The sequence below is a fragment of the Xiphias gladius genome, chromosome 14 (assembly GCF_016859285.1).
Source record: "Xiphias gladius isolate SHS-SW01 ecotype Sanya breed wild chromosome 14, ASM1685928v1, whole genome shotgun sequence".
Classification (NCBI taxonomy): domain Eukaryota; kingdom Metazoa; phylum Chordata; class Actinopteri; order Istiophoriformes; family Xiphiidae; genus Xiphias; species Xiphias gladius.
In genome coordinates this window covers 18,976,898-19,104,183 of record NC_053413.1, presented here as the reverse complement: position 1 = coordinate 19,104,183, position 127,286 = coordinate 18,976,898, and the positions used below count along the sequence as shown (strand labels likewise).

At 39.2% G+C, this 127,286-nt stretch overlaps 3 protein-coding genes across 3 annotated transcripts; all 3 read left to right on the top strand.

The window, feature by feature from the left end:
* The first annotated feature begins 4,205 nt into the window (after positions 1-4,205).
* Positions 4,206-14,248, top strand: LOC120799210 (oxygen-regulated protein 1). The gene is made up of 4 exons (XM_040144177.1): positions 4,206-4,877; positions 7,166-7,325; positions 8,499-11,545; positions 11,720-14,248. The coding sequence occupies exons 1-4, from the start codon at positions 4,209-4,211 to the stop codon at positions 14,219-14,221; spliced, it is 6,378 nt and encodes a 2,125-aa protein (XP_040000111.1). The 5' UTR covers positions 4,206-4,208; the 3' UTR covers positions 14,222-14,248.
* An 8,865-nt stretch (positions 14,249-23,113) lies between these two features.
* LOC120799273 (vimentin A2-like) lies at positions 23,114-29,862 on the top strand. Its single transcript, XM_040144306.1, has 9 exons — positions 23,114-23,720; positions 24,153-24,213; positions 26,469-26,564; positions 26,824-26,988; positions 28,011-28,136; positions 28,398-28,618; positions 28,757-28,800; positions 28,892-28,977; positions 29,088-29,862. The coding sequence occupies exons 1-9, from the start codon at positions 23,194-23,196 to the stop codon at positions 29,127-29,129; spliced, it is 1,368 nt and encodes a 455-aa protein (XP_040000240.1). The 5' UTR covers positions 23,114-23,193; the 3' UTR covers positions 29,130-29,862.
* Positions 29,863-32,721: 2,859 nt separating this feature from the next.
* Positions 32,722-122,742, top strand: pde1cb (phosphodiesterase 1C, calmodulin-dependent b). Its single transcript, XM_040143871.1, has 18 exons — positions 32,722-32,983; positions 52,763-52,813; positions 53,501-53,666; positions 102,492-102,605; positions 104,259-104,441; positions 106,110-106,176; positions 106,690-106,806; positions 107,281-107,421; positions 110,114-110,214; positions 111,318-111,446; positions 111,975-112,076; positions 114,518-114,638; positions 116,020-116,101; positions 116,976-117,096; positions 119,442-119,617; positions 120,934-121,167; positions 121,724-121,786; positions 122,192-122,742. The coding sequence occupies exons 1-18, from the start codon at positions 32,722-32,724 to the stop codon at positions 122,206-122,208; spliced, it is 2,247 nt and encodes a 748-aa protein (XP_039999805.1). The 3' UTR covers positions 122,209-122,742.
* The last annotated feature ends 4,544 nt before the right edge of the window (positions 122,743-127,286 follow it).

Below are 127,286 nucleotides of genomic sequence, written 5' to 3'. Positions count from 1 at the left end.
CAGTTCTCAGATGGGTTTATTTGGTTTTATGGTATGGCAATTCTTTCCCACGCACTCTCAGCTGTAGAGCTGAAATGATTGGTCGATTTCAATGATTAGTTGATTGACAGAAAATTAATCGGCAACTGTTTTGATAAATGATTTATGGTTTCAGTAATTTTTAAGCACAAATACAAAAAATTTCACTGATCTCAGCCTCTCAAATTCTTTGGACTGTTGTTCAGACAAAACAAGCAATCTGAAGACTTAACTTATGAAATTGTGATGGAACTATTAAAAAAACAAATTAATTTTCTGATTATAGACCCACAAATTAATCGAGAAAATAATAATGAAAAATAATGAAACCAAAATAACGATTTTATTGTCACAGCCACAACTATTCTATCAAGGCCACTTAGGTCCATGATTCCCAACATGGGGGTTTGGATCTCCCAAAGGGTCACAAGATACATCTGACGGATCGCAATTAGCATTCAGCAACGATTAACAGGTTAGGGAAACCTAAAAAGCATTGATGTCATAAAAAATTCATATTTTTTTCAGACATTCCTCTGATCTTTGTTTTTTTGTTGCTGATTTTTCCAGATGAATTATCCTCCTCAAAACTCTAAAAGTTAGGCAAATAAAACAGGAGGGAAAGAAATAATATTTTGGCGGGCCAGGTCATAACCAAAATGGTGACAATAAGTCACAAGCACATATTTTTTCATTGTAAAGGGGTCTCAAGCCAAAAGGAGTGAAAAACACTGATTTAGGTTTCTGCCGGAGGAGCAATGATAGTGTCAGTACTTGTTTGGGACTGTTGACATTTTTATCCCTAAAGTAAGTCATTTGCAAGTATAATGTGTAAAAATATTAGTTTATGTATATTGTAACATCATTGAATTATTTATTGTAATTATCAGTCAGTGAAAGAGCTTCTGTCTTGTTCAGGGAGCCTTTGGTTGGACTGGCTTTGGCACAGATCAAACCTGTGACCTTTGAGCAACAGTATCTAGGCCATGATGATGGCACACTGTTGATCTTATACTGCATTTATGTTGCGCTGACTGACTCGCTAATTTGGATCTTGCTAATCCAAACAGATCAGCGTGTGACATTACCGCCTAGTGATTGAAGGTTATCACTGTAAATGGTTTGAATTATTTAACGGAGCAAAAAATGTACTATGCTCTTAATTACACTACATAAATATATATACAGGTAATAATAGAGGTCAAATACTGTGCCAAATTCATGTTATTTTTCACCAGTTTACCAAAACTAGTAGCAAAAGTATTAACAAAGCTTTTATTTTATGCCAACTCACACTTTGAATAAATAATGCAATGGAACATTTCCTCACTAGGACCCTGTATGACCCACACAGGCCCTTCCTTCAATCCCCCCATCGGCCAGCATCCATCTTCCAGGATACTGTGCGTGCTAGTGGGAGGTATTAGAGGCGTTTACTCAGTCAGGGGCAGTTGGGAACTGGAACATTGTCTGGTAACAGCTGTACAGTGACCCCGCTCTCAGCCCCTGGTGCAATTAGATCATTAGTCACTGCTAGAAGACCAAAATTCTAATCTTAGTCTATTGCACTGTACAAACGTTTTGGATGTTCTGTGTTAGCCATCCAAGTTTGGATACAGCACTGCAGAGAATCGAACATTATGATTATATTTCTCGCTAATTACATGCAGCAATAAACTCAACAAACACACATATTGACACATTGTTTGTCCTGAAATCTGACAGTGGATTTGAAATACCTACTGTGAGGTAAAAGTGCTCTCTTAAAGACCTTATTCTGCCTCATGCTGTCAGCAAGTACACAAAATCTTTAACCTAATCCCTATTAGGCCAAGACTTCTCAAATCTGATTATGCAGGCTGCTTGCAAATTAGAAACAGTCCGAGCCACCTGTGGTATGTTTGGAGCGTTAAAGATTTACTGATATCATTGGACCTGCAGATTTCATATACCTTAATGAAGTCTCATCAACCCCCTTCTTCATTTACTTACTCATTCTGGTGCTCACTAAGCCTTCGCTGTACTTATTCAACCCTTCAATCATTCATTCATTTACTTTCTCACTATGTCTTTTAGTGCAAATGACACTAGAGAAACATTCGGCCGAGAAGGCACAGAGGACTTTTGGAAAATTTGTTTTCCTAATTTTTAGTGAGATTTCCTACCAGACGCATAAGCGATGATGCAAATACATCAGTTGAACAAATAAAATAGTCCCACTCCTCCAGGAAAACATCATGCCAACAATTTTTTTAATCTCATATTGATAAAACTACAGATTTGCAGACAGCTCTGGTGCAGTTTCTCTGTTTCCTTTGTTTGTTACCTTATGTTGATATGCTGATTATGTGTGAGCAAAGATTAAGCAAATTGGCCATGATGCTGCATGTCCCAAAATAGCCCTTGACCGCTGCTGAGAGGCTTTGACCAGTGCACGGGGGAATAACGGATGCACACTTTCTGTTGTTTTAGCCCTTATAATTAAGTTGAAATGTGAGAAATACGGTAGGCCGTTTTCATTATATCTTGGTTGACATGTTTGTTTGCTAGTCAGTAACTGTCTTCATTACCTACAAGTGTAATTTGTCTAGTTAGTTAATATGTTTCAGGTGTGGATGGTCTTTGTCTAAAACTGTGTCTACAGCTACACAGACTTTTTAGTTCACAGTAACGTAACTACGTAGCTATTTATAATGTAATGAAGAAGAATCTTTCATGGGATTGACCATTTTCTGGCTCTGGTCTCTTTGCTGTAGACTAATATAAAACTTCTGAAACCTCTTTAACAGGCTAAACAACAGAAGGTCTATGCTCCAACACAAGGTGTTATCTCTTAATGTACAAATTATACTGTTTTCTACCATGCTGTATTTAGGCCTATTATGCATCTATTATGTCAACTACAAACATATTGTTTATTATAACATTAATATAAATCTACAAAAGACATTAATATATATATAGAAAATGTTACATGGAAAACTCAATGTATGCTTAAGAATATTACTGTACATTTAATCGTTTAATTTGCAATATACTGACCAATTTATACGTGTAATTTCCACTGACCATGACAGTGTTTCTTTAGTAAAAATTTGATGTTTGTGTGTTCATGTTGGTTCTGCATTTTGAGATGATGATGGAAAAATCATGCAAAACACAAATAATCTCTCATCAAAAACTTGACACATGAGTCAACATGGTTTTCAAAACAAAATCACCACAAGACAAATAGGAGACACAGCTCCCACTAAAATGATAGTTTGGGGCCATTTCATTTGATTCAGTGCAACATCCCGTTTTTTTTCAGTACCGATATGTCAGTTTAATTGTGTCTTTTGTATAGGATTGCTTTTCATGCAGGGTTATAGTATGACTATCATTTTTTACAAAAACGTATACAAGAATGTGTGGTTAATTATTTTTTAATTATTTTTTTTTAGAAAAAAATGGGTAAATTCTTAAAGATCAAAAATCACATGTGTGTGCACAGTCTTTACAATGGGATATCTTGTCACTAAATGTTAAGAGTTGTTTTAAATAGAGGCTGTTCAAGAGTCTATGGAAACCTGATGTGATGGGGGATTTCATATGTTCCACTGTTTATAAGTAAAGTTAAAATTTTAAAATACTGTACTAAGCAACAGCTGGAAACACACCCTTTTATATATGTTGGACTCATCAAAACAGAGAGAAAATAGTCAGGGTAACAAACAATCTGGTCAAGCTAGGAGTCAAATGTGGTTCTTTTCAGAGAGAAAAGCAATCTCATTTTCGAGGTAAAAACCATGAGATAATGTGCAAATCCTAAATAAAAACTTAGACTCAACCCAAAATCTGTCTTTTGAGTAACAAATATTCACTACCTGCTGGCTTGAAGGGTGGCAGTTGGTAGGTTCCTCAGTGTTGGAGGACAGGGGCTGTGGTCACCTTGAAATCAGTAATTTACAGTGGTTTTAATGATGAAGTTTTCATAACAGACTACTTCCAGCAGAGCCTCAGTGTTTCAGTGAGGAAAATACATGGAAGCAGTGTAGCCACATTTTAGTGAAACTAGTTTTCAAACACTCAAAATATATATGGAGGAACAGGGGAGGTGTATCCCTTTGGAAGCTCACCTTGTGCTAATCTGAACTCCAGTAACAAGTCTCTCCCCCTCTGTACTTTCTTTCTAGCTACCTCCACACAAAATGAGCAACACACCCATCCAGGACCCAGTTGCCCAGGGACTGTCCTCTGGCAGTGGGCAGACATTACCTTCCCAACCCTTACAGCCCATCTCTGATCCCTCAGCTTCTAAACGAGTATGTTTCTACAAAAGCGGTGACTATAAATTCAGTGGGCACCGCATGGTCATCAATGCCCGCACCTTCAAGACATTTGATGCTCTACTGGACGCTTTGTCCAAGAAAGTGCCTCTACCCTTTGGAGTGAGGACCATCACCACTCCTCGCGGGACCCACCTTGTTAAGGGTCTCGATGACTTAAACGACGGGGGATCTTATGTGTGTTCTGATCAGAAACGGGTGAAGCCGTTAAACTTAGATGAAGTGAACCGGCGGCAGGTACCGTGGAATACCACCAGACCCCTCAGCGCAGGGCGACGAAGGCGTCAAGGACTCCAGTTTGGTCAGTTTAGCAGAAGGACTGAAGTCACCAACAGGCCAGCAAAGGTCACCACGAGGGTGGCAGTACGGACACCAAAGAGACTTGTGGTCATCAAGAATAGGGATCCCACTGTTAAACGCACAATTGTGTTGCAGAGAAGAACTGCACCAACATTTGACGCTTTGCTGGATTACCTTTCTCAGATCCTGCAGTTCCCAGTGCTGAAACTCTACTCTACAGATGGCAGAAGAGTAAGTGTTTGGTAATCTGAAAATGTGAATGATGGTGGATCAGTGTTAGTTTAAAGTCACTCCTGAAAATTTTATAAGCAGAAGCTGCCTTTTTTGGAATGGGTGAAACGTTAGCTTTATCTGGTCTAAATAAAGTGGTCTAAATATCTGCAAATATGTCATGACAGGAGTAGCTTGACATTTTGGGAAATATGCTTATTGTGCTTTCTTGTAGAGAGTTAGATGAAAAGATCAATATCTTATCAAGACAGAAGCCAGCTCGCTCAGCTTAGCATAAAGCTGGTAAAAGGGCAACCAGGGGATACTCCAGAAAGTCACTGCACCTGGCCAAGAAATACTCCCACACACCACATGCCACAAAACCACAATTTGTTGTTTTTACATTTCAGTTTGTGGATTAAACCGACAAGATACAACGTGTTAATTAGTGAGCTTTACCAGGAATGGTAGGATGACTATGTTACCGTCAGACATAGCCGGGTTAGCTTTTCTCCCTGTTTCCAGTCTTTATGCTAAATTAAGCTAATCGGCTGCTGGCTCCAGCTTCATGTTTAATGGACAGAGACGAGAGTGGTATCAAACTGAATAAGCATTTCACTTTGGTTTTAAAGCGAATAAATGTATTCCTTTATAGTCACAGTGAAATGGAAGCTAGAACATTTATAGCTTCAGTAGTGTAACGAGTGAAACTGAATATGTGGGTGGGGTATTAGTTATTATTATTAAATCAGATCCTTCAGATTTGATTGCATTGTTGAAAGTTTCTGTGTCTTAGTGAATACAGCTCGATCGGGGGCTGAAGAGGACTGTTCACCTCCACCCACACCTCATCTGCACTGTTGGATCAGGGGTAGGTCGAGGGAGGAATAAATAATTGGACCTCAGCCACATTCTTTTGAAATGTAAACAAAGTTTTTGCTCACCGAATCAAAACACACCTTCTAGTTCTTTGCTCTGCTAGCTACCGACTAGCTAAGGGTCAAGTGCTGGTTTGAATGATGGGTTAGTCACCCCAAATCAAATTTGATTGGATAAATTTATATAACCACCTCAGAGTTCCCTGTAAGTCAGCGGAAATAATTCTATGTTTTACAGGAAGAGAAATGAGAGGGATTTTGATATAAGAATACTCAAAAATGATTTTTTGACACAGGATTAGAATTTGTCTTTTTCATTTCATTGTATTTTTCACCTCTTTTCAAACTAGGAAAGGTTTTTGTGACTTTTCAGTTAGCACCATGGCGTGTGAATCCACGGCTCCACAGTAGTTGTCCTTGAATTTAGTTTGTATCTAAGGATACCTAAGGCTATTTTAATCAAAGGTATGTCAGGGTCACACAAATAGGATCATCTCTTTAGCTATTAGGCTGAAAAAAAGCTGTAGGCAGACAGACATGAACACACATCAGTGTAGCATGTAGCATGTACATCATCCCTTAAATCAGTTTTTTGAGTTTAAAAGTTCATCGTTGATCTTGAGAAAAAAAAAATTGTCAAAACAATTTCAAGTCAAGGTCTTCTAACTTGCTTGTTCCAGAGCTTTCGACTGTATCACATGGTCCTAGTCAGCAGATGGATTTTGCCTTGATTTCACACAATTGTAGATGCTCTAACTTTCCTTTACTCTGTGGACTTTTTAGGAATTTCATCCATGTTGGCTCAGCAGACAAAATTTTTTGAACTCAAGGTCTACTTAAATGTTTGTTTTTGAAGTTCTGACCATATCACACCAAAACAGTTATGTTTTCAAAGACTATAAAAGCAATGTATTTTAAATGGCATCAAAAAGTACTTTATTTTCACTGTAACTCATAAATATCTCAGGGATTTAGAATCAGGACTTTCACCCTGTTACGCTACTCTTAATAAGTATTCGAAGAAGTGCTAAGCAGTGCATCAAAAGCTCTACCCCCCAGTGAGTTATCACTCTGTAATCCCATAGGTTCAATGAAAAGCTCCCCGTTAAAGGTCATGAGTACAGAGAACCTTTGAATACATCATACACTTTTAGAACTGCCTGTGATCAGTGATGTCTGAACTGTATTATGATAACATATGGGATAAAAAAATAGCATCAACATGCAAGTGAAAGTCCAAACTGAATGTTAAACTCAGTTTTAAAGGAAGAGCACAGGGGTGCAATACTTACATTGCATGTCTTACAGTGGTTGCTTATAAAGTATGTAGGTGGCCAATTCAAAGTAACTACTGTAATGTTTCATTTAATTAGACAATTGTTTCCTTAGACTTTGACTGACATGTTAAACTAATTTCTCCTCTTCTTTCAGGTTGATGGTCTTGCTACACTTATCTTGTGCTCTGGAGTTGTTGTGGCAGCTGGGACCGAACCATTCAGATTAGCGAACTACAGTTCTCACAGAACGAGCCAGATGTCACAGGCGATGTACATGGAAACTGTGGAGCCATCTATGCTGCAGCCCAGAGATCGTAAGTTTTAATAAGTTCTGTGGGTAAACTCTAAAGTATGTCACATGCCGATATTCATGAAAAGGTCCATTTGGTATTCTTAGGACAGCATAGTGAGTGATGGTAAGAGCTAGGAACTGTCAAAACAATGAAAACTTGACAGACAGATGGAAGATTGTACTGTTTGGACACATGCAGTTTGTCTTCAGACGTATGCATTAAAACATGTAGTGCCACGTGGAGTTATGCAGAAACTTTTATACTATTTAGTTTATTTTTTAAGGAGCTAGTGATCTTTGTGACATAACAGATAAAAGAAAGTATAAGCCCATCCACTTCTGTGTATCTAAAATGGTCTGAAAGTGTACTACTTATGTGAAATTCAGTAATGTTTTGCTGTTGGATTTACTCAGGTATTTCTAGTGGTAGCTAGCCACTGCAAATAGGTTTGGTTTTATCTGCCCTGGTTTTGAGATGTGTATCACTGAGTTTACTGCTTTGACTCCAATTAAATGTAACAGACCCTGTGAAGGCATTGTACCACATTTTGCTGTCTTGCCAAGAGTCAGACGAGAAGATTGATACCACTTTGATGTCTATACACTAAGTCATGAAATTATTAGCATAGTTTAGCATTAAAACTGGAAATGGGGGGAAACTACTCTGGCTCTGTCCAGAGGCAACAAAATACACTTTCTAGCACATGTAAATATCAATTAACACCGTATATCTTGTAAAATTGAACAGTAGCAATGACAAGTTGTGTTGGCGTAATGGTTATGTGCTGGTCTTTTTTATTGGCCCCGGAGCGCTGATTTCCCAAAGTCTCAGCTGGTTGCCAGACCAGTTGGGTGCTGGTAGGCAGATTTTTTTTTTTTTAGAATTTGGATAGAACCAGGTTAGCTGTTTCCCTCTGTTTTCAGTCTTTACGCTAAGCTAACTGAATTGGCTGCTGACTGTAGCTTCATCTTTAACAGACAGATCTGAGAGTGGTATCGCTGTCCTCATCTAACTATCAGCTTGAGAGCGAATAAGGGTATTTCCTAAAATGTCAAACTATTCTTTTAAATATTCCTACCAAACTTATATGAATACTACATGATGTTTTTTAATTACCTAAAATATTTTTTTCTCTCTCTGTCTCCACCTTCTTTCTCAAACACCTTTATTTTCATCAAACACCTCCAACCAAAGAGAACAACAAATCTTTCTCAAGTGGAAGAGGCTCAAGAAACTTCTCCTTATCATCTGAGCGATATATTGTAAACCAGATAAACTCATCTCGAAATGGAAGCATGAACAGCCAACTGCAGAGCCATAATGGATCATATGAAGCAGAAGTCATCCAGCATCACACATCCACGGACAAACGTGGAACTGGGAGGGTAGATAATGAAGATCATACTTGCATATTACCTCAGGACGATGACATTGAAAAGTCTTTCCGTGTGAATCAAGATGGCAGCATGACTGTAGAAATGAAAGTGCGTCTGACCCTTAAAGAGGAGGAGATGCTCCACTGGACTACCACACTGAGCCGCTCCAGCCTTAGCAAGAGGACAGTTTGTGCCTCGATTTCTGAGTCGGGCAACAGCTCACCTGACTCAAACAATGCCGTTGCCAAAGACTCCTCTAGCATCAGTGTGGATGAAACTAAAGAGGAAAACCATCCCACTGGAACTGGAAAGGGCATCGGCTTTAATGACGAGCAAGTATACAAGGGCTACACTTCAACAGCTTTGGGAAAAGCAAAAACAAGTTTCAAACGCACTTCTACGCCAGGCCCTCGACATGTTAAGAAGAAGTCGTCTGTTGAGAGTGTTAAGATGGTGACAGAGTCAGGGGTGCAAGAGAGCACCCTGGGACATTATTCCTACATGGAGAGGATGGCCGATGGTGAGACAACTGAGGGGTACTGTGTTGTCAGACACAGCAGCAGCAGCAACCGGCCAATCCCAAAGCCTCGGAAAACGGCATCTGCAGGAGCAAGCAACAAAGGCTCCCACTCCTCCCTCAAGTCGTCAGGAGTAGCTGAGGTCCTTCAGATACAGAATAATGGGATGGAAGTTACAGAAACTGTGATGCATATCTATGAGAGTGAAGGCTGCTACGACAACTATTTTGCAAACGAGGAATATAGCGCAGATGGCGTACCTTTGCATGGTTCCGCTCTGGCACCAGATAGCAAACCTTCCACTGAATCAGGGCCTCGTTCATCCAGCAATGACAGTGATTTTAGCTGGCAGCCACCCACTGCTGACTCACTACAAAGACAGAAAGAGGAGATGTTATCATTGTCATCGGAGCCGATATCTCCAACACATATGATTACAAACAGTCTGTCTTCAGTGACTAAGATTGACGCCCACACAGCAACAAACTCCCAAACTGAGGAGACTGTAAAAAATGACAAAAGTGTGAAGAATAAAAAGATGATAAAACCTGCTAGTAATCACAAGGGTTCGATTTCAACAAGCAGCTCAGATAAAAAGCTAAAGGAGAGCATAATAAGCCCCCCCAAAAATAGCAAATATTCATCTACTGACAAGCTCAGCAGCAATACCAGTGTGGGAAAAAAACAGAGTTTGAGCTCATCAGAAAGTGTTAAAAGTGCTCAAAAAAGTAAAGGAGCGGAAACGAAAGCAGAAAAGCCCCAATCTAAGAAATCAATTAAAGATGAGAAGACACCCAGGGAGGACTCAGCCTTATTACTTAGCACTGAAAACACGAAAAGGACCCCACCTAAGAGACAAACAATGAAGCATGGAGTGGCTGCTAAAGACATTGGCCCTAATGTAAATAGTCCAACTGGAAGGCCTCAAATGAAAAAGAACATGCCAGTCATTTTACAACCTAAAAAATCCCTTCTGCCAGGCAAAAAGACAGTAAGCAAACCTAAATCCATGACTGAAAACAGAATATCATCATCTAAAAAATCTTTACAGTTAAGTGAGAGTGTTTCAATGCCTTCCCTGAATCCTACTCCCTCTGAAATCCACCAATACGTTGAGAACTGGTTGGAGACAGTCAGCCAAGACCAGGTGCCATACACTGAGGACAACCCAGACAAATCAGAACTTCCATCACAGGTTGTTTTTCAGATAGGTGGTGGGTCTGAATCAGATGAAAAGAGCGAATGTCAGACTAATTCAGATGAAAATGTCCCATTGTCTGGTGATGCTGTCAAGAAATCTGCTTCTTGTTTATCAGTTCCTCATTACCATGAACGGCCAGAAACATCTTTGCTGTACAATGAACAGAAAACAAGAGGTTTATGTGTTTCAATGCCAAGTGTCAGGGTTGATCCTGTACAACAGGAAAACAAACTGAGGGCACATAAGTCTGCAGAGGTCATCGGTCCAACTGCCAGTGAATCAACTTCATCTACGTCCAACATTTTAAGTCCCAAAGCACAGATAAAACCTGTCCTGCAGAAACTTTGTTCATCGATCCAGTGCATCAGAAGGGCGTCCGACACCAACACAACATCCAATCTCGAGAAGTCCAACAGCCTTCCTGATTTCTCAACACAAGTAGCTTCAGTGTTCGGATCGTCATGCAAAGCATTTCTGTCATTCTTGTCAGTGATGACTCTGAGAGATAGCCTAACAGACTCTGCGCCAGGAGACGATAACCAATCAAGAAGCGACTCCGAGGCCATGCTAATAATGGAATCCCTGCAGAAGATTTCTGCCATGGAGAACGAGGAAGAGCAGAGGGCAAGTCTGACAGATCTGCGAAGCAGCGCATCTTCTAACTTTAGGGAACGTTGGAAGGATTTCCAGATTTTGAGGGAAAGGCTTGAAAGTGAACCACTTTCTCCTAAAGTTTCAGAAACTGAGTTTGCCCTGGATGTTGTATCCGAAGGAGGTGATGTATTTGAGGATCAGCATCTGGGTATTGATGAGCTGATGGAGGAGCTGAACATGCCGCCGGACCTCAGAGCTGAAATTTCTTCAACAATCCAACAAGCTAGAGGTTTTTACCCTGTGGATGAGAGCACTTTCATAGAAACTGAAAAAAACCAGTCCGATACAGAGGAAGATGTGGAAAAATTTATCGATGAATGCAATGATGAAATAAAAAAGTCAACAGATCATGAAACTTCCTACATAGTTGAGGACATTACTGAAAAATACCAGGATAATGATGATGGAGATATAGATGACTTAAATAAAATGAAACCGGTATATCCTGAACATGCAAAGATGATGAGAGAGTCAGAGCAAGAACCTGATGAAGTTCAGGAAACAGGCCTTGACGTGAAAGATTCAGAAGTATCGCAGACAGAAAGAGATGAGGCCCTAAAAGTTGAAGAAAATGAGACGGAAGAAAGGGAAGACATAGACCAGGTAGATGAGGTTGTGGAGGATAGGGAAGGGGGGAAAGACAGAGATGATGGGGAAAGAAAAGAGATAAATGATGATGGTAATGACCTTGAAAACACAGGAGAAGAAAGGGAGGCAGAAACAAAAGAGGAGGCAGCGAAGGAAGATGATGAAGGGCAGGATGAATGGGAAGCAGAGAAAGGAAGTGACAAGGAATCTGTTGAGAAAGTAGAGGAAGGGACAGGGGAGGAGATGACAGCAGATGAGGAGGAGGAATGGGAGAAATTGGAGGAAAGAGAGAAAGAAGTGGTTGAGGAGACAGAGAAGGGAATAATGGATGAAGAAACAAGAGAAGATGACAATGTTGAAGAGATGGATGAGATAGAGGGTGTTGAGGAGACAGAGGAGGAAGAGAAGGGGAAGGATGAGTTTGAAGAAGAAGCAGATGAGGAAGGTGGCGATGAGCAAAAAGAAGCGGAGGAGACTGAGGAAGAAGCAGATAAGGTTGTTGAGGAGACAGATGAAAATACTGACGAGCAGGAGAAAGAAGAGAGGGAGGAGACGGCAGAAGAAGTGGTTACTGAGAATGATGTAGATGAAGAAGTGGAGGAGGAGGAAGAGGAGTTAGAAAACATCACTGATGAGTTGGAGGAGAAAGAAGTGGACGTGGTTACTGACAAGGATGTAGAAGAAGAAGCAGAGGAAATTATTGAGGAGACAGATGAGGAAGACGAGGCAGAAAATATAAATGAAGAGGTAGACGAGGAGGAGCAGGAGGAAGAAGAAGAAATGGATGTGGTTATTGAAGAAAGTAATGAGGAAGAGGACAGAATGGAGGTAATTAGTGAGGAAAACGATGATGAGGAAGAGGAGGATGGTGATGCTGAAGTCAAAAATACGGAAAAAAGCTTAGCTAGGGTGATCACAGATGAGGAGGAGGAAGAAGACGAAGAAGAAGAAACTGATAAGGATACAGAAGAGGAAGAAAAGTACGATGAAAGGAGTAGAAAAGAGCTTGAGAAAATTCAAAATAGTATGGAGGAAGAATCAGTTGAAGCTAAAGAGGTAGAGGAGTTGGAGATTGAAGAAAATATGGAAGCAGGGCAGACATTAGCTGAAGAGGAGAGGGAAGATGATGAAGAAAATGAGCTGAACGAGGGCTTAGACCAGGTGGAAAAACAAGAATCAAAAGACGAGGTAGAAGAAGGAAATATTACTGAAGATGTAGACAGTTTTGATGATGACAAGGATTTTCGAAAACTCCCAGAAGAGGCCTCCTATTTGAAGCAGCACAGTGGCAGTCGTGAAGAAACAAATTCAGAACATAACACTGAATCACCAACAAAATATTCCCCTGAGGGGCAGTGTGAGAATGATAAATGTGATGGAACAGACACTGTTCATGAACTTGAAACGGACGAGGGAGGGGAGCTTCATGAGGAAAGAAGAATCAGCCTACAACATCCAGTGGAAATATCACAGGAGTTACTTGACTTTGTTAACTTTGCCCTACAGTCCTCTTCACTTATATTCACATATGACGACCTGGGAAACATTAGGATAGAGCCGGACAGTGCTCGAGTTGTACAAACTAAGCAAACCGTTATTCCAAGAAGTAGAAAGGATAGTTCCTATGGTTTAAAATGTCTCCCGAGCCCGAGCACCTCCGATTTATCTGATTACAGGCCGGAAACTTCAGAGAGTGGTGGATATAAAACTCAGGAGTCTTTAGATATTGTCACAGAGAGCGGAGAGGAGGCCTCAGAGAGACCTTTCCCAGTCTACAGACATAAGACTGATATCCCTAAACCCAAACTGTCTCTTGCAAGTGATTCAGAAGTCTTGCAAAGTCCCGGATTAAAAAGTGCAGAGAGTTTCTCTTCCTATGATTCGGGCACTAAAGTCTCAAGGGAGGATCTGTCTTATTACAGTGCTGCAAGCTCATTAAAGGCAGACGCTGACGCTGCACCAGAGGCCGCGCAATGCATTTCTTTCACCTCAGAAAAGGACAAAACGGATGGGGTTTTGATTGATCAAGGAAGGTGGCTGCTCAAGGAGAACCACCTTATAAGAAAATCTCCTCCAATCTCCCTGGGAATGTACAGTAATGTGGAAAGCACCTCCATTGATACAGGTCAGGAGAACAATAGCGAGGATTCACCGCTTCATTATAAAACCCAGCCCAACCCCCTTGTAGCCCTATCCTCATCAGAACTTGAGGAGATGGCGAAGCCTCAAACTCCAAAGTGCATCTACTACAACATGCCACATGGAAGTGACTCTGACCCCTTTTTGGACAATTCCAGTATCCAAAGTGGGAAAAAGGATACAAGCAGTGTCAAGGGGAGAGGTTTCAGGGTCTCACCTACTATTGATACTTCCAAAACTTGGTCAAAGAAAAATGGTAGTCTGTCTTCATTTGCATCGGTTGAGTTTAAAATGCCAGATGGGAAAGTGCATCCTGAGGGGGAGTCCACAGCTGTGACACAGGCAAGAAGGACATCTAGTGGAGGAGGGAGTGTACTGCAATCACAAGACTCCCTGGACACACTGCACGTGAGATGTGGAAAATACTGTCCCATACTATGAACGCAGGACATTGTATGCCATAGAAATATTCACACGTGCAGGTCCAAGGGGTGCTGTTATTCTTGGCTACAATTATTTTTTTGTAATGAAGTTAGAAATGTCTCTAAAGCCATCGAATAATCTTAAACACAGACTGTTTTTGCAGGCCCACCAGACTTGACCTGACTGAAGAGAGTTGTGCCTCTAACTTAAGTTTCAGTATAGTCAAACATTCACCTTTACAGACTTTGATTTCGTCTTTATTGTGGTGAATGATGAAATTCTTAATGGAAAATGTAATGTAACAATATCAGCAAGTAAGAACAACATATTTTTGTACTGATTCAGAGCTCACTGTACATAACTATATTATCTATTATTACAAGTACTACAAGTCATCAATTTTTTAATTGAATATAATGCAATACATAAAAGAAATGACTGTATCTGCCAAAGAAAGCAGATTTGTATTTATTGTTTGGGTTCTTCCTGAATGTGCAATGCACATTCAGTAATTATCATTTTCTAAGACACCCGTGGATATTATAATAGTCACGTTGTTGCTCTGCAGGACTATGTCACTTGACAACTTAAAAAGAATTGAGAACAGATTAATTTATGAAAACAAAATCCATATATTAATTAAAAGGCAGCTCCCGGTAAAATATTGTTTTCTGGCTGTAAGAAAATGTTCAATATTCAATAAACCCTGTTTTGTTTTTTTAACATCACATCTATTGTAAATAGTTTGGAGACTTGCATGAGACAGGTGGAAAAAAAAACAAACCAAATCAGTGCAGCAGAGGGCAAGATGTCGTGAGTTTTAATCCCTAAAATTTTAATCCCTAGAACTCCCCAAAAACACTTGATTTCATTTGGCTCTCCCTGCTTGGTAAATGTCTTCCGTAATTATACTCCATGCTCATGGTTTGCAATGATTTCTGTTATAAATTTGAAGTCTCCAAGCCCAAATTGAGATAACCCTTCAGTTATGTTTTCAGATCTCCCTTCAGAGCCACAGAGGAAAACATTATTCAACAGTTTTCACAGGCTGAGTAGTCCAAAACATGATTAGTAACTGTTTCACTTTAAGTGTAAAATGAAGTGCCTGTTTAAGTACTACATTGTTCGCTGAAACAGGAAGATCAAATGTGTTTAATTACAATGTTTTTATACTTTCCAGCAGTTCTTCTGAGTTAACTTTTTTACGATATCAAAATAAAATAGTTAAAGCAGCTATAATCAATGTTTTTACAAATATAAAGTTTCATGACAATGTTAGGACATTGGGACCACGTGAAAGAAGAAGAGTCTTACGGGAGTGTGAAAATACTGTCAAAACAGCGATACAACCTCCTGTTTTTTTTGCACATTGCCAGTTCATTACCTTTCAGAGATACTGATGGTTAACGTGACCTCCGCGACCTGAAATTAACCTGATACATGAGAGGCACAAACTGGGGCCAGATATTTTCCTCAGGAGCTGGTTCAGACCAAACATAGAGCTAAAAGAGGGTAATTGTTGGACTTGCAATTCATCAGGTGGCCAAAACATGGCTCCAAATGAATTTTACTCTGTTGCTCTGTATCTGTGGGACGTGTAATAATCAGCTGTTTGCCGTATCAACTTAAAAGGTGACGATACTGTATGTCAGTGTTGTATCCTCAACTCGTTTCTACTGCCAAAAAAAAACCATACAAGAAAAAACAGTTATTGCAGGTTTAATCTAGGACAACTTGATTCAAACTTGGCAGACATTTAACAGATCTCAGGTTAGACTTTCTTCAGATATGCAGTAAGTTTCTTGGAGACATTTATCGAATGATCTTGAAAAAACAGTGGGAGAAAATTCTATCAAAAAATTAAGACAATTACTACAATTATTACTAACTTGTTTCTGAGTGTTATTGTGAGTAAACAAAAGTCTAATTTTAAGAGCCTGAATTTTAACCTTCTTTACGTGCCTATAATTAATACCCATGCTGGGTGTGTAGCTTAGGGTGCACTGCTGTATACGCAGTCAATAATCAACTTGTGTTTTTAAGTCTATAAAAAGTGCTGTATATCTGTGCTTAAAGTCTATAAATGTTTGTAGATGCACCGCTGAAGAAGCATTGTATGTGGTTTTAAAATCATTTCATGATCAGAAACAAAACAGCAACTATGAACAGCTGCGGATTTATTTTACAGGATTAATTTTGACGGCACAGTTTTGCAAAAGAAGAGCTGATTCAATGGTGTGATTCACTGTTCCAGTCAACCAGTCAATCCATCGATCAGTAGAATAATCATTACATCAGTGAGTCAGTGTGTGCATCATAAACATGCGTGTGGGACTACATCATTTACTAGAATGCTAAATTCACTATTGAAGCCCAGCTGCTGAACATGGTTGCGGTAACATACAATTTTGTAAGCATAATACATGTTTATATTTCTGTTTTTCATTTCACACACACAAACACACACACAATGAATAAATAGATAAATAAATACTGCAGAGCACATTTACGCTTACACTTACATTTAGGGTTGAGATATAAACTGGTGAAAATAATCCCATTTATAATGATTGCCTTAAAGCATTTGACTTTCATAAGGTTATTAACTAAGGGAGGCATTTGAATTCTGGATGAGCCTTGGGCTTATAATGTCCTGCTTATTCTCGGAGCTAATGTACAACAGAGAGCCAAAATCCTGACTCATAGGGGATTTCTTCAAAATCTCTTCAAATAACTCGGTGAATTAATAAAAAAAAAAAAAGATTATTTATTTTTTTTATTATTCTGATTTGTGAAAAGCCTTAAGATAAGGTATGAATAGGTAATGTAGGTGTAGATATGAACACTATTTTTTTTAATTCTTCACACTTCAAGACCTGAGAGTGAGTGTCATCCGCGGCTGTCAGTCGGTCCCGGGTGACGCTCACTGATGCAGTCAGGCATATGCAAGTGACACGTGTGATGTGATGGTCACTCACAGACTGGCTTGAAATATGTGTCAGCAGGCGATATTATCCTTAAAACAAGTATGACCAAATGACAGCTGGTCTTAATTTGGATAGGGATCTTTCATCTGGACAATTTTTATGCAAGTTATACGTGATGATTTTATGCTAATGCAAGAGGGAAAACGCAGGGAAGTTGTTCTCTCAAGTGGAAGTTCAAACTAGAATGTGGGGGTTTTTCCCGTCCCGGTCCCTGACCCAATGACTCCCTGCAGACACGCACACATGCACAGAGAGGGCCAGAGAAAGGAGTGAGACAAAGAGAGCGAGAGTGTGTGTGTGAGAGAGGGAGAGAGGTCTTTATAAAGTGACCAGTCTGGATACTTTCCAAGGGTTTTGTCAGTCTCTATGGAGATTTGGAAAATAGCCCCTGCAGTTTAATTCCTCTGTTGTTACTATGGTTGAAAGGTATCCAGTGCAAGCTCCATTCCCCGAAATGAGCACCCGTCCTTACTCTGCTCATTTTGCTGACCACTGACGGAAAAGGTGCTTAAGTTCCTGTATGCATAAGAAAAACTCCCTATTTCAGTTGGAGGAGAGAAAATTCCCAATGGTGACCAGTGGGCAGGAGAAGTATCAAGATCATTTTCTTAAATAAAAGTACTCAAGTTAAAGTCCTGCATTTAAAATCCCACTCTAGTAAAAATGTAGAAGTATTATCAGCAAAATGTACTCAAAGTATCAAGAGTAAAACTACTCTTACTCTCTGAAATACTCTCTGAAAAGTATTTCAGATTTTTACTTCTTTGGGCTTTGAAAAATTGTTTAAATGAAGCCATCAGAGAAGATAAGAGGGCAGATGCCTCTTAGGTGAAACGGCTAACAACTCACAGACATCTGAAACCCGACAGGAGGCCCCAGTTAGACACAAGCCAAACCGGTTGGGAGCCACAGGTTTAATGGTTAACAATCCAATGTATTTTATGAGCTCATCATATGTTTATTAATGTAAAATCTAAATCAGAAGAAAGTACAGTAAGTAATTCAAGCTGTCAGATAAATGTAGAGGAGTAAAAAGTACAATATTTCCTTCTGAAATATAGTGGAGGCCAAGTGTAAAGGAGCAGAAAAATGGAAATACTGATGAAAAGTACCACAAAACTGTACAAGTACAGTACTTGATTGTACTGATAATAACCTGACTATCACATGCAGACTTGACAAAAGCTCTCTGGCTCCCCAGCCTTTCTTTTTCCTGTTTAGATTTACTGATCTCCGTGTACTCAGTGGGATTCAACAAACTCATTGTGCCGCAGCAAACCCTTCACTAAACCTGTCGTGTCATGGCCCACAAAGAAGTCCATCACTTTATCAGACCAGAAACATGAAAGAGCAAATCAAAAAGCCTAAATTGCTGTAAGATAGAGAGACGTTGTTACCAACTTAACACTACAAAAACACATATTTCTGCAACTGAATCAATAAAATGTATCACTAATTTCCCGTAAGAGTTCATCTCTGTGAACAGGGTTAGACCCTGAGTCCCTCTGGGTTTCAGGTCTGGCAAATAATGTTGGGGAACGATTGCTATGGCTACTGGGCGCGCGGGTCGGTGATTCACCATCATGGGAGATGTAACAAAGGATGCCTTTTAGCTGCCCAGCGCCTGTGGTCTAGACACCCAGAAAAGAGGATTGAACTTATCTGTTCCTGCCCCATTGCAGGCTGACTGACTCTGACTAATGTGGAATCTTATTTGATTCTTGTTGTACAGTCTTTTTAATCACTTCCCCCCTACGGTGTTGTTGCTTCGGAGAAAATAGGAACCTCAGCAACAAAAATAAAAAGACTAAACGATAAATTCCAAACATTGCCAAGAATGGGAGCTATTTGGCCCAAACTGTGGCACTGGCAAACACCGGGCTACAAACAATAATTACGGCCTACTGTCGGCATTCTGTTGCTGCAGTTAGGTGACAGATCAGCAATACACAATCCCTGCTCTGTCTGTGACAATCCCGGCCTCCTCTGTCTGTCTCTGTGGCCAACCCTGGCAGAGTGGGGTCATTATGGGCCTGGGAGCAGGAATTTTTATGGCCCCCACCCCTGCCAGTAAGTGAGTGTTGATCATGTGAATCTCCATTGCCGGTTTAGTAATGGGGTCCCTCTGTTTGCTCATACTGTGGCCCCTGTGTGGGCCCTGGAGCACCATAAGCCTTAGTGCATTTGTACAATCATTTGTTTATTTATTTTTTTTTAGCTATTGTTCTTGTGTTTATCTGGCTATTTTATTTCTTTTTTGTTTAGTTTATTTAAGACCCATATGAATAAAGAGATACAAACTCTAATCAAGTACTGTACTTAAATACAGATTTGAGGCACGTGTACTTTATTTTTTACGTTTTTGCATTTTATGCTACTTTATACTCCACAACAAACTTTTTTACTCCACTGCATTTATTTAAAAGCTTTAATTATTAGTTACTTAACTTTAAAATTTTATATACGAAACATATGAGCTTATAAAATACACGCAAAGGTAAAATTAGCTCCATCTCGACCAACTGCAGCAGTAAAACGCTACATACACATGAATACATCAGTATTAATAATCCAGTAACATAATACATAATACTAAACCACTCACAGAGGTCATTTTCTGAATTATGAGTACTTTTACAATTTGATACTTTACATATGAGTACCATTTATTCCTTATTCTTGTGAACTTAACATTTTCAATGCAAGACTTTTATTTGTAATGGACTATTTTCACTGTGGTGTTGCCACATTAATAGACCTGAATACTTCATCCTCCACTGGTTTTCCATCCACTTTGCCAGTTTTGGAGCGTAACCAAGTACATTTACTCAAGTACTTTACTTAAGAACAATTTCGAGGATCTTGTACTTTACATGGGTATTTCCATTTTATGCTCCTTTATACATTGACTTCATTTTACATGCAAAGCACATGATCAGTTCATAAAATATGATGCTTTTTTTTATAGATTTATCAACAGCATAAAGTTGTTAAAACTAAATTACACATTGACTATATTAAAAAGCTGCTTACAGTTAATATAGCAGTCAGAATGGTTACTTTTGATACTTTTGTAATGTTTTACTGCAAATATTTTGAATACAGGACATTTATCTGTAATGCAGTATTTTTTATAATACATTACAAGTGCAGTTTAAAAATATACAGTACCATAGTATTGCTACGTTCACTGAAGTAGAAGATTACAATACTTTTTCCACTACTGCACTTAGCCAACATTTGAGTAACGTGCTACGATGTAACTTGCAGTCCCACACCGAGAAAGAAATGTAAAAGCTTACAGTTGGCACAGAGCCATGCGAAAAAAATCAAAGAAAATCGAAAGAAAAAAGAAAAAACATTTTAAATGTACACACAATCTTACTTTTCACTTAACCTATCCAGTGGCAACTCTCGTCTGACCTTAGACGTTACTAGATTATTGTTGTACTGATCCAAAGTGGGCTGTCTCACAGGAGATTTGTATCCAAAATAACTTCAGAGCTGAGACTAAGCGGCTGGGCCTTTTACACACTCCTGACACGTCATTGGATTCCTTAATGTGATTGAGTAAGAGAAAAGAAAGTTACGGTGCTCCACTTAAGTGCTAGTACATTTCAAAGTAACGTCACTCGAGAACAAGTTTGAGGTATTTGTCCTTTCGTTGACTATTTCCATTTTATTCTACTTTATATGCAAACGTGTATTTTAGAGGGGAATATCGTACTTTTTGATCCACTATACATTTATTTCACAACTATAGTTACTTTTCAAATCAAGACTAAACGTAGCGTAAAAAACATATGATCAGGTTATAAAATATGATGCATCATATCAGTGCATTTTGTTGCCAGTGCTTCTGATGTTACTAATTACAGAAGTTAATTACACGTAACCTTTTAGTATTAGTGTTGTTTCACAGAAGTACAGAATTCGGGACTTTTGCCTGTAATGCATTATTTTTATAGTGTGGTGTTACTACTTTTATTGAACAGTGACCTGGATACTTGTTCACCACTGTGTACAGGAAGAAAAAACAAACTCACCACCTCATCACAAACTCAGTTGCTCAGTACGTACTAAGTATGAGGACAATAACCAAAACCCTTAACTTGTCCTTGTGTTTGTTTCAGACAAAGCCAGGCAGTAGTCTGAGGTTTAAAACTGCACTAATTTCTCCATCTTAATGCTTCTGAAAGGTCAGCCCAGCTCACTGGGTAGCTGGGTTCGTCCCTGCGCAGTCATAACTCAACCTCAAATCCCTGCAGCCGCCCTCACCCCCGGGGTAAAAACTGTGAAAATCTCTGTGAAAGAAAGATTTGTGCATTCAGACGATCATCTAGTCGACAAACACCGCTAAACCAAATCAGATCTCCCTTAGTGGCTGCTTCGTTCGTGTTTTCTAAAGAGCACAGAACACCCAGCAGCACCGGTGCAGTGTGTTTGAGAGGTGTAGAGTGTCACCGGCTCACCTCGGCTGCCCCGCGTCTCCCCCTCAGAATCCCTGAATCACTGCAGCACCCGCAGATCTGCATGCAGTGAAGAAAAAAGGGACAGAAAAAGACAGAGAGATGTTTCGGACATGAAGATTAGTCTCTGCTGATACATTTGATATAGGTTCATTATATGTTGCGGGTCAATTTAAGAAAAGGTTGACTCATAATAAACTGCACACACATGCTCCAAGCCTGCGGCAATCCTGCCGGTATCGAATACATTTTATTTGTGCCCCAGCCCAACCTCTCCGTATTCCTCTCTTTTCTCTCTCTGAGTGTCAGTGTGTGTGTGTGTGTGTGTGATCATCATAGATCTATGTGTGTGACGGCTTAGTGGGCAGCCTGGATGTGCTTGCGTGTCCTGCCCCTTGCATGATGTTCTCTAAACCTGATTAACAATTGTGGAGCTGCTGACTTGCACATGCTGTACTTTACATTGCACTGTACATGTCAATTTCTCATGCATTTCATACACACTGTAATAAACAGTAAAAAGCATACACAGTACACTCCACACACACGTCCCCACACTCCAGCTGATATTAATATATAAGCATGGACGAGGGACAACAAAGGAGAGTTATGATACAATGCTTCATAAAATAGATTGAAAACTTGGAAAAAGGGACAAAACCATGCTTTGTAAAAATATATTGCCGTGTGTGTGTGTGTGTGTGTGTGTGTGTGTGTGTGTGTGTGTGTGTGTGTATCTACATAGGAGAGAAGAAACTAATTAAATGAAGTAGCTGAATACTAATTCTCACCACTGCATTGTGTCAAATCTTTAACGTGAGGATGACATTTCCGTGTCAAGCCACGGGAAAAGCTTTTCCTCTCTCGGAACACGTTTAAATGCCACTGTTGCATCTGCATCTAATGTGCCCCCCCCCCCACCACCACCAAAATCTTCTGGTCCTCTGTGTCCCAATGAATGTTGAACTTAAATAGTTCTTCGAGATTCAGATCCAGATCCTACTCGTTCAGGGTTCTCTATTGTTTGCGGACAGATTTCGAAAAACATCAATAGAAATCCTCAAAAAGCACTACCAACAGCCCGGTCTGCGTCTCCTGACACTCACGTGCTGCTGTACTTTGTAATAACCCAAACGTGATTTCGGCTCGTGCACAGTTATAGGATGAAACTCGGGGTCGTCGGTGGGGACAGAGGAGGCCGGGCCTGGCGTATCCTTACTTTACTGTGCGCAGTGAGAGTTCGGCCCAAGTGTTAATCCAGGATCTGTTTCTCGGGGGCCTGAAAGAAAAAAAGAAAAAAAAAAGAAAAAAAAAAAAAAAAAAAAAAATATGTGTGTGTTCCCATTTGTGATTGGATTCTCAAGGTGTCACTCAAGTCACCCCGGAGTCATTTGCATAAGGAGGAGACTATAAATGAGTAAGGGTTTAGGAAACGCCTTCCCAGGCGCACTCCGCTGATGCAGTCGGGATAAGAGGGAGACTGAATCGGCGACATTGCTTTTGGCAAACGCTTGTCGGAAAAGATACGAGCAGGATGTCTTATAGATCAGCTCCACATTCTTCCTATAAGAAGATGTTTGGCGGGGAAAGAGCCGCGGTCAGGACCAGCTACTCCAGCCGCCAGTTCTCCAGCCCGGTGCGCTCCTCCCGGGTATCCTTCGGTCTTTCCTCAGCCCCGACCATCTACGCGGCCAAGACCCAGAGGCTCCGGAGCAGCGCAGCCATGCCCCGGCTGGCCTCCGAGAACTTGGACTTCTCCCTGTCCGACGCCATAAACAGCGAGTTCATCACGAACCGCACCAGCGAGAAAGTGCAGATGCAGTCGCTCAACGACCGTTTCGCCAGCTACATCGAGAAGGTCCGCTTCTTGGAGCAGCAGAACAAGATCCTGCTGGCGGAGCTGGAGCAGCTGCGGGGCAAAGGCACGTCCCGCGTTGGGGATCTGTACGAGGACGAAATGCGCGAGCTGAGGCGCCAGGTGGACCAGCTCACCAACGAGAGGGCCCGCGTGGAAGTCCACCGGGATAACCTGGCAGACGACATCGACAGGCTGAGAGAGAAGTAGGAGGCGTGGCACCACTCTATTCTCTAACAAGAAACTCAATGTAGAGGCTTTGTTTTGTTGTGTAGGCATATAATTCAGGAGTCATTGTCAATATGTGCATGTCCCATCATTATCTATAAACCTCACATAATAGACGCATATGTAGACAAGTTTCTAGCCTAAAATGTTCGTCTGGCACTGCGCAAAATCTGAAACTGAAGTGCTGCTGCTGCTGCTGCTGCCACCGCCGCCGCCGCTGCCGCTGCTGCAGCTTTGTGTCTGAGTGAAGCTTATTTTTTCACTGACATGTTTTCATGCGTGAACAAGAAAGTGGAGGAAGGAAAGGCAGAGCAGAGCCGGGCATGAGACTAGTCATGACAGCGCATCAGGGTGGAGGGGCCCCAGTGGCAGCTGAAAATAAAATGCCCGCTTCTTCCCCGTCTCCGCAGGTTGCAGGATGAGATATCCCAACGGGAGGAGGCTGAGGCAAACATGCAGAGTTTCAGACAGGTACAGTATGATTCGCCTCAATAAACCATTTTCACATCAGGCATCAACTCTGCATCTGCTATGTTTTTGTATCAGATAGGAATTTTTTGAAGAGAGCGATGATAGGGAATGTGCTTTAGTTTGGAACAGCAGAGGATGTTGGTGGCGCCTGCGCTCTCCACTGCCCCCTCCTCAGCTATTCCTGGTAAAAGGAGGGTTTAAACCCCCAAATTGTTGAGAGGTGATGTCAAAGAGATTAGATAAGCCTTGATTATCACCATGAGCCTCATTTCCGGCAGTTATGTGGTATAACCGTCCCTTTTCTCTCCTAAGTAATCTCTATCTAATTATTGCTCATGAGCTGCAAAGACTGGAATGCAGTCTTCTGATGGCACAACAGCAGATTCTAGCCATGCTCCGAAATAGCTGTAGAGCAGAACTGACCCCGGGCCTGGTACAAAAGGCCAAGTTGTGGCTGATGAGTTAAATCAGGCCTGCACTGAGAGGAGATCTTTTTAAGTCTGACTGGTCACACTGAATGAGCTGGACACAAGCACAACGACAGTGTGGACCCAATGTGGTTATCAGAGCGAGAAGACAATCCACCATGTGATCCAGCTGTCTCGTTCTGGGAGAGCATCAGCACATAAGAATCTCACTTGTTATGGTCTTGTCAGAGATTGTTCCCTGCCACTGGGTTTCATGGTGGATAATGTAGTGATGATGAGTCTTACAAATTGTTTCACAGAGGAGTCATGGTTCAAAAAAAAGACAAAAAGAGATGAAAAAAACGAAAAACGTGCGACACGAAATGTGGTGCTTTATGTAGCTCTTAGGCTTATAGCTAAGAGTAAAATTACATTTTCCAGTGGATTATGTGCTTTTCAAAAGTGAGCATTAGTTATCAATACATTGAACGATCACGATCCTTGTCTTGTCTGTGAAAAGCAGGAAGGAAGTCCCTATGACCTACCACGGTGGCACACAGACAACAATGCCGGGCGAGCAGCCGGCTCGCGCTCAGGCAGACAGACAGTCACTCTTCCAGCCGCGGGCCTGTTTGGGAAACCCTGCTGAATAGCACACTTTGTTTGTGGCATTAGAGCAAGGGCAAAGCTGCTTCATTTGCTGATACCTCAATTACCGGCCTGCCAACGCCCTGACAAAGCACAGGGGTGTGGGTGTGTACGACAGTTGGTGTGTATGGATAAGACATCCAGGGGAATTAAATAGAATATAGTAGGATTTTTTTAGTGCAATAAAATACTTTTCATTATAGAGTGTCATGTTCAACTGTTTTTTTCCACAGCTGAACATTTGCCTCATGATAAATTCAGGAGAGTTATAACATGTTAACATACAAAATCAGAGCTTCTAGTAGAACAACTGAATATCTATCAGAACAACCGATAGAGATTTTCAGGTTAAGAATGCAGTTAGGTAATAATAAATGGGATTAAGGGCCTCTTGGATTTGGCTTTGTGGTTCTGGGTGTTCCACGGTGCCTCCTTTGTTAAATCAAACTCAGGACATGGAAGCAATCTCTCTCAATTTTGCACAACCTTTTTTTCCCCCCAGAGATAAGGACAGACAGGTTGGTAGTCATAAAATTTTTATGTCCTTTTTTTACTGGACAACAAATGGCATCTGACTCCATTTGACGAATCCCATCATGATGTTCTACAGTGTTGGAAAAAGTATTCAGGTCCTTTACTGAGGTAAAAGTAGGAATAGCTTAATCTAAAGATACTCCTCTACATGTTAAATTTCTCCATTCAAAATCTTAAAGTAGGTTAAAGTAAGTAAAAGAAATGTAATGGAGTAAAAAGTAAAAATATTTCCATCTGAAATATAGTGGAGTAGAAGTAGTATACAATTAAAATCCACAAGTAAATTTCAGTGCGGTACTTGAGTAAATGTACATAGTTAGTTTCCACCACTGCCGATCTGCCTGTGATGTAGTTGAATACAGTGCAGCAGTCAAGGCTTCTTCACTGTATTCAACAGACGGAAATCTTGAGAAAACACTTAATCAACTGTTACAAACATCTGCAATGGCACTTGCCATGCGCCCACAGGTGATTTTTACTGGATGCAATAGGTTTGTGACCTCGACACACCACACAATGGGTCATTATGTGTACATGGGCATTGTGTGAGTGCTCTTTATAGCATGTGAAAGAGCATTTTTTTTCTATGTGTCAGCAGACACATAATGCTTGCAATTCATGTCACCTTCACAAGTGACCTTATTAAGAGTCAGTGTCATGGCACAGGATGTGGACAACGCTGCCCTTGCCAGACTGGACCTGGAACGGAAGGTGGAGTCACTCCAGGAGGAAATCAACTTCCTCAAAAAGCTGCATGATGAGGTAAGCTTCCTTTTATTGTGGCTAGAGCTGGCTCAGTCTCAGGGGGAAACACTGCGCATGTACGGCCTGATTAGCTAACTTTAAACTCTTCTAAAAATATGTCAGAATAATGTGAAGTATTTGTTAATCTGCTCAAGTACCAAATTTGTAGGGTTCAGTGCACCAGAGGTTTTCCAATGCAGCCAGGAAAGTCATAGAAAAGTATACAGAAGGAAACTGTCTTATTTGTACATACTTTGCTCTATTAATTCTATTGCAGGAAATGCTGGAGATGCAGAACCAGATCCAGCAGCAGCAGCATGTGCAGGTGGACATGGACATAGCTAAGCCTGATCTGACAGCTGCTCTGAGGGACGTCCGTCTACAGTATGAGAACCTGGCCTCCAAAAACATCCAGGAGTCTGAGGAATGGTACAAATCCAAGGTTAGGATTTTCCACGATCGAGCATTTAACCCTTGCAATTTAAAAAATGTAAAAGAAACTTGAAAGAAACTTTCCAAAGGGGCTACAGCATGAATGTTCTGCAGATCAATACAATTTAAAGCAGCTATAATCAGTATTTTTAATTGAATCATGACCACCTCTATATGAAAGTCTTGTTGTGATGAACGTATAGAGAATTATCACCCGACCCTCCAGTTCTCCTAAGCTCTACGGTGCATTGTAGGGTCTTTCAGCTCATTGTTTTCGTTTCTGAACTTTAATGTTTTGGTTCAGTCTCACTACTCACATCAGTGTGGTTTTTGGGCTACAGAAGGCAGCTGTTTTCAGTCAAAAAAAAAAAGATCTATTACACCAAAGAGCAGACAGACAATGTCCGCAACAAGGTTGTGAACTTAGAGGAGTGTTTAGCAGCTAAAGAGCCAGATGTTTCCTTCAGGAGTTGGTGGAGACCAAAAAAAGCTAAGGAAGAGTGAATATTGGACTTACACGCATCTGGTGGCCAGAAAAATGGCTCCAAATGAATGATAATGTTGCTCTGTAAATAGGCAACTGTTTTCTAACAAGTTATTACATATTAACTAGTACATATTAACTTAAAAATTGATAATATGTCTGTTGTCTTTACAGCATGTTTCCATTTTCCCATGTGGCTAAAAAATCAGCTAGCACAAGTTTAAATTAAATGCAAGTACTGTTTCTTTTTGAAAAGGAATGAAATAATCCGCCAAAAATAATATAACGAAATGCGGCAAAGAAGAATCTTTCTTTTTGTATTACCTTTGAACATCGGCACAAAGGGCAGTAACAAGTATTTCAGTGAACACAGCAACGCCTTAAAACTGCTCAACCACCAAGCTGCAGTGTAATGCCTGCAAGTCTCCTTTGTGGCCACATCTTTCATAATTTGCATGCTTCACGCTCTCCCTCAGCCTGAAGTTGATTCCTCAGCTACCTTTCCTTCTCTCCATCTATCTCTGTCTTTCTGTTTGTCGCTCCGACAGTTTGTTGACCTCACCGAAGCTGCAGCCAGGCACACTGATGCTTTGAGAGTGGCCAAGCAGGAGGCCAATGACTATAGACGCCAAGTTCAGGCGCTTACCTGTGAGGTGGACGCCCTCAAAGGAACTGTGAGTATGCAACTTTAGGCTTACATTGTAGTATACATGATAACAGGGCAAAATCCATATATCCAAACAATCTGGCCACATAAAGTTCACAAAAATAGACTGCATGAGTTTGAGTTATCATACAGCAAGAGGAAAATGCCCAGGGAGTTTATTTTCACAGGTCACAGAGCAAAAAAATCATCCTTGCATTTTATTTTTATTTCAAACAAGTTATTTTCGCCGCCTGAGTGTCGTATTGTTCCCTCTTGGCTGCCGTCCCAGAATGAGTCCATGGAGCGCCAGATGAGAGAGATGGAGGAGAATTTCTCCCTGGACACGAACGGTTACCAGGACACCATCGGCCGTCTGGAGGAGGACATTCACAACATGAAGGACGAGATGGCCCGTCACCTGCGGGAGTACCAGGACCTCCTAAATGTCAAGATGGCCCTTGACATTGAGATCGCCACCTACAGGAAGCTGCTGGAAGGAGAGGAGAGCAGGTGGTGGATGAAGACCTTGTATCCTCAAAAAGCTAACAGTTCCAATGTCTGGCTGAAATCGGCTACGCATATGAACATTCATTACATGCAACAAATACACATATGCTGATTTGTGGACTGTACTTTCTCCATTTTCAGAATCTCCACTCCACTGCCAAACTTCTCATCTCTCAACCTGAGAGGTACGATCACTCTCTCCGTGCTGAATGTTACTATTGGTTATTACTGTTTATTGCCAGTTGATACTTTAACACATCGTTTTTCCCTCCTCAGAAACAATGATTGAATCGAAACCTCATGTTGAAACCACAACAACTAAGAAGGTTCTCATCAAGACCATTGAGACCAGGGATGGTCAGGTAGAATCCACTTGAAGTGATTTTCAATCATTGAGGCAATTTTCTTTCATCTGAGCTCAAACGCAACTCCTGCTTGTCCCCCTTTCTCTGCCCTCTACATCCTTTTCCAGGTGATCAACGAGTCAACCCAGAACCACGATGACATGGAGTGATAATGTTTTTGTCTTTGCCAAACAACCAACAAAAGCAATACGAAGCAACACGATTCACTGGGGCTACGAGCAAGCAAACAAGCCAACAACACACAAAAAACAAACAGCTTCGAAAAGTGCCTTTATATGTGATTATCCAGTAAGCCTGTTAGTTGACACAGACTGTATTTTGCTTCCTCCTCTGCTGAGAGTCTTATCCTCTGTCACATTTTGTTTAGACACAATAATGAAATCAGCACAACATAGAAATCCTCACTGAGGTTTACAAAAATATTTCTTTGTAACCAAAGTAGTATTTTTGATTGATATAGCATGCACACTCCAGGAAATCTGTATGCTAACGATGTCACAATTGCCTGTAAGAAGCAATAAACCATTAAAACTGAAACTCAATCCTGTGCACGAGGTGTAATGCTTTGCAACACATTAAGGTGATGAAGTAGCACTAGGTAAGATCATTCCTCGAATTTAAAAAAAGGGAAATAGTTGTAATTTTATGTATTGCCTGAAGTGTAAACGTGTCTTCACTTGCAAGTAATTAAACTGTGCAATTGGTCTTTAATCGCTCTCAATAAGGTAAAAGTCGTACGTAATATTATTGTAATGATTGTTTTGAAAACAGAAGCCAAACCCTGAATACCAGATTAAACATGCATTTCATTGGTGTAAAGGCTTGGATTCAGGCAAAAAGGTAAAACAATAAAACATTTTCCTCACTGACAGGAAGATAAGTTGACTTGTATTAAACTTTGACTGGCAAGTAATAATAACAAAAGTCATGTGTGTAAATTCTTTTTCTATCGCTGCTTTCCATAGGGAGGTTATCCTTGACTATCCCAAACTATTAGCAAGGAGGAGTAAGAGAACCAAGTTAAGTCAGTTATATCAGAATTACACATTTTATCAGGGAAAAGGGGGACAACGGCAACAGGGAAGGGATCCCTCCACCAGGATGGACCGACATGCGATAGGTGTCGTACATGTGGTATAGTCACATGTAACAGTTGCATGATTACAATATGGACAGATGACAACATTACGTAAAACACAAATACAAACTGTGTTAAGTTTTAATTACAGCCACTAAATGCACCTCGAGGTGAGATGGTTTTGTCACCTGTTGTTTCCAGTGTCGAGAATGCACTTTGAAGCTCAACTTTTAGGCCAGTACGGAAGAGGGGCCCTTAAAGTACTCTTGAAAATCCACAATCCTGTGACAACTGGGCGTACTCTGTCTGCTGATGAAGATCGTGTGACACGATTGAGAGCTCCAGAGCTGCTACTAAACTGACCTTGAGAACAGCCAACAATATGTTAGGTAAATACAGTCTCAACTGTAACAAGCGTAACAAAATGTTATTTCATCTTTACGAAATAATGATCTGCCACAGGCCATGTGTTCAAAATCCCAACGTTGTATGAACACTAACGTTGCGTAATGAGATCTGATGCGCAGTGGTGGAACGTAACTAAGCTTTTGAATCTTTTATACATTTACTGACGTACTGTACTTATGTGCAGTGTTTAGGGTACTTGTACTTTACTTGAGTATTCCCATTTTACGCTACTGTATACCTGAACTCCACTACTTTTTATAAGGAAATACCAGTTATAATCACTAGTTACTTTACTGACTTCACATGTAAAACATGATATGCTTTCAAATATAATAATAATGTTATGGATTAAAGTTATATAAAGTTGTTCAAATTAGCTTCATCTCAAAAAGCTACAACATGACAGTGCCTGTTAGATGTTTATACATTATAACAATCAAATCCTATAATACATAATAATATAATTTTGAAACGGGCCATTCTGCTGCCTATTGAGAGCTTTTTACTTCTGATGCTTTCAAATACATTTTACAGACACTACTTCTGCACTTTTATTTAAATAAGACGTTGAATGCAGTACTTTTAGTTGTAATTGAGTAGTTTTATTCAGTTATATCATTGTTCTACTATTGTTACTATTATATACCAGTATTATACTATTATTGTACCATTGTTGTATTGCAACTTTTGCTCAAGTAAAGGGTCTGAATTGTTTTTCTGAATTAAGGACAAAAATGAAATATTAGGTAGACATTGAGTGTAATAAGCTTAGTGATGCATGTAGCCTGCATGTACACCTATTAGGCAAATATTGCAGGTCTTATTTCACTACATTTATTTGACAGCTACAGTTGCTTTTCAGATTTGGATTTCACAGCCAAGTAAATGGTAGGAATACTTTCTTCTTCAGTGTAACAACCTTACCAAAGTTAAATTTTATCGTCACAAAAACAATTGATCTGTCACAGGTCAAAGGTCACTTTTTCAAGATGTGTAAACACTGAGGCTGCGGAATGAGATCTAATGCGGCAGTAAAGAAAATAAGAGAAGCAAATTTGATCAGAATCTATTTAAGGAGGAGGGATATCCCTGGGCTTTAGAGAAAATATGAAAGATATAATAGATCATTAGCTTAATAAAGCTGTATGCAAAAGTCTGGCCACCCTCTGGGATTTTCAAAGATGTTCAGGTCAGGAGACTGTGAGGGCCGTTCCAAAAGCCTCAGGTTGTGTTTCTCGACGCAGCCGATGGTGGATTTTGAGATCATTCCAGATCATCTGCTTTGGACCATTGTACTGCTGTAGAAGCCGGCCTCTGTTCAGCTTTAGTTTCTTGATTTGCCGATATTTCGGGGAATCCATTCCTCCCTCTATCTGTGCCACTGGCTGCCAGAGAATAACATTTAAACCCCCAGTGCTTAACACCTGGCAAACTGGCAAAACTCCCTATTAATTATCGACTTAATAGGGACTTTTACACATGCTCCAATCGCTGGGTTCCTTTTGTTCTGTTTTTGAGCTCATGAAATAAAAGGAAACACTCGTTTTCACTGCCCCACCTTTTGCAAACAGCTGCATGCAGTCCTGATAAAAAAAAAAAACACTCTCAAATCCAAGAAAACCTCCAGGCCTACAGTGCGCTTACTGCCGCACCTGCTGTGTTTGACTGCCATCTGTCGGTGATCGATACCAGCCGAGCTGTCCCCTCCTGGCAGGTCAGGCAAGGGGCAGGGAACGTTGATATCGGTCGGTGCTTTTTATCGCTTCTCGCGAACAACATTCAGGTGCGTTTAAATCGGCGCAGCGCAGTATAGGGTTTCTGCTCATTTGAATAACCCGGGACACCCGTCGGTGAGCCTAATTAATGCCGCTTGTTTTCGCTGGCTTTGCCCCCCCCAGAGATCGGCGTGTCTGTCGACAGAGCAACTTTCTCCATGTGACGTGTCCGTCGGTGGAAACACAAACGGAGGGAGACGAACCGGCGGGATCCCTCTCCGCTTCGTTTTTCCGGTTCTTCAGTCAATTTTCGCATCACGGTGTCGGTTGCCTTCGCCAAAAAACAAAAAAAACTAAGTTAAGCTAACTGTCGGTGAATGAAAGATGAGTTTCCAGAGCACCGTTTACCGAGGCGAGTAGAACAAAAATGGAGTCAAGTTTCAACCGGTTTTGAGTAAAACGAAATGTAAACTCAGAGAAACCGATTCCGACTGAGGTTTTCAACCGTTTTTTTGTTTTTTTTGTTTCAAACTTTTGGCAATGGGCTCGGTGACCTCTGCTTTGACAAGGACGAGAAACGCGTTGGTGAAAGTGGGTTCAGAGCCGGAGACCCATGACCCGGAGAGGAGCCAGTCCGCCCCGGAGTCGGACCGGGCCAGGAAGAGGAGCGCCCGGTTCAACGTTACCACCCAGGCCGGGCGGCAGAGTTCCCGCCAGTCGCTGTCCGAGGTCCTGAGCCGACAGGACTCCGACGGAGACAGACAAACTTCGAGGAAAAAGACGTGTGAAGGTCCGCAGAGCGGTGAGTTGGGGACTTACGGCATGTAGAGTAAGAAAAGGTCTCCCTACTATTTCGAGCTGTGTCACAGTTCAAGTTCAAGCTCTTTGCAACAGAAAAGCAATATATCCGCATAGTAACCAAGTAAAAAGTCAGGTAAAAGTTGCAATACCTGTTTAGAGACGCTCACAAGTAAAAGCCCAGCATTCAAAATTTACTTTGACAAAAGTATAACCCTCAAAATATACTTCAGAGTGCCCCAAAAGTAAAAATACACATTATAAAGTACGGCCCATTTCAGAGTAATAGGCTACAGACAGTATTATATTACTGGGCTGTAATGTGTGAGCATCGCTAATATTGCAGCTGGTGAAGGTGGGTCCGATTTCAACTACTCTATGTACTGTACTGGGAGGCCTTATCTATAACAATATCTAATCATGTATGAGTTGATTTTTTATTCTGTATGGATAATCTTAATCCGCAATGAAATTTATACTGTGACCCAAGATGTGAAATAGGTGTAGTGGGGTAAAAAGTATAATGTTTGCCTGTGAAAAGTACTGAAGTGGAGTATAAAGTAGCATAAAATGGAATATTTGAAAGCCCTGCACTGATAATCTTACATACCATAAGGCACCCTTTATAAAAGGGTTTATAAATTATAGTTAACAGTTCTGTTAATAATAGATCAGTTGTAAACCATTAAAATTATAACACCGAGAGGGGCCATTTTGTTGCTTGATGACTGGTTTTACTTTTGATACACTAAGTACATTTTGTTGTATACTAATACTTCTGTACTGCAAGTACACTTAAACTGTGGTATCTGAAATTGTACTTAAGTACAGTACCTGGGTACTTAGTTACTGTACAGCACCGACATGCAGTGTCTACTCATGTTTGCCTTTGTACTTGTTTGCATTGATCACTATCTGCAGTGTCATACAGTATATCGCACCCTTTTTGACTCAGAGTGGGAGTATAGGGGTTAGTGGATGGCAATCAAAGTTTACTTTCTTCTCTTATGAGACTGCCACTTCTCAGTGTTTGGGGAGCATCCTGGCCTCGAATACAGCTGTTGTGTTACTTCATACTGCACATCTCTCTGGTTCAGTCCATGGATTTATCTGGAGATGAGAGCAACTGGTCACTTCAGAGGATTACTGTGAATATGCTGCTGAAAAAAAAAGGTATTCACTGAATGAATTCTGAGCTCTTTCATGTAGCATATCTCCACTACCAGAGCATCTCTTTGATGTCTGAGGTGGTGCCACCACTGAAGCGATAAAAAATAACAGTCCTGTTCATTTATGGAGCATTTTGTTTTTTCTTCTTCTTCTTTTTTTTTTTTTTTTAATGGAAAATGAAAGCTAAGCACACTTAGCTTTAATGCTTTTATTGTATCACCACCGTTTCACCTACACTTGGTATTTTTCCAGGCAAGTCAACACAAGTTAACAAATGAAACTGCAATTTCGCACAGTCCTTTATGGGAGATAAAAAGTCTTTTTAGTAGTTTACAGTTCAGTGAATCTGAGTACAGTAAATGAGCGCGGTTCGGTTTAAAACTGTGATGCAGCTGGTGAAAATGACCTTATTGTAACTACTGTTAAACTTGTTTAATTTTTTCTTACAGTTTTGTCCTTTGTGTTACTCAGTACTTCCTCCAGTTCATCCTTATTATCTTCAAGTGTCTGCTGCTGCCACCTCTCGTTCCAACTCCCTTCATATCTGTCCCAGAGGAAAATACTTGTCCCTGGCTGACTCCTAAAATACCAACTGTACTGTGGTGTTTCCATGACCATACGACAGTGTAAACTCCCGTTGAGTTTCCTCCCTCATCCCGAGTGACGTTCATGTGTGTTGAGCAGTCTCCTCCCTGACTGTCAGCTGACTGTACACTCACCTGCTCCCTCCTGAGGAACGACACACAGACACCTACCTCCTGATCAGCTTATCTGGTTGGGACCCTTCAATGTCAAACAGTTCCAGTGGTGTTCAAGAAGCTGGAGTCTGTTGAAGCGTATATTAATCATACTGGATAATATTTTAATAGATAGCACATTTGGATGAGAAACAGTGGAGTAAGGTTGTGTTTGAGACTGAAGTGACACACATTTTTTAGGGGAATGATCATAAAATATATGTAGGCTTGTAGTTAAAAATCATCGGGAGTTATTTTAGTTTCCTTAAACATGCGTAATAGAGCTGCAACTAACACTTTCCAACCAGCAGTCCAAAAGGACCCCAAAGGCATTCACTTTACAATGGTATATGACAAAGAAAAGCATTAGATCCACACTTTTGAGAAGCTGGAAGCAGCAAATGTTATCCGAGGACATGCTAATTAAAAATTAATAAGTAAATGACGAGAGATCAGGCTTTTTTTTAGAAGTTTTTTTTAAGCCTGCTGAAAGGTAATTCATCTAATAAATGCTTTTAAGGTTTTAACACAATCTAATATAGTGTTGAGCAAACAGAAGGACATTTTATTTTATTACAGCTGTGTTTACTATATTGTCAATTATTATCTGTCCACTTACAGGTGCCGAAAGGAGGAGTTATAGCTGTTATTAAATATTTGTATGCTTATCAATACTATACTATTAAATCATCATGTATAAATTTGCATCAGGCGCTGAAAGAAACATTGTGTGAACAGCCCTCCACAAAAGTGTTCATATTGTTAGTAATGTAAGAGGTGTTTAATGTTTTTGGCAATGGCAGACTAATGTATGTACTGCTATATGATGATGCATGCTTCATTAATAAATTAAGAGGGATCAGCTGTCCTATAGGCTGGAAATCTAATATGTAATTGAATACTACGGTTGATTTGATGGGACTGGAAAAAGATAATACAGTACAGAGGATACAAAAATCAATGAAAGATTAATGCGTTTAAATTTTAATAGTATAACATGCCTTTTAGAAAATGTGTTGATCAGTGGCTATAATCTGATTTAAAACTGACTAAATTATTTGAGTGTGTAAAATGCAGCTACAAATTCAAAGTTTAAAGGATCCTTAATTGTAAACTCCTTGATAAATAGTGTTTGGTGTGTGTGTGTGTGTGTATGAATTGGTGGGGCATTGCACATCAAATTGTTAAACTTTAATGAACAAAATACTTTATTTTGCACAGTTTATTCTCACAAACCACTATCCGTCTGCAAGAAAATTAATGAAAACAATATCCTCTTTCAAGTTAATACAAAAGCACTTTACTTTATCAGAACCAAGAACCACAACCGAGCTGTGAGACAACAAAACAATACAGAATAACCCATTACACATCCAAAGCCATGCGATGGAGCTGTGACACATGTCATAAGTAATTGATGTCAATTTAAAGTGATACTGGATCCAACATGTGTGCCCCATATGTGTTCCATCTATTCCTTCATCTTCACATCTCATCCTTTCATCTCTGCCTCACAGCGGGAGGACGACCTACTGAGCGAGGAAAAGATGCAGGTGAAGGAAGAGTGGAGTCAAATCTTAACTGCACCTGGTAATATAGTTTCCACTAGCAGTTATTGTCTGCATAACCAGTGGAAAAACATTGGTACTGAAAAATTTACAGAAACAATAGGTATGCTATGAGCAAACTCCGTGTCCTGGGCAAATTCTCATATTGGAGAATCTGGAACTAGCATACGTTTGAGATTTTTGCTTGAAACTTGGCTAAAACAGTTAATCGATTATCCAAAAAATTGTTGATTCATTTTTCTGATTCATTTTTTTAGGTTGACTAATCAGTTAGTTGACCGATTGTTTTGGCTCTAGCTTGTATCTGCAACATGTTGCAAAGTTGTTTCATATGACTGTTATGGACATTGCTATTGCACGACAGTTGAATATGAGCGTAATTTGTCCCACTGGGGCTGTATATATTTGAGTCTTCCTGTGTTTTTACTCATATTTCAAGGGAAGGGGGAAAAAAAGAAATTCATATTTCAGCCCCGGATTTACTGAATTTGGTCTTGCTTTTTTAAATCAACACCCATTGCAAGTGTTTTGTTTCTGGCGTATACTGTAAGTTGTTCCACAGTCTGCAAAGTCTCAGATTGTTGCACAGTCTGTTGAGTCTCCAAAACAACATGTGTTACATTTTTCACGAAAATTGTAGTTTTCTGAATCTGCCTAAATAACACTAATTAGTTGCTTTGGTCTGCTGGGAAGTGGTTGTCTGTGGTGTGTAAGATGCCTGGTTCTAATCAAAAGATTTTCATTTGTTTGCCCTGCTGACCTAACACTCACCCAGCTTATTTAGCCTCTTTGATCTGGAACCATGCTGTTGCAAAAATCATTAGTTAAACTTGTGCATGATACAGCTTGATACTTTTTGCCCTGTCTTCTTCGGGGTCTTGGTGCAGCAGGATTCAGATGTCAGTTCATGTAGCTCTCTGTTTTGTCAGCTCATTTCCCTCAGGTTTGCAACACAGGGTGACATTACCCTTAAAGGTGCCTCTAATGAGTATTTAGCTGGGGAAAAGGCAAGCTCCCTGGTACCCTCTGTGTCTTAATTACATGGGTGTGTTACTGTGGTGACAATGGTGTGGGGACTGACGAAGTGTGTGTCGTTCCAAAGTCTAGGGGAGACCTCTAATGAGCTTGTTTTTCTGTCTGATTGCGTAGTTGTTGTCTTGAATCGTGGCGTGCTACTGGGACATATTAGACAATCAAAAAGCCCCAAAACTGACACCATGTTAGGATGAACTACTCAATAAAATGAGAGTGAAATGTCAGATTATCAACATCCAGAAAATGAAGAGAGTTTAGAAATATGATGATGTTTGATATTACAGTGATTTTTATTCATAATATATTTAGTAGAGAGCCAACATATGATTTAAATATGCAGATTTACTGGATGGGATCTGAACTCACCACGAGTAAAAATGGGATTGTTTAAGCATTGTGATTAATTTAGTGCAAGAGGCTATTTTCTAATCCCCCCAAGTTAGTCCTCACCTCTCCTTTATCTTCACGAGTAATTAATGTCTATTGGTGATGGCCTGTCCCTGCGTTTGATGGCCAGATCAAAGGTTGAACGATCATTCACCCTCAATGGACACACAGCTGGAACAATCAGGTGTGTTTTTGTGTCAACAATCCACTGTTGCATTGCATCTGTTAAAAAAAACAAACAGCTAAAGTTTAAAGTGAAAAAAAATTGCTATGTGAAATTCACATACAAGTTTTAACTTTTGCAAACATCCTGTCAAAACTGAATGAGTTCTGTCTCTGTTGCATTATTCCAACAACCACTGTCTTCACAGATGCAGGTGAGGGGAACAATGAAAATAAGTACAGTATACATACTATAAAACCCAGACCAACCTAATGAGTGTTATTGCCACATTAACCCCTTGTCATCCTCAGTGTAATGTATGCAATATATGTCCGAAAAGGTCTCCCTGTTGCCTAGTGACTGTGACGGAGCCCTAGTAATGACCCTTGAAGAAAATGGATCTTGACAAGGATTCAACAGCTGTATGGTCATTGGATACACCTCTCAGAGCAGCTCATGTACTACTTGCTCCTTTTGAAATGTGCTCTGGCATTAAAACCAACATACACTGGGTTATATATTATGTATTTTGCCCGACAGGTGGGAAATTTGGCACACACTGAGTCAGATCTTATTGAATTGGCTAAATACAGTTAAGAGGGGTGGTGGTATAAAGGTTTATTGAAAACTATAAGATATCAATAAACAACACATTGAAAATGAATAACCATAATTAAAATGATAAAATTAACTATATTTAATTTCAAAAAGGTTGTAACTGCATGAAAATGAAATACATTTAACTTGAATTAAATGGCACACCAAATGTAAAAGTAATCTTGTTTGAAACAACCAGGGTCCTTGTATGAAATAAAACAAAATTTTTTGTTGAACAGAATTGAATTTAGAAGAAAGCGGGTTTCACTTGAACATTTTGTTACTATAGCATCCACTACTGGTACAGTTCCTTAGCAGTTATATATAAGCAGCCGTTCTCAATCTGTGTTCTTATCTGTACTTGTTTTATTGTGAAAGGTTATCAGTCGCAGCCCAATTCAACGTCCGCATCTAGCCAAGTAGAGTTCGAGAGACTGGAAGTGTCTTTGCTCCGTATCCGTTTTATTGGGGAGTCTTTGGGAGCTGATTTGTGTGGACTTAGGGTAGCCAAGTATCCCAGAGTGCATTTCTCGCCAACCAGCGGCGATGGCAGAGATTTTTTGCCAGACCCAAAGCTGTTATAATTTTAATTATAGGATTGCTATGCTGTGTCTTTATCAAGTTTTGATATGTTGTATAATCTCGCTCATTCTGTGGTTTTCAAGTTGACCAAAGTATTTAACAGGCCAACAAACTTACAACCTACTGAACGCCTCCACCACCCTTACATTAGCGCCTGTTCGTGCTTTTAGCAGAACATCCTGTGATAAGCCTGCATTGCCACGGTTTATAGGGTTATACATAAATTGGTACAACACCATGTAGCCTTCTGAAGCATCATAAAAATAAAAGCAGAAGCATACTCCTTCAGTTAAGTGTATTATGTAATCTACTTTCCAACTTCATAACCTCAAATGCATTAAACAGGAAGTGTTGCAGCAAACTTTGACCATGAAACAGACACATACACAGTCACCTTTTCTAATAGAATAGACTCTCAAAGAAAATCTTGCCCTCTGGCCCCTTTCTACCTCTTTAATTAGTGTTGCGGGTAATTACACACATTCTTTTAGACTTACTTTTGAAGGATGAATTTAATATTGGTGATGGTGACAGTAATATGATAATATCATTAATCATACTGACACAGCTGTGGCCCCAACAGGGTATTCATATTTAAATGTCGCAAACAATGGCTTAAAAAGCGCATTGTAACCATTTTGATCCTTTTGAAACAAATGGGTACCTGAGAGTCTGCTGACAAAGGGAAAGAATAACAAAGTTGAAATATTCCCAAACATGAACTCATTAGCATAAAAGCTACCCCTGAACAGGCAGGCACTTGATGTGGCACAGTGAGAGTGTTCCAAAATTAGGATCCTCACAAATTGCTACATACAGTATGAATTGGAGGATAGGGAGAGCGGGGTGACAGGAGAAGGAGAGCGTAGAGAGCTCTTACTGTAGCTCGCAAACAAAATGAGATGGAGTGTTATCATCTCGCAAGTGTATAAAGTGTCCACTGGAACTGCACTGATTGACTGAAACTGGCTCTGCCCCAACTGGATAGATCTCTTGGTTGTGATTGATTTCCTTTTCCCCAGACACCTTAACAGCTACATCACTCAGAAATCATACATTAATACTTTATGTTCGTATTTGATTATGTCCTTTTATGACAGATCTGGGCTTATTTAATAACGAGTGATCACTCAGCCTTTTAGATTAACACTCATTTCAATGTTTGATAACTTATCAGTGTATGATTGCTGTGCCAATTTTTGACATAGGTGTTACCACTGATGTTTGTGGACATACAGACATCATGCATCATTTATTTACAGTTTATTTATGAGGGGAAGTGTCAATGCTTCTAAATCGCCCATCTCTTTTGTCACATTGCTTAAATTATATGACATGCCACTGAAATAAATTACATAATTGATTGTGGCTGTTATTAGGAAGATTGCTGTAGGAAAGAACAGAGATGGAAAGAGGAAAACAAACACAAAGAACATACTTAGTTCAATATTAGCTTAAAACATGAGCAGACTGACTGACGTGTAAAGAGGAAAAGAGAGTTGGTTTGCTATATCACCAAAGAGTAAGCAGTATAAACAGAAATTTGAACGGCATAGAAGACCACTAGTGATTTGTACCTTAATCAAGTATGTCAAGTATATCAAATGACTATTAAAAGACATTATATCTTCTGATCTGTGCGCATGTTTTTATAGGCACAAACATCTGTTTGAAAGAAGGTATGAGAACAAGCTAGAAGTCTTCAAAAAGAACACTCGCAGACACTAATCGGGGGAAAATGAAACGAGGAAAAATTCCATAGCTAAATGTCAGGTGGTGCTAATAAGGGGAGATTTTTGTCCTTTGTTGATCTGGTGTTTGCAGTTGTTTGTGTACGTCTGTGAAAGGTAGTTTAAATAAGTACAAGGGAAGTGTCCTTGTTCCAGTGTCATTTAATCAACGAGCATTCAAATAGAAAAAATAAACAGATTTGAGGCAGTTTGTGTGCTTTAACAGATAAGACAGTTTGACTGGGTAATGTAAGCTTCTTTTTTTTTTTATCTTTCAGAAGAACAGTATGTATAGCTGTTAATGGGCTTTATCTTACCGTGCCTGATTAAATAACTCTTGCACAAGGAAAAGCAGAGGCACTGATTTAATGAGTAGTTATGACTCAATACACATAATCACTCTCTCACTATCTCTCTTTACACCTTTTTCTTTCCTCTCAGTGCTCATGTACCATTGAGTGATTTTACAGCCCATTTTTGTATGTTTGAGTGTGTGTGAGCAAAACTATAATAGACTACAATAGGCCTGTGTCATACCAACTCTGAGCTTCCAGTGCTTTTGGTAAAAATCCTTGACAGTAGGAGGAATCAAGTTCATTTAAAGACCTCTAGAGATGTCCTCCCCTCCCAACACCCACCACCACCACCACCACCAACATCACCGCCACCCACCACACACACCTACTGTACCTCTTGGGGAAGAGAGACGAGGAGAGAGAGTGTGGCGGGAGGGGTGGAGGGAGATCAAGAGAGGAAAAACAAATCAAGAGCCATAAGCTCCTTGAAATTAGCCTGTTGAGGTGTGAGAAACGAAGACAGGGAGGAAAAAGATATGTACAACAAAGACAAGGGGGTGGAGACGGACTTGAGAGAAATTCTCCAGCTCGGTGTCTGTAGCGAGAAGTGGTGAGTCTTTGACAGTTCTCTTCCAGCGCTCAGCGCTAACCGGGAGTCGGAGGACTATATTTTTTTCTCTCCTCGAGGAGAGTTACCCATACAAAACTGAAACAAGACACTGCAACTGATAGGAAGGATTGAAGACAGGTTAAAAGGCACAAGGGTTACCAGAGGGTTCCAAAGCGATGGAAGCTAACTCCAAGAAGCATCGATTCAGAAAGGGTCGGAGTGCCACCTTCAGCATTGATGGTTTCAACATCACCATAGGTAAGAATGTGCGGGGTAGGCAGAGCATGAAGAAAGGTTAAGTGTGTTTGCATGTGAACTAGATGCATAAAAGTGGCGTGTGTGAGAGAGAGTGTGTAGCAGAGCAATGAGGCGTTTGGCAGCACCACACTGACATCGTTAAGCACATCACATTTTCACATTTCAGTCTCTGCACAATTCGACACATTACTCCATTCTGCTGAAGTTGATGCTTGCCTCTGTAATGCAACTACACCATGGAAACAAGGGGGACTAAAGCTGTGTGCTGCTGACGTCACCAGGAATTCATTCTATTGTCTTGACAACCAGTGTTGATGAATTTATGTGCCACTTTTTTCTTTTCTTTTTTTTGTAGCAGTTGTGAAAAATCTCATAGGAGTGAGTGTTAAAACACTGTTGAAAATAGAGCGATGTGAAGATGTCCTCTGCTGGTGACATTAGAGTAACTGTGTCCTCAGAACTGGTAGTAGTTCATGAGAGCTTCTGTGACAGCTTTGTTGTGCACACATGGCACATGTGAAGAAGTTGTGATAATGAACAGAATGTGCTATTAAGTCGTTTTCAAATTGATACTTTTACATTAGTAAAATAGTTAGAAAACTATCTTAAACCTTTAACCATAAAGCTCCATTTGTTTACGAAAGAAAACACAGTTTGAAACCACTAACAAACTTAAAGTGTTAAGACAAATACTGTAACATGTACATTTGCACTTGCACATATGGCATTCAAGGGTAATTCAACTCTGAATCACATAAGTCAGAAAACTATCACTGCACTTTTTGCCACACCCCAATCAGTGTTGTCAGAGCTGGGGTTTTACCATAACTGAGAGCAAACACCTGCTGCATTGTCAAGGGGTCAAGGCCAGAACAAGCTTGTAAGTTGCAATCCACTGACAGATGTGTAAACTTTTGAGTAACCTTTCAATTACGCTTTCACTGAGAATGCAGCGGGGCTGGCAATATATGGATAGTCACTGTTTATCCTGTATCTTTTTAATTGTGTTGTGGAATTTGTTAAAACTGCACTAATCCATATTTTTAAGTTAATACTGCACCAGATGACTAGTGTCTGACTAGTGACTGGTAGTATGATAGAAGTCGCTCATACAGACAAATCCACAGAAAATGATCACCCAATTTAGTACCTTGCCTCTTCTTTACAGAGTATTGTAGCATCTTTAAGCTCATTGTTTTGCTTCACAGCCCGCAACTTTACTGTTTTGGTTCACTGTCACTGCTCTTATCAACCTTTCTTGCAGATGTAGTGGGCTGCAGCTTTCAGCAAACAAGCTCTGATAAACCCACGCAGCCTGCCCAGCACCAAACAGCAGTGAACATAAAATGAGGAGATTGTGAAAACAGTGGAGCATTTAGCAGCTAAACAGCCAGATATTTCCCTCAGGAGTTGGTGGAGACCGAAAAAAGAGCTAAAAGGAGAACAAATGATTAATTTGTCAGTTTGCCACACACACAACTCCATATAAAGATGAATGCTACTCTGCGTCTGCTAGATGTGTAAAAAGACAACTGTTTGCTATCACGTTCACTTTGTTCAGTGATAATATGTTGTGTTTACAGCTTATTTCACTGCCCCATAGAGGTAAAAAGAAAAATGTGGATTTTGCAGAGTGATTCCGTCATCTAAAATCACAATAAGGATACTAAAGATTCTCCAAGGAGGTTTTCAGGGGAAAAAAAAGGAAAAAAAAAACCAGGAATGGGCTCATCTCATACAGAATCAGTCCTCTCACGTGCAAGAATTAACCTTTAAACTCTATATTAATTAATACTGAATATATTAATTACAATATTGTAAGCTAGTCTTTGCCGCTGCTACGCTATCTGTGCCAGAAATATCGATTAAGTTTGGGATTTCTCTAGATGTCTCCATACAATTGTGAACTTAAGACAGCTCAAATTAAATTCTCCATATTGGTCTAGTCAGTGTTAACTTACTACTGGATGCATGCATTTTACAAAGGTTTTAACTGTGATCCATGATCTCAGGGCTGTTATTATTGCGTCACATGAGACCTGGTCTATGGCAAATACTGCCCGCCTACCAGAAAGCACCTAAACTTATCCAGATGATAGGGATACACTGATAAGAGGGGGAAAGATTCAGGGCTTAGGTAGTGAGGACATAGAAACAAGAAGAGAGATGCCCTCAAATAATTTACAGGTGTCTTTTTAAAAGCTTTAAAAGCAGATTCAAAAAAGATTTTGTGATCCCACAGAAAATAGACTTTGGATTTTCCACTTGCGTGGACACATCCTGTTACCTCTAAAAACCTGCCTCGATCACGTGACCTATATCACAGCCATACTAGTACCCACAAGTATGGCAGTTGTCATGGTAACCTACAAGTGTTATAATCAATTGCTCACTGGGCCTAGGTTTCAGTCCACACAGCATTTGGCCAATCACATCCTCTGAAGCGTGACTCCTAAGCGCTGCTACCTCATTGCCTGGCTGGACACCTCGTGTTCACTGCTCTATCAAACTACGAGCCTCAACTGTAGCTGCCAGTTTCTGCTGCGATTCCACCCGTGTGGTGTTTTGTCATATGTTAGGCTTGTTAGCTTTTTTATGTTTTTGTTGATGTTGCAAGGCTCACGTGGAGAAAACAGATTTTAACTTTTCAGCTCATCTGTAGGGTTACAGAGCACCAAGGCTCCTGTTTTATATGTGGACCTTTAGCTTTGTTTTGTGTTTTTTTTTTCATCACATTTTTCACTCTTATATACACATTGCCATTTTGTTTTTTGTTTTTTTCAAACTTGTACTTTGAGCAAAACTAGCAAAAGAGATTGCGTATTCTTTAGTTTATATCTTAATTTGTGTGTTTGTGAAAGACACTTTTTGCTTGGTACCAATTTTGAACAAAGCATGGCTCTATTGAAAACAAAAGCTGTAATTGCTGACAGGCTCTTTTGTTATTGTATTTCCCAATATCCCATTGTAAAGACTGTACATTCTTGACATGTGATTCTTGGTCTTGTCCTAGAGAATTATTCTCTTAACATGTCTTTCTAAAATTCTGATACATGGTTAGGACCCATTTTTTGTAATTTTGCCTTTCTATACCACTACAATGTATTTGAAGCAATAAAGATGTGATTGAAGTGTATTACAGCCTTTTTTATACATAGTCCCTCATTTTCAGAGGCTCAAAGTAACTAGACAATTGTTAGACAATCAGTTTCATGGCCACATGTGGCCTGTTCCCTCATTATTTCATGACAGATTAAGCAGATAAAAGGTCTATTCCAAGTGTTGAATTTGCATTTGGTAGCTTTTCATGGGAACTTTCAGTTTGTAACTGGTAACACTCAAGAGAAGAAAGGCCAGACTGACTTTTCCAGAAAACATCTAAAAAAAGCCTGCCCAGGTGATGGAACCAAGATTGACTTGTACCAGAATGATAGGAAGAGAAGAGTTTGAGAAGGAAAGGAGGAGGCTCGTGATCCAGAGCAGTGGCAGTGAATTCTGAAGTGTATAGGGCTTTACTATGTGCTCAGGTTCAGCCAAATGCTGCAAAACTGATAGGACAGTGCTTCACAGTACAGATGGAAAATGACCCAAAGCATACTGCGAAAGCAACACAAGCATCTCAAGGGAGGAAAAACAGCTTTTGGTGATGTCCATGGGTAGAGGTAGCATTTTACTAGTATGTTGTAATTTTAAACTGATCTTCAACTTATGTACAGTCACTTCAGTTTAATTAGACTTGTTTCATCAGTATCAGAACTACTTTCCTGTGATTCGTGGGCGAATGTAATAAAAACTTAAACTAAAATTCACATAAAACAACAACAAACAAAGAATTAAACCATACAGTATCAAACAGTAGTAACAGTCTGTTTACCAAGTGTTCTCATGTCCAGATGCCACAACATCAACAACATCTAAAAATAAAAATGTTCCAATGTAAAAAGTGTGAACTGTTAAATGATGGAATTAAATTTCAGATTGAACTAAGCCAAAATCACATTTTAATCATAATAACTATGATTTAAAGTCTTTTTGTTAGTTTTGTTATGCTTTGCCATGCAGGGCAAAAGTAAGGCTGTATTAAACCATGGAGAGGTTAGTTAGATTATCCTTATAATGGCAACTTTCACTCTCTGTCTGTCTCTCTTGTTTGGCATGGTGGAAAAAGCAGCTAAAAGCAGAAAGGGACAGAATCAAACATCACTGTGCACATAAAGCTAAGTTCAGATTTACACACAGAGATTACATACACAAAAGGACACTCATGTTAATGTTCTTTTTTCTGTTTTCTTTTTTTATCTGATGACATACATGTTGAAAAACTGCAAAACTCCTGCATGTCCCATAATTTACCAATAGTTTCACACAAAATCTTGTTGATAGACCTTCTCTGCCTGGTAAATGAACACATCTCTGCACCTTCAGTTTGTAATGCAGGCTTTCTGTTAAAAATTATGTTGTACATTCAGTTTTTTAATGCCGTCTGTTTATTCTACTTCATTTTCTCTTATTATTATTACCAGTCTTGTAATTGAAAAGTCCGATCAAGTTTTTAAACATGCAATAGTCCAACCTCTAAAAAGCCTAACCTTGAAAAATCAGAGCCTAATAATTTACATCCCAACTCCAAGCTCCCATTCCTGTCAAAAGGTCTGGAGAAAGTTGTCTATACATAGCTTCTGTTTTATTTAGACAATAATACTATCATGGAGAAATTCTGGTCTTCAGGGCTTGTCATAGCACAGAATCTGCTCTTCTCAGAGTCTCAAATGACCTACTGCTGTCTTTAGACTGGTAAATGTGCCATTGTAAATCTTTTAGACCCAGGGCACTGCCCTCAAGTGGTTTGCCTCCTACTTAACAGACAGGTCTTTTTCTGTTAAGATTGGGAGCTTCACCTCCACTACTGCCCCAATCACTTGTGTAGTACTTCAAGGTTCCATTTTAGCGACTATTTTATTTACTTTGACCATTTCCTGTTCTCCTTTCACTGCTACGCTGATGACACGCAAATATACCTTTCATCTGGGGCATTCCATCTCTATTCCATCCATCCTTAACTGCCTCCAGGATGGGAAATTCTGGATGGCAAAAAACTGTCTTCACCTGAATGACAGCAAGACAGAAATATTTGTTTTTAGTCCCCCCCCAAGACGACAGGGAGTATTGCTAGCCACTTAGGGCCATGGGGATCGAACCTTCATGCCTATGCCAGGAATTTTGGTGTCATCTTTGACTCAGCACTGAAGTTTGACAGACAGATCAAGTCTGTAGTGAAAGTTTGCTATCTTCACTGAGGAACATTGCAAAACTGAAATCCATCCTCTCTCTCAATGATATGAAGACTGTTACTGCCACATTAATGTCCTCAAGGCTGGATTATTCTACTTGCTGTGCTATTGTTGTGCCTTTAACTAAAATGTGTACAGCACTTTGGTCAGCTCCGGTAAATAAACTTGATTTGATTTGATTTGAGTTCAAATTATAGAACCGTTATGTGTAAAATTTGGGGTGTGCACCTTTAATATACATAGTACCATTAGACAACAATTAAAATTATGTAACTAATATTTTTGGATGCTGGTACATGTTTGTCTTCAGTATTATCTACAGCAGTGAACAGGGGGTATTCTAGGAGAGTGGTGTAACAAAACATGAATCCTAATCTCTGTGTTGATTAAACGAGACATGTTTCCAGTTTCTGAAATTGTTCAGTAAAAGCAACGTAGGTTAAAATTTAACAGACTTTCATACTTAAATAGTAAATTGGTGGGAAGTTATGCTATGCTGTTTTGTTGTATGCTGGTTTTACATCCATCATGGCAGCAAATGAAGATGAAATCCAAAACATAGTTCAAACTGGCAAGACATTTTACCTGTAGCCAGGCATCTATTTTCCTTTAAGCTACACTTAAACAGAATTTATTGCATCTTTAGTTGGAGGAGGAGAGGGAGAGGGGGGATAAGGGTTAAATGAATAAATTAGACTTCACTCACATTCTTTGGAAATGTGAACAAAGTTTTTGCCACCTGAAATCCAAACACGCACCTCTCAATAAGATATTGCAGTGCTTGGTGCCCATACTTGCTAAAAGTCAACTGTGGTTTTATATAATGGATGGGTTTAGCTAGATGCCCCAAATCACATTTGATTGAATGAATTTCTGTAACTGCACCCTGAGTTCAAGATGAATCGTCTAAATTATTTTTACAATTTACAGGAAGAGAAAAGAGTGGGTTTTCATTTTAAAAACATCCCAAATTATTTTTTGACACAAAAAGTGACAGAAATTTTGAAATTTTATTTTATTTCACTGTTTTTAATTCTAGCCTCATGACTCTAGGTTCAAAAGTTGAGTCCATTCTGGGCAACAGAGTTTGAACAACTAAAATCTTGTTCATCTTCCAACAGTAACTGATGGTTTAATTTACTGCACATGCAAGATCTGAAGACAATTTGATTATTGTTATAAGCCTAAATCAAACATTATTTCTTATCTTCATCACAGAATGATGAAAAAGCGCTTATATCCTCTGCCAGTGAGAGAAATTCAGTGAGGCCTACAATCATGCACACACTGTACATCTTGAATATGATATATGACCATTTCTAAGTCTTTTATCACATGAATGCCAATGTCCTCTAACACAGCGTGGCGTCATCATGAGGAAGAGGATACACCCACCTACACACCTCAATTTAGTACAATAAGAATTTCAATGTAAGACAAAAATGATAAATGTAAAACTGTAGACTGAAATGATAAGGAAAAGGACTGTAGCATTACTTCAAGCTTGACTGAAGGCCATTTTTATCTGTTCCTGTGCAGCCTCTAAAGGTGTATTAACAAACAAAAATGGAAAAATGCACTCTGCAAATGTGACACAATAGACACCAGATCAAAAAGATTGAACTGAAAATACAGTTAAGATTGCACAAATTGAAGGCGGGGTTGGTGAGTGTACATGATGTTAATTAAAGTAACAGGATATCAAAGCATTTTGTCGCAGAATTTTCAGGAATAAAGAAGACCTATAGTCATTTAATGAAATAAAATTAATTACTCTTTATTTGAAGACAAGTGGGAGTTTCTGGTGGGCCAGTTGGAAAATTATTTTGGGAAACTGTGTCTTAAACAGCTTTAATCTCAGATCAGCAGGATTCGGTGGAAGGGTGTTTTCTGTTGCTCTCAGGGTTGACAAAGGTCACATGACCTTTCTGGGATGGTCCCGAACTTCCTCTGCTTGTGGAGCTATGCCTTGAGCCTGCAGATGTTCATCTCAGACCTGGATTCAGTCCTACTCTGTGCCAGGCCTGGGTCCTTAGCGAGGGCAGTAAGGGTGTTTTCTGTCACTAACTAGGACACCATCAAACTTCTGTGATCATAGAGGGGTTAATTTTTTTGTTTAAAATAACTTAAGTCCTCACAAAATAATACTAATCCTCTGCAAATGTATTGCTCAGTTTAGACTCACCAATGTGAACCTTGGCTTTAACAGTGGTAATGATGTGAGCTCCATCATGTTATTTTCGCTGTTCAGAAGAGTCCAGTAAATTGCGAAATTAAGCTTTTGACTGGAAGTCAATTGTCTGCTCTGTCTTACCTGCACATTAATTCAGTGGAATGACTTCCTTTTCACAAAGTCACCTTCATTTACTATGATGGGGATGTGGGTTCCTTCAGCCAGTTACCTGAACCGTGAAATATAATTTACTGATTATTTCTAAAAAGTCTCTACATAGAGTCATTATGCCTCTACACCGGCGACAGCCGTGGTCAGAGGAATTATGTTTTTGGGTTGTCCGTCTGTCCCATTCTTGTGAATGTGATTTCTCAGGAACATCTCGAGGGAACTTCTTAAAATTTGGTACAAATGTTCACTTGGACTCAAGGATTAACTGATTAGATTTTGGTTTTCAAAGTTCAAGGTCACTGTGACCTCACGTCTGTCCCATTCTTGTGAATGCAATATACTGGATCAGGAACACCTGGAAAGAATTTCATTACATTTAGCAAAAATACCCACTTGGCTTTAAAGGTTAGTGTGAGAATTTCTATTTAGAATTTGGTGGTCAAAGGTGAAAGGTCAAGGTCACCCCCTGACCTCACAAAAAAAACATTTTTTAGCCATAGCTCAGGAATTCATGTGCTAATTGTGACAAAATTTCACACAAATGTCTAATAGGATGAAGTGATGACATTTTGTATACAAAAGTTCAAAGGTCAACTTCACTGCAACATCATAATGCTCTGCAAAAACACTTTTCTGGCCATTATTCAATGCCATAACTTGTGACCATATTTCACATTTGGCCAGATACTGAATTGGTGACACTAAACTTGGGCGCCCACCTGGAAACTGCGCTTATTGTATAGATCTTCTGCACTGCCAGGTTGGCAATGTTTGCGAAGCATCCACCTTTTAGAATTTGTGCCTTCTTTGAAGCCATATCCATATTTGAAGCATTTTCTACTGTCAGTTCTATCAGAAGCAGGTTTACTGCCCAAGCATGTGAATTCATACAAGGAATTTGACTTTTTTGTTTCTCTCGATGAACTTAAGCACTAATACAGGAGATAGACAGCAGAAAAGGACCAACAAAGCTTAACAAAGTCAAGTCAAATCAATTTTATTTATATATCCCTGTATCACGAATCAAAAAATACACTTAATATCTTATATTATACTCTTTCAAAGTCTTTGCTACATATATTGTATGAGTCTGGAAGGACATGGATGTAAACTGCAACTTGACTGGTGGCGGAAATTCTAGTTTTGAAATGTACAGGAGCTACAAAATCCATCGTTGGGGATTGTGATGGAGTTTTGTGTAGCTGAGCTGATTTCAGCAAATGGCAGTCACAGTGGCTGAGTTTGGCATTCTGAGTGACTGGTCAGTCAAGGCAAACATGTCCCAAAACACACTTCTCTTTCAGCTTTAACCCTGCTCCTAATCAAACAGTCATTTTCAATATCATCATGTCATAAATTCAGCTTCTGAGATCTGAACTTTTTGTCAAAAACATTTATTGCTTTGTGTTGTTAGAGGCGTGGATGGATTAATGAACAGGCCTACTGGTCACAGGTACAGCGGCCTGAGAGATCAAGTGGGCCCTGAGCCAGAGCCTCTGGCTGAAGCTCAGTTAAAAGACCCACAATGATCAAAGTGATTTTAAAAACTATCCCAAAAAGAGAAACTTGACCACAAAGAGTGACCAAATGACCACAAAGAGACAAAAAACTAACAGAGAGAGACACAAAACTACCACAAAGAGTCACAACCGACCAAAAAGAGACCCAAACCTCCACCAAATGACCACAATGAATTGCAAAACTATCCCAAAGAAAGGCAAAACAACGACAAAGAGAAACAAAACAACCATAAAAGAGTCCATTTTCTCATAATCCATCCATGGTTAGGGGGCAGCTTGATTTTCTCACGTCGGCATCTATTGACCAATAAGGAAACTGGATCTTGAAGCACTTCCACATGGCTTCAACATTCACCTGGGGGGTTGTGGGGCCTACGCCCTCTGGAAGTATTTATTTGAAAAAGATTGACTAGCAATGAAATCATATACCTATTCAGACATGTTAGGTAGTGTGATACTTGATAGACTTATTTGTGCTCTCAAAATTAAATTCTAACTATGCCATTAATGTGTTAGAGCAGTAACTGGGCAAAGTTGTGCAGTTGTTCTGCAGTATTAGCAATCAGATGTGCATTTGTCTTCATCTGCTTCTCAGCTAACAGCACTAGAATCAGCATAGTCTTCTGAAGCTGCACCTCAGCCAGGTGAAGGTTCAAGAGGTTCATTCAGAGATGCCCTTCAGCACATCAGTGCAGCTGTAATTTTCCTACTTGTGTTGCCATGCTGTTAGATTAAATCACTCTTGTCTTTCCTCTCAGGTTTGTCATCAATGAGTTGTTTTCCCATAGCACTGCTGTTGACTGGATGTGGTTTTATCTAACTATTTTCTGTGAACTCTACACACAGTGTGCTGTGTTCAGAGGGTAGAGATTTCAGCAGGGCACCAGTCTCTGAAGTGACAGCGACAATTATAGTACTTTCACATATCACTTAAATCACACTTTAAGACAATTTTAGGGTTTAATGGAGTTTCAAATGACCTTCTTGACTCTGCACACCCTTTTGCACAAGATTCACAACCCCCTTTTTTAATCTCAGATAAAAACACAAAAATATAGATATACAGAAGAAAAATACTGTATATATAAAAAGAAAATAAATGGCAAAGCCAGTGAGGACAGGATGTGGAGAGTCTCATTAAAATTAATTGTGCAGCATATGGGATCAATGTTTGTGTGATTATGCATATAATTGTCTGACCTGAAAGGAGTAAGCTCAGAAACACATATTGAGACTTGGAGGAAAAGGCAGCTGTGTGACTATATTTGTTACACATGTAAAAGTGGAAAATCTAATTTTCCAGATACAAGCATTTCTTTTTGTAGTATTCATCACTGAAGAAATATGAGTAACAACCAAACAAAAGTTACAGATGAATTTAAAGTTTTCGGTTACAACTGAGGAGGTTGATGTTTCGAAATAGAGTTTCAAATATGCATGCACATAACAGATTTCTGGCATCACTTGATTCTCTTCCATGTTTTTCTTCCTCTAGTGGCAAATGAAGATGGAGAGAGCTCCAACAGACCACAGGCCAGTTTCGCACGTAAGTGTAATGGTCATTCTGTATTAGTCATACTTCATCATTAGCCAGCTCACTAAATTCATTTCATTTCAAATCATTTCACCTACAGATCAAAGTATTAAAGGGTCATTTTACCCTGAGTAAATGAAATATTAGCTGCTGAGACTTCTCAGCACCTCAGTAAAATTGAGGTGCCAAAGATAAAGACAAGAGTGAATACCGTTAGATTAAAATTAAATATGTTTAATTTATTATTATCTTTTCAGTATATTGCATTTGGTGCTCTCTACAGTCTTAAAAACGGACTAAAAAAGTATGACACATTTATTTTACATGAAAGCTTGAAGTCTCTGTAATTGCAAAGTTGAGGATCTAGAAAATGGTTAATGAGCTGATAAAGGCTGATAAACCCTCCTCTAAAGGAAAGTCTACTAATTGCAGTGGTAGCACTACTTGTCTACTGTGTAGTAAGCGCATTACTTCCAAAGACAAACTAGCAGTGATGACATACATCCACATGGGGGCAGCATTATAAAGGTGTTAAATTCTCTTACTCCCCTCTAATGAGACCCTGAAAGACCTGTGCTTTCAGTGGAAGTAATAAATTAATAAATTTGTTTTATTTTTGTTAAATAATGGATAGAAACAATTTTTTCAGGGCACCATACAAAATGACTGTAACACCAATGAGGCTCTTCTGGTTTGCAGGCTCAAAGTCCCATAGTGCTTTGTGGAATGCCATCACAGCGGGGATGGGGATCAAAGGCAAGGACGAGAAGGCCCCCCTGAATGACCCACGGAGTCCCGAAGAGATTCTGGCTGATGATCTTCCTGCAGCAGATGAACCAGACGCCACTGAGAAAACGGCCATCAGGTTTGCCAATGTCAAAATGCCAAAGAAATCGTTACAGTTTATTACTTGTTAATGACCATGGATTGAATCCAGTGTCAGGCTGTGGTGGGACATCAAAAGCCATGTCCAGCTCATTATCCTGCACAGGTGTAATATGCATACAGTCGATATACCACTTCTATAATATACAGGGAGGAAAATTGGCATCATATATGATCAGGCATCATTCTGCACTATGTATTTGTTTTGACTCTGATTAATGTGAAATTGATTATTAAGTTGAAAAAATCTGTAATTGAACCTATACTTGCTTTCTATGAAGAGGACAATCTTCTGTCTGACATTTAGCATTCTTGATACACACACACACACACACACACACACGCACACACACGCATGGTGCTAATTGCAATGTACGGCTGCTGACCTCAAGGGATGTGGGCATGATTGATTCCACCTTGATAACAAGGACTTCAAACCACCATTAACATAATTTGTTGTCACTTTTAGAATATTGAACCTCTTTTAGTGCCTGATTCCAATTAACCTTGATGGCTCTGGAGACTGTTACAAATGCCGCAGGTGGCTAGACGTGAGCATTTGTCAGAGGATACTAAAAATGCACCTAGTACGCGGTAACAAGATTTTGATTTGAATGGACAAGGAGTTATTGCAGGCCGATTTGGTCAATTTGTGTAGCAAGCATTTACAGACATTACACAGTTTATTAGGTGTTTGGTATGAGATTGTGGAAATCCCTTTTGAAATGTTTGTCTTGTTTTCTTTTTCTACTTTCCAAAGTCTGACTGATGACACACATACTTCTTTTTCTGGTGCTTCTCTCTGCTATCTCAAATTACAGTCCAATTCTTCCCAGCCACAGTCCCCTCTAAACATAGGTCCCTTTTTTTTCCAGAGCAGGATGGTGACAAGGAGAAAGTGATTTTCCGTTTGACTGGACACAGTCTGTTCCTTTATTTAAAAGCTACAGCCCAGATTTTTAAGAAAAGCATAGCCAGCGCAGGGCAGCTAAAAGCACCCCCATCTTCCTTAGAGGAAACAGTTCATTTGTCCTCAGAGACACTGACTTATATCAGTGTCATTTATTAAGACATAGCTTTAGTGTGGATCAGGGTGAGGAACAAATACCAGGCATGAGTAGAATGCTGCTAAATCTTTGGCTGAGGCTGAACAATTAGCATGACTGTCCACTGGTCTGCTAGGGACTGATTAATTTCAGTTGCACTAACAGTTTAAATAAAAGAAAAATATCCTAAAAATACTGAACCTGCCAATTTTTTGTTTATTAAAGTAATTTGACTGGTGAAATGATGTTTGCACCTGGTGAATTTGGGGATTTACCGGCATATGTGGCGTCTAGAAAAGCACTTAGTGCTCCTTTTCGTTTTTTTTTTTTTTCTATTTTCTATACCATATGACTCACACTCAATGGACAGCCATCCTCTTCCTTGTGTCTTTGTCTGGGAAATCCCACTTAGGTCAGGCAAAGTCTCCGGCCAGGCCAAGAGTGGTTAATTGAGGGCCAATCCACAGGGAGTAGCGGGGATCTACAACTGAATGACAAATGGCAAGATTATGGTACAAGGTGATTAAATGACCATGGAAGTAGCAGTAATCCATAAAATGATGTAACCACTGTGTCACCTCCGAGGCCAGAGCGGGCTGTTACCCTCCAGGCGATGATAATTAGATTTTATTGGAGAATGGAGAGGGATCGCATGATGTGTAGCAGGCCGGACGGGAGGGAGTGAGTTAAAGGACAGGAGGTATCGACTGCCATTAACTGGGGTTGAATGAAGGTAAAAGTCAGCTGAGAAATGGGTGAAATGGTGAAAATGATTTTGATTGTGTTTTTAAAGCGTTGCACTATTTTGATTAAACTCCACAGACCGTTTCCCTTCAAGTATCCTAATTGCTAATTTAATGTGCTCGGCTTTTTACAGTTTTCCAGTTAATCCCTCAGTATAAAGCTGCTTGATTGTCTTTTCACCTTTTTTCTTGTCGATTTTCAGATCAGATGAATGGCTGCCTAATTCTTCGGAGACATAGCAGCTGCTGAAATGGCTTTAGGATTGCAGCTGCTGCTAAAACACAATTGAGTGCATGCTAAGTCACACAGTGAGGGACAGAAAACAATATGGATCCATTAGTGTGTAAACACACGCTGACTCATCTGTGCGGCTGGTGTTATGCTGTCACTTCTGCTCACTAGAGGCGCCCTGTGTATTTTTAAGCACTGGCCAGTTATTAATGGGCTATGTGGTGCCTTCACGCAGAAGGTGAAACCAGCCATTTTTATCACTGGCGCTGTATATAGCTGACTGTTATGTCTGCCACTTGTAGGCTACTCATGTTATTTATGCAGTGTCACTTATAGCATAAATATACTTATTTATGCAGTGTCACTTATATTAGATACACTTGTCAGTATAATGCAATAAAATCCAATGGCACCACAAACTGCAGCTTTCAAAATTAAAATAAAGTTAAATCAACACTTCTCTAAAACACTTTGAACAAAAATTGAACATTATAACTTCTATGAAGATAGGACTTACTGTTGTATTAGACTACATTCGTTTTGAACGTGCATATTTAATAAACTAGCAACTGAGCGTATTTGACTTTTTTTTGTCAGTTGCAGTTGCTATTGTTATTCATTTGCGAGTTTATTATGGTAGGTACACATATCTAAAACTAATGCAGTCTAATACAACAATCCTTCAGTAGTTGCTTTGTAACATATACAAGTTGTTGTTATACTGATCTCAATAATCCCTTTACCTCTGTCGGTTGACTAATTTGTGTGTATGTGTGTGTGTGTGTGTGTGTGTGTGTTTTTCTATTACCAATAACCTCACTTTACCAATAACAGTGTGTATGTTATATGGCTAAATAACAGTAACTAACTTATTTTTAGATTGTCAAAATTTTGTCTGTTAACTGTCACTATAATCAGACAAACCCGACAACCATTATATCAGCATGTGATTAGGATACAGTATTTTCACCATCATTTCGATCAGACATTAGGGCTATTTCATAATGGTCCAAGGGAAGAGAGCTTGTGGGGAAGGGATAAGTTATTATTCATTAGTTAAAATGACCTTTTTATTAGAGACTAAATTGTCTCCACAGTACTGAATGCCCCATTATGATGTCAGGCTAGGAAAGAACAGCTTTTAATTCATTTCATGAACATTTGACCATGTTAAAAATTTCAGTAGTATATGCATGAGCAACATGTCCTCTAATAGCATATGTATTAGCAATGTTGTTAGAAATAGTGCAACTGTGTGGTGGAAAAGTAATAAGAAAACAGTGGTAATTAAAGCATAATAAGTTATTGGTAAATAATGACTGATGCACACTCAAAATTAATGGAAAAATGTATCTATATTTTGTTGCCATGTAAGAGTTAATTTTCCAAAACAGCTTTATATTTTTCCAGCAAAAAAAAACAAAACTGACAAAAATATCTCTTGTTACTAAAATTCCGTGTTAATAGCTATTAAATAGAGATAATTTCTATTAAACAGGGACTGTAACAATAGAAAAGTGAAAAGTAGCCTAGCAAGTAGTGAGTAGTGACAAAAAATTTGTATGCGTTGCGAATTTTCTGTGACTAGTGCATTTTTAGGGCAAAACAGCCTTTCAAATATGTGTGTATTCCTTCACCAGATGTCCACTTTGTCTTCTTATACAGAGTTATACACAGTAGCATCAAAACAATTACACAAAAAGTCACGTAGCAACCAGAATCATCACAGATACAGATATTCAAGCAGTCATGCACACATGCAGCTGGAACTTAGACACTCTTCTGCGATCAGCAGTGTGGTGTATCCACTGGCTAATTGGATGCTGTGTGCTGCTGTGAACTTTGCAGCTGATTACGGCAGCTGTCTCCGCCGTGGCGGTCTACAGTTTTGGAGAATGACCCTTCCTTTGGCTGTAGCCACAGGTTCACAGACCCCCACTGACATCCCTTGTGCAGCAACAACCTCCATCACTAGCCTCACTAGCTGGCTAATGAGCCTCTGCTGGCCGGTGTGACTGGAAGCACACGGGCAAATTGCAGAGCTAATCATCAAAATGATTGAAGTGTAACCTCACAGTTATGATGTTAAAAAGCTGTATCACTGCTGTCTGCCACATGACGCCACATATTTCTGGATTAGGCTTTTACAGACTATGATATATCCTCTATAAGACTGGGCAGTGCTCTCAATAATGAAAGTTTAAATTGTAACTGAGCCAAAACACTATTGACATATTCATCGAATGTTGTTGTGCAAAGTTTACAAAAATCTGAACTCATGTTAACGGTGGGTTAGTTATACATACAGTGTATAATTGCTGGTTGGGTTTATATAAAAGCTTCCAACCTTTGCTGTGATCAATATGTTTATTCCCTCGTGTGCAGCCTACAACCTTTCACTAAGAAAAATAACTTTTTGGTTATTGATTTAAGTATAGATCAACAGAGGCACATTAGGGGTTTTTCCAGCCTGGTTTTAATCAAATATGAGTTATTAATTTATTATTATTTACAGGGGTAAAGGTGAATGAGATAGAAATATTATTTATATTTCATTTTAGAAATAAAAGCAATTTTATTTCAGAGATGAAATAAAGAACAAATATTGCAAGATATTATATGTTTCCAGAACAGTGCTTAAAGGGTGTGTTCATATTGACAACTGCTGTTATAAATCAGTTCATGTTCTTTAATTGCATTCACAAATAGGCTGAAAATACATTAAGGAGATTTCTTGGGATTTGCCCTTACCTCATACCTCCAGACCTCATTCAATAACAGTGGATTCACTTTGCTCACATAATAGCCTTTAAATACACCATGTGAATTGCAAACCGCTCACCCATGACGTGAATAGTCTTCTCTTTGTAAGCTTTGCACACATCTTATTGTCGGGTTAATATAGTAATAGGATCAGAGCAGTGACCGGGGGGGGGGGGCAGCCGAGTAAAGTTGTGAGTTGTGAATTGAACTCTGGGACAGGAAATCACCATTTATCATGAATTATTTTATGGTGTGCCAACAAAGACACAAATTAAAAGACATTTAGCACATTGACATAAGTACTTGCACACAACAAACTCTTGCTACTGAATGGCTTTTGAAAACATTACATGCAAAATTACCATCTTGGAGTGTGGGACTTAATTTTCATAATTTAACTTAAACTTCTTTTCCAAACGGTTGCATAAACTCAATTATATTTGATAGTCAAGTTTAGTACTGCTAATTCCAAAATAAGTTCAACACCCAACTCCAGGGCTATTTACACCTGTAAGCTGCTTGTAGCTCCATGTTTAGGTTATCCAGTCTATTTAAACTATACAGTTGCCTCCCCACGTCTGTCATTAACACCCTCAGTTAACCCGTCCTGCAACCACAGGCAGCACATCCAGCTAACAAGCTCAGACAACCTACAATACTCTACCCATTTAGTGTGAATGGTAGATAGTAGAAGTAAACAAGGGGCTAGTGAGGACATTACAGCTGTTAGTAAGCCGAAGTGACAGAATTTGTAGCCCAAACCAGATCTGAAAGTTCTAGTCAATATTTGTCAAGTGGCCAGAGATTTGGCTCCAATTGGATGCTAATATTGACTTGTGCCAGCTGCAGCAGTGGTAATTTAAGTAGGCAATTGTTTGCAAACATATTGGCCACTTGATAAGCAATTTTGTTTCTGAGAGATGGCAGTCAGGTCAATAAGACTAACACTCAACAGTGATGCTAGCTGCTCTGTGATGCTATACTTTGAAGCAGTGGTGCTTTGAGCTAAATGTTAACATGGTTACAAATGGATTTTTGACCTGATGGTGGCGCTAGATGAAACGTCACGCGGTCATCCTGATGATCATCTTACAAAATGTTGTGCCAATCCATGAAGCAGATGTTGAGATATTTCACTGAATTAGTGAAAACTTTGACCTGCTGGTGGCGCTGGAGAAAAAGTCAGGTCAGACAGAGGTGGTATGTTAATGTTTTTTTTTTTCCCAAAGACTGTGTCATAACCAGTTTCAGTCTAGTATTTAGAGACTGAATAACTTCCACATTTGCACATTTGCCCAACAGGCATTGCCATCCCTACAGCCATGCCACTAGCATGGCTAAAAAAACCACTTAACACTTTAATGCCACAGATAAGTGGCACAGATACTGCTTAGGCTGGACTTTCTCCTCCTTGTGTTTACATGCCGCATACTGTACTTCAGCCCAACTAAGTGCTGGAAAATAATTATATTAGCTGCAGTGAGAGTTTAGACCTTTATAACCACAGGTATATAAGAGAAGGCCTTGTTTAAAGTGCCTTTATGCTATTCCAGCCTGATTGCTTCCCTCCTCAGCTTGATTCTCACTTCAACTGGTGTATGCATGACCTTTGACCTATAGGAATCTATCTTGGGGATGAAGTAATAGGAAGTTTCTTTTCTGGGGTATTTTCACCACCTCCATCACTCTCCAAATAAATATAGCTCGATGGCTGCATGCCCTCAATTTCTCCCACCCATCCTTCCATCTCCACATCACGCAATACAAAAAGAGAAATTAAGTATAGATGGGAATCATATTTTGTGATAGATGATCTTCATCAAAATGTGGTCATTACTGCAAAGGCGATTGCTATTTTGATGCATAGATATCCTTATCGAACTGCCTGGAAATTTAAATGAGATTTGAATTTTTCATGTACCTCCAAATGGCCGGCACTGTTAATGTCTTGATTTCGATGTGTGAGCTTTGAGGGAGCCTGAACACAGTGACAAGAATACCTCAGCAGAGCGTAATTTCCAGCGGGTCCCTCTGTCATAGTCATACGAATAATTCATTTTCATAAGACTTGATTCATTAGGTCTTTTTTGTGAGCAGTTGTTGTGATAGTACTTAATCAAGGACATATTATGATTATCCTCATGTATCATGTGAAGGGACACAATCAGTTTTGGCTCTTGTTTTGGTTCATCATTCTCGAAATTGAATAAAATATTGGCTTCATGTGTAAACCCCATTTTGTTCCTTAATCACTCATTCAGACACATATTATTGTCGTGTAGCCCCCCCCCCCCATTATCATATTCTGCTATATTTGCTTGTCCTCCTTTGAACTCGGTTTTAACATGTGACTATAATGATGAATTTACTTACTTTGTTTGGACTTTTATCTATTAGAATATCTCCTTCAGACCGCTGATTACTCTCAATTTTGCAAACACATTCCTTTGGCAACAACGAAAGAAGCCGAAAGACCGCTGTGTATTCCTAATATTTCATCACATACTCAACATGGTTGTTTTGTACCTCTAACAATATAGGGGACCAAATAACCCACACAATTGTGTTTTTTCTTCCCCTGCAAGGTGTTTCATTCATCAGCCAGAAATGTAATTAAAGTATTCTTTGAAATTCCTTGGGTGCAAAGGCTGGAGGCCACATCTTTCTCCACAAGGCTGCATTCATGATCCTGCTATTTCATACATTTTTTTTCTAGTGAATGTGGGATGCAATAAATATTTTCTCTTTAAGCCTTTAAAATTATATTAGAGCTTGTTCTGTGATAATCAAAAATCTTGGATTGAAAGTTGTCAGGCAATCAAATGTGGCTGAGTGATCCACATCACAGGCAATAGGTAATTAGGCAATCAAATGTGGCTGAGTGATCCACATCAGAGGCAATAGGTAATTAGTTCCCTTTTGTGAGCAAAAGTGAATATGGGGGTAGTTCAGCCCCTTATCCATACTGGACAATTCAACACCTCACTATATTCATACAATGTGTACATTCAGTGGCAGAAGAAGTTTGCCCTTTATATCTTGTGGCAGAACAGTAAGGGTGAGGAGGTCCAGGTGGTGAACGACTGCGTAGCATGTCTGACATTTATGCAGGAAACCAGAGTTAGCATCCTGTCACAGTGGTGCAATTAGTGTTTTGGTTTTTCTACTTACTGCAACAACCATTTTTCCCCAATCTTAACCAAGTGTTTTAGTTGCCTAACCCTAAAGATGTGGATATCCTCAAAACAAACTAGTTTGTACGAAGTGTCATCTGACCATGTCTTTGTTTATTGTGTAGCTGTTCCACACATTGAAGGCGGGGTGAAAAGCCAGCCATCATAGAAGAGGGCGCAACGTAATGATCGTAAAAATATGGAGAAAAGATCTTTCACTTCTGAATAGTCTCTCCTCAAAGGCATTCCTATTTTTACACTTGTTTGTACATTCAACAAGACTAGGTGCAAACCTTGTATATGGCTAGTATTTGGCTAGATCATATATTGCGAATGTGCGAAATTTAGGACTTATATGATAACTTAACCATAGTTTATTGAGCTTGACCACAGTCTTTCCCTAACTTTGACCAAATTATATTTTGGCATTAGATGTAAAAAAACAAATGCCAAATTGTGCAATACTGATGGTCTAGAGAACAGACCTTGAGCGAGGGGTGACATTTCTTCTTCTCTTCACACACGCATACCTTACCATCAGATTAACCATAGCCTCCATTCAAGACTCAGCTACTGTAAACTTATACTTTTTTTCCGCATAAATACTTGGTTCTGAGTGCAATGCAGCTTAAATTGACCTTCCTAGTTCTTGCAGTGTTTTTGACAGAACCTTTCTCAACAGGCTCAACCTTGTTCAGTGTCACACTTACATATTCAGATAACATGGTACATCAGGTCCCTGGGGTGTAAACCTGTGAAAGGCAAGCAGTGAAATATGAAGTTACTGTTGTGGGTTCCCCTCAATTTGACCTGTGGCTTGAGATCTCCTGGGGGCCAGCATACCTCCACAAAAGGGAGAAAAAAAAACACAGTGACACAGTGATGAGGAGTGGATTGAAGAAAGGCAGCCAGAAAGAGAAATAAACTGAAAGCCAAAGACAGAAAGGGAGACAGCGGCATAGAAAAGTGCACCTTTGAAGAGAACATCAGTAGGCTTCATGGCAATCAGGCAAACCTTCTCCTCCCTCCTCACGGAGGACCCATCTCAGCAGATGAAAGCAGGAGCCTCTTTGAGGTGGCACCCTGGCATTATCCCTAGCATCCTGCATCAAGTAATTGAAAGACCTGAGAGTATGGTAGGGGGCTCGGAGAAAGGGGGGCAGTGGGCTGAGTCATTCATGCAAGTTTTGGACTTGCAGACAATGAGAAGAGAGCTTCCTGTTCTCATGGGTTTTTACCAGACGTCCCGTGAGCAGGGAGCTATCAAAAAACAAAAAGTTTTTTTTATGTTTGTACAGAATATATTTCCAGCATACACTACATAGCAATATTATGTAATATCTCTTGTCAGGCAGGCAGGGAATTGAAAATGTTGAAATCACTATCAGTGAAGGAGCATCTCAGAAAAACTGTGTTTATTATATGGTTTATTAAGAATAAAGGACCAGAATATTCAATACTAAGCACCTACTGCATTTGAATGTAATTACTGATGGAGCTCTCACCACATAATATATGCAGGAACTAATGAGTTGTGATAGCTTATATGGCTGTACGATTCATAAAACAGTCTTAATTTTGACTGGCCTGCTAACGGCCATGTTATCTGACCAGATGAAGCCTATTAAAAATGTAGAGGACAACACTGTGACTTTTTGATGCTGTAGTTTGTTATGCTGTATGTTAGAGTGAGCAAGAAAAAGAGACAGAGTTGTATGTATTACAATGCTTTAATTTGGGGACCATTGAATATGGGGCGGTCCCAAATGCGCTCAATGGATCTCAGAAAAAATCAGTGTCAATGCACTCTCTGCATGCTATTAAATCCCACCTGGCATGTTGTACAGCAAATGTATTATCTACATTTTGAGATTAATGTATCACAGATCTAAAGTGGTCACATTTCCACTCAATTTATTTGTTGATCTACACCTTTGATAAAGTCAGTCTTTGCTTGATGACATTTGCCTTTACATTTCCTGATGAAATAAGCAAATGTGTGTATGTGTGTCTATGAATTAGAGGCTAAGAAAGAGAAGGAAAAGCTGTGTCATTGTTGCACTGTCTCACAGGGAGAGGTCCTGTTTAAAATCTTTTCTTTAACCAGAGATTTTCTTTCAGTAATCCAGGGCACTCACACCTTCGTCATCTCTCCTCCTAAAGGTCTCGTCCTCCTGTTCCTCTCCGTCCACCACTTGTTTTCTTCCCTCACTCCCCCTGGTTTGCCAGTGGATGAAACAGAACATGGTTTCACATTATCAGCCAGACTCCTCCCTCTCTTTGACTGGTGGTGTTTCTCCTCCCTCCCTCTTGAGTGGAGAGCTCGGTAGTGAGCATTAATCCCGGATTGCGCTGCCCTGCCGTCTGCATCCCATTGTTGCTGGGAGAGCATGGCATGGCTCCAGGACCCCTGTGCTCACACAGGAGAGAAGTGAACGAGTGAGAGAGAGAGAGAGAGAGAGAGAGAGAGAGACAAGAGAGAGAACGGAAAGAGGTGCAGTTGGGCTGGCTCACGACTGTCACAGCTACTTGAGCACTGCAGTGCACTGTTATTGAGTTTCAGACACACACTCTCTCACAAATAAACAGGAGAGAAAAGATAGGAAAAACAAAGGATGACCGCCAGTTTGTCGCAGCTGTGGGTGCAAATGTGAATGAAGAAAGAGGAAACCTTGGTCACATCCTGGGTTCCATCACATCGCAACCTCTCTCTGCTCGGTTGTTACGTTTTCCTCACCACTCACACTCAAGAGGGATTAAACTTTTTTTTTTCTATCCCTCGTTGGCACATCCGGAACTCTGAGAGTGTCTGACATGGAGTCTCCCACCAAAGAGATCGAGGAGTTTGAAAGCACGGCCCTGAAGTACCTCCAGCCAGAACAGATTGAAAAGATTTGGCTCAGGCTCCGGGGACTGTGAGTATATTCACTTTTACTCTTTTCAGCAAGTGTCTGTGTTAAGCTATGCTGTGTGTGTGTGTGTGACATATATGTTTGAACAAGGCTTTTAATGTATACATGTGAATTTACGTGACAATTGATATCTGTAACAACTTAATCACAGATAAATTATGATAAAAACCTAGAGGGAGGATACAGGAAAGAGCTTGGGTGTCATAATAAAAAGTTCACCTCACATTGATTTTGTTTACAGTGAGTCAGTTGCATTTTGTTTGTGTGTGTGTGTGTGTGTGTGTGTGTGTGTGTGTGTGTGTGTGTGTGTGTGTGTGTGTGTGTGTTTGTGTTTGTGTATAGACTGTGCACTTGTTTGTACATTCAACAAGACTAGGTGCAAACCTTGTATTTGGCTAGATCATATATTGCCAATGTGCGAAATTGAGGATAGACTGTGTATACCCAAAGTAAGGAAAAACCGAGAGATTGGAATTGATCAAACAGAACAGCTTTGTGCTACATCATATTAACTGTTTTAAATGGTTTGTTTACTTTATTTGACAGAAAGGAAAGAAAAGGAAAGCATATCAGAGCTGAAGTGGTGACCAATGAGGGCTGCTCACACCTGTACTCTTGATGCAGAAAAACATGTTTATTTAAGCCATTTAAGTACTTTTTTTACTTGACTGCACCAAATTTTTTTTTTAAAGACACAAGGAATTTGAGGAGTTCTGCTGCTATTCTCACAGCCAACCAGATGTTGATGCCCTTTTATTCCATCTCTCAGCTGACATTCAATAAACACCTGTTGTCCATGTAAGGTTTGGACGCAAGAAGGCTATAAATTTGGACTTCAGTGATTGGATTTGTCTATTTTTGGGTGCATTAGTGAAACAGAGGGATTTCTTTTAACCTTTTTTTCTGTTTTGTCTGCTTTCTTCTTGTGTGTTTGAGCCCATAATGCCCCCATGCTATATCTCTTCAAATAATACAAAAAAACCTCATGCGTCACATTTCTCATTTCCCCTCAGTTTCTTTAAGGGGATCCTTTTTTAAACCCCCAATACTACAGTATTACTTTCTCACATCCACCAACCAATCAACACCTATCTGACCTTTTGCCCTGAGTCCCACGCAGTTTATATGCAGGTTGAAGTGGGAATTTTCCCTTTTCCGTTGTCATCATTCTTACTCAGTAGGGGGAGGAGATGGTGGCGTTGCCAGGAGGCTTGTGTTTAGAAAAAAAAAAAACTTTAATGTTACTGCTGGGGGTCTGAATGAAACACAGTTTCCAACTGCACCACAGATGATGACTGAGTGAACGAACCATGCATGTGGCTGTTGAGAATTTTCTGGAGTTCATCTTATCAGCTTTCCTCTCCTCTCTTCTCACATCACTCTAATTTATTTTTAGTTGTTTTCTTGTCATGGTATTAATATTGTTCCACGATTAGTAATTTTTTCTGTGTCAGAAGCCCAATATGGAGTTCCCTCCACCATCGTCTTCTGCCACATGTAGTTTCCTCGGAAGGCTTTGTTGTCGCTTCCATTTGGTCACCGTAAATTTCCTATCATAACCATATGATGGATAGTGAGTTGTATGAACGTAACGGGGGCCTAGTACTTTTTTTCCCCCCATTATTTTCATCATGGCTACGCTGCAGCCTGCAGGGTGCTCTGAGGGCTCCTGTTGCGTATCAGAGATCACATTAGCCTTTAATCTCACAAAGAGCTTCTGTCTGAAGAGAGGGAGCTCCAACTGACAGGCAGCCCCCACAGATGTTGACGCGTCACACAGTGTATGCTGTTTGTTTAATAGGGAGAGTTCGACAGTATGCAGTATATGTATGTGTGCGCGCGTGTTTGTGATGGGCAAAGGTTGACTGTGCATGTGCTCGTGTGGATGATATAGACTGGATGTGTGGCAGCTTGGTGACATTTACTGTATGTGCTGCCAGCTAATCCTAGGAGATTTGTTTGGCAGCTGTATGATTTGTGTGTATGTGCTGGATGGCTATCACAGCTCTCACACAGTGTACTCCACAGAGGACACCAATCATCCATGGATAGCCAGAGAGACTATTTGCTGTGGACAGTTTCCCCCCCTGCTCAAGCATCAACGACGCAGTCTAAAGCCTGTTGACAGCTGCTGATCAAGGAATGAACAGCGTCTTGTGTTTTATTACTTCCCTCTGACAAATGGCCCCTTTATGTTTTTGCATCGGTGAATGGATTTCAATGGATTTCCATTAATAAATTAGATTACTACAACAGACCCGACCTCTCTGTCACCCACTGATTAATGGAAATCAATGAATTATTTAATCACTTGATCAACGCTTCATCACAGAGAGCTCCCTTAGGGGTAACTTAGATTTGGCCCAAGGAGGATCAAGGTGGCTGGCAGACTGCTTTATAAATCTGATTTGTGAGGGCCTGAATAAAACAAACAAAAATAATCCAAAAACAGTGGTAGAAGTAACTAAGTATATCTACTCAAGTGCTGTACTTAAGTACAAACTGGAGGTAGTACTACTTAACCTGAGTAGTTTCTTTTCATGACACATTCATATCAAACCTTTATACCAACCTTTATTGTAACAATAATACCTAGAGTTTCCCTGGCCCCTTTCAGCCCACATCCCCGTTATGCCGAGGACATTGCATTAAAGCCTTCTAATTAGAAGAAGCTCTCTGTTGTTGACACACATGTGGACGTAAAGCAAGCTCAGTGAGGGGGGGAAGGGGCAAAAGGTGGGATAAAGGATAGAGACTGAGGTGAGGAAACTAGGAAATATTGATACTGTTGTTTTCTTTCTGGCCATCTTGTTTATCTTTATTTTTCTCTTATGTGCTTAAGACTCTTCATTCCTCCTCTCTTTTTTTGTATTATGTACTCTTTGTTTCAAACTCACATCCCTCTCTAACACAACCATCCGACTGCGATACTTCTTGGCTTTTTCATTTTAATCGTTGGATGGACCCCAAATAATTGATTTAATCTCTTTTTTTCACTAATCTTGAGGGAGCTCTTAACATTTCTTTACAGAGACTAACTTCCTTAGCTTGCAGTTTTATGCTGAGCTCCAGGAAAGATTGTTGCAGAAAACCATTGAGAAACAAATCAAGCTAAGTGCTGTGAACTGTGCCTGACTGGAATTTAAATCCACGTCTGTAGTCCAATGGCAGTGGGTCAATCCTTCCCTCCACTTCCCTACTATGAGTGCCTTAAGTGTGTGTGTATGAATTTAGCTTTTAAAGCCATGCTGTTGGCTCTTCGTGGAGGTGTGGGTGTGTTTTAGGCCAAATGTTAGGGTAAGTGATAGTAGGTTTGTTTTAATGTGCCTGTGTAGGTTACCAGTGTGTGTGTGTGTGCAGTAGTAAAGTGGGTGAGATGTCAGGGGGTGCAGTGGTGTGTGTGTGTGTGTGTGTGGGTGTGTGTGTGTGTGTGTGTCTATATGCATGTGCTTTTGCATAGCATTACGCCTCTCTTAAATCCCTCATCTGCATAAGTGATTGTAAGCATTTGCATTCTTGTTTAAATCTGCTGTGCATGTGTGAACACAACTAAATGTTGTGACTGCTGAGAAATAAAAGGAAACAAACAGTGCAATCTAGAGACCTTTTCTTCTTTACAATTGCTTTTAGTCCACACGTTTGATCCAGCAGCATTCTCCTGGTTGCTTATTTTTTTGGGGGGGATTATGTCAATTTTTGGAGGCACATTGGCCCTCATGCAAGAACATTTTCATATTCTTATCCAAAAACTCTAAAACTGTATCTGTGAGGTTTGCTTTTAAGAGTGCTGCAAGTTGGATTCACCAAACCTTTCCTAAATTGTTCATTTCAACTCAGAGAATGCCCCCTGTGCATGAGAAGGCAGATGTGTTTGTGAGATCTAATCATTTTCATAATTGATACCCCTAATTTGCTTCCTGTTTGACTTTTTGTGGGTATGATTTATTCATACAATCATTCACGCATAAATAAAAAGAAGCTGAATTTCACACCTTTGAGTTTCAAGTGAGTTTCAAATGAGCAGACAAAAACATTCACAATGTACACATATACACAATGTACAAATATAGCAGTGCCAGTAGTTGTATTACGGGACCCAAAACAATTAGAAAATATCAATCTGCAAATGACAGAAATAAAGACAGAATAGTTTGAAGTCAGATGCCAAAAGAAAGTCTTTAAAAATTAAGTTTGTCCGTGTCTTAGATGAGAGGCAGGACATGACTGCCACGAAAAGGACAAGAGACCTGCATAAAGACCCGGAGGCAGCTGTCAAAGTGAGACAACTTTATTAGTTTCTCTGCCAAAATATGACAATAAAATCATAAAATGTAAAAACCTGCTCAAACCCCAGAGTAAATTGGCAAGCCATAATGATAATGATATTGTGAACAGAATATTGATTTGCATTAAGTTTATTTTTTAATTATAAATTTTATCTAAGTTTATCTCCAAATTCATTTAGATTATGTGTTGTTTTTTTTCTCCTGGGAAGAAAGGAAGACTATATGTATGACAGGTGTTGGGCAACTTCATTCATACGTACGAGAATATTTTGGTGAATGCAACAAAATCTCTTCAATCGCTCGCACATACTAAGAATGAATTTTGTGTGTATAGGTGGTTCTTGCATGAGGCCCAGTGTCTTTTATTTCTGTCATTCCAAGTTCAGTATGTTAGATAGAAAAAAAATCCAACAAACATCACAAGATTAACATTTTAATCGATCCCTCACTGTCTTCGTGTTTGTTTTCTCTGGCAGGCGCAAGTACAAGAAGACGTCCCAGAGGTAAGACTTGCTGCTGGGACTCTGGACCTCCTCCTTCTCCTCCTTATATCCCTCCTCCTTATTCATCCCCATCTTCTTGGCCTTATCCTCCTCCTCTTCTATCGTTTCTCGATATTCTCCCTCTGCTCCTCCCACTCGCCTGTGTCACTGGACCTCACGGACCTCTCCTACCTTTTCTTCATTACTCACAGTAGCTTGTCTTGCACATAGCACTTTGTAACTCTGTTATGAAAGTGCAATTTGAATAAAAGTTGTTATTATTATTATTGCTGTGCTTATTATCATTATTATCCATGTCCATTCCTGTGGGCCACAGATCTTAGTCGAACAAGTGAAACACACCATGTCACACTATGCATTCACAAATAGTGTCGTGTGTTGATTCAAGTGTCAACTCATCGTCATTACCAGACAAATGGCACTCTAATGGACAGAAATTATGGTGACACAGATGTTTAGGAACCACAGACATCTCAGAACTTGAGAGCTTGACAAATAACTCGAGTGCTATGCATGTTATCTTCTTCATTATGAAACTTTCATTTATATAGTTCTGTTAGAGATGCTCAAGGGAAATCAGGCTCTCCATTAACTGGGACTTGAATGCATTTATTTACAAGGTTGAAAGCAGAGATTAATTAATGCCACTGAATGAATGGATAATGTAGATGAAAGTATCATTTGTTAGAGATGTTCTGTATTGATTTGAAACTAGCAGTGTCCTTCATTATTCATTTCAGCTTCCCCTGTGAAGATTTTTCTGATGAAAATGACATATTTAATGGTTTTAGGACCCAAAAGACCCTCTAAAACTAAAATGAGACACATCTGTAAACGACAAAAACAACTTGTATTCCAATGTGGCCTATATGATCTAATTTTGAAATAAAACTAAGCCAGGTTATTTTATGGTTGGTGGTTAATATGGTAATGCTTTATTTTTTCCACCTGAACTCCTGTAACCTTTCCTCATAATTTTCCTAAAAATTTGGTGGAATTTAGCTATGAATTACTGGGATACTTCCAAGAAAGGTCTACGCAATTTGGTACAAATTACAGTATGGCAATATTTCCATATGTGTCAAACGACAACCACCCTTATGCTGGTCCTTTAACAAAAACAAACAAACATGTGTTATAGTCTACATTCATCTGTCATGTAGAACAAATGGTCTGGCAGAAATTTTCAGGAAAGACTTATTTCAAAAATGGACAGCGAGATAAACAATGCCTTTATGCTTTTTCAGCCTGATCCAGATCACACAATTGTCACTTTTTCTACTCCTCTGCGTGCTAATGGAAGCCTCCAGTTTCCACTGCTGAAGGCAAAATACCAAAAACAAACCACAGTAAATATGTAATGTTTTTTTTTTCAATTTGTTGGGGACTATTTTCATTTGCAGATGAATCCACATTGGGTTTTTCTAGTGAGTATTTCCATCAGCTTGACTGTGTATGTGAGATTGACACAAAATTAACTACATTGCCCATGTTCATGGTAATGATGGTTTTTGGACAACAATGGTGCTGTATCAGACTCTGGCTACACAGGCAGGATCAGTTTATTGTTAGTTTTGGTCTTCTCATGGGATTTTTTGACAACAACCTTTTCCTTGGAAAGGTAAATGTGCCTAACAACACAGTAGGTTCTCAGTTTTGGTTTATGTAATGTTTCCTCAAACCATTTTTAAAATAACAGCATTTTCAAACAACTAACACTAAAGACAGTTTATTTATTAGTACAAAACGCCACATCCTTTTGAACCAGTTAAATCAACAGTTGGCCCTGCTTCAATCTAAAGAATGCTTTGGCACAAATTGCATTGACTTAGTAAATAGGAAATTGTAACTACTCCACAAATTAAGCTCAAAACAAGAATAGGTTTCTGAAGCTCCGCTCTAATACGGCTTCATAACATTTTCCTGTGAACTGCGGGATTGCTGCACAGCTAAAGTAATTGAACGAAACTCTCCTCATGCTACTTATTGGCACAGTGTGTGGTAGTTTGGAGTGGTATAGAGCTAGCTGCTGGAAAATCTCACTCTCTCTCTCTCTCTCTCTCTCAGTCGCTGTCTCCCTGTCCCTCTCGCTCTCTCTGCTGGGTGGGTGAGTTCCTGTGTAGGGGGAGCTGGATGATTGACAGCTCCATGTGTGTCTGTGTAATTATGGCCGGGCTAATTGGCTGAGAGGAACACTGGGACATTGTCATTACTGACACACCAGGACAACCCCTCACACATGCAGATGGAGGTAGAGATGGCTCTCCTCACAGAGTGAGGGATGGAGGGATGGGAGAGAGGAGTGTATGTGTGAGTATGTGTTTGTATGGAGAGGGAGTTAAGAGAGATGAAGGTAAGGCTGTAAAGAAATAAAAGGTAGTCTGTGTAGGCCTGTGTTTCTGTGTTTGGTGGTGGTAGTAGGGAACCAGTTTGCCTGCTCCTATTTTGGTTATTGTTTTTTGATCACATGGTTGATATTGTGATCTGCTCTTTCAACAGTTGACAGTTGTTGACTGTTACCCTTTGTTACTATTGCCATACCTTTCAGCTTTCCATGCTCGCACAGCACATGTGTAGTTTACAGTGATAACAGCGGCAGATTCACCACATGAAACTTTTTGTAATTTTTTAAAACCATGGGTCCTTGGTTTCAGAGAAGGGTAGACAAGACCAGGTTTTTCATTTCTATCCTCCAGCTCTGCAATTGTCATTTGTTTCTGCTGAAATGATAACTGTAGCTCTTAGCTAGATATATATATAAATATAAATACACACACACACACACACACATATATACACACATACACCAATGTTCTGGTATTGCAATGTAGAGCTACTTACGCCATGTCTACACAGAAAGTGTTTCAGCCACGTTTTTCAGCACTGTCCACATTGTCCACACCCTCAGAAATGTGGCGTATTTTTATGCTGCAGGACTATTTTCCTTGACTGTGTATTGGGCTCTGAGTGCTGCAAAAAATGTAGGAGACTTACACTCAATTCTGTGCCTGAACACATTTTGTGTAGGCAAACACAGAGCACTGATCCTGCTGCTGCTGCTGCTCTACTAACATACTGCTCATGCTACGCTTCCTGTGAAGAAACAGTGTTAGTCTCAGTACCATAAGTATGATACTTAGCTGACATATGCATAAAAAAAATTACAAGGGAAAAGGCTTTAAAGGAAGAGGACTAACAAATATGTTTAGCAATTGTAAAGCTCTGGTAATGTCGAGTTTAGATAGGAGTCCTGGAGTGTAAACTTCCCCAAATATGATAAAGATCGGGACAGAGTGGCTAAATTTAGCCTGCACTCTGGTCAATCACTGTTCGGGGGATGGTTTAGCGAGTGGTCGATTCAAAAAGTGTTACAGTTTCGGCAAATCTCTGCTTAGTCTTGAGCTTCTGATTGCCAGAGGGCAATTTGAGCCTATCCACTTGCCAAGAAAGAAAAAAACAGCACTTCCTTTTTACGATTACAAAAAAGGCATTGATCACCCTTAGCGATTATTCACCAACAAAGCAAGAAGAAGATGGCTTGTGTAACACTTTGTATAGCCCGGCCTGAAAACAGCGCTAAAGGAAACAGGCTTTTATTTAAGCCTGTAAATATGCTACAGTGGTCACTCTTTGGAGCCCAGCTTTTAAAAGCTTTAAGTGTTTTGCCATCTGACCCACCCAGGCAAGCCTCCAGCCTTCAGTGGCCTTATGTAGTCTGCCCAGTTGCCAACACTGTTGAGAGTCCTTGTGTGTCTGTATGTGTGTATATGTAAGACTTGTGTCTCCTTTCACTTGTCCAGGGCTGCTGTTTTTGTTCAGATTGCAGCCTTGGAACCATTGCAGTACATGTTTTCAGTGGCAGTAATGACTGCTCAGGCTTCTACAACCTGGTCTCCCCCACTTTACTCCAGTCTTCAGACACTCAATGTGTGTTTGTAAATATGTGTATATACAAGAAATATTGAGATTTGGGGGCGGTGGCAGTGTCTCTTTTTGTATGTGGATAATTTTAGCTTTCATTTTGCACTCGTCAGTTTCTCCGTGCTTAACCCTCATGTGTTTCTCCTTTATGTCTTTTTTTGGGCAAGCCTCAAGTCAGTTGAGATAGGTCCAAGTCAAGTCTATAGTCTTGTCAAAGCAAATCTCAAGTCAAGGCTCAAGCACTTGCATGAAACAGATTTTTTGCTTTCAAGTATTAAGTCAAGTCTTTGAAAGTCCGATTTCAATCCAAGTCAAATCTCAATTTCTCATTTTTGGGTCTCTAGCCCGATTCAAGTCCACAGCTCTACTTGAGAACATTTGCAGTACAGATTTGCATTAGTTTTCTAAAGAAAACTTTTTCATTTTCCTGTCATTTTTCTTACTAATTAGAGAAGTCTGTTCTTCTACTCTCCATCACTTACTTATTTAATAATAACTTGACATTTGATGATCTAAATGCCAAGTAGTAGGCAGATTTATTGTTCCGTTATATGAAGCATCTGTAAGATAGGAAGTAGTTATTCTTTTCTTTTCTGGAGGTACAGATGGAAGAAAGTGCCACTTACAAAAACTTAAACTTTCTAAACAAGCGAAAAAAGATAAACATCTCAGTACTGTGGAAAGCAGGAGGGTGTTAGCTAGCATTTAGGGCGCTGAGGTCTTGTACTGTGTACTTTTGAGGGAATTAGTGGGTTTAGTAACCTGGGGAGAGTTTAAATTTTACATTTTAAAAACTATCGTGCAGGATATGTTCATTCCTGTTCCCCATTATTATTATTATTATTGTTATTATTAAAAATGTGTTGACTTTTTGGTGAAAAACAAACAAATACAGGCATAAATAGTTATTTTTGTATAAAGCTGGAAGGGTTACAAAGTCATCTCAAAGAGTTTTGATGTTCATCAGTCCAGTTAATTATAGCCAAACTGTCTATAAATGGGGGCTATTTTGTGCTGTGGCTACTCTCTAGAAATGGGCGCCAAGCTAGGATGACTCCAAAAGCTCAATTCAAAATGATCAGTGAGGTAAAAATGAAGCTCAAAGTAACAACTAAAGGCCTAAAGGAAACATTGGAGCTGGTTAGCATCTCTGTTCATGAGTCTACCATTCGCAAATCATGGTGCATGGTTGCATGGAGCATGTGTCCATAGCCAGACACCACAGAGGAAACTGCAGCCACAGAAAACACTTGCTTGAGGTTATTGATGCCAAAGGATTTCAACCACTTATTAAATTCAGGGCTTCACTTACTTTTTACCATCAGCGCTTTGAAAGTTTAATAGGTTTGTTCACAGAAGATTGTAATTGTTTGTGTGTTATTAGCTTAAGAACATTGTGTTTGTCCATGCTCGTGACTTAGATGATTAGATCAAATTTTATGACAAAATAATGCAGAAAACCATTTATTTCCAAAGGCTTCACATACTTTTACTCGCTCTGGTCCATGTAGTATAGCAGGACAGTAATTTCACATTAGGAAATAACATTTGCATAAAATAGCAACAGAGGGAACAGTGTATGAAGCAAATCAACACATTGACGGGGAAAAAGAGCAAGAGCGATGGAGAGGAGTACGGGGTGAGAGTCATGAGGGAAAACTGAACTCTTTGGTGAATGTCAGTAATCACGGAGCAAATCTTCCAGGCATTGGCCTCCTTTCAAAAACAGCCCATTAGATGCCATTACCCGAGCCTCTCTGTCTCACTTTTCTGTGGTTCTGGGCCATTTGTTAGTCACCACAGCTATTGGGCTTTTAATTGGCGATGATTCATTTGGGACTACGGCGTAATACTGTTATTGGAACAAATACTGGAACAAATACCATCATATCTTGTAAAACGAACAAATAATCATCTCTTGAGCAGTAAGGAGCAGAAATTAGAGTGTCATTAAAGGTAGGGAAGTGCTCAGATAATGAATTTAAAATTCATCCAAAATTTAGACAATATGAGGCACACTGTTAATTAAAAATAAAAATTATTTGATTAATTCACTAAGCCTGTTACCATTGAACTCTGTCACAATTTGGTTTTATTGAATCACCAACTTTTCTGCCTCAGACAAGCATAAAAACTTTTTTAAACCATTACACTTGGCTTTTTGGGGGAAAATGTTGTGAATTTGTGGTTTGTTTTCTTACTATGTTTTACATCACAGATAAACTGATGATCATGTCTCACTTGCTGTTTACTTTTTCCCCTCGATCTTTCTTAACCTCCTTCATCCTCCCTTCGCCCCATCTCCTCCTCTCTCCTACTACCTGATGATTAGAGGGGTAATTGCCCGGCTCAAATGAATCTCCAGGCTTGGGCTAATTACATTCTTCTCAAATGATCTCCCACACTCTTTTTCCCTTTTTCTTCACATCAGGTGCTTCTTTCTTCTTTTTCTGAGGTAACCACCTCAGCTAGCATGATTCACACCGCTTTAGAGTTTTTCTAAACCTTGCAGGTGCTCAGAGACACCATATAGTTTGTGCTTCAGTGCACATGCACAAACTAAAAAACACATTCTTTGACATACAATACCTTCACATATGCAACATGTGCATGCTGTATATGGAAAAACAGCTGCTTGTGATGGATTTTCCATTCAGGCCAAACAATACCACTCAATAGCTGCACACAACGAGGCACATCACTTTCAAATGGATTTTTTCCCATTGCTTATCTTGAAGTGACATCATAAGAGGGTTACTGTATGCACAAGTGCCGCATTTTCATTCTGCAGTAAAGGGCTTCTATCCTGATTATTTTTTCCCACACTGCCTACCCCTGAAAGACATTATTGAGCACGTGTATTGCTATTCTGAAGATTGATTACAAAGCCTAAATGATAGGCTTTTATCCCAAGTCGAGGCTATGACAGAGATGGGAACATAAATGTCACAAGCTTTCTTGGTGCCAGCCCAGCTCACTAGGCGCTCCCTTCCTGCTGCCTCCAGCAAATAATATTGCAGATTTATGGGGCAGATTGTCTCCTTAATCTGGTTGTTTATATCCACCCCTCTGCCAACCCCCCACCGCCTCTCCACCCAACCTCTACTCTGGTCCCTGCTGGCTGTTTGTCCAAAGGGTATTACCCCTGGTAGACGAAGACACAGAGCAGGAATATGAGAATTTTCTTTTTTTAGTGTCTGTTTTAGTGTGCTTTTTCAGAGAGAGAGAGAAAATATTTGGTCACCCTGTGAGAATTTGAAAAGAGGCTGCGTTCATCCTCTAATGTTTTGTATGCTGAATGTGTGTACTTGTGTGATGCAGCCATCTGTGTGTGTGTGTGTGTGTGTGTGTGTGTGTGTGTGTGTGTGTGTGTGTGTGTGTTTTTTTTCTTTCCATTCAGCTATCTATCACCTCACCTCATTCATCTCCAGCTTACCCAGTCATTTCGGGTGTAGTGGGAGTAGCAGACCTCACATATAGTGTATTCAGACCCTTTCTGTTGCCCACAGCCTCTGTCATAACCAATGTGAAAGACCATGTCTGCAAAATCGGGTTTTCTTGCTAAACCAGAGATGAATAAAACCAGGAAAAGAATGCGTTAGATTGATCTAGGCAAGGTTTATACTGTATGTACTGAGGTTTTTCAGTGCTACGGAAGTATGGGATATGGAGAACTTGAGCACCCAGAAAATGAAAAAGCTCTGACTGACCTCACATAACCAAAACAAAGCACAAGTTGGATAAAAGTCTGGGGCACAGCCTCATCTAAACAAGAGAAAAGTGTTTTTGGGTAAACACGTAAAGGGATGTCGAGTTTCTTAAACAGACATGTCCTTATGCAGCACATCGCAGAAAGTACTGGATGTGATGTCTCACTTGGATATGAATTACAGACTGGAATGATTATGGGGAATATTTGTTCTGGTGGCTAGTGGGTGCAAAAATCCATCCAATCCAGTATTGCCAGATGATCATAATATTTTGTCCGCCAACTGCTGGGGGAGAGGAAGTGTGGGGAGCACTGTAATAAAACTGAATCAGCAATTCTCTGACACATTGCCCACAAAACTCAAATTTATCAGGTCAAAAACTGAGGAGTAAATTTATTGGTTTGCCTTACTAAGTACATTATATTGATGCTTTTATTGTAGTTTTAATCACTATTTTGTCAAATATGGAAAGATTAATAAACACTTGCGGTCCTGTTTGTGTGTGTGTGTTTGCAAGTATTCATCATATCTGCTTTTGTGTATGTGTGAAATTGTGATAATGCATGAATTGTTTTTATATAAATGTATGATTATGTGAACAAACCTACCAGTGTTTGCTTCGATGTTAATCTTAGAGGATGCTGGGAATCACAGGAGTGACACAGTTAAGTCTCTGTTTTGTGTCACCGTTTTTTTAACGCTCTTTTGGACATGTTAGACTAAACATCCTTTCCAGATAATAAACTGTCAGTAGAATAATTTATAGCTACACACTTACATTCTTGTAGACTGCAAGGTTTGCTGTTGTAATTATATCAGTCATTCATATTCTACACTTAGTCGTGACAGACCCACATGTTAACACTGTGGGTTGTAGCTCTCCTGCCTGGTTTCAGAGATTTTTTTATCCTTCTCTTGATTTATTGAAGAAAGTAAACAACTTCATGATGATACTGAAAAGATTAGAGCTTGGTATGCTGCTCTTTTATGAATAATAATAATGAAATACAAAACATGAATAATGCATTTTCAGATAAAGATTTTTCTTTAAACGGAAAATGATTGCTTTCCAACCTTTGGATCATGCCATTACTAAAAAAAAGCCGAATTTTTAAAATCTAAACCAGCTACCAAAAAAAGGTACATGTGCAGTGTATACAGTTTTAGAATAGAAGTGAAGGTCAGAGTGAAAAAGTATTTAAGAGTCAATTAATTTGTTAAGAAAACAAACACGTTCAGCATATTTCATTTTGAAAATGTAATTCTTTATGATTACAAGATAATAATTAACACTATAAAATGCCCCTATATGTACTGAAAAATACATTATAGTGTGTTATAAACTATTACTAATTAATTTGTTACTTAATATATTGCTTATAAATGCTAAATAGGGGCATATAATATAGTGTGACCCCAGTGGTTGAAAGACTATTTTCCCTACCTTTCTACTTAACTATTATTCTTTAGTAAGATGAAAATGTTTTGAAAAGGAATATGGGAAAAGGATCCTGCAACAGCTCTCTAGCCCATTGGTTCCTGAAAAAAGGATACAATGAAAGGACTGTTATCAAAAGTAATTTGTATCTGTCTTAGACTGTTTTGCATGCTACCAGTTGAGCATATTTTATGTTCAATAATAACAAGAAAAGTACCTCTCTTTTCACAGACATAAACATTTCAATTTTATAAAACAGTATTGGCTTTTACTCTGTGATTTGCCAATATGTCAGTGTCCTTTGCATTAATAAACTGTCTACAAACCAACAGTGTTAAACACTGTTTACATTAAAAGTTACAGTTATCAATAACACTAATCAAATGCCACTGAAAGAGGACCAAACTTGTGTATTCTTATGTATATTACCAATTCAAAAAACAAACCTCTCAGGTTACTTGGGAATTATTAAACTCATCAACTAGCTATAGAGCTGCTATTATTTCTAATTTTTTTAAACTTTAAAACTTTAAAACTCTTAACCTCTTAGGATAATACTGATGACCCTTTTTTTTTTTTCAAAAATCTGAGGGAAAATGTACACCTATTCCAGTGAGGTGCTGGGTTGCACACAGACATAAAAAAAAAAAAAAATCAGAATGGAAAGCGGCACACTCTACAAGACTGATGTTTTGGCAAATAGTCTTCTCCAGGATGAGAACACCAGTTACCTGACTGGCATTTTTATGAACTAAGACAAAATCCAGACAATCACCTTGGGAATTGAAAGCATACCCACATTAATCAAGAAAACAACAAGCACAAACTAGAATGAAACAGAACAAAATTCAAAACAGAAAACGTCTCACATTCAAATTAGATAGAGAATTCACAAAATACAAATTTTTATCCACACAAATAATGCAATGGTTTGCATCACTGGATTTTTTTTTAGCAACAATATTTAAATGTTATCACGTACAGAAGTGTCGAAAGGAGTCACAGAGAGGTTAGTGGCAATTAATCCTTTCATTACATTTTGGGAAAAATTACTGTCGAGCAGATAAAGCAATACGACTAAAATGTGATAACAAGGCAAATCATTGACAAAACAAGCATTTCCCAAAGGTAGTAACCACAAAGCCAAGAGCAGAGTTGGGAGAGCTCTGTTATAAAGAAAAATCCAAGCCCTGAATACTTTTCCACTCACCATTAATACTACCGTGATCAATAAATGCCTCTTGTTGTTTGCCCACTTTGTGTACCTGCCACTTTCAATGTTGTTTATTTACCTCAGTTAGTGATTTCCTGCGTCACCCAGAGTGACTTGAGACAGCCTGAACTTGTTGCTCGAATTACCGAAGTATTTATAAGCCACGGCTGTACAAGTGCAACATGAGTTGTGGCTGCATTTCACTGTGGAAAATTAAGACAAGATGGTGGAATCTAAAGAGAATATACGGTGTACACTCTGCACACCTCATTGATAGGTCTGTATGAGGATGAAATCATCTGAAAAGAAGTAGTCCCACTCCCACACTGTGTCCACAGTGATGAGTTTATTTAAAGATGTGATGCTTTAGTCAAAGAAATACAAGTTGCATCATCAAAAGCCATTTTTTGGTGCTAATGTGTTTGTTTTTTTTAAAGATTGGATCTGTTCTCTATTTGCTCAAACAAAGCACAGGAAATGGGAACAGATCAGAAAACTGAGGCTGCATCAGTATCTGTTAGATTAAGTGTAAAAAACAAGAATGTTACAGTATAAGGTGGATTCCTAAAAGCATATAAGCTATCACTGCTCAGACACGAGAGTCTCATTAAGTTAAAAAGAACTTTGTTACTTTAGGGGAAATGGGAAGTAGATGCTTTAGTGTGTACTTCAAATGAGACAGTAGGAAAAGTGGAAAGTTGAAAAATATAGAGCAGTGAAATGATAAATGGGAGAGGAAAAATATTTTTTTTTCAATCCATCTAAACTATTTAACTACTCTATTAATTATTTATGTATTAATTTGTACTCTCCTTCCACATCACCATCTCGCCAAGAGAAGATTGAAAACTTACGGTCAATAACTGTGTCTTGTTCCCCAGACTCTAGGGTTGACAGCTTATAATACAGTACGATTCAGGATAAAGACATATTGTTTGCTGGCTTTAGGGCACAGTGGTGAATTTTTAGTTGTGCACATAATACCCAAGGACACACAGTATGAATAACAAATTCTTAACTCAATAGATATCTTTTTTTCTAGCTTTTCAGTGATTTCTGTAGGAACGCTCAGCATGCTCACATACATTTGGTATGAGAGGGACAGTAATGGTTGTTGAAATGATGAAATGGCAATATGGGAGGCTCGTAAAAAAAGGACTGAATAATGGTTCATTGTGAATAAATGCTGCTGTTGCAAGGTCTTTTCTTTGTGTGTGTGTGTGTGTGTGTGTGTGAGTGAGTGAGTGAGTGAGAGAGAGAGAGAGAGAGAGAGAGAGAGAGAGAGAGAGAAAAATGTGCTCTTGTGAAGTAGCCCACTGCCAAATAAAGTGCACTCTGTTGTCCTTGTTTGTCCAGTGGTTGAAGGAAAGACCACGACAGTGATGACCTCAGTCACTACAGTGCACCACTTTTCAGCTTTTATTGATCTATCTGTGTGGTTGTGTGTGAGACTTGGACAAGGACAGAGACAACTGTGTTATCATGTCCCCTCCCTTTCTCTCTATTTGTCGCTTCCTCTTTTGTGTTTTAAAATACCCTTAAATTACCTCTCCACGTGTTTTCAGTGAACATATCCGTTTCCTAATAACAACATCAAGGCAATTCATCCTAAGAGGGTAGGAAACTCTATTTGGGATATAGCTTTTGTTTCTGTGTTGTGACACCTGCTGCCATTGTCATAGTAACACTGAGGCAGCCATAGTTGGCTATCACTGTGTCTGGATTACTGCTGTAATAATCTCTGAATTACTCTCAGAACATTACGCACTAGCTGTTATTATGTTCTGGCTTAGAGTCAAACAGAAAATCTAATTGAAAAAACTATTATCTCTACCTCTCCTATTTCACTGAGTTAGCCTACTGGCCTGTGCATGCTTGTGAGTGTGTGTGTGTTTGACCATTCACAAGTCACAAGTCATGTCATCATGTCATCGAAACAGTGTCAAGTCATGACATTTTTTGCTTCAGGGATGGGACTACCTTTACAGTAAGTACAGTTTAAGGTTATGTCAGCCCACCCCCCTCTTTATCTCCCAATGACCTTCACATCTGCTCTTCTCAGGGCTTCTGGGTTTCCAACATGACATATCACACACACTTTAGTCATCCATGAAAAGGACAGTCAAAATCAATTGTGATGCTCCTTTATGGAAAAATTTCCCCAGCTGGACCTTCCCTGGATTCCCCACTAAACATTGGGCAGTCTTACATTGTCTTATGTCTTGTATGTTCCTCTGCCGTGGCTGTTATTGTTGCCATTTTGCAATCCTTGTTAAAGCTGGAATACATAAATCACGTACATTTGCAATCACACATTTCCAAATAAAAGGTTAATTTAAAAGATTTATAATAAATTATACACAGGGTATTTCAGATCAGCCTATTTCCAAAAGGTGTGACTGCAGCTTAGACATGTGTGTTGTCATCCCCATGCTTAGACCACATAGATTCTCTTTATTTTCTAGATTTTTTTTTTTTTTTTTGCCTTACTCTGCCCTTTGGTAGTTTCAACATCAAATTACTAAACAGAAGCACAGTGTGTGGAGTTTATTGAAAACAAGTTGAAAGGCCAAATTTGTTAATTGGCTGCCAGTTGGAGCCAGCACATGCAAAAGTTGCCAAATGATATTTCAGGGAACTTAAATTGTTTATACCAAGTATGTTTCAGTCTCTAATTTTCTGCACATTCAAACATCAGCAGAAATGTTAAAACATCAGGTTTTAAAAGGGTTCTTTTTTTTTTCTTTTTGGTTATCAATAGACCATCCACTGTAACAGAACATTTTATATTATTTACTGCAGTGATGAAGTTAGACCATGTTGGCATTTTTAACCAAACAGGTGTGACTGAGGGTGTAGCCAGGATTTTAAAACTACCCTACACACACTAATATGACCAGTCATGAAAAAACAAACCGTCTATTCTATTGATTTGGATTATACTTCCATATTTTATTCATTTATTCTACTGATAATTTTTTCCTCTAAAGTTATTATTTATTAAAAGGCAGTAGTATGTCCAACCTAATTAATGCTTTTCACCCTCATATGCACTTAGCCATCTGATCTCAAAAAAAGCTAAGTGTAAATGCATTCAAGTAAGACTGAAATCCGATTGCTCAAACAATCTTTTACAAACAACAGGTGAACCTAAATGCAGGACATGGACTCAACAGTATGATTAATAAGAGAGTTTAGTTAGAAGGTTGAAGGGGAATGAGGATTCTGGTAGTAGGACACAGGGGGCAGAGGGGAGCAGGCGACTGGCAGGGAAAAATTGTGTGGGTAATGGAGGCAGGGCGGTGAGTGGGGCTGGATGACTGACTTGGCAAGCCAGGCAGTGAGCTGGGGATTGGGCAGGCGAGGCAGTGGGTTATGGGCTGGAGACTGGTGAAGCAAAGCTGGCTGGTTGAGAGCTTGGCAGACAGAGAGGTGAGCAGGCAAGCTAGCAGGCATGCAGTGATCCTGGGCACAAGGAACACCAAACAGCACAGAGCAAAAAAACCCAAAAAAAACAAATAAATAACTTAGGATGACAAATTCTAAGCGGCCTGAGCCAGAGCTACCAAACTGACTGAGACAAGGATCTGGCAAAGAGTGGATGAAGAACCAGGGTATATATACTGCAGGTCTGATGAGTAGATGGATGGCAGGTGTGCAGGCTGATTAGCAATCAGGTAGCTGGGAGAGAGAGAGAGGTTTGCCACACCCACAGGACAGACACACATAAACACACACCTACACAGAGAAAGACGGATGGGAGGACAAGAAATACAGGGGAATGGGAAAACACCACAAACACAAGGAAAAGACTCTGACACCATCTCTGGAAGTGGTTTGAGACACAGTCTAGCCAGATGCTGAAAAGGTGTATATGCATCCATCTCTCCAAGACATATAACTACTCTTTGTTGTAAAATCAAATATAAGGCATACCAACATGCTTTAGCATTTATCTGGTCTGGCCAGTGGAGACACATATATTTGGCTAAGTGTAAACAAACATGTTTAAAATCTCGTCTAGATACGAAACACTTGAAATGACAAGTTGAAATGGAGTTTCATTGAGAAAAACTTAGATCAACATAAAAAAAATCAAATTTATTTACTCGTGTCTGTTTAAGTATAATAAAATTTTAGGATGGCTGTAACATACAATATTAAAAAGTTTATTTCAGTTCTGTTCCGTCATTGTAGCAGAGAGTGAGCAGTAGGATGTAATGGATACACGGAGTAGAAGCAGTAAAGATGATAAAGATGTAGAGAGTGAGGGAAGTAAAGGCTGCCGTCAGGGTGGTATGAAGGATGAGGAGAAGACTGAGGAAGAGGACAGAGAAGGTGAGGGGAATAGTGAAGAATATTTTCAGACATCTTATTCAGACATCTTTATTATTACATACAGAAATTCTTTTAGTGTAAAGACCAGAAAAGAAATATACAGAGAATTTATTAGTGAGAGTAGACAACAAAAAAGAAAATTTTTAATGGCAGTGAAAATGAGTTGCCAAGAGCAGACTATCACCCTTGAGGCTTTTGAGCCCCCCTGCCAAACCAACTACTCCCTCCTCCAGCAATTCAAGTACTCTCCTGACACAATGAGGTCCTCATCAGACAAAATGAGGCCCTCCTCCAAAACAATGAGACCCTCATGGACAATAATGCCCTCCGCAGAGAGAAAAACGCTCCTCATAAACAGATCAGTGACCTCGACCATAATGTTGGCCCTCTGACACACAAGCAAGATCTGAAAACCCAGGCTCAGACAAACAACTTGGAAAAAACTGACCTTTACAATGAAATCGAACGACTTTGAATAAAGACCTTAGAAATTAAGGAGAAGCACCCCCAACCCCTTCCCAACTGGTCTATGAGAAACAACATTTCACTTCTCTGCATGCATGACATTACATATCTTGAAATCACCGCAAAAAAACTCAAACCCTGAACCTTGGCATCAGCGAACTCTTGTAGGAAAAGAAAAACATCATAGCACAGGAATTCAGCACGAAACACTGCCATGCACTGGAGGAGGTGAAAACACTCAAAGGCTTTGACGATTTGTTTAAGGAGGAATGAGATCAGCAATGTCATAAATTCTTGAGTGAAGGACCTTGAAAAGAAATGCAGTAAAGTTAGGTTCCTGAGTTATGAAACCACAAATCTCAAATAATGGAAGTAAGAGGAGGAGAATGAGGCAGTGTGCCAGCACTGCCTCATTCTCCTCCTCGTACTACCTCTTCTACAACAAGAAATTCAAGAAATTCAAAAGTTGTATGTTGAGGCCTCTGAGATTACAGAGCTGGAGGAAATCAAGGAGCAGTGCAGCAAAGAGAGGTTCCTAGGGGATGAGGCCATAAATCTCAAATCAGTTAAATCAGAGAGGGAGGGAGAAGAGGGACTCCATCAGCAGATTGTGGAGAACCCCTGTCAGCAGATCGAATACATCAGCAAGAAAAAGGTGGTTGACTCTGAAGAAAAACTCCAGAAAAAACCAAGAGGGGAGTTCCACACTAACAACAAAGCAGTGGTGTGGTGGCCTTTGTGAAATGCTGCCAGGCCACTAGGCACCTAAAGTATCGATCCAACAGTTATGTTGTGGAAATCTCTGTTGGGAAGCAACCATTGCCCTAAGTCTGATGGAGAGGATATCACATGTATCTTTCCACTCTCTTTCCACTCTTCCCTCTCTAGGCCCAGGCCCATCCCTTCTCTTGCTCAATGTTGAGCATTGCCGACAATGTCCTTGTGCCATAGTGCTGCTTTTACAAACTGGGTGGCCTCTCATGGAGTCCACTTCTTGTCAGTTGACAGCTTGGGCGCAGCTTAGACTACTACTGGGTCAAGTGACTCTGTAAGCGTCATCTAAAGCCTCACTTTAATACATATGTATTTTTTAGTAAGGCAGTTCCTTTTCCCATACAGCCCAATGTTGCTTAGGCACTTAGATACCAAGTCACTCCCTCACAAAAAGCTTACTGTCCTCTCAAACTTTTCTGATAGTGGCAGAGCCTGAGTCTGAGCCCCAGTGTTACTTTATCCCCTCTAACTACCGAACAAGAAGTAGGCTTTGACCAGGTTGGTGATAGGTATTGGGACACTGAAGTAATCAAAAGCAGCCCAGAGCATATGCAAGGTCCAGGAACACTACATGTCTGGGAAGGTGGGCCACTCTTTAGCAGTTTTTATAGGATATCATACATTTTCTTTAAATAAATTTTGGGGGAATTACATCCCTTACTGAGGGAGTTGTCGTTGTTACACTACATTGGGTGCAAGTATTAGTCTGCCCTCACTCATTATCATCATCATCTTTGGCCAAAACTGGCAATGAATCAGTCTTTCATACAACCTTCATGTGTCTTCTGTCAGGTGTGTTGTGTTATTCTATTCCTTTTATTAAGTTCAATATCCATGTTTTTCTTTATATTAATGTTATTTACTGTGCATTATAATCGAGTTCATCACAGGGTTATGCAGCGATAATTCTAGGAGTCTTTGAACAAAAAAATTACACGTTCATTGTGATCAAGGAAATGAAAACGTAACAATGGTTGTGTTATATAAGAATTTGTACATCTTCATAAAGAACCATAATAAAGACACACAAACATAAACAGAAGCTTTTATTGAGTCATTTAGACACTATTGGTGGGTCACACCAGATCAATGCTACTCCAGGTTGCACGTAGGCGAATGTGCACTGGGATTATTTGTTTTTATACTCTAATGGATTTTGAGTATATATTTATGTGTTCTTCTTCCACTTCAAACAAGCCCCCAAATGTTTGAAGTGGATGTTTGAGGCGGTAGATAGATCAACCAGTTAGCTTGCTTGACGTGTAGGTCTATTGGTGAGTGGTTTAGATTTTGGAGGTGTGCATGTTGGCTCTGCGACCAACAGTAAATCATAACTCTCTTCTCTACATAGGTCTACAGATACATTTATATATATAATGTCTTCACAAAAGCATAGTTTCAGCCTCAGAGTATGGAGATCATTTCAATCCACAATAAATATGCCGTTTTAGTGTCCAATTTACATATATTAATTAATCTACAAAATATTAAGCATTTAAATTTTTCATTAATAATTTATGTACTGCATTCTCACTTGTAACCCATTAATTTCGATGCACTGGCTGCTACTGAAACAGTCATTTTTGCAATGTAAAATCTTATTAATTAAATCTAATCTACAATCAACTGAGGACATTACTTTACATCTAATTGGAACCTGCACAAATACACTCTTTATCAATTTATGTCCTCTCCTTCGTGTTGTCTGACACCACTGTAACTTACCTTCCTCCATCTCCCTGTGTAATGGCTTTGTTAAGATTGTTCTTTGTGTTACTTCATCTTATTCACTCCCAAGTCTTCAACTGTAATTGCGTTTTTGAATGGCTCTCCAAGGCGTCTCACTTTCCACAGCAAGAGAAAGGTTCTTCACACATCTCAGTTGTCCTAGATTTGTTGTTATTGTTCAGAGATTTGAGTTTGCTATGCCCACATAGGCTTTTCAGGTTGGAAAAAAATCCATGTTAAAATTGTTAGCCTAGCAGTAGCATTTGACAATGACAAGGCCTGCTGCTGGCATCCAGTGTAGTGCTAGCTAATCAGTACTGGAAAGATTCCTAAATATTTAATCTGATTGTGAAAGCAGACAGTTCCTGGGTTAGTTGCAATTCTTCGGTCATTAAGAAGTTTTAAGTGTTGCACAGCAACTAGATCTAATTGTAGAATGTAGAGTAATTGTAGAGTATGTTGTATTTCTGACTGGAGAGCTGGTTTTTAACCCTTAATAAGTTCTGGGGCTTATCAAGTATGAATATTTCTCAGCAACACATTATTAAGCATTCATGTCATCACAAGCATTTGGCATTGAGTAAGTGCCATATATTGCTGCAGTTTTTTATACTGTTGGCCACTGAGCAGCATTAATGAAGCAGCTTGGGGTTGGCTGGTTTGCTTAAGGGCATCCTGGTGGCAGTGTGGGGAGGATGAACCCCGGTTCCACTCTGTGAATCGTGAAGCAAATTGCAGGGATTTGAAGCAGTGAAACGTATGCTTTAAAAATTGCTTTTGCAAACTCTTCCACTGCCTGCAGCGTCACAACTTTATGTGTGTGTGTGTGTGTGGGTATATTTACTGAACATGTGTGTGTCTGACAGAAACAGACAGAAATCTCTAGCCTGCATGACTCATCTGACATGGGAATTCAACGACCTTGGAAAATTTGGTTTTACCTTATTAGATTGTTGTAAGTGAATTACTGGCATTTTAATGACCCTGTTGTGAACCAGAGACATTGCGGACAACATTGAATCAACAGACAAAACATCAGCAAACACCATGGACCATAGACATACAAGACCAATCTTATAACAGAAAAGGTTAATTTTAGGTTTTACACTTTTGAATGAAATTCCAGCAGGCTGGTTAAAATGTATAGGGTCATAAAACATTTACCTTGTCAAATATAGTACTACTCAGTGTCATTTTAAGGCAGCAAATATTTGATCTGACAGCAAGGAGTTTGCCTGGTGACACTCATGTCCACATACAATTTTTTCTCGGCCTACGTCTCCTATAGACCTGTGCTGGCAATGGAATGCATATTTTAATATCTCGGATTACGTAACTCATGCACCACAGCGCGTTAGGGATTATTTTCCAGCACTGACACATGTAATAGGAGAGAGCATGTTTGACAAGACAGCTAGTGCTATAGGTATGGTCACAAGAGAGAAATTAAGGAGGGGATTTGCATATGAGATTAGAGACAATGTTTACTTTGTTTTATGGTGTTTGGTTTATTTCTTGAGTTTCGTACCTCTTAGAAAAACTGGGAAAACAATGAATGAATTTGTTTATTGTACAAATTTATAGGAATTTTTTTTAGTAACCTTGATGGAAAGACATAATGTAAGTTCATTTAGAGTGCATACTGTACTGACACATATGGTGCAAGGACAAGAGGGTGTCATACTGTAGATGTAGTGGAAGATGTAGTATAGAAAGTGGGATAGAAATGTTCCATAACTGTGTGTTTATCGTGTTCCCGTGTGAATTGTTGGAGTGACAGTAGCTGTTCAAATCCTCAGTGAGGTCAATTAATGCAGTTGGGTTGTTTCGTGTCAGGCCACTGAACTTTGATTACACACTAAGGGATCTGTAATTTAAAATATCTAACTGTCAGTTGCATTTTTACAGACTCGAGCAGCTGTGCTGTAGTGTGAAACGTTTGATAGAGCTGCTTCACTCTGCTGGCTTTGCTAATCAAGTATAACAAAGAATAACACAAGCATATTATCTGGGTGCTGTGGTAGCATTTCCAGCTGTTTATGCAAATATAACCTAGATAAAGATAAAAGATAAATGATACAGATTAAGTCTGTTAAATGTCGTGCTTAGCATATTAAAGGAGCAGTGTTTTCCTTGATTTCACACACTGATACTACAAATGTGTTGTATCTTTATATTACTGCTGACTCATTTCTAAAGTATACCACAAGTTTTCAGGTGATTTCCAACCTTGCAGGCAGCCACAGGTTTGACTTGCAGAGACATACATTACATACATTCATACATTAATCATTATTTATGTTAAGTTTATGTGGGCTGGGACTCGTTTGAAAGCGGTGTTTCCTTGAATCGTGGCTTTTAAACTTTTTTGATGCAAGAAAGGGCCAAATACACTTACCACAGTGTCCATGTTTGCCAAATGTTTGTCTTCAAGGTCTGATTCTCCAACACCATACCTTGGGAATACGCCGATTTTTGGCAGCTGACTCTCAAACATCTTATTCAAAAAGAGCTTCACTAAATCACCAAAAAAGGGGAATTAGTAGAAGTCTAAAACACAAAGCTTGGTGGTCATTCTAAAAACTAATATGGAAAATAGGTTAAAGCTTGCAACAATAAGAACTATAAACATGACATGAAGGCAGTTTATGACATCACAGGATTGCAGGTCTAAATAGGGCTTGTACTGTATAACAGGTACTGAACACTGGTTTCCTTAATTTGAAAAATGTCATCTATGTTGAATAAGTCCCCAAAGTACTTTGTAATAAACATTCACAGGTTCATGAATCTAAGGGGCAAGTATCCTGAGAAGTTAGTTAGATAAGATGCATACAATAAACTTGCATAATTATAAGTTTGAATACTGTTTATAGATGAATCTTACTGTACCTTTTCTATTTAAAAGTTATTGAAATGCACTGTAACTGAAAGCATGTCAAATATTCACGTCTCTGGCAGCACCAGGCTGGTTCCTGCTATGTGAAATGTTTTTGTTACAGCAGGTTTCCAAAACACTTTTTTCCTTTTCCATGCGTCACTCAAACACTTCTCTGTGCTGTCGTTTGGAGCATAAAACCAAAGGCGGACAATGGTACATTAGTCATTAGTGAGTCCATTAAATCCCTAATTATGCGATCCTGCAGTGGTGTCTATGTTCTAGAAAGATCGCATTTTCACCACAAGTTTGTTTGCTTCTGTCTGACCTCCTCTCCCTCGCCACCCATTTTTCCTCTTCTGCTAGTTAATGGTGTGAATCATGGAGAGACGTAGAAGAAGTATTAATTGACCTTGCCTGCTTTTTCAGAATTCATGCATGTTTGCTGACTCGTGTGATTCTCAGTGATTAGATTCATGCAGATTTCACCTTGAGAAAAAGATGAGGGGCATGCTTGACTTTGTAAAGAATAACAACAATGTGATGTTAAGACACACTTTATTTGGACAGTCCAGTGCTGATGTCAGGTGATCTAAAGTTAATTGTTAACCAAATGTCACTTGACATGTTAAGCTCTGTCTTCTAGAAATGACGTTGGTACACTACCTATATGCAATAGCAAACACATTTTGAGGGCAATGTAATCCCACCTGAATGCAGATTTTTTTTTAATTAACAAAATGAAAAACAAAAATGAATGAACATACTGCATCTTCCAAGTTGCAAATGTTGATACTGCTAAGCCTTCACTGATAATGTATTTAATTTGTTTTCCCTACAATATCCGCTTGCAGCAACTAAGGCATGATTATTTTTTTTCCGTGTTATGTTTAGGCACTCAAAGCACTCGGTTAAGATTCATATTTGTAGGGTTTAATACTGAAGAAGTCAAAAGTCACTTAAAGCAGGACCCATCACGTACTCAATTTACTTCATTAACATTTAACTGAAGCCACAGTCTTTTCCTATCTTTAAACATAGCGCTTCTGTTGCCTACCCTAATCACACATGGGACAAATGCAAACTCTGGTCTCCGGTCAAAGCCTTCACTGTGTACATCCAAAATCCAGCCCAACGTCCTCCCACTGATTCGTGTGAAGTACCAAATTATCACTGTTCTTTAAAAACAAAAAACAAAAAAATTCTGTTTTCCTCAAAATGTATTTTGTAATATTAATTAAAAGTATATTAGTGTAATTTCTTTGAGACAGTGTTGACAGAGTATATACTGTATATGGGACTTTTTTCTTACTGCAAACTGAAATTCATCATAAATCTAACTCTAACCCTGAGATTAACCCAAATCCATTAATGAGATATCAACAGTAGTTGCATCGTGTGAATCACCTGAACCATGTATTTGAATGAACAAAATTGTTAATTAAACCACATTGTTCTAATAATTTTTAGTAATACAATGGTTGAGATTAAGATTAAATCAAACTTTGTTAATATTGCTGTTCTAAAGATATTGAATTATATGGGTATTTCTTGAACCGTATACCAGGTAATTTTTTTGAATACCCCTCCTTTAAATGTTTTCCAAGCAGGTGTAAAGTTTTCCTTTCGGTTATGCCAGCCGTGTGTGACTCTATATGATTAGTCGGCTCTCACTTTCCTTCTGGCTGCACGCAATGCTCTTATGTGCTCCAGTGGGTTTTCCCTACTGTAGCTACATAACTCTGTCACATGAGGACTTGTTCATGCAGTTAGAACACAGACCAAAACACCCACACACATCCGCAAAGATAAACAGGTACACAATGTCGGATATTACTGTCAGACACTGCTGACTGTGGCCGTGCTGTAATACGGCTTGTGTGCCGACTGACTGTGTTCGGTTAAGCTGTTGGCTTTGTTTTATTTCCCAGCGGAACAAATGATTTCCCGGAACTCAGAAATTGCTTACTAGGATTAAAGGAAATGTAGTTTGGATTTAGAAAGGCACAACACAAATACATACACACTTGTTCGTTAACACAACTACATTCATATTCAATTTATTAGCCTTTATAATCTCTGGTCAAAACCAAATGTTCTCTCGCTATGTGGTCAATCAGCATGGAAGATGAGGCAACACACTCTCTTTTAAAAAAAACATAAAAAAATATTTAAATGTTAATCATTGGGACTTTTCTGTCATTCTAAGAAGCTTAAGGCTAAAGAACATTCTTCCAATTATTCTTTTAAACAACAAAGGAAGTCTTTTTGTCAGTGCTGTCCAAATCAACTCATAAGAATGTTAAAAAAAATCAGATGTTTTCTGAACTGCCACCCCTACGGTTGAATGTTCCGGTAAATGGTATCATTAATTGCTTAACGTGATGTATTAAGGAACAGGGTGATGGTATGGTGGGAAACGGCGCAATTTCCTCATCCTCCCATAACCATCTCACAATGTAAAAGCATTTGGCTGCTTACCAAAATTTTTATTCAGTTGAAAGTCTGTCTTTCCTGGCGGCCACTAGTCAGCTAACTGAGTTACTGTAGTGTGCTGATTCCGCGCTCACTCTCATTCCCAGTGCATAATTATTTTCTCTGACAGTTAAAATGTTTCAGACTATCTCTTTTGGCTCGTCGTCTGTGACACCTGTAATTCTTGGGATGTTTGACAGATTTTCTCCATGGTTCATTTCTGCAGTAAAGACACTGGGAGACGCTAAGAACTAATTTTCACTCGTCATGAATTTATTTCCGTGTGGCAGCAGAACACGTTACACCGTCCCTCAGAAACTCCTGCAGGTTGAACTGGACTAACGAAAGACTTTTGAGGCTGATCAACCCTGAAAGACCCGCTATAAAAAGGCTGAAAACACTCGCTAGCCTAGCAACAACACTCTGTAAAAGACCGTAGATACGCTGGCACTCTCTCCTTTCAAAAAGAATATCTGTTTCAATGAATTAACACGTAACTGTGTAGACCTGAAATATAGGACATCCCCCACTTTTTTAAACCTAAGTTTCAGAAAAAAGTGTTATCTTATATTAGGGCCAGTACAATATCCTTTATCAGCATAGTTTTTTCTGTTCATTCCATTTAGGCACTGCACAAAAATGCTTAGGAGCTGAATTTAATTCTTATAATGGTAGGGAAAACCCAGTTGTTAGTGTTTATTGATTAAGATGGAATCTACACTAATGCGTGAAAAGCAGTAGCAGTAGTAGTAATAACTTGGCCTGTTGGATGACATGAACGCCTGCAAGCTATAAACATGGGAATCTTTCCCATCATTACCTTCCCTCCCATGTGACGTGAATGTGGCTTTACTGTCTGACACAGTGCCTTCTTTGATAGTACCACCTGGGGAGGCTAAATACAGATTTTCTTCAAATTCTACACATAGCGGCTTTTAAGGATAATTCCTTTTTTACTACAAGTTGAATCTTGGTTTCAAAGTTTTGGCCATTATTCTTGTCACTCAGGTTAAGAGCTAAGAGCTCGGAATTTGTCAACACTGAAGCGCGAAGATGCAAGAAACATGAGCAGTGAGACGATCAGGTAGGTTGTTAACAACATCCGAGGATGCCCAGGCTTGTTTGGAAGAGATACAAAGGCAAACAGTACAGCGGTTACAGAAACTGTCCACCCATCACAGCTTAGAGACCAACTTCCTGTTGCAACTTTGCAATATGGTATGTTCCCTGGTTGTTCCTCCACACATTTTTTCAGTAGAGGGTTATTAACAACATGTCGGTTGTGCTCACCTCTGGTTTTACTTCAAAATAAACTGGTTTAGATATTATAGCTAAACTTGGCTTGCTCAGAAACATGCCTGATTGTCTAACTGTTTCAGTTTTTGCCCCATCAAAGTTCATTGTAGCAACACTGCCATGTTCTCAGATCTCAACAATTAATCTGATGAATAGATTATTGTCCAAACGGATTTACAACCGAATTACAAGAATAAGACCCAAGTTGCAATAAAATAGGATTTTCCTTTCAGTGTTTGAACAAACAACCATTTGTATTATTTTTTTTGTGAGAACAGCCTCAATCTGATCATCCACTGTGAAGAAAAGCTTATCTGGATATCAGTCATGGATGCACAAAACAAAATGAGCATGCGTTGTCCTGTCTGCAGGCTCTGTAACATTATTCTTTGCATTTTGGTAAAAAGGGTCATATTACTGACATAGTGTATTTGGAAAACACAGAGACTCGAACTGTTTTACACAACATTCACTTTCACACACCAAACGCTGTGCTTATATACATGTATATATGTATATAAGCACAGAAGTCCATCTCATAAGCTCAGAATACTCCAACTTCATAAAGTTTCCCAATGCAACCATTAACATTATGGGCTCCTAATGGAAGCAAAACATATATGGTTGACAGAGAAAAAAAAAAAAGACTTCTACTAAGTGGTAAAACCAGACACCGTGATACACAAAAGGCCAAGCTTTGAACCAATGCTCAGCGCTTCACAACTGCACAGAGGCAGTAAAAAAAACTCTATTGCCTTATTTGGAGCTGACTATTGAAGATCGTGGTATGCAAGGTTGAGCTGACATGGTAACTTGTGTAAACAGCACTGGCATGCTTTCTCTGTTTTATTTAATGCTACACAACTGGTGCAATATTTTGGCATGTGATTGGTATATTCATTGATTATTTGTATCCGTCCCATATAGCACAATACTGAGTTAACCTTACCCAATACCAGTGGATAGTAGACCGCCCAGGACATTCGATTGTTTAGATCCATTGTTAGTGATTTTTTTTTTACATTACTGCTTTGGTTGTTTACCTGTTCTACCTAATCTACTGTAGCTCTTTTTAAACTTACATGTCATTATTTGTCACTGAATGCTAATAATATGTGTATCCATTGCAGTTTTATATGTCATATACACTTCTTTTTGTACAACTAACAATAAAATTGAAAACAGTTTAGGCTAAAATTTGAGCTTTTTATGCCAAACACTGGGTAACTTTAGTTTGGGTAAATAGTCGCATATTATAGCACTGCTAATTTTGTTTATTTTGATTGATTGCAGAAAAAAATGACAGCATGGAATCTGAAGATAGCTCATGGATTTCTGTTTGGTTCCTTCTATTAAAGGTGGATACTGAACAAAGAATGTAGAGTATATATATTACAAGGTCTAATCACTGTAATCTCATTTTGCATCTACAGTAATGTTTTGGACACATGTATCCTTTCTGTTGGTGTCTTTATTTCATTAAAATTGAAACCACTGAATTAATTTCAAATTCTACAATGTGACCAAAGGATTTTGATCCAAATTATTGACTCTTTCGCTTTTTTTTTTTTTATTGTGCTCATAGCGTTACTGAATTCTACAGATTCATTAGTCTGTCATTGATTGGCAGACTTTGACATGAGTGGGCTGCATTCAGCCAACCACTGATCTTTTTTAAGGTTTCTTCTGTCCCCCACCATTCTTGTCACATCTGTCATTTGCAACCTCCCACGGGAGAGGCTTTGTTTAGAACAGATATTGGAACTTTTCGAAGGAGTTACTAATACTGTTCAGAGAGTGTGCTCGCTTGCACTGTAGCAGTATTTGTCATTTTAATTAGAGCCATCAACAGCAGCCTGAGCCTGCTGTAGCTTTACCCACTGAAATCTGAATGGCCACTTACGCTCAGTGTGGGTGTCACATTAACATTTGTATTTACATACAGTTTAAGCATTTAGCTCACATTCCACATCAACACAGAACAAGGGAGTAGGGAGGTTTTCAAGGACATTTTAACAGGACATAATGGCTTGTTCTATCTGTAATAGCGATGTTTCTGAATCCCGAGACAGTATTTGGCATTGTACAACAAGGCATTTCATTTTCAATATTTTGCCGCTCTTTAGAGGAAACCATGTATCTTCAGATTTGGTTTGTTTTCAGTTTTTCAGATAAACTGAAGGATCAGTTGTTTCTTTATGGTTTGGGAAAATTCTCCTCCTCTCCTTTGTTCTTTAGAAATTTGTCATTGAAGACCCAGAAAGACCCACAATGCAAATACTTGTCATGTTACGGCTGAAAATTGATTTGCATTTTTTTTTTTAAAACAACAACAAGAGAACTTCCAGAAACTTGGAACTTGTTTGCTAGGTAATCAGAGTGAATATATCTTGTTTTGTTCTTGTCAGTGTGAATTTAACTTGGCTTGGTAATGCAACCGAAAGTGCGGAGCGTATCTACTGCTGACCTCTGGTGCATTCACGTGGTCACGAGAGGTTCTAAAATTTGAGATATGAGTGTTGACTGTTGAGCAGCAACCTTTCCTGTTTTCACTTTGTGAAAATGAATAATAATAAAATAATTCCAGGCCTTATCATCCCTAACGGTCTATACCTTGGGAGGTATCCCAGTGAAACAGATATTAAATTGCATTTTATAAGGCATTACAAATATCTTAAAATATCTTAAATTTAATTGGTGAATAATGCAAAAACCCTACTTCCCACAGCAAGCCATTTTCAGATCAAGGGGTTTTGTATGATGCAAAAAAAAACAATAAATTAGATAAAGAGAACAATTGAAAAACTGTCATGTTCACCATAATCAATAGAAAACAGCTGTGAGCTAAACACTGAGCTGTTTTTTGTTGTTGTTGTTGATCAGATTAAACCATGCCTCATTCCTTCCTGCTTCAACCCATCTGTCTTGTCAAAATGTAGATGTCCCGGGACTCCGGTGTTTTATTGACGCACCTGCTGCAGTCACAAATCATGGTGGAGGCTGCAGAGTACGTGGCATCACGGCTCATCTGAGTCATCATGTTTTTACAGGCCTCATTCCGCTTATCAGCCCAAAACCTGTGTGTGTATTCCCCGAGAGCACGCTAATCTCTTGGGTGATTACATTGACCCCGGGCCATTGATTACACACCGTCTAGGCTAGAATGTCATTGGAACACAGGCTGTGACCGATTTTTGCATCCTGGCAGCGCTCTCATTCCCCTCCGCTCAACAAGCCCCATTTATCCCCTCCCCTGCTTTCTGTTGTGCGGAAAATAGGCTCTGGCTGTTGCTGCAGCTTCTCAAAACAGACCTGTTTTTATGATGAGTTAGGTCGGATTGGGATGCATTTCGTTTTTAAATTTTTTTTTCCCTAGTGGATGTTTGGGAGAGTGTTTTTTTTTTTTGTGCCTGAGTGACAAAGCAATTTTAGAGGAAGGAGAAAGCTGTTGCTACATTACCCTCTCCTGTTCAATTTCCCTTTTTTTTCATGTTCATCTCTGGCTGTCACAAAAGCTGTCGCGAGGTTGACCATTGTGGAGCCCCACTTTACACTGCAGGGCCGCTCTAATTTGACACCAGATTGATCCAGTCCTTTCATCTTTGCCCCCCTTTCTCTCTCTGAGAATGTCAGTCAAGGCCAAAGAACTGGATGCAATAAGAATAGAGGAGGAAAATGCTCTCAACCTGAATTTCTAACTCTAATCTCCTCTTTGTGCTCTCTGCTCGCCACAATGAGGGAAAACAAATAAATCTTTCATCTTCAGATAAAGGGGCAGACAGCTGGAGGCTCCTGTCTTTGCCTCACTCTGTCAGTGGCCTGTTCAACCCAGCAACCACTGGAATTTCTCAGTGTAGTGGGGGTGAAAAAGAAATCCATGAGACAATATAGGGATCTTAAGAGTTAAATTAATTACTTAGGGGATGGTTGGGTGGCTGCAACATGGTAGTTGAATAATAATGTTTCCTATTCTATATTCATAAAACAAATTATTTGAAAGCCCATTTACAATTCTGCTTAAAAACACAGGGTTGAAAAAAGTCAAAAAATCTGATATTTCACTTGGAATAAAAAGCAACGTGTTCATTCTGCTTAAAGCAAAATGTTGCTTTTCCAATTATTAGCCAATAGGTTTCAGTTCTCATGCTCTTGTAAATGCACTTTTCCTACCTACAAAGCCTATATAGTTACTCTGACCTCTGCAGTTGAAACACTTTGAAGAAAATTGTTCTAATCCACCTCTCAGCCCACATAGACTCACTGGTAGACTATTCACAGTTTACATACAAAGCCAAAAGGTCTGTTATGACATATTCAACGTGGCACTGCATTTTTATTTCTCACGTCATGACAGCTTGAGTAAACGCTAGGGTTTTCTTTGTAGATTTTTACAGCTCTAGAGCTAGAGCTCCTACAGGTTTAATAGCTGACCCCAGCTGTCAGTGAAATATTGAGGTGTCAAACAGGAGATAGCACCTAGCAAGTCTGGGAATCACACATCAAAGACCCTGAATCTCAGCTATGAAGCTGGTCAGGGCGGCGAGTTGTCTCCTCTGCAGCTGCAATAAACTCTCTGTCAAACTACATACGTTTGCAGGTGACACCATGTTGATCAGATCAGGTTTATTTATATAACCTAAAATCACAAATTTGTGTCAGAGGGTTTTACAGTGTGTGCAAAAAAATTACACTCTCCACCTTTAGGCCTTGGATTCAGATGAGAAATTTTACAGATTAATGCGTAAAAATATTGCAGATGGTTGCAGCCTATAGAAGGAGACCCAAACCCCCTCCTGCCTAATCTGGAATTGATACACCACCCAAAATCTACCTTTGGTGTAACACAAAAAGCTATCACAGAAACAGTGACTGTGGTCAGCTTGAATTCACGGTGGTTTGAATGGATTCCAACTGTGGAAAACAGTATGAAAATGCCTATAGAGCACTATTCCGATCTCCTCTATACTCTTTCTATACTCTTTTTGGCAATACCGCAAGGTTTTGCTTGTTACAATACCTGCACTTTATGGCTGGAATATACCATAAGTCACGTACAGTGCCAACTCAAGCCAACACCTTCACTATATTTATTACTACTGTCAACTGTGCCTCATGTATATGTATCAGCAATATTCTCAGAGTGGTAGCTGAGCAATATTTCTTTCAAGGCAATCCTTTCTATATAAACTTGTATATTTTTTTATTTTTTACACTCACCACTGCCAGTATTTACATTTATATTTGTGGTACTCTACAGTATCAGCGATACATAACTTTATTTCCTTCATGAGTACTTACTAAATGACTCATGCTAGTAACACAATGCATTGCCCCCCTTGGTAATGACAGCAGGTGAAATGAGACAATTCTGTTTTGGTTGGCAGAGACACTGATTTGTTGTACAACCTGGCATTTGGCTCATCATCACACAAGTCTTTCTGTTTGGTTTTAAAAGGAAGCCCGAGTGGTTCAAAAGTGAGACAAAGCTGATTTTTTAATAGTTACATCCTACAATGCACAAAGGGATGTGAGGAAAAAAGAAAAAAATCTGTCTGTTTCTAAATAATTTATTCTTTCATCTTAACACTGTGGGAGAGCATCCTGGATGCTCCACGTCTAGTAAACTGTTTTTTTTATAATTCTTTTTTTTTTAACCGAACGGCATTCAGTTTAGTCTATTGTTAGACAAACAAAAGGGCCTGTGACAAAGCTTTTCTACAGAAACACTCAGCAGAGACAAAAATTTGTTTCTGTGCATGTGCTAATGTCATTCAACATCGGCTTCCAAAGAACCGCAGCGTTCCAGATGCACTACTGCACTGCAAGATGTAAAGTCAAAGCAAATGACCAACAGAGAAAATTCGCCATTTTATGGTGAATTATAGTCTGACAAGGAGCTTTGTTGAAGGAGGTAGGGTATTTTTCTATTCTTGAGTATTAGCAGAGAAGCCCACTGGTACACAGCTGTTCTTAATAACCATTATTAGTGCCAACCAAATCACATGTGCAGGAGCTACAGCTTACCATTCATCCATTCACTTCCTTATGATTCTTAAAATAGCTGTCAGCAGCTTTAGAGAGATATCAGCATGTGAGGCAGCTGTGATCATAGTTAAAGAAACAGATTCATCTTGTTTGTGCAGGGATATCAAAAAGTCAGTCGACCACTTTGGTCCAGACAGAAATATCTCTGCAACTTTCGAATGCCACAAAGTTTTGAACAAAGCTTCATGCTCCCCAGGGGATTAAATTCTACTGACTGTTGTGATCCCGTGAATTTTCCTCCAGTGTTGCCATGAGCTTGACATTTTTTGGTTCCAGTTCAGGGTGAAAAATCTTGATTGGAGATCCACTATCTGACATGGAGAACCACTATCTGATCATTTCCATTAAATTTTCTTCAGATATTCAGGATCCCTATAGGTTAAACTCTAACTTTGACTTTGTTGATCACTTGACTTTTCATAACACCGCCAGCAGAGTCCTACTGACATTGGCGGTCCCCTGAATTTTTTTCTTGCGCCACCTAGAGGTTGACTTTTTTGTTTTTAATTGAAATATCTTGACAAACTATAGGATGGATTACCATGAAATTCAGACATTCTTGCAGAGGATGAATTGTAAAAACGTTTCCTCCTCAAAATTTTTGTCTGTCCGTGGTTTTTGAACAAATACCAGCAAGTGAGGTTGTACACTGTTAGCGAAGCCTCGCAGAGCTGCTAGCAATGCTGTAGAATCTCTAGTTTTGTTAAACACCTCACTAGACTTTACTGCATCAATATAGAAATTATGACTATATTGTATGACCACCTGATGTTATTGCACAGCAAACTGTATATCTGAGGCTAGCATTGAAGCCTTGCATCCAGATGGACACAAGTTAGATTGAAGTCCCTTTTATTTTTTAGGGCTTCTTTCAACATTTAAAAGATATGTAAGTCCCGTGGAGTGTCGAAAATTATGTGATCTGGTAACATGGAGTGGATGTTTCATCACTGTACACAACACATTCAGGCCCCAACCCTAACTTTAGCTGTTAAAAGGAAATAAATGGGCCCAACTAAATTCATAAATATTTGTATTGAGACATTTTTCCTCAACCATCTTCACAGAAACATTTTCGATCCTTTGCATGGTAAAATTGCAACCGCTGTCAGGGAACGTAATCAATGAGAGTATCTGAAACCTTCTACGCTCCCGCCTTCCTGCTTAATAATTCAACAACAAGCATAGCCTCTGTGGGCATTGACTGTGAAATAGAGCACATGACCTCCAGCACAGCAGCAGGTGGTTCACTGCAAGAGGTTGCTGAGTGCAGAAATTGATATTAAGTTGCTTTTCTCTTTGGTGCTATTTTTGGTGGGCTTTGCGAGGGATTCGGCATATTTGGAAAAACACTAAACACACTGATCTATAGCCACAAGCGAATCAGTATTGAATATACACTTTTGTTACCAGCCATAATGTTGTATCACGCAAATGTTCTGAATAGAAGAATATTGCATGTTGAGAAGCTTCCTGTAATGTAACATCAGTAAATTGTACATACAGTATAACACTATAAAAGGAATCTTTTAGCAAATATTTACACTGTCATGCACAGGACCAGCAGTTGATTACAAATGCATGCCACCATGAAAGCTATAATAACTTCATGAAGCACTTTACTGTCTTTAGGACTCACTGTTGGAGAGCTCAAGATTTAACAAAAATAGAATCTGAACCAGTCAAGGGCAAAACAATTGGGACTATCCCTGATATGCAGGCAGGCTAATAAGTTGGACTTGTCAGTGGTGTTAAAAGCCACATAGTAGGAGCACCTAGAACTTCAACATTAAATCTATTTTAATTTCAAATAGCCGACACATGCAAATGAGTCCAAGAAGAGTATACAGACATCAAAGGTCTGCAATTTTTAGAATGAATAGACCTTTCAAACAGCAGACGTTTTGACTTGTCGTAGCAATAAAAGCCCAGGTGGAACTAATAACCTGTACGATGGCTTCATTCCAATCAAGTAGTGATCCAGCATGCATAATACCAGAGCTCTGGAGCTGACACATATACAGATGGAATGCAGCCATTATTAATGTTATTAATTACACCTGTGTTTGACAAGTTAGAGCGTCTCTTATGAGAAAGGCCAGTGGGATAGTATTATAAGCATTCTCAAGATAGTAGCATAAGCCATGCAGAGCATCAGGAAACAGCAAAATATTAGTACAGTAATACAGCAACAGTATCCACTATTCACGTAACCAGAAAAGTCACACAAAGCAACAAAAGCCGAGCAATTAGGATTATAACCGTTTTTAACATGAAATGCAGAACAGCAATAAGACTGAAATAAAGTATGATATTCATAATGTTGATCCAGATAAAATGTTAAAAGATGTAGTTCCACGTCAGTAAAATGGCAATATCATACATCTAACACTGAAAACATGCAGCACAGAGAGAGGATCAGACCACTCTGTCAGTAAAGTACAAGTAAATTGTCCATACATACCCAAGACGTGCAAAGCTGCCCATCTGACAATAGGCAAAGGACATGGGACAAGTTAGCAGTAAGTTTAGCCAGTAATAACAACACTAATTCAGTCCACGGTGACTCATTTTAGTTAAGAAGGGGGATATTTTCAATATGTTGTCAGGTTTTCTGGTTTTCTGCTGGCATACCGCTGGTCAGTTTGTACTTTTATGTTTTCTTTTGTCGCTTCATGTAATTGTATTTTTGTATGTTGTTTCAATTTGTGATTTCGACCGAGAGGACAGTTTTTTTTTCCTGCTTTCTTTGTTCAACAGAAACCCAGACAAGATCAACTGAATACCAGTTGCAATTATTTTATCATGTCAAGATGGCAGCGGGAGTAATCCCATTTGTTAAATGACTGTTGAATCTCTGTTTTAGATTAAGATGTCTGGTGAAGCAGTTGGAGAGAGGAGAGGCTTCCCTCGCTGAACTCAAGAAAAACCTTGAGTACGCGGCGTCGGTGCTGGAATCTGTTTATATTGAGGAGACAAGGTAAGAAAACAATAGCTACAAGTATTGACAAGGTTCATTTATTGGAAAGAATGGCACATCACTCACAAAGGCCAGAAAATGGATTACTGTCATTAGTATGGCAATTGACCTACTAATTGTTGCAATTCTTAGTTTCTTTTTAACCATATCTGATATATATCTGATGTATCGGTTGGCTGATGTTATCAGCCAATATTTGAGTATCACAGATATATTGGTATCGATATATATGTTGTGCAATATGCGCTGATATGAAAACCTTGTTTTTACAGAACATAATGCAGAAAAAGATGCTGGGGGTCATTTAGAAATGGTGAAAATACATGAACAGATTAATCTCAAACAAGGAGAAAAGATGCTTTGTACCAAATTTAGCTACAAACTAATTACCATCCATGGGCAGTTGACCAGAAACAATAAAATACAGAGCAAAACCTATCATCTCTTCTACGAATGGTTGGTAAATGATATATATCTTTATCATATCATATATGAAGAATATCGACCGATATGTATCAGCATCAGCCCCAAAAATGTATCTATGTATCTGCATTTTCTCAACTACTTATTTACTTACTTACAGCTACATCATGAAGGGAAATATTGTACTTCTTACTCCAGTTTTACTAACAAAATAGATGAACTTTATATAAAATATGATGTATCATTATAGATTCAACTACCCAAAAAGTAGTTAAAATTAGCTGTACCTTGACCAGCATTTAGTTACTTCTTAAAAATGAATGGACCAATAACAATAATCCAGTAATATAATGATGTAAAACTGACAGGGGTGCTTTTCCACAACGAGTACTTGTACTTGTGATACGTTAAGTACTTTTTTCTTTAAATCTTCTTTGCCTTTACTTAGATACCATTGCAAGACTTTTACGGATGTTATGTGAGGTCAACAGCCTCTCGTTCCTAACAGAAAAAATTGCAAAACAAATGGATTTTTTTTTTGTGTGTTACAAAACTAAAACAGCTTGTTTTGATTTGCTGATCATACGGTTACGTTTAGGCAACGAAAACTACTTGTTTTGACGTCACGGAAAGATCGTGGTTATGGCAAATTGTTGTTAGGTGTGGTTAAGGTTAGGGAATATACTAGGTCAATGTATGTCAATAGTTAAGCCTGTTCATGTCACAGATATGAACAGGCTTACGGAATTATGTAAGCCTCTCGTCATCTAGATCCAGCCAGATTAGGGCCAGCGATGGCATGACCACTCCAAGAGGAGGATGATGAACTATCCAGTGCAGAATCCATGTAGCACCGTGATTATCAGTGTGATGTGAATGCTTTCTCTTTGCCATAAGAACACGTATTCAGCTCAGAGGGTGGAGGCTTTGCTCTTGATCCCCCGTACATGTCAACACAACAGGGTAGCTGTGGATCATTATATCACACAACGGGTTCTGAATTCCGCATCATGGTGTTTCGAGTGGCATCCGATGTTTTGATGTTACATAAGAGCCAATATTATTTGATGGACAGCACTGGGATTTCAGTTTGATGTGAAAGTAGACCTGCGATAAACGATAAATATTTTAATAAGCCATTAGTCTCTGCATCGATCTGTTTTTCCTTTCTTTGTTTCCTGCTCAATTTGTTTCCGTCTTTTTCAATTCCTCCCTTCTTCTTTGTTTCAGACGTTTGGTGGACACAGAGGATGAGCTCAGCGACATCCAGTCAGAGTCGGTGCCCTCAGAGGTGCGCGACTGGCTGGCATCCACCTTCACCCGCCAGATGGGCCTGATGCTGCGACGCAATGAAGAAAAACCTCGCTTCCGCAGCATCGTCCATGCCGTTCAGGCTGGCATATTTGTTGAGAGGTAAACATGTGTGTGATGCAGAAGGACACAACCGCAATCACACACGAGCACCCAGTGGTTGATCTTAAACAATTCATAAGGATGGGCACCTTTATCTTTCCTCACCCGAAGCTGCCGATCTATTATTGGCCAACCCAGACCAGGTTAGCCTGGAGCGACTTAAAGCAATTACATCAAGGTCTTTACTTTGGCCTTGCATAAGGAATGGACATCTATGTTGCTCTTGTAGGGCTCAGTGCTTTTGCTGCACGTACTGTACACTTTACATTACTGACATTTTACAAAGTATAGAAATAAACTCATTTCAAAAAAGGAGTTTATTTCTGTTTGATATAAAGATTTAGATGTAGGGACTTGAAACTTGCTTGTTTTAGATCATCCATCACACTGAACATGATGTCTGCTTTCACTTTTGTCAAGGTTAGACTAGTTTTTTTAGACCTAAATTTGATTAGAAAATCTTTTTTTTTTTAAGTCAATAACCAAAAAAGATTAATCACCATATCATAAACATTATAATTAAGGACAGTAAGTCTTTATGGAGCTCTACATAATGTGTGCACGATTATTTATGAATGGTAAAGCATACAACAAAAAAAGGGGGTAAATGAGATTCAAAAGAATAATGGTGAGCGAGGCAAAGCAGCTGCTATGTCCATTATTCCAACAAATATATTATCCACTTTATCCATTTTGCAATGTAAAAATTCTGGGTTATTGTTCATTGGTAATGCAGTGCAAACTTCTCAAAACTTTCTGAACTTGTGTGCGTACTGAAACGAATGAAAACTAGTGGCAGCCTGGGGGAAATATTTCAAAATTTAGAGCCCTACAGCTTGGTTTGAAAAATGCCACCGTCCTTTTAAAATTTCAGTCTGTTTTAAATATGTGGCATCCTCTGCACAGTGACTCACTCACCTGAGTGGACGATACATCATCACGGCTTTGGCAAGCCTGGCTAAGCACAATCATTCAGAGAGTTACAAACAGCCCCCTCTCCAAGGCTATGCTTTATCACACACTAACGTAGAACATGCATGATTTTGTTGAAATCAGTAAGCCTCAAATATGTAATATATGATCTTTTGTTAATCTGTTTTTACAGAGGGCAGACTGTTTTATCATTGACAATGAAGAAAGGTGGGAAAAGAGGAAGAAATAGAGTGAAAATGAGAAGGTGGAACAGTGTGGTGCAGTATGAGGTGTCCACCATTTCAATTTGAAAAAGAATACAAAATAGCCTACTTCACTGGCTGCATTTTTGGAAACTATTGTAAGACATCTACTTTTGAAATTCCAGCATTGTGTGTCCACAAACAAATGGAGCAATGCACACCAACTTTGAAACCTTCCAATTTAATCCAAATACTCCACTAAATCCCACGGGCAATTACACAGCTTGTTTTGCATTTTGTGAGTAAATTAATCAAATTTTTGACAAAGCTTTAAACCTTTGGCATGTTTAAAAAAAACAGACTTGCAGATGCTGCTGCCTTTTCTCAACTTAGCCTTTTTAACACAGTTTCATACTGTGTTGTGCTGATTTGAAGGTTTACAGTGACTCTTGGTGGGGAACCTTCCAGGCTGTGGTTTAGGGCAAGAGTGGTAACCTCTGTTGTTTACACTCAGCGGTGCGCTTCATTTGATGTTTTTATCTCATCCAAACAGGATGTACCGACGTACCTCCAATATGGTGGGACTCAGCTACCCCCCCTCTGTCATATCTGTGCTCAAGGTATTAACATGTGCACGCACATCCAAGCAGAAGCACACAGATATGAAATAACAGCTTTTTACACACGGACACACACATGCCAAAATCAAGACTACATATCATGAGTTATTTACAAGAAACTGATTTTTATAAGGGTGTAATTTCCACAAGGACTGGGAAGCATTGCTCCCTCATTTTTCAAAATCCTGTTGTTGTCCACTTCACTTACATTGTTTTAGGTTCATTACAAAAAATGTTGCGATGTTATTATCTGTCAGAAAGTATCAGGAACAAAATCCATCAGGAAACTGAAAATGATTTTAAGTAAGGTTAGTGGACTCTGTATAAAAGTTCACATACCATTTCTATTTTTGTTACACTACTATTATTGTTGAAACTAACATAATAATAATACTATATTTGATATAATTTATAATATAATAATAATAAAAACATAAATAGATTTTTTTTTTAACATACACACACTGTTTAAGGAGAAGCATGTCATTGTTTAAATTTTTCTTCCCCGCACAGAATGTTGACAAGTGGTCGTTTGATGTGTTCGCCCTAAATGAGGCCAGCGGGGATCACGCGCTTAAATTTATATTCTACGAGTTGCTCACAAGATACGACCTCATTAGCCGTTTCAAGGTAAAGTCACAAGGATATAATGTACCAGGGTCACTGGTCTACTTTTGTTTATGTCATTAAAATCAGGAGAAACTAAAAAGAATTCAGTACACATAAGAACCCTCACCATGTCTGGTTTAACGGAAGAGAGCAGGGGGGGGGGGTTTGGACATACTTCATCTCATCTGTTAATGGTGAAGCTCATTTTCCACAGCACCTTATAGCTGAGGACACTCCACTTGAAGGGCCAGCATCTGAGAGTAAATGACACAGGAAATGAAGCCGACATCAACATGTAATTGCTGTCTGTTGTCTGCAGTACCTTAAATGATTCATGATCCAACATTTAGTGACATCAATTTCAAATGCTGAGGGGACTGTGCACACATTGTATGTGCTCATCATTTAAATCAGCAGGTAGCTTGTGGAAGTTTTCCTACGGTCTGCAATGTTTTTCGCTCGCAGACATTTGCTGTCGTTTTTGTCTGCCTTCAGATCCCGATCTCTGCAGTGGTGTCATTCGTGGAGGCCCTGGAAGTGGGATACAGCAAACATAAAAACCCCTACCACAACCTGATACACGCTGCCGATGTTACACAGACTGTACACTACTTGTTGCTCAAGACTGGCATGGTGGTGAGTGACATGACGTTATCAGCATCTACTGTAAAGAAACCCATTGAACATGTTGGTTTAGTTCCAAGAAAAAAAGATCACTGGATTGAAGGGGATTTTATACACATGGTATTCAGGACGCCTGTGTCAGCTGACGTGTGCCAACCTAATTGCAGCTTTGCTTGACATGCAGCTTCTAAATATTGTTGTTTTTTTTCTTGGAGAATCCATGAACCATTCTTTCATGGAAAAAGAAGGAAAATCACTCTTTAATCCCAGTCTTGCTCTGGGCAGGTTTGAGAACATCAACCCACATTTTTAAGAATATCTGTCAAAATGTGACACTTGTTAATGGTCACTTTCTCAACGAATATTTTCTGTCTTATTTATTCTTTTGCCGTAACATTGCTTCATTTCTACTTTCCGTATTTTTTTTTCCATCTGGTGACCTATATTTAACTCCTTCCCACTAGTGTGACTTTAGGATATTTCTAATGCTGCATTCACTCAAAAAAAAAAAAAAAAACCCATAGCCTCGCTGAGTTCAAAGTCCCCAACCAGCCAACCAGCCGGCCGCCCCCGCCTCCAGTGTTTTTATTTAATCACTTTAATAAGGTGGCTGCGACAGCTGTCGACATGGTGCGTTTCTTTGGGCAGTGCCTTGTGGAGAAAACCACATTACTGCCAGAACCACAGGCTCCTGGGAGAGCGGCAGAATAGCATCTATCATTTCGCAGGCCCTCCAGACTCCATTAAATCAACAATCAACAGGTCATTCATAAAGAAGGCCCGTGAGGAAATGTACTGAGGGATGGATCGGGCATCTTGCACCCATCACCCCGTTCTTAATGAGTCCGCCATCCCCTGCTGTTGATTAGTCACCAATATGGACTTGGCTTCCTAAGCTAAATCCCTACTCTCTGTATGTGATTGCACTCAGATGCATGCACATCTCAGAGGAAAATGCGCACTCACAAGTGTAAGGATGCTGTGTACAGTCACACATTAAACATGAAGGCGTATGGATAAAAGCAGTCCACATTAAGCACTTTCTTTTGGCCTTTGATTGCTATATTTTTAGCTTTAGGGTGGTTATATGTTGTGTGTATGATGAAAAAGGTGTTTTCAAAACGAGTTTTTTTGTGGCCAGTTATAGAAATTGTCGGAAATTTTAAGGAAACAGGCTTATTTGCTTTTTTGCTGAGAGTTATATGAGCACATGAAGACAAATGCAACTCTCATGTTAGTATAGTAAATATGAAGCTACAGCCGACTTAACTTAGCTTAGCAAAAAGAATGGCAGCGTATATAAACAGCCTGTTTGTTTACGCCGCACAAAAACCAAAGCGTAAAAGTGACACGCTTTGATTTTACGGGCATGATGTGTTGGTTGCAGCTAGCCAGGCTAGCTGTTTCCAGTGTTTGTGTTAAGCTAAGCTAGCTGGTCTTAGCTTTGTGTTTACTGTAAAGAAATGAAAGCTGTATCAATGAGCGCTGCAACGATTATTCAGTTAACTGATTATACAATCTACAGAAAATTAATTGACAACTATTTTGTTAATTAAATAATCATTTTAGTCATTTAAAAAAAAAAAAATTCCTAACATTTCCTGTTTCCAGCTTCTCAGATGTGATGGTTTCATAATGTTCTTTGTTGTACTGGATGGTCAACTTAATATCATTTTTAAAATCTGGTTTTGGATTGTTGGTCAGATAAAATAAGACATCTGAAGACGTCACCCTGGCCTGTGGGAATTTATAACAGGCATTTTTTACTATTTTATTACATTTTACAGTCAAAATGAATAATCAATCAATCGAGAAAATAGTCGGCAGATAAATAGATAATAAAAAAAGAGTTACAAAAAGAGTGTCAATCTTGTGATCAAACTCTCAGCAAGCAATGGAAATGTCAAAAATTCCAAAAATGTGAAACTGTTCCTTTAACAGTGCACTACTACTACTACTACTACTACTACTACTACTACTACTACTACTACTACTACTACTACTTTCACATCAACCTCTTCTCTGACGTATTCACGAATAACACCGAAAAAGGTTTAAACTTGACCCAAAAAACTTAATTAGGAAAGCATGATGTGATGTGTAGTCTCACCCTGTGATAGAATTAACTTGTAATAAACATAGAGAGAGCAAGACTTTTTCATTTATATTCGGTAACAGGGACAAACCAGACTTAGACACTGTCGGAGAGGGAAAGAAGCAGGATGCGTGTTAAACTAACAGTTTAAAATGTGATTCTCAATAAAGCTTGTATTATGTAAAGTTTCCTTTTTGCTTTTCTGACCTTTCCTGTATCTCAACTCCCCATTTTTTATTTCCTTTCATCCCTGACGGTAATGTATTCTTCATGCCAAATACTTCTCTCTGTGTCCTTTATATCACTTTTCTCCTCTCCACCTTTATGGCCTGATGTACCATTCCCTGCATCCCCCCTTTTTTTCCCCCATTCACTGGCTTCTCATTTCTCTTCTCTAATTTCTGTCCATTCTTTCCACTTGTGTTCATTGCTTTCCCCTCCTACTTCCCCCTCCGTGTCTGTCTTTTCCATCTCATCACCTCCCCTCGTCAACACTCTTCCCTCTTTCACATTCTCCTCTTCATATCCTCCTCCTCTTCCTTATCTTCACCTTCCCCCTGCTTCCTCACATTCCACCTCTTCCTTCCTCTCCTCTATCTCTGCCTCCAGCATTGGTTGACTGAGCTGGAGATCTTTGCTATGATCTTTGCGGCGGCGGTGCACGACTACGAGCACACGGGGACCACAAACAACTTCCACATTCAGACAAGGTAATGGATCATAAAATCAAAAATGCATGGCACTGAGGCACCCGATCAATGTTTTCATTTACGGCAAGGCAGCTTTATATTTGCACTGAGATCGCCTGCAGTGCAGTAATAACACTGGGGCAGGATGGGAGTCCAAATGAACTCCAAACTCCATGCCATTGAAAAAAAGAGTTATCATTGATGAGAACGTAAGAGAGAGAGAGATAACAAATTATGTCGTTAAAAAGCTACTAAATTTTTTGTTATCATTTGGAAAGTTTTGTGGACAAACACTCTTCATACCCGTTACTGTTGTTTTTTTCATAGTACAAGTTACATAGTCTGTTTTCTTCAACCCTTTGGAAAAATTATCCAGATTCCTTTAATGCAGAAACATCAACTTCCTTAAATGTGTTAATATGAATATTTTCCACAAATGTACCGTTTCATTGAGGATATATCTCAGAGAGGGAAACCTTCCAGATTGTGGAGATCAAATCTTGATCTTCACAAACTTCTTACTAGCAGAGGTTCATTTTCAATAACATACTGGGGTCCTAAATTATGGATCGCACTGTCTTCTTTGCTTTAAAAAGTTTATAACCTCCATTCAGTCATCTTTATGGCGTACATCTTATATATCAATGACATGTGAAACCCTTGAGGTTTTTCCTCCTTTTTTCTCGTTTTTTATTTTTTCAGCAGACTACCTTAAAAATAAACATAAAAAAGACCATATAAAGAACATGAATTATTCTCACATTTAATAATTCGCTGGAAGTTTACCCTGCTATTTGCCAGACTGCAACAAGAACATCTTCTTCACATATTTTTAGCAGAGCACCCTCCACAGTGACTGCCGCTGTACATGCAGACACAGAGCTGCAGTACGCAAATTGAAGTAATCAAGAATGACCCAGTAAATGAAACTCAAAAAGGAAAAGATTTCAGATCTTTGGCATCTCAGGCATCTTGAAACCTGATCACACTCGCCAATTAAGTGACACACTTTACTGATAAATTTAAGAAGTAGCACCATCTATGGGTTTATTATTGCCCTTAATGCTGTTTTTCCAATATACACCAATAAGAAACTACTGCTTCACTTTCTGTTTGACTGTCAGGTCAGACACAGCAATCCTGTACAATGACCGCTCGGTGTTGGAGAGTCACCATGTCAGCGCAGCTTACCGCCTACTGCAGGACGACGACGAGATGAACATCCTCTACAACCTCTCCAAGGATGACTGGAGGTCAGACACTTCAAAAGACAGACAATAAGAGAAAGAGAGACAGAGAGATGAAAGAGCTGAGTGACAGCAAAGGGACATAAAACTCTGAGATGTAGTGGAGAACAGATAGAGACAGATAGAAACCAAGCAGGTCGGGCACAACATTCTCACAATGTGCACATCACCAATTCAAAGACTGATGCGAACTTCCCTTCTCTCGTGTTTCAAGATTAATAGCTGTGCTCGCTGGAGTCAGAATCAGAAAAGTTGGATTAACTTCAAGGTCTACTAACTTTGTCCTAAATGGAACTGTTATGTGTGATAATACATTAAAGGAGACAGTTACAATCCGATTTCTCATGGCATAAGCTGGGACTTGTCAAAGCAGATATTATAAATAGCTCTCAAAAACTGTGTTGGCTGCCTTCATTTACTTTAGCGACTTCCGAAATGAGTCCGCTTTTATTACCTGCGGGTTTGACAGTTCATTATACAGCACATGGCTCATGTTTTCCCCTTCTTTCTTTTCTCGCCTTTGTTTTCAACCAGAGAGCTGCGGGCTCTGGTGGTGGAGATGGTGCTGGCCACAGATATGTCCTGCCATTTCCAGCAGGTTAAGGCCATGAAGAACTTCCTGCAGCAACCTGAGGGGTCAGTTGCCTTTTCCCTTACTACTATTTCAACTCCCTGCCCTCACCCCAGCAATTTAAATCTCCATTAAACCTGCAATCAGCTGCTGTTTACTAAACACCCACTGTTTACATCCCAGGTAACCCTGCCCTGAAGAGTGCACTCATAGATAAGCTGATAGAGAAACAAACATTCATGTTCTATATCAAATGGACAAACAAAGGAAGATTTCTGTTGCACAGGTGTTGTTTACTTGGCATAAAAAATAGAAATGGGATGAGTATTTTGTTGCCAAATGGTACCAAAAGACATTTATTATTCATTTCAGGTATACAGTAGGGTATTAAAGGCCCTCTCAGACACAAACAGAGTTATGATGAAGGCACACCAGATTTGGCAGGATGGAATTTATTTGCACACTGTGGTGAAAAACAGCCGGCGCCAAAAATATTGCTGGAAGGCATGCTAGCATACTGTTGTTCTGCCACAGCTGAGATGACCAGGCAGAAAATATTAGCCTTCCACAGACATTTTAATTTTGACTTTAGCAGAACATCTGTTACGCTGCTTTCACCATTTAACATGTATACAAAATTGGACACCCTGACACAGCATCTCCAAATATTTCTTCACTCATCACAGTCAGTTTCTGAGTACTGGCAAATCTGTTATATTTTACTGAGAAAATCAGAAGTCTGGTCAAGCGCAGGGAATATAACAAGAATCAAAGATAAAGGAGGGTTCGCCACACACCCAAAAACTGGAAGAGTGAGCAACGCTTCACGTGTGCTTCATTGGGCTATCTCGTCAGTTAGGGGGTCAAAAAAAGGGGTTGTGAATTTGATCCTTACGAGGCTCAGTGATTTTGAACACCCAAAGTGAAGACCAAAGAGCGCTCAGAGGGTATCTCCCAGTGCGATGGGGACTTGGTGGTGGTAGGTTTTTATTTGTGACTATAAGGCGCCAGTGGTGCAGTTCCTGGTTCAAATCCTGCCTGTTGCTGACATCTGAAGAATCAAAACCAATCCTGCTGCAGAGGGTGAGGGTCACCCTCCTGGCTTTCATAGAGATAGAAGCAGGGGGTTATGTCATGGAAAACCATGAATGGCTCACATTTTTGTGCAAAATGTAAGAGAGTTAAAATATATGCATTGATGTAAAAAGTACAATCCTACTATGTGAAAGTGCATGCACTGTGTCTCTGCACCACCTGCTGGCTCACCAGTCCATAGATGGTGAGTTTGTAATGACTGGGAGATCCAGTGCTATATAGGTACGCAAGCACACACAGATACAAACAGCTGCGCGCACACACACACACACACATACGTGTACATATGAATGAGAGATTGCAGTCTGCCGGAAGCTCTAATGCTGAATAGTGAAGTAATTCAAACCGGTCTGCTCCAGGCCTGCTTAGAGTGCACTTTAAGATCAAATCTGCCTCAAATGGAATAGGAGGAAATTTGAGCTGCTCACCTCTGTTTAACCTTGTGCTGTGTGTATGTGTTTGTGTGTTTTCATCTGTGTGTCTGTTTTCCATATTGGTCTGTGTCTGTCCATTTATGCATCAATCCATTAAACATGATATTTTGATACGGTTATCAGGTGATGTCTCAGACACCGCTGATGTCTGATGAGATGAGGTGATGCATCTTCACACCGTGTTCCAGTGCAGAAAACTGATTAGTCTAATGGAGGCAGTATGATGAAAGGGGAAACCCCCCGATAGTGAACTAAAACAGATTATCTTATTTTAAACTGAATGTGTTGAAGCACATAGCCTGAAGAAAAAAAACTGTGTAACTGCCCATATACTTGCACTCTGGACTGTATTTTAAAAAAGTATCCCCCCTCATGGACTTTTTCATGTTTGTTGTGTTCTTCTTGCACAACTAGTCATTTTTTGTGGACAGATTGCTGTAGACACATTTACAGCTGTGCCACATTTATTCCATTCTTCCTTTTTTTTTTATGATTGCTGTCTTCAGGGAAACTCAGTGCCTTGAGAACTTTCTTGTATCTTTGTCCAGATACAGGTGTGTTTAACTCAAAATCATCCGTCATACCTCGATTACACCAAAGTGACTTTATTTTGACTAACTGTGCAACTTTTAAAAAATCATCACTGGAGCAGCCAGTGATGATTTTTTAAAAGTTGCACAGGCAGACACAACGGCAATTTAGATTAAATATGTTTAAGGGAGTGATGCATTCAGTTTTTTTTCAATTCGTACTTTATTAAGATCAACTTGTTTGTTTGGTTTTCTTTAACATTAACTTTGACATCTTTTTCTATCAAACAAAGCCTAAATACCATGTAAAACAACAACAAAAACAAAGAAATAAAATAAAATAAAAAGCAAGTGTACAGAAGCACTTAGAAAAAAAACAGAACAAATGAATAAATACTCTCTGGCGGACCTCAGTTTTAAAAATTGTGTATCTCCTTTCTTTTCTAGCATTGACAAGCCTAAAGCTCTGTCCTTGCTGCTGCACACAGCAGACATCAGCCACCCGGCCAAAAGCTGGGACCTCCACCACCGTTGGACCACCTCCCTACTAGAGGAGTTCTTCAGACAGGTGTGTGGGTGTACCTGGCTGCTCACAGAGAAGTGAAGAGAAGTGCAGTGCGGCCATTGGGCATTAACGGTTTAATTGCCTTCATGAGTTGGAAAATCTCTGGTATGATGAAATACATTTCAACACAGCCTTCAGGTTCCAACAGTCTGAAACTGAACAGTTTGTGGCAGAAGAGTACAGGTGAAACTGAAAAATGAAAGATGGCACGAGTCCATTTAAGTGTCGGAGTAAAACATGCCATTACGCAAGCAAGCCCCAGAGCACACAGATGAATGAAACACTTAAATAAAATGCAGACAGCATTAATGTTCTTGGCAAAACAATCTCAGAACAAGATTGATTTAGTGGCTGCAATTTTCCATGTTCAATTTTTTTTATGAACACTTTAAGAACCTTTTGACCATATTGGTATAAAAGTTGAGACTGAAAGTTATTTCTTGACCTTTGAGTTAAATCTCTTTTTTTAGTGCTATTTAAAAATATCTGCTCTGTTGGACCTGGTGTGGAGTCTGGTAGGAACTATTTTCCCAGGATTTCTTGGGATTGCTGAAAAATGAAACACTAGGGTTGAAGTAGCGTTGATTTATTTTTTCTCAGCATTGCTTTTAACTGCTCCTTTGGTGCTGGTATTTAGGATTGTATTGTCAGGTTTCTTTCACACAGTTGCAGAGTAACACCAAGAGTAAAATAACAATGATATTTCTTAATGATTGTTTTAATATGGCACTTTGGTACAAATCTACACTCCAAGGCAGTTTACATCAGTATGATATGCAGTCATGTTTTTAAGTATAATTTCAAATACTCTCCTCTTTGCCATTTTCAAATATGATGCCATCACAGGCGCCATGGAAGAGTCTAATATAGAACATCATCTCTTTGATAAAACAGTGCATTTTGCTATAAATAATAAGTAAATGTTTTTGTAAATGTAAGCAAGAAGGACAGACATTTAACTGGATGCCTCATTGCTTTCATCTCTTCCATTATTAATCCACATTGTTCTTACTATCAGTACAATTGTTATTGTGCTTTCACAAGGTCTTTGTCTCTTGAGATGTGAATTGATGATAAATAGCTTCTCCAAAGAACCTTGCCTCCTGACTCCACATCTCATCTGTTTGTGAGAAATCAAAAGGGAAAATGAAACACATTTGTGCCCCAAAAGCACTTGAGACGGGAGCCAGACAAATCCAACGCCTGTTGATAGAAGTGTGAGCATATGGTGTGTGGTGGTGGTGTATGTGTACAGTTTAAGTGTGTGTTTATGAGTGAGTGCATGCACAGTGCGCCGTTTTGGTATGCCTGGAGAGTGGGGAACATTTTTCTAGAAACCAAATACTGAAAATGATTTTGACTGAGGAGGCCGCTGTATTTCCAGGGGGACAAAGAAGCAGAGCTCGGGCTGCCGTTCTCTCCGCTCTGCGACAGAAAGTCCACAATGGTGGCACAGTCCCAGATCGGTTAGTGGCTACTCCACCCTCACATACATACAAAGCTTGTACATGATGACTGTATATGTACACAAGTTCTGCTCCAGGACAAGTTTATTTGAGAAAACTGACCTTTCCTATGTGAAAGTATCTATAGAACACCCAAGAGTGCACCATTTCCTGTATCTACATACATTTATGTCAGTATAGCAAATATATTTTGAAGAAATTGGTCATTGTGCTTTCATAGCAATGTTAGTTTTAAAAAGATAGAAATTTTACGTAAATTTATGTATTATTATATGCTCGTTAGAACTGATACTTTATGATAAATAATGTTGGATTTCTTGTATGGACAGGAGGAGCAATAATAGCGAACAATAACAGTTTCAATGTACATATAGGCATGTGAGTGTTGTTTTACCATAGAATTAAAAAACGTGAATACATCTTTTAATAGCTGTGAGTGCACAATGATAATTGAAGGTGACCCAGATTAGCATATCAACTTTTTTATCAGCTCAGAGCTTCTCCCATCTGTATTTTGGCAGCTAGACCATGTGAGGACACTATTTAGAGAGATTTTACAGAAACAGTGATGTTAAAGTGACAGGGCCAAAACCTGATTTTGAAAAGTAACAGGCCAGAAGAGTAAAAGGACAGCCCCCCCCCCCAAGGCTCAGCTCATAGTATTAACACCGACAGACTTAGGCTCAGACTTTATGATCAGTTTCATACCTGTAGTCTTCCAATCTTAATTTCATAAATCCCAGCAATTTCAGTGATTGTTCTGAGCTTCTTCTCGTCTTTGTCTGCATTAACCTCTTCAAAACACTTAAATAAAGAATATGAATATGTATATAACGACAGTATGTTCTGGATTTTCCAACATCTTTGTCACCAGGGTTCATAGACTTCATCGTGGTGCCCACCTTCACTGTGCTGACAGACATGATGGAGCGTATCGTCACGCCGCTCATCGACGAGGCTTCCCATTCAGGTTTTGCTGGCTTTCGACGCTCAAGGTGAGTGGCAGCACTTCCTCTTTATGCTGAGAGATCATTTAGCAAGTTTGGAGTCTTATATGCTGCTAGGTAGCAGGACTGAGCAGATGGAAGTGAGTGACTTTACTGTTCTCTACCCTCCAACTTCTCATACCTCTCTGAGTAACTATGCACGCAATGAGATGATTAAACCTCAACGGCTCCTCCGCAATAACAGCATATCTAATGAAAAGTATTGAAAACAGCAGATGAGTCTCCCATGAGTAATCCATTTCTGTGCGTGGAAATGTCTCCACCTTTCATCAGGCAGAGCCACACACCTTGAAATTGACATTTTAGAGATGCTAGTCGACTTCGCTTCGCCATCCTTGATCGAAAATGCGCCTCAGTGTTGGTTTGGCATACACAATAGCCCCCCAAGATACAAAAGAAAATGATTTTGTCTCCACTGGCATAATTAATTGGCTCATTACTTTTCTTGCAGCCATGTTATAAATAAAGAATGTGCAAGGCTTTGAAAGCACCCCAAAAAAAAGTACATTCCTCTTGTTCTCGCATTACTAATATTTAAGCTTTTCAGAGAGAGATAAAGTGTTAGTGACTACTTTATTTTAGTAGTACTGGGGAGCCTGGGTCTTCATCTTCCGTTGCACCTGCACATCAATATCAGCCTCCCCGAACAGCAGTCATTAGCATCACTCAGTCGGCCTCCAGTCGAAGCTAACTGAGTGGAAATCTCAGATATTGTGGCCACTTGTGCAACAATATCTGACACGGGACACACCTGGACGCTTATGGGTTTCCTTGGACTGTTTATTCACAGCATTTATAGTTGCTTTCAGTCATGTGTAACTATGTCTTCTCACTCTGTCTATCTCTTTATATCCACCTGTCTTTCCTTTTTCTTCTTTCAGAACGCCTGAAAGCTCATGTTTTTTTATCCAAGCTAGTGCCGTGATTTTAGGGATGGCACGGCCTTCAGTTTTTGGAAATATCTCAAAAACTATTGAATGGATTGCCGTGAAATTTTGTGCAGACATTCGTGGCACTCAGGCGCTGTGCCCTAATTGACTTTGGTGATCTCCTGAACTTCCCTCCTCTACTGCCACCAAGAGGTTGATAGCTGTGGTTCTGAGTGTCTTGACAACTATCGGATGGATTGCCATGAAATTCATGTCCCCCAAATGGTGAATTGGAATAACGTTGGTGATCCCTTAAAAGGGTACTCTAGCAATTTAGTATTGCACTTTCATAAAGTTGGGGGACTCATGAGAGAGATATTAGAGAAAGGATAGTCAAAATTGATGCAACAGAAGCCAAGATACTGTATTCTGACTTTTAGTCCCTAGCATGGTTCAATCTCAAAAAACCTCAAAAATGTTGATAGCATCTTTCATTGGAACCCCTCACTCCCTGCCTCCAAAATGCCCACATTGTTAAAACCCCACACTTCTAGTTTGAAGAGTTTCTGTTAAAAAATAAAATTTACAAATTTCTGGCAAATTGGCACCAAGTATGCCAAATAAGCTATAAGCACTTCCTGCTTGCAATGTACCCATGGATTTACAGACAACTATCACTGGATTACTTTGATACTAAAGAAAATTTTAAAACGTGAGGACTCTTAGGCAAGTTCTGGAGCTTTAAAGAGTGTCTTTTTTGTATGATTTCTAAGCGGATTCATGGACATTTATTCACAATGGACATTGGCGATATGGATTATATAGATATCTTTGGAGAAAGTAAGTCACATCAAGACTCAAAATATGTGTATTATGCCTGTGCGTTCAGACTTGTCTGAGTTATGACTCGGTCAAATCTGAATGGAAGGAGTGCAATTTTTGATGCAAATTGCGGCAATCAGCCGCTAATGGTTTTAAAGTACCTTAATTGCCTCGGATATCCTCAGAGAGTGAAAGTCACACTGAATTTAATTATGTCTCAGAGTTGAAAACCCCTGAACAACAAAAGACATTATTCAACTATTTTCACAGACTGAGTAGTTGGCACTGTGACAACTAAACTCTCATGTGTTCATCTAGCGCCATCATCTGGTTAAAAATACAAATAGTCAATTACTTTGGTTTGTGACCAAATACCTGCAAAAGTAATGACATTTCTATCAGTCTGAGCTTTACTTTACATTTTCAACATTATCATGCTAACATGCTAAAATTAGATGGTGAACACAGTAAACATTACCTGCTAAACAATACCACTGTCCTTGTGAGCATGCTGACCTTAGCATTTAGCTCAAAGCTCCACTGTGCTTACGTACAGCCTCACAGAGCTGCTAGCATGGTTGTAGACACTTAGTCCTGTTTATCTCTTAACTGCCTTCTTCCCTTTCATTTTGGTCTGTTAAGTCTGAACAGTATTAGCTCAGATGAAGCCAAAAGGCACAGTGTGAAGAGCATGGGCTCCGACAGCAGCTCATCAGGCCAAAGCTCTCTGCTGACGGTGGACATGAAGAACTTCAAGGCGTTGTGGAATGAAGAGGTTTACCAGAACAGAGAGAGGTGGAAAGCCCAGGCTACTAAAGGTACTGTTCACACATACAACTTGTTAACCTGATAAAATGGAAGTGATTTGGGGACTCAGGGAATATCAAAGCTGGGGGAAAAGCTGATCTGTCCGAACAGATCTTCAGATCCACCAGAATGGAGAAAATTGTCACATAAAGCTGCAGTGCTCTTAGCCATCTGCAATGCGTGGGATAAGAATAACGTTTAGGTTGCCAGAGTGTGTAAAATCCCTGTGGCTGGTATTTATCCTCTTCCTGTGTGACACTTGTTTTGACTGCATGCATGCATTAGTAACATTTTATTATTATTTAGAACTGGAGAGTTGAGGGCTTATTGTAAGAAGAATTTATTAATGAATTATTGACATTTCTAACTACAGACTTGGTGGCCTACACATGAGAAATTGATGTGCATTTATTAGATTATCACCCATATTTATTACCAAATAGAAAGTATAAACACCAGCCAAAGGGATTTTTTTCACAACCTAGCAATGGGAATGTTTTGCCCAAGTCTATAAATCATTACTAAATGATTTTTAACCACTAATACAGTCATTAGTTATGACTTATAAACTCTTTATAAAGTGAACCATCTTAGAAAATGGGACCAGTAAAGTGGCTATATATATATATATATATATATATTTTGCAGCTATGATTTATATTTTTACACTGACAATGTTAATATATAACATGATTATATGTATGTGAAAGGTATTGCTTGTATTGATGAAGAGAGAATCAACAGTTCCCCTCAGCTCTACAGAGCATTTTAGCGTCCTTCAGCTCAATATTTTGGTTTTCCAATCTGCAACTTTACCACTCTCATCAGTGTCGTTTTTGATGAAAAAAGGCTCTAAAAACCAACTGTATGCTCCCTGCTCAGTAGCAGCAACTAGTTGGTAAACATAGCGGAGCATTTAGCAACTAAATAGCTAGATAAATTCCTTCGGGAGTTGGTGGAGACCAGAGCTAAGAGAGAGTAAATATTGAACTTACATTCATTGGTTGAACCAAAACACAACTCCAAAGAATGCTAATGTTGCTGCCGGATGTGTAAATAGGTAGCTTCTTGCTAACATGTTAGAATATCAAGAACAACACTTATAACATCTCAAAGTTTTTAAGTTAACACTCTATAGAGTCTGAGAAATCTACCTAATATCAGGTCTAAAATAGAACAAACAGTCCAATGAGCTCTCTCATCCATTACTTACTTAAAAGCAAAAAGTAAGTTGTTATGAATTAATGCACATGAACACACACACAAACACACACACATACACACACATGCACACGCTAACCTGCTCTCACACTCCATGTGACCTCAGAGGCGGAGGAGAGAGCTAAAAAGGAAGCAGAGGAGCGAGCCCAGCAGGAAGAGGCTATGGAGCCCCAGGAGGTCGACGCAGAATCAGAACAGCCTGAACCAAAGGAGGACAAAGTGGAGGGGGAGGCGCCCGAGTCAGCAGAGGTCAGCAGAACACCAGATGGTAACACAGGGGAAACAGAGCAGGGAGCACAGCCTGGGAGCACCACACACAAGAGTCCTCCACTGCATAACGGTACATCCCTTTAACTGTGTCATCCCATAGCATGGCTTGTTTTTAATACACATGACATAAATCTATTTCTCTAAATGTGCTATACACACGTTGGTATGCAAAGTCCTTCTCCATAACCAACTGTTCATTATAGCCATGGTGAATGTTAATCCACATTTGCTGTCTCAACCCTTTTTCATACTATTATTAGTGAAACAGTTGATATTTGTATTATCTCCCAACTTCTTGTATCCACTGGCTTTCAGTAAACCTCATAAATAATTCAGAGATGCCACAACAAGTGTATTATTGGCATCTTTGTAGGAGATACGTGTGTTTAAGAAATATTTGGAAGGCCTTACTCAGAAAAGGATTTAATACCAAGTAGGGTTGCAAATAACGATCATTTCCATCATCAGTTATTCTGAGGATTTTTTTCACGATTAATCAATGAATTGTTTTGTCTTGTCTTTTATTAAAATCTTAATCACTAACTAAAAAGAGAGAGGATGATTTCGGGATAGGATGCAGACATTGCGTCAGCATGACAAATAAAAAAACTATATTGACTTTTCAGGAGAGTTGTCTGAAGGGGCTGAATCTCCAAAGGGTGAAGAAAACAAGAACAAAATTGTCGATGGTGAGTTTATTTCTGCAGCCCATGAATATTGGCAAAATATAAGCTGAAGTATCTATTTCATGACTCTCTAAAATAAAGTGTAAACCAATGTTTCAATCTCCTGTCCCTGCATTTCCTCGAGGATATGGATGGTTAGCATGGTCACAGAAATACTACCCTGCCTTAAGAGGATTACTCTGTATTTGTACTTCAGTGGAGATTTCTGACTCCAAACAGTTTTCCTTGCAATTAAATTCTATTTTTGAAAAAGCTGACGACTGCTTATTAATCATGGGAAAAATGATAATTAGATATTATAATTTAATTGACGTTCCAGGGAGATTTCCCCCTGTTCGCAGCTCGTCTATGTCTGTTTGTTTATATTTAATCTCCCCTAAATATTCCTTATTTGCTTCCCCAAAGCAGAGGTAGCGATGGAGTAAGTGAGCTGTGGATTATTCAGTGCGGCATCTCTGCTGTGCTGCTGTCGACCTGAACCTGCTTTTAAAACTTGGTTGGGAGAACTCACTCAGACTCGCATCAGAGGGAAGGCCATTAGTTGGACTGTGTCGCCCTCCACAGGACACCAAGAAACTCACACCTTCACTTCCATTTTTGTCCTTATGATCAACTGTTTTTACTTTTACCATGTTTATAGTCCCATGCTTTACCCGTTTGCATTATAGCTCCCTCCCTGCTTATTGATAAAGACAGTGCAGATTTAATGACCTTAAGATGACATCGACGATGGGTTCGAGAGGAGCCTTTGAAAGACTGATACTGAAAATGTTGCTTTTCTTTTTTAGTTTGCCAATCTTTTACTCAACGCAACCACAGACATGTAGCCATTTTTTTAGTTATTGAAAATTAATACAGGAGTGCTTTTTTGTCAAACTTGCAGAATACATGCACGTGAACTGGTACACAGTATTTACAGTATATGAGTATGTGTACAGTGCACTGGGATTAAATTCACAGGCCACACTATTATTTTAGTAGCAAGTACTCCTAAAACAAACCCACTCTAGCAGAAAACTTGTGCTTTTGGACCTCCTGCTGGAAGTCTCATAAGTTTATATGGCTACTAGAAAAACCCTTTTTTTTACCACCAGTTATGGCTCATTTTTCCCCTCTTAACCTGTTTACTTTCTTAGTGCTTTCATTAGACACTCAAATACGTTTTCCTTGCAGCCAGGTTTGTATTGTTTTTTGTGTGTGTTTGTCCTCTCCACTGTATATATTGAAGGTTTGTACATGTGTGGGTCTGAGGAGGAGTAGAAATCCTACAATTCCACAATCCAAAAATGGACATTTTTTTTTGGATATAATGTAAGATATTGTAGTGGTAAATGTCCAAAAATTAGAATGCAACCTTTGCATTTCAGACATATCACACACACAAATGCATTTAAGTTTTTGTAATGTATAAAATCTTTTTGTTTACTTTCTTTTGTAACATTTGTTTTGCATTTGTCCTATACGAATCATGCACTAGATGTGTCTAATATCCTCACATTGTATGCCATTTCTTCGTCAAAAGACTTCTTCTCGATGCCTTCTTATGTGTATATTGAAGCTGTAGCAAAAAGTCAACATTGTCGCTGAATTAGAAAAAAATCTTATATGTACGTTATTTTATTTTGCAGTAGAGTTATGTTACAGCAGCTTCACCTCCTAGGTTGTTGGTGTAATGTTCAATTGACGTGTTTACAGTGTGCTTGTACACCTATTAGCCAGCTGAATCTATCCATCATGCTTTTGTGATGCATCCGAGGCTGTGATTCCAAACTGTATCCGCCTCTTGGTTGTTTGCCCGGTTTTTTAGGCTTGTAATGTTGTGTATAGAAGATGCAAATATTGCTTACTGTGCAGATGTAACATATTGAACCCCTGCAACGCTGGTTCAGCTTTACTATTATCTTAATATGTGTAAGTGGAAGAAGGGAAAACAAGCATTTTGGCAGTATTTGCATAATGATAGGTATGTTTTCCCTAAAATTGTGCACTTTTATTTTGTTAAAATTCCCTAAATTCATTGTGCCAAGACCATGTCCTTGGCATATTCTAATCTTATTTTAAAGTATACAGTACATGTTTATACTGCTACATATTGTAATATGTATAGCACATATGGGGTTCAAAAGGGGTGAATAATTTAAAACCTAAAACTTTATATAAAACTGTAGGAACTATAAATTCTTTTTTAGCCTCTTTGTTTTAATACACACTCCCCATTTTTATATTATAACAGGAACACTAGTATCGTGCTGGGACATAGCAGTTTGTCATGCAATGCTACTTTCTACCTAAAAAAATACAGTCAGTGGTTAGCAAGCCAGCTGGCTGATTGTGTGCCTATATCTGTACTTTCCATTTCACACCTTTCACCTGTAGGAAAACGAATTTTGTGATGTCATTTGAGTCTGTGCTGGTCCAGGTACAGTCAAGCAAACCAGTGAATATCTTCCTTCAATATTACACACTAAAGAAGTCTTGAGTAAAGACCTTTATTTTAGACACTGTTGGAAAGTCTGTTTGTAAAGTCAGCAGTTTGATGTTTCAGAAATATGGTACTGATAATGGTATATTTTATGGTATATTTTTCTCTCTTTCATTTAAAAAAAATCTTTTTTAGCTGTTTTTGTGCTTTATAGTGTATCTTGTTTGTTCTACTGTACTGTTTGCTCCTTTTTTCACTCAAAAAGTATCTCTTCAACATGTGACTTTTTTTTTTTTTTTTGTCTCTCCTCTGTGTGTCTGTCTCTGATATGTTTTATTCCACCAGCTTGGAAGTCAGAAAAATTCAAGTGGCTCAAAACTCTGAACTGTAAATTTAAAGCGTAACAATCATAGCAAAATGCATTTATACATAGAACAAAAACAAAAATGATTGCATCCTCAAAATAGCCTGCCTGACACTTGGTAAAGCAGAATATATTTTCTGTACCAAGGGACTGAGACATGTACAGTCTTGTAGTTTGCTCTATCTTTCACTTGCTACTGTGATAGCCTACTGTATGAATATTTAACAGGAATTTATACCGACCATAATCAGAAACATAGCTGTATTTATGACATGTAAGGACTTCTAAACGTGGTGATTTGTAACGGTTACTATGGAACAGATTATTTGTTGTTTGTTTAATGCTTTGTTTCCTTGTTTAGTCGGAATCATTCTATAATGTCTGATCTCAAACTGTTCTAGTCACTGACGTTAGATGGATGTAAAGCGAGAACGTGTGAGGGTGTGTGTGTGAAACTGCCGGAAAATACCCGATGTGCATTTCTGATCTCCTCACTGTGACCTGCTCTATCGATGAGAGTGTGATGTGTGTGTGTGTGTGTGTGTGTGTGTGTGTGTGTGTGTGTGTGTGTGTGTGTGTCTGAGAGAGAGAGAGAGAGAGAGCGATAAACAAAAAGTGATGCAGTGGGCTGTATAAAGCTGGCAAACCATTCTCACCACCAACAAAATTTTAAAAATACATTTCAGACGAGCATTTTTTTCCACTTTAAACTCCCAGTTCTCTAATGTTGTATCAAACTACAAACTGCTCCGCTGGTCAGCAGGGTGACTGACACAATTGAAAAACAATGAGTTAACGATTAGTTAACAATAGTTCCTCGGTAAGACAGAATAACTGAGAGTGAATGGGTGTGTGCGTATGCATGTATGTGCATGTGTGTGTGTGTGTGTGTGTGTGTCACTGTCCCATGCCGGCCAGGCGGCCGTGTGTGCCACCATGCTCTGTGACTGCACAGTCGTATCAATAAATCTGGACTCAAAGGGCTCAGATCATGTCTGCCTGTCTTCATTTCCACAACACCACAGTTAATTGTGTCATGTTAACGGGGCACTCTATCAGTTTTACACATCAATGTCCATTTGCTCCTCATGAGGAGAACTACTGAGTGTATGAAAACAGTGTCTTCTGAGGCTTTGTCAAGCCCAAGAAAACAAGTCATCTCCAACCAGATAACTGGTTGGGCTTTGACACTACACTGAATAGACTACATAAGATGGAAGATTATTTACATTATTGATCAATCTGTTGATTTTTTTTCTTTTGATTGTCGATAAAATGTCACAAAATACTAAGTAATAACACAGTTTCCAATAGCACAAGGTGACTTCACTAAATTTCTTGCTTTGTCTGACCACCAACAGTCAAGACCCTGTCCAGACGTGTCTGATGACATGTAAGAATAATCTGCTTTGAATAATAATCTGTGTCATTTGATTTTTCCACAAAAGAAACCCAGCTACCTTCTCCGTCACTATGAAATGCAAATGAAATGTTGTTGATTTCAAAAGTTCAACTTCTAGAAAGAAGATGTCTCCTGTCCATTCTCTGTGTATGTGCGCCGGAGGTTTCAAGTTTCCACACTGCATTTGTGTAAGTTACATATTGGAACACGACTGGCTCCAAACTAATTAAATTCATCTTGTATTCACGCATCAGGTGAGATTTAAGGGGAGCACAGAGAAACTTTCTTCCTTCAAAAACAAAACACATTTTTGAGTGGAGAGGAAATTTAATCTATAATGATGGAAAACTGACAAAAGCAGCAAATCTTCGTATTTAAGAAGCTGGAATGGGAGAACGTGTGGCATTTTTTGCTTGATAAATGACATAAACGATTAATTGATTATTCGACTAATCACCTCAGCACTGGTACAGTAGGATACGGCATTTTTTTGGAATTTGACCCATCCAAAGGATAAAAGCTAGGATAACGCTTGTGATGTTTTTGTCGTACAGGTAGGTCGTGGGTGCCACCTTGGAGCACCTGAGCCAGACCATCTCAGTCATGGCTTTCTCCCTCTTCCCCCACAGGCATCCATTTGGTGTTATTGTGGCAGTACTACCTTTTCTTTTCTTCCTTTTAATTTTATGCACCTTATGCCATTCATGCACCACTACCACCCACACGCACAACCTATTGTACACCACAGGCACTGATACACTCACTCCTTGCTCTTTTGCTATTTTATATGTATTTGCTTTAGTTAGTCTTTTTGAATTCCTTTGTCACATCTTTGCTCCAGTGTTTCCCTTTTTGTCAAGTCCGTAAGAGTCAGGTTGAAAATATAAAATATGAAAAAGTTAATTTTGAAAATGAAATAAAAGCTTATGAAGCTTATGATTGTTTTTAACTTGTGATAGACGGATCTGTCAGTCGTAATGGCTTACAAAATGAGAATAATCAAACTCATGGACTGATTATGAGACAATAAATACCTGGACACAGACACGTACAAGGCCTCCTACCACTCTCACACAATAACACGAACTCCAGACTGAAACACAAAACAATTAAAAACACAGCTTTTATGTTGCTTTGTATCTCATTTTAGTACTTTTGAATCTTTTTGCAGTCGTTTTCTCTCTTTTTTTAGTTGTTTTGCATATATTGGTGTTTTTGCATATATTTTGTTTCTGGTGTAATTTTGTGTCCCTTTTTAGTTGTTTTGTGTTTGTGTTCTGGTTGTGCTGTTACGCTTTCTTGCAGTCTCTGTGGT

Excerpts from the sequence above, each read along its gene's own strand:
- LOC120799210 (XM_040144177.1), top strand. The coding sequence starts at position 4,209 with ATGAGCAACACACCCATCCAGGACCCAGTTGCCCAGGGACTGTCCTCT. Across the intron at positions 4,878-7,165 it reads ACTCTACAGATGGCAGAAGA|GTTGATGGTCTTGCTACACT; the intron begins GTAAGTGTTTGG and ends CTCTTCTTTCAG. Across the intron at positions 11,546-11,719 it reads CAGAGCAAGAACCTGATGAA|ATAAATGATGATGGTAATGA; the intron begins GTTCAGGAAACA and ends GAAAGAAAAGAG.
- LOC120799273 (XM_040144306.1), top strand. The coding sequence starts at position 23,194 with ATGTCTTATAGATCAGCTCCACATTCTTCCTATAAGAAGATGTTTGGC. Across the intron at positions 26,989-28,010 it reads AGGAATGGTACAAATCCAAG|TTTGTTGACCTCACCGAAGC; the intron begins GTTAGGATTTTC and ends TCGCTCCGACAG. Across the intron at positions 28,137-28,397 it reads TGGACGCCCTCAAAGGAACT|AATGAGTCCATGGAGCGCCA; the intron begins GTGAGTATGCAA and ends CTGCCGTCCCAG.
- pde1cb (XM_040143871.1), top strand. The coding sequence starts at position 32,722 with ATGGGCTCGGTGACCTCTGCTTTGACAAGGACGAGAAACGCGTTGGTG. Across the intron at positions 111,447-111,974 it reads CTCTCCAAGGATGACTGGAG|AGAGCTGCGGGCTCTGGTGG; the intron begins GTCAGACACTTC and ends GTTTTCAACCAG. Across the intron at positions 116,102-116,975 it reads GGTGGCACAGTCCCAGATCG|GGTTCATAGACTTCATCGTG; the intron begins GTTAGTGGCTAC and ends CTTTGTCACCAG.